This window comes from Mobula birostris, chromosome X, assembly GCF_030028105.1.
Source record: "Mobula birostris isolate sMobBir1 chromosome X, sMobBir1.hap1, whole genome shotgun sequence".
NCBI lineage: Eukaryota > Metazoa > Chordata > Chondrichthyes > Myliobatiformes > Myliobatidae > Mobula > Mobula birostris.
In genome coordinates, this window is record NC_092402.1 from 24,264,722 (window position 1) to 24,396,816 (window position 132,095).

Genomic DNA, 132,095 nt, shown 5'->3' on the forward strand with positions numbered 1-132,095 from the left:
GGTAAAGATTGGAGGACAGTTTGAGAGGGGCAGCAGCTGAGGTGATAAAAGGGGTGAGAGTTAATCAGCCCCTGGCTTCTTGGAGGGAGTGTCTCGTCATCCTAGAGGAGGCATTTGGGCTGACGGGAAGCCCGGTGGAGCTTTTAGGGGGGATTCAGAATCTGCATCAGGAGTGTGGTAAACCATGTATATATGTTGTAACTCGGTTACCTGTCTGGACACACCCCTCTGCTGACTGCCCCTGTGGCTCCTCCCACAGAGTCCTGCATAAAGATGTTCGCCTTGCCCCTCCCCCTCAGTCCGGGGGCAGACACTCACTGTGGAGGTCATATTGTACAGCGAATAAAAGCCTTTCAGTATTTTACTAAACCTCAGTCTTTTGGAGTAATTGAAGGTGCTTCAAGGAGGAAGGGGAAAAGCTTTCTGAGTATCTTCTCCGACTAGAGCGAAGGCTAAATTGCTTGAGGCGCCGGGGGGTCATTTTGGGGAATGAGGTGGATCGGATAAGGATCGACCAGGTAGCCAGGGGCGCGCAGAGACATGATGTGATCGCTACGAGCCTCCGGAAGTTCCATAGAGCGCGTTCCCCCCCCCCCCCCCACGTCTTCTGTTCAGTTGCTCAGAGAGGTGAGGGAGGAGGACAAATTGGAAGCGGAAGAATGCTCCGTTAACAAGGTACAGTCCTCGGTAGTTGCTCCTTGTGGTGAAATGACTGGGGCCAGCTCCACGCAGGAGACACATAAGGGGGTCGCGGCAGGTGGGGTCCCTCCACAGGAGGGAACTAGCGGAGAAGGCCCCTCCCTGAAGGGACGGACGGCACTGAGGCCAGGCGGAGGCCGGGGTCCCGCGAGGCGAGGCGTGTGCAAAACTGCGGGGAAGAGGGGCACTTCAGGCGGGAATGTGAACGGCAGGGAGCCCTCGGAGGGAGAGCCCCTGGGTGTCCCAGCAGGAAGGGGGGTCGGGAAACTTAGAAGAGGCTCTGTGAGGGAACGAACTGGAGTCTCTGGGAAAATACGTTCCCAACAATGTGCTGTGGGACCATCGAAGGGAAGAGATCGTATCCCAAAAGGATTGGTGGGACCCCAATCCAGTGTGTCGATACGGATAGAGGGGACAGATGCAAAAGCCATACTCGACACTGGGTCGCAGGTCACATTACTGTACCGGTCGTTCTACGATCAGAATCTGGCGCATTTACCCCTGACACCTTTCAGTGCACTGGAAATTTGGTGTATTAGTGATGGTGATTACCTGTACAATGGCTATTTGTCTGTGAAACTGGAGTTCCTGGAAGCTGAGGTGGGGGTGTCTGAGGCTCGTGAGGCCCTGGTACTGTTGTGCCCAGACTCCGGTGAGACTGGGGATGTGTCGATTCTGGTGGGGACCAACACCCCTATTGTGCAGAGACTCCTGGGAGCCTGTAAGGAGAAGGCAGGTGAAGACTTTTTGGAGACCCTGTCAGTGCACCCATTGTTCCGAGCTGCTTTTGAGGAAGCATGGTGTTGCTCTGGGCTGGACGCAACGTGTGAACGAGGCACTGTGTGGTGTGCCCAGTCGAAGCCCAGGGTGGTACGACCGGGTGAGACAGCGAGAGTGATGGGGATCCCTAGATTCTTGGGAGTGCTTGAGGGTGAAGCCCTTATAGTGGACACCCCGGAAGATTTCGAGGGGGAGTCGAGATTCACTCTGCTCAATACAAGAGGGCATGGCTTTAAGGTAAGGGGTGGGAAGTTCAAGGGGGATATTAGAGGAAGGTTTTTTACTCAGAGAGTGGTTGGTGGGTGGAATGCACTGCCTGAGTCAGTGTTGGAGGCAGATACACTAGTGAAGTTTAAGGGACTACTAGACAGGCATATGGAGGAATTTAAGTTGGGGGTTATTTGGGAGGCAGGGTTTGAGGGTCAGCACAACATTGTGGGCTGAAGGGCCTATAATGTGCTGTACTATTCTATATAATTCCCTGCTGGGGTGCTGGTGAGAGCCGAGTTGCAGAGGCCCTCTGTGGTACAGGCACACAGGAACGCTACGGCACAGCAGGTCACCTTTAAGCAAGGAATGCCTCTGGCACATTTGTTTGGAGTGACGGTGATGCATAGCACCCCTGTGAGGCCAGTTTGGGGAGAGCAGTCTGGGTATTACCAGATCCGGATGAGTGAGGCCGATAAAGAGAAGACAGCCTTCATTTGCCCTTTCGGATTTTACCAGTTCGAACAGATGCCCCAGGGCATATAGGGGGCCCCTGCCACCTTCCAGAGGGTCATGGAGAAGACAGCGAGGGATATGAACCTGCTCAAAGTGCTAGTATATTTGGATGACCTCTTAGTATTTGGATCCACATTGGACGAAGACAAAGCGAGACTAATGAAAGTGCTCAACTGGCTGAAGCAGGAAGGGTAAACTTTCCCTGGACAAGTGCCAGTTCTGCCAGGCGTCGGTTAGTTACGTTGGACACATTGTCTTGCGGTATGGAGTAGCTACAGATTGGCTAAGATCGAAGCAGTGACCACCTGGCCGGGGGCCCAGACCGTGAGTGCTCTGCGCTCGTTCCTGGGGTTCTGTGGATACTATTGGAGATTCGTGAAGGGCTACGCCAAGGTGAGTCATCCCTTGAACCAGCTTCTGCGTGGCTACCCTCCCCTGGGACAAAGGGGGAAAGGGAGGAAAGGACGGGAGGTGGGAGAATATTTGAACCTGTCAGAGCCCTTTGGACAGAGATGGGATGACAAAAGTGAAGTGGCTTTCCAGTCACTGAAGGAGATGCTGACTTGGGCGCCAGTGCTGGCTTTTGCGGACCCCCGATTGCCTTATGTGCTACACACTGATACCAGTCATGAGGGGTTTGGGGCCGTTTTACATCAGGATCAGGGCACTGGCCTGAGGCCTGCAGTATTTGTCAGCCAGAATTTGTTGCCTTCGGAGAGAAACTGTCCCACACACAAGTTGGAGTTCCTGGCGTTGAAATGGGTGGTGGTGGATAAGCTGAGTGACTAGCTCTACGGGGCCAAGTTTGAGGTGCAGACAGACAACAACCCGCTCACTTACATCCTGACCTTGGCGAAACTGGATGCCACAGGCCATCGGTGCTTGGCAGCTTTGTCTGTATATGATTTCAGCCTGAAGTACCGGCCGGGGAGCCGAAATGCGGACACGGATGCTCTGTCCCGACGGGGGCATGAGGAGCTGGGGAAGGACAAGGAGTGGGAGAGTGTTCCTGCATCCGGGGTGAAGGCAATGTGCCAGTTTGCTATCACGGTGCAGGCTGAGAAGGAGGGGCCAGATCGAGCAGTGGACTCATTCAATGACGCCCTGCCCCTAGTTTACTATAACCTGACTGCTCTGAAGACAATGCAGCTGCCGGAGTTAAGTCCTGGGGAAGTGGCCGCTGCTCAGCGAGATGACCCAGACATAGGCCTGGTCTGGCATACCGTGGCAGAGGGAGATGTGACACAGGCAGAGAAGGCTAAGCACGGTTCTGTGTTCCTGTTACTGAGAGAATGGCATCGGTTGAGGTTGAAGAACCAAGTGTTATACCGGGTAACATCACCCCTGGACCGACCTGGGTGTTGGCAGCTGGTCCTGCCGAAGAAGTATCGGAAGGTTGTGTTGAAGTCCCTCCATGATGACTCTGGACATTTGAGGGTGGATCAGTTTAACTGGCCCCGAATGAGGACGGAGGTTGAAGAGTACTGCAAGTCCTGCACTCATTGCATACGGTGGAAGACACTGCCCGGGCAGGCTGCCCCTTTGTCCCACTTGGACCTGGTGTGTATGGATTTCCTGGTCATAAAACCTGATGCCAGCAACACAGTGAATGTCTTGGTCATTACGGACCACTACACCAGGTATGCTCAAGGTTTTCCTACCAAGGATCAGAGGGTGACTACAGTGGTGAAAGTGCTATGGGAGAAGTATTTTGTGCACTATGGTCTTCCTTGGCAGATACAGACTTTGAGAGTAAGCTCACCTATGAGTTGCTGGACATGCTGGGGGTTGAGAAATTGAGGACCACACCTTATCATCCGCAGGGCGATCCCCAATCGCAAAGATTCAACGGAACGCTGCTAGACATGCTTGGAACTCTGGAGATCAGCAAAAAGAATCGATGGAGTCGACATATTGGGCATCTGGTTCACTGTTACAACTGTACATGCAATGAAGCTACTGGTTATTCGCCCTATTATCTTATATTTGGGCACGAGGCAAGGTTGCCCATTGACCTTTGTTTTGGGACTGATGCAGATGAGGTGTCGCCGAAGCCTTACTTGAAGTACGTGTCTGATACGAGGAAAGAACTGAAAAGAGCTGATGAGTTGGCCAGGGAGGCAGCCGCCCGGCAGAATCAGGGAAATAAGAGGAGGTATGACCAGGAAGTAAAGTTCTCTCAACTCCTACCAGGAGACTGAGTCCTCATCAGGAATCTGGGATTACCGGGAAAACACAAACTGGCTGATCGCTGGGCAGCCACGCCCTATGTGGTGGAGAGTCAGATGCCAAACCTACTGGTTTTCCAGGTGCAGCCCAAGGATGGAAAGGGGCCTGTCAAGATTCTCCATCAGAATCACCTGTTGCCCCTGGGGCAAGATGTGCAGGTAGAGCGGGAGCCTGTCGAGGTGGCTGCACCCAATACCAGGACTCTGCGTCCTTGCAGGGTGGAGGACATGCCTACCCCAGGAGAGACGGGCCCGGGCCCAGCCCCTGTGAGGGATACTGACTTAGAGGATGATGACTGGGATGGTTGGTACATTCTGCCGTTTGCTGATGGAGGAAGAGACTCCTGGCCTTTCCCCCACTGGGTTAGTCAGGGTAAGAGGGGCTAGTGAGGGGCAGTCTGTGGTACCACAGGGTGCTGGAGGAGAGGATGTAGGGCCTGAACCAGAGATAGAGGGTTCCGACGTGCAGAGGGGCTTGGGTGACCGTTCGGGGGAGGGTTCGCCTCATAGTTTCAAAGGGACCCCTGTAGTGTCCGAAGCGGAAGAGTTAGATGAGAGGGTACGTAGGTCTCAGAGAAGTCGGAAACCCCCAGAGAGGTTGGCCTATGTAGCACCCGGGGAGCAAGGTGTGATCGCTACTGTTTCGGGGAGTCAGATCACTGCTTTCTGCATGTGGATTGGGCTATGTGTTCTGCAGGAAGGGATGGCGAATTATCTGAACGTCATGAGGGCATGACTTAGTTCAGTGGGGGGAGAATGTAGGGTTCTCAGTAATATTAGCTGGACTGTTAACTGTTAATCGCTTATTCCCAAAATGGCTTCTCGCACTGTTAACTGCTGAGCAAGGGGTTCTCTGTAACAGCAATGTTTGGGTTATACTATGTGATAATGGAAATTGTATTCATTTGCTAGCCAATGGAAGTCATGTTATGTTATCTTGTATATGAGTGCTGAGTTGAGCGCGGGCTTTTTCCGGAGGCGTGCGGAGAGGATGGATGTGCGGGGAACGGACAGCGGTTCCAGGGCGGCAGATACCGGACTTTGGGGGTTCGGATGTTGGCCGGAGTCTCGGAAGGACATTGTCGGTGGAATTGGAGGCATGAGCTCCAACGTATTAAAATCTTATGTGCACAAGACTGCTAAGTTACTTATGTGGCGCCTTTTCTTTTAGTTGTTGCTACTGACCCATCACCAAAATTTGCTATAAAGTATAATTCTTTACTCGCACTTGGTATATTGTTTGATATTTGTGTTGTGGCTGATCATTGGGCGACTCACACCTTATCCGCACCAAAGCACTTGCACTGTTTGGTGGGGTCGACGGCTATTCACCCTGGGCAACGGGAGTCAGTTGGGGCAAAGACCGATACAGGAAAAAGTACTGATCTGACTGTCTGGCAGTCTGTCACAAAGTACATTCAGACTAATATTTATTGAGGGTAGTTAAATATATTGATTTCACTTATAAATTCTGAATAGTCATTGGGGGTGATTCAATATGCAAGTAGATTGGGAAAATCAGGTTGGTGCTGGGTTTCAACAGGGAGAATTTCTAGACTGCCTATGAGCTGGCTGTTTAGGGCAGCTCATGGTTAAATCCACTAGGCGACCAGCTTTTCTGGATTGGGTGTTGTGCAATGAACCAGAATTGATCAGAGAGCTGAAGGTAAAAGAACACCTGGGGGAAAGAGATCATAATTTGATCAAATTCACCCTGAAATTTAAGAAGGAGAAACTAAAGTTAGATGTATCAGTAATAGAAACATAGAAAACCTAACAGAACAATACAGGCCCTTCAGCCCACAAAGGTGTGCCAAACATGTACGTACTTTAGAAATTACCTAGGGTTACCCATAGCCCTCTACTTTTCTAAGCTCCACAAAGGAGATAATGATGGAAACACTCAGCGTGTCAGGCATTTGAAGGAATGGAAATATTTAGCATTTTAGTTCTGGGATTCTTTGTCAGAACAGAGGTTAGTATCAAAGGCACCTTTAGATGTAAATAGGAGTGAAATCTGAAACACCTGGAATAAAAAAGGTTTCTGAATATGTGAAATGCAAAGCTGCTGTGGCTGCTCTTTCTGCTACCCCTTCCCCTACCCCATTTTTGTATGGTTAAACTTATTTTGTTTATAACCTTTCCCAGTTCTGAAGAAAGGTCATCAATCTGAAACATTAATTTCACTCCTCTCTCCACAGATGCTGCCTAACTTGCTGAATATCATCAGAATTTTCTGTTTTTATTTCCAGCAGGCAGCATCTGCAGTTGTATTTTAGATTTCTGCAGGTTAAAGTTCTGCTGTAACACATATTTCCATAACACAATATAGTTATAATGCAATTGATGGATTAGGAAACATTATTTGCATTATGCAGTGACATTGGTTATAGTGAGGCTGTGTCCAAAAGTCCTCAAAGAGTATTGTCATATGTACAGGTGCAATGATCTACTTGTAGTAGCATCACAAAGAACATAGCATCATATAAGCAACATTCACAAGAAAAACATAAATTATACACAATTTTTACAAGAAAGAGCACAATTAGAACAAAAAAGCAAAGCCCATTTGATTGCAAAGCGGTCTAAGTGACCATAGTTAGGTAATAAATAAATAAAAATGCTGGTTGGTCCAAAAAGTTTGAGGGCAAGTACAGTGGTGCTAGAAAGTTTGTGAACTTTCTTTATTTCTGCATAAATATAGCCTAAAATATGATCTAATCTTCACATAAATCCTAAAACTAGAAAAAGAGAACCTAATTAATTTTTGGTTTAGTTTAGATTAGGTTTTTTTTTAATATTTTTTTTACTTTGGGTTTTTTTTTTGCTTGTGGTATTTTTTTAGTTTTCTTTTTATCATGGTTAACTATAACAAGAGTTTGGGAGATCTATTATACTTGTATTATCTGTAGTTTTTACTTGCATATGTAAATTACCAATAATGTAATCCCAGTCTTTTTGTATTAGTACTGTTATTATGTTTATGAACTTGAAAATTAATAAAAAGATTATAAAAGAAAAGAAAGCACAGAAATATTCAAAATCAATTTAAAACAATGAAATTAGTTTATTAATAATATTAATAATTTTAAAAAGTAAATATGCTTAATACTTTTAAACAATTAAAACATTAAATACTACTAAAATATTTTAATAGTTTATAAAATAAATGTAACTTTTCCACTCCAGCCATTACTCTCCATTCAGATAAGGCTTTACTGTTCCTGCTCTGGATCTAATCTGTCACAGGCATTTTCACCAATATATGGTGTGCAGATGTAACAAGTTCATTCCCAGCTGCTAGGGTATTAGAGCACTGTTGTGAAATCACTGGGGACGGGGGCTCATCCTGCAAGCTTAGAAGCTCCATGCTCACAAACTTGCTCACACACTTACGCTGTAAGATGCATACAGTTCTACACACAATTTCCCTAAAGTGGGGAGTGCAATTGGATGAATTGATTGTAAGGATCTCATGAAGAGGCTGTAACAAATCATCTGCTCAGTGTGTCTAACTTAAGACAGTTGCAATGGTTTCAGCCTCGTGCTGAGTCCACTATCATGAGGGATAAGAATGTTTTCAGAACCTACTGCTGTAAGTTGTTTAATTGCCATTTATTTATTTTTCATGATTAAATGTGTCAGCATAACACAGCTCTGATCTAATACATTGGTTGTGGGATTATTTAGCTCTATCCATTGCAGACTGGTTTCATTGTTTAACCCACATGTTGTATCTTTGTTGGCCTGGATACCGATCAAAAAGCTTCTACCTTACACATTTAGAAATTTTCCCACCTCCAATCTCTGTCCACGGTGACTCCCACATTCTTTATTGGGATAACTAAAGTTCTTGTTTATCTCCAATGAGAGATCACATGTGGTTCTGCAAAGAATCCAGAAGATTTGCCTAAAGAAGAAAAGGAACACTGATAATTAAAGCAGAGATTCATTTTACTGATTTACTGAATGCACAAAGCAAGGTTTCAATATTTTCCAGAAAGTTATACCTCACAATTTTATAATGCCCTTATTGTCCTTACATCAGATGCGTTACATGGCCAGTTACAAAACAATATTGCAAGGGATTTGTATAAAGTGACTTATGTTCTTTCAATTGTTTAATAATTTTAGTTATGTTAATGTTTTAGTGTTTTTTCAAATGCTAATACATTTTATGGTGTTTTAGTAATTTAATTATTTTAAATAGATTTTTAATATTTTGCAATTTCCAGAACATTCGAAAACTTTGGGTTTTGCAGCCAGCAAGAAAATAAAAACAAGAAATGGAGAACATCACATCACATGAGGCCCAGCCATTGCATAGGACCTTAGTCTTTTGGATAGGGATGCATTTGAAATTGAATCAAATATAAATATATTATATATCAGACCTATCTCAGAATCCACAGCCATAGGTTTGATTCTGCAAGAAATGCAATAAATCTTGGGTAACTGAAGATGCAAAGAAACAGAAAAAGAAGGTGAATGCAATGTTGGCATTCATTTCTAGAGGAATAGAGTATAGGAGCAGGGATGTGATGTTGAGGCTCTATAAGGCACTGGTGAGACCTCACTTGGAGTACTGTGGGCAGTTTTAGTCTCCTTATTTAAGAAAGAATGTGCTGACGTTGGAGAGGGTACAGAGAAGATTCACTAGAATGATTCTGGGAATGAGAGGGTTAACATATGAGGAACGTTTGTCCGCTCTTGGACTGTATTCCTTGGAGCTTAGAAGAATGAGGGGGGACCTCATAGAAACATTTTGAATGTTGAAAGGCATGGACAGAGTGGTTGTGGCAAAGTTGTTTCCCATGATGGGGGAGTCTAGTATGAGAGGGCATGACTTAAGGATTGAAGGGCACCCATTCAGAACAGAAATGCGAAGAAATTTTTTTAGTCAGAGGGTGGTGAATCTATGGAATTTGTTGCCATGGGCAGCAGTGGAGGCCAAGTCATTGGGTGTATTTAAGGCAGAGATTGATAGGTATCTGAGTAGCCAGGGCATCAAAGGTTATGGTGAAAAGGCGGGGGAGTGGGACCAAATGGGAGAATGGATCAGCTCATGATAAAATGGCGGAGCAGACTCGATGGGCTGAATGGCCGACTTCTGCTCCTTTGTCTTATGGTCTTATGGTGTAAAATAATGAACAAAGATATTTACAGCAGAAATAAATTGTCCTTAATTATAAAGGAATGTTTCAATCTCCTGTTGCATTGATCTGTAATATAATATGCGAAGGTCATTTGAGGATTGTTTTCTGAATAGCTTTGATTGAATTCATATAATAAAATAATACCTCCTGGACTTTTATCATTCTTATATCAGATGTGTTCTGCAATGTAACACAGTGCAGGTCACAACTCTGTCTTACTGGGTACTGATAAATAGATGTCTAATTTTGTTTGTAGTTGATATAATGTTGAAATGATCGAAACATAGATATAGTTGTCAGAATGTGGCCTTTAACTTGGCAGAGAGGCCTAGGTAATGTCTTCCCAATGTAATTACATTGATAGTTTGAGAAGAGGAAAGCTCAGAGGAGATGTTTTTTCAGAGTTGTAGGTGTCTGAAATGTACTGTCAGGGGTGGAGGTGGAGGCACGTGTGATAGAGGTAGTTCAGAAGCTCTTAGAAAGGCATATGAATAAACAGTTCTGACAAAGGGTCTTTGAGCTGAAATATTAAGCCTGCTTTTTTTGCACTGATGCTCTCTGAACTGCTGAGTGTTACTAGCATTCTCTGTTTCTGCTCATCTGAGAGATCCACGTAAGATGTGGCACCTCAGGAGAATAGTTTAATATTCAAATAGACAAACAGACATTTTTTGCCTCCTGTTGCAAGTACTCAACTCGTTCTAAGGGTCTGGTCATTGCCACACTGAACCTCTAGTAGGCTATCACTGAGAGCACCCGTGGCATAATTGTATCAGTACCAGAGTGCTATTCCATTGTAGCACACTCTGTGGACTTTGGAGCTGCCCAGTCAAGTCTCCCATTGTCAGCACAGTGCCCCTTTAGATAAAGGGGAATGTAACAGATAAATGTACTGTGCTTCTCATAAACGAGAGAAAATCTGCAGATGCTGAAATCCAAGCAGCACCATTTTGTGCAGAAATAATTGTTTAGCAATCTCTGGGTAAGAATTAATTTTTGTACAATGTGCATGTAAAAAAAACTGATGTCAATCTACAGTGCCTATAAAACATAATCACCTTCCCTTGGAAGTTTTCATATTTTATTGTTTTACAACATTGAATCATAGTGGATTTAATTTCATTTTTTTGACACTGATCAACAGAAAAAGACACTTTTGTGTCAAAGTGAAAACAGATTTCAACAAAGTGTTCTAAACTAATTACAAATATAAAACACAAAATAATTAAGTATTCACGCCCCCCCCCCCACCAAATCAGCACTGGTGCAGCCAATTGGTTTTAGAAGTCACCTGATTAGTTAAATGGACATCTGTTTTTGGAGACTTGTGTGCGGTCAAGGTGTTTCAATTGATTGCAATAAAAATATACCTGTATCTGAAAGGTCCAACTGCTGGTGAGTCAGTATCCTGGCAAAAAATACACCATGAAGACAAAAGAACACTCCAAGCAGCTCCACGAAAAGGTTATTGAAAAGCACAAGACAGGAGATGGATACAAGATAATTTTCAAGTCACTGAATATCCCTTGGAGTATGGTTAAGTCAATCATCAAGACATGGAAGGAATATGGCACAGCTGTAAACCTGCCTAGAGCAGGCCATCCTCAAAAACTGAGTGACTGTGCAAGAAGGGGACTAGTGAGGGAGGCCACCAAGAGACCTATGACAACTTTGGAGGAGCTACAAGCTTCAGTGACTGAGATGGGAGAGACTGTGCATACAACAACTGTTGCCCAGCTGCTTCACCAGTCACAGCTTTATGGGAGAGTGGCAAAGAGAAAGCCATTGTTGAAAAAAAATCACATGAAATCTTGGCTAGAGTTTGCCAGAAGGCATGTGGGACACTCTGAAGTCAGCTGGAAGAAGGTTCTATGGTATGATGAAACCAAAATCGAGCTTTTTGGCCATCAGACTAAACATGATGTTTCGTGAAAGCCAAACACCGCACATCATCAAAACACACCATCCCTACCTTGAAGCATGGTGCTGGCTGCATCATGCTGTGGGAATGCTTCATTGCAGCAGGCCAAGGAAGGTTTGTGAAGATAGAGGGTTAAATGAATGCAGCAAAATGCAGGGAAATCCTGGAGGAAAACCAGAAGCAGTCGAGAACTGCATTTTGGGAGAAGATTTGTTTTCCAGCAAGACAATGACCCCAAGCATAAAGCCAAAGCTACACAGGACTGGCTTAAAAACAACAAAACTAATGTGTTGAAGTGGCCAAGTCAGAGTCTAGACCTCAATCCAATTGAGAATTTGTGGCTGGACTTGAAAAGGACTGTTGACTCCCCATGCAATCTAACAGAAACATAGAAAACCTACAGCACAATACAGGCACTTCAGCCCACAGAGTTGTGCCGAACATGTCCCTACCTTAGAAATTACTCGGCTTACCTATAGCCCTCTATTTTACTAAGCTCCATGTACCTATCCAAAAGTCTCTTAAAAGACCCTATCGTATCCACCTCCACCACTATTGCCGGCAGCCCATTCCATGCACTCACCATTCTCTGAGTGAAAAACTTACCCCTGACATCTCCTCTGCACCTACTCCCCAGCACCTTAAACCTGTGTCCTCTTGTGGCAACAATTTCAGCCCTGGGAAAAAGCCTCTGACTATCCACACGATCAGTGCAGTTTTGTAAATAGGAATGGGGAAAAATTGCAGTGTGCAAAGGTGTTTGTCATGGTCCGGTCCGTAAAGTCCACGTTCCGGTTCACAGTCTGGTCCGTGGACTCCAGACTCCGGGTCTTCCGGCTGTCCTTTGTTTCAGTTGGGTTTAATCATAGGCACCTGATGCTCATCTTGGGTCTGGGAATATAAGTGGCCCTGGGATTGAGTGTGGTTGCTGGGGTGGCTGGTGAGACCCTGGAGGCAGGGAGGCAGGGAGGCAGGGAGGCAGGGAGGCAGGGAGGCAGGGAGGCAGGGAGGCAGGGAGGCAGGGAGGCAGGGAGGCAGGGAGGCAGGGAGGCAGGGAGGCAGGGAGGCAGGGAGGCAGGGAGGCAGGGAGGCAGGGAGGCAGGGAGGCAGGGAGGCAGGGAGGCAGGGAGGCGATTTTTGCTGGTGATTTGGAGGATGATGGTGGTTGGCTAAACAACTAGACTGATTGGATGGAGGATAGCAGAAGGAAGTGACAATTTGGGAACTGAGTTAGAGATGGAAGATGGTGGGAAAGAGGAATGGAGTGTAAAGAGTAAGAAAAGAAAACAGGTATGAGCAGTCAAATTCTGAGGGGTCAGGGGATGATTGAAAAAGGATAGCAAAAGAATGGAAAGAAGATGAAATTAAAGTAATTATAAAACTAAGTGAAGATGGGGCATCTTTTGGGGATTGGAACCGGATTCATTTGATGAAGGTAATCAACAAACTTATAGGTGAAGTCAAACGAGCCAAGGCATTATGAAATGGATTACTATTAGTAATATGTTGGGATAGTGCTCAGCAAGGCAAAGTGATAAAATTAAATAAAATAGATGGCAAAAAAGTACAATACTCAAAACTTGACAATAGAAAGTGGACTAGAGGAGTTATTTTGGGGATACCAACAAAAGTTACTATGGATGAGATTAAACAGAACATAAAAGGAGCAAAGATTATTGAGGCCAAATGTTTGAAAGTTACAAGAGATGGAAAAAAGTGTGATAGTTTATTGGTGATGATTAACTTTGATGAAGTGAGATTGCTGACTGAAGTTTATTTAGGGTATATGTGTTATGAGGTCAGAATATATATACTACTGCCTTTAAGATGTTTTAAATGTCAGAGATTTGGGCATATTGCGGTGGACTGCAGAGGGAAACAGATGTGGGAGGTGCGCTGGAGAACATGAATATGGGAAGTTTGAGGTGGGAGCTAGGCTGAAATGTTACAATTGTGGCGAGGAACACAGTGTAGCTTATCGAGGGTGCATTATTAGCAAGAAGACAGCTGAGCTACAATATATTAAAGTAACTCAAGGGATTAGTTATGCTGAGGCAGTGAAAGGTTTTGCTGAAAAGGAGAAAGCTACTAAGCAAACAAATACAGGGAATAATAAACTGGTGAACTGTGAGGGCTGTAATATGATAAATAAAGACACTAATGAATAGAAAAGATTTCATACTGTTTATGGTAGATGCAATTAACTGGTCAGCGCAAACAGACAAAAGAACAGAAAAAATTAAAATTGTAGTCAAGTCTGCAGGAAAATATCTAGGCGACCTTACAGGGCTTAGGTGGGAAGCAATTGAAAAAATGCTGAATGGAGGATCAAACAGATCACAGGTTGGGGAGGTGGGATCTTTATATATTTTGCAATGGAATGCAAGGAGTCTTATCGCAAATGGTCAAGAATTTAAGAAAAATGTAGCAGAACTTAAGGAAAAACTTTGGATTCTATGTATGCAAGAAACATAGTTGAAACCACAATTGGATTTTGTTTTACAAGGATATACAGCAATTAGGAGGGATAGAAGCAATGGCAATGGTGGAGGAGTAGCAATATTTATAGCCAGTGGTATGAGATATAATATAGTCAACATAGGGCAGAAGTATGAATCAATAATAATCATAATATGGATAGGCAGAGAAAGCTTGGTAATAATAAATAATTATAATCCATATGGAAGACTAAGCAAAGATACATTAAACAAAGTGGGTGGTAGGATGCAAGGGAAGATAATATGGTGTGGGGATTTCAATGGACACAGTACACTATGGGGATGTGAAAATGTGGATCAAAACGGATTAGTGATAGAAGAATTTGTAGTTGATGAAAAACTGGTATGTATAAATAATGGAGAAGGTAGAGATATTATATCCCAAAACACAAAAACTGCAATAGACTTAACATTTGTAAGTAGAGAATTAGCAGGAATCAGTACTTGTAACGTATTAAAACAAACTACAGTAGGAAGTGATCATTATCCCTTACTCACAAGGATTCAGGTTAAAATAGAACAAAATGTAGGATCTAGAGTGTCAAGGTGGAAACTGAACAAGGCAGAGTGGGAGATATTTCAAAAAAGAAGTAAAGTAAGATGCATAAGGATTTTAGATGAAAATATATCAGATATAGAAGAAATGAATGATAAATTGGTCACAGCAATTATAAATTCGGCAGAAGAAACAATTCCGAAAAGTAAAGGTTGAACGAGCACAGTATCTTCTCTTTTCGGCACCCAGACAATTCAACCTCACTCCTGGGCCAGCTGCATTGGAACTCCATTTGCAACGATTCTGCAACACACCATCTTGCCTTGCCAACAATTGCCCCTTCGCTGTTTGTGGCAATAATTAACACACTTTAACCTCAGAAATGGTATGAGAATAGATGAATCAAAAAATGCTATGTCTGCTTATTAGTGGGGTTTTGAAAAATTAACTTGGTGAAGTGTGTAAAAACTCTCCAAAGCAATATATGCTCTCCTGAACGCAGCAAGCAGTATTGTTAGTATATTGACAACAGGATATACTGTCTATCATAAAAGTCACCAGTTCAACATTTCAACTCTGTTCATAAGCACTTTCTTTATCATCATATCTGTAGAACCCTGATAGTCAACCCTCACTGGAACACCAATTCATGACCAGTTATTCTAATCAGCAAATGCAACAAGCCACCATGCTCTAGCCCAGCAGCTCACTTCCCAGTAAGATAGCACCTTAATCTGTTGTGCTAACATAAAACACATTTTTTAAAGAACCATGTCTGAAATGTTAAGTTATATCTTGCTGGGAGCTGGAGTGGATTGAGTTGTTTCAACATCGCAGTTGGAGCAGGGTATGCTCCAATATAAAGTCCCAGGCAGGCTGAGTGCATGTGTAAGAGTTCTGACGATGTGACTTGGTCCCAAAACAGCCTGAGCTGTTGAGTTTTTACAGCAATTTCTGATTTTATTTTGGATTTCCAGCATCTGCAGCTTTTACTTGAGTTGTACTTATTGCAAAGGTGATTTTGTTTCTTCTGGGACTTGAACTCTCACGTGTCCTTGTATTTAAATCTAACCAGCCACACTCCTCCAGTTAATGAGTTTTCAGTTCATCCTCAAACTGGGTTTTGCTTCTGACTTCAGTTGCATAATTCAAAGCCCTCCTAGGCCCATCAGTAGCCTGCTGTGATAGTAACATCAGTGTGCCCGCAAGCAAATCATCTTTCATTTAGCCCAACTTTAAAATTGCTGTCCCTCGAGAAAGAGGAGCTGTGCTTTTAAAATTAATCCTTATCCTGTAGTCAGAAGGGGCATGCAGACCAGCTCACTGCATGTCAAAGTTAGGATAGGTCATTGTAATCTAGCTGATTATTTAGTTAGTTTTAGTAACATCTGACAAATTATAGATGGAAGAATTATATTTGAATACTAATGCTGAATGGTGGGTTAATTGCCAACTGTAAATTTGCCGAATGAATGGTTGAATTTGGGAGAGTTACTAAAAAGAAGGGAGAAGGAAAACATGGGATTATTGTTTCATGGTCGGTGTAGTTGAAAGTTTCTGTGACATTCTAACTTATACTTAAATTACCTATTGTTTATTTTCTTCTTTGTTTTATATTCATGATAGTGCTACACAGGATACCCCATTGTTAAAGTGAATCTGCAGGTTTCGTCTGTTGAAATAAATGGATGAACTCCTGTGGAATTCATTGTTCACAGTCAGAGAATAAGGTGTTTAAATTATGTATGCATTGAGGCTGGAAAAAAACTTGTGCCTTTAGAATCAATTACAGTCTCTGACATCTGATTCTTCAAATGAAATGAAACTTCTAGGTTAATTAAATATATCCTGAAGGGCAAGAGAGAATAGGGAGGGCTCCCATCATGCCGGTTTCCAGTAAGCCCTATGATGTGTCATTTTTAAAGTGTTAAAGTTCAGTGGTGTTTTTTTGGAACACTACACAAAGAAATGGAAATACGAAGGGTGATTGATAAGTTCATGGCCTAAGGTAGGAGGAGTCAATTTTAGAAAACCTAGCACATTTATTTTTCAACATAGTTCCCTCCTACATTTACACACTTAGTCCAGCGGTCGTGGACCATACGGATCCATTCTTTGTAGAAGTCGGCATCTTGGACCTCCAGAAAGTGGTTCACAGCAGTGGTAATCGATAAGTTCGTGGCCTAAGGTAGAAGGAGATGAGTTATACAGCTCTCGTTACATGCACGTGCAGTTCAACGCTTTGAGTGATTATGCAGAAAGTTTGACGTTAATAACTTTTGTGGTATTTCTGTTTCCGATAATTGAAAATTGCAAGTAAGCACTGTCTGAGAAAATGGACAACATCGGCCTTCGTGCAGTCATCCGCTACCTCGGTCTCAAGGGCTTATCACCCAAGGAGGTCCACGAAGACATGGTGGCAGCACTAGGGGAGGGTGAAAAATAAATGTACTAGGTTTTCTAAAATTGACTTCTTCTACCTTAGGCCACAAACTTATCAATCACCCCTCATATGTTCTTGTGTTTCTTTATTTGTGTATCTCTGGATCTCTTTTGCATTTGTCAACTTATCTCTCTATCCTTCAAAACTGGCAGGTCATGTATTCCTGCTTGGTGTTTTCTGTGCTTAAACTAATCCTTTGATTATGCTAAAATGTTAGCCTCATTTTTAAAAATTATGGTAGAGCCTCTTGTATGGTACCTGACCATGTTATGTTTTGAAAAATCAGGATGCATCTTCAAAGAAAATTGTTTCATGAAAAGGAAGGCACAAATCTGTTAACATTATCTTGTGATTTTGTACATGCCTTCTGAACTCATCAGATTTGAGCAATTTTCTGACAACCGATGCTATACAAATTGCCCTACAGTTCCTCATTTTGAATACTGATGATACAGAATGTGGGAAATTTTGAAAGACCATGCATTCAATCTCTGCAGATGTTTCTTTATGAATGTCAGATCCAAAGGATTTGTCATCTACTAATCCTCTCAATTTCTCCAAGTCTTTAACTTTACAGTATTAATAGATAATACTCATCTCATTAGACCATTGATTTTCCACTTGCTGGAAAGGTTTCCTGCAATGTAGATGTCAAAGATATTTGCTACCTCAACTATCTCATTATTTTGCTTGTTAATTCTTCCTGCCTCTGAGAAATTGACGTTTATTTGTACTATTCCTTCTAACATAGGAGATCTTAGAAGTTTCTAAAATGTTCCTTGCCAGATTACACTTCAATTTTTTTAAATGGTGCTGTAACTGGGCCCTGAAACACTTTCAAAACTCAGGCTTATTACTCCTCTTGACAGCAATATACAACAGTTATTAATGCAACCCTTAGCCTGTGTAGTTAACTACAGATCAGTAATTTTCCTTATGGAGTTTTTATTTATTAGCAGCAGCTAACTTTATGAATTTATTTATCTTTTGAAACCTCACAATTTCTGCCTGCTTTTGTTACCTCCCCTAGAGCCACAGAATTGACTTTAGTTTAAAGTCCAAAACTTTCATTTAACTGAATGTTAACCCTTGAATACAATGATTAAGAGCAAATCAGGACTTCTGAAGTAAATACTCTTTGCCTTGAGTTATACACATCGATGTAATAATGTTAAATTCCCACTTCATAATGAAACAGAGTCATAAAAAAAACAGAGAGGGAGGCAAAAGCGGTGGGGGCTTGGCATTGCTAATTAGGAATAGTGTCGCGGAGGGATGGTCTGCTGAGCCAAGGTAGGTGAAAGTCAGAAACAGGAAAGGGGCAATAACTCTACGTTTTTTATAGACCCCCCCCCCCCCGCCCAATAGTAACAGGGATATCGAGGAGCAGATAGGGAGGCAGATTCTGGAACGCAGCAATAACAATAGGGTTGTTGTGATGGGAGATTTTAACTTTTCTAGTATTAGAAACATAGAAAACCTGCAGCACAAGACAGGCCCTTCAGCCCACAAAGCTGTGCCGAACATGTCCCTACCTTAGAACTACCTAGGCTTTTTTCTGAGCTTTTTTCATTTTTCTAAACTCCATGTAGCCATCCAGGAGTGTCTTAAAAGACCCTATCGTTTCCACCTCCACCACCGCCGCCAGCAGCTCATTCCACGCACTCACCACTCTCTGCGTAAAAAAACTTACCCCTGACATCTCCTCTGTACCTACTTCCAAGCACCTTAAAACTATGCCCTCTCGTGCTAGCCATTTCAGCCCTGGGGAATAGCCTCTGACTATCCATACAATCGATGACTCTCATTATCTTGAACAACTCTATCAGGTCACCTCTCATCCTCCATCGCTCCAAGGAGAAAAGGCCAAGTTCACTCAACCTATTCTCATACAGCATGCTCCCCAATCCAGGCAACATCCTTGCACCCTCTGCACCCTATCAATGGTTTCCACGTCCTTCCTGTAGTGAGGCAACCAGAATTGAGCACAGTGGGGTCTGACCAGAGTCCTATACAGCTGCAACATTACCTCTCGGCTCTTCAACATGATTGATGAAGGCCAATGCACCGTACGCCTTCTTAACCACAGAGTCAACTTGCGTAGTCGGACCCCACGATCCCTCTGATCCTCTGTCTTACCATTAGTACTATATTCTGCCATCATATTTGACCTACCAGAATGAACCACCTCACGCTTATCTGTGTTAAACTCCATCTGTCACTTCTCAGCCCAGTTTTGCATCCTATCAATGACCGGTTGTAACCTCTGACAGCCCTCCACACTATCCACAACACCCCCAACCTTTGTGTCAATTTACTAACCCATCCCTCCACTTCCTCATCCAGGTCAGTTATAAAAATCACCAAGAGTCGGGGTCCCAGAACAGATCCCTGAGGCACACTGCTGGTCACCGGCCTCCATGCAAAATATGACCCATCTACAACCACCGTGTATAACTGCTTCTGTGGGCAAGCCAGTTCTGGGTCCACAAAGCAATGTTCCCTTGGATCCCATTCCTCCTTACTTTCTCAATAAGTCTTGCATGGGGTACCTATCAAATGCCTTGCTAAAATCCATATACACTGCATCTACTACTCTACCTTCATCAATGTGTTTAGTCACATCCTCAAAAAAATTCAATCAGGCTCGTAAGGCACGACCTGCCTTTGACAAAGCCATGCTGACTATTCCTAATCATATTATGCCTCTCCAAATGTTCATAAATCCTGCCTCTCAGGATCTTCTCCATCAACTTACTAACCACTGAAGTAAGACTCACTGGCCTATAATTTCCTGGGCTATCCCTACTCCCTTTCTTGAATAAGGGAACATCTGCCACCCTCCAATGTTCTGGAACTTCTCCTGTCCTCATTGATGATGCAAAGATCATCGCCAGAGGCTCAGCAATCTCCTACCTCGCTTCCCACAGTAGCATGGGGTACATCCCAACTTACACACATGAAAGTTGCTGGTGAACGCAGCAGGCCAGGCAGCATTCTCTAGGAAGAGGTACAGTCGACATTTCAGGCCAAGACCCTTCGTCAGGACTAACTGAAGGAAGAGTTAGTAAGAGATTTGAAAATGGGAGGGGGAGGGGGAGATCCAAAATGATAGGAGAAGACAGGAGAGGGATGGAGCCAAGAGCTGGACAGGTGATTGGCAAAGGGGATATGAGAGGATCATGGGACAGGAGGTCTGGGGAGAAAGACAAGGGTGGGGGGAACCCAGAGGATGGGCAAGGGGTATAGTCAGAGGGACAGAGGGAGACAAAGGAGAGTGAGAGAAAGAATGTGTGTATAAAAATAAATAATGGATGGGGTACAAGGGGGAGGTGGGGCATTAGCGGAAGTTAGAGAAGTCGATGTTCATGCCATCAGGTTGGAGGCTACCCAGACGGAATATAAGGTGTTGTTCCTCCAACCTGAATGTGGCTTCATCTTTACAGTAGAGGAGGCCGTGGATAGACATGTCAGAATGGGAGTGGGATGTGGAATTAAAATGTGTGGCCACTGGGAGATCCTGCTTTCTCTGGCGGACAGAGCGTCCAACTTGATGCTTTCCAAAAGCTCCAGCACATCCTCTTCCTTAATATCCACATGCTCAAGCTTTTCAGTCCACTGCAAGTCATCCCTACAATCGCCAACATCCTTTTCCGTAGTGAATACTGAAGCAAGGTATTAAGTACCTCTGCCATTTCCTCTGGTTCCATACACACTTTTCCACTGTCACACTTGATTGGTCCTATTCTCTCACGTCTTATCCTCTTGCTCTTCACATACTGGTAGAATGCTTTGGGGTTTTCCTTAATCCTGTCCGCCAAGCCCTTCTCATGGCACTCCTAATTTCATTCTTGCTCCTTCCTGCTAGCCTTATAATCCTCTAGATCTCTATCATTACCTCGTTTTTTGAACCTTTCGTAAGCTCTTCTTTTCTTCTTGACTAGATTTACAACAGCCTTTGTCCACCACGGATATTGTACCCTACCATCCTTTCCGTCTCATTGGAACGTACCTACTCAGAACCCCACGCAAATATCCCCTGAACATTTGCCACATTTCTTCCATACGTTTCCCTGAGAACATCTGTTTCCAATTTATGGTTCCAAGTTCCTGCCTGATAGCCTCATATTTCTCCTTACTCCAATTAAACTTGTCTGTTCCTATCCCTCTCCAATGCTATGCTAAAGGAGATAGAATTGTGATCACTATCTCCAAAATGCAAAATAAAAGCTGAAATAAATCATTCTCTCTACTATTATTCTGACATTTCACATTCTTAAAATAGTGATCCTAACTGACCAAACACAGGGAATGTTTTCTAGGATTAATTGTCAGGAATTGTGAAAAACTGAGTTTAAATGTATTTGGCTAAGATGTATGTAAACTTCTGACTTCAACTGCATGTAGATAAGCCAGCTAGATGAGAGGCTGTACTTGATCTAGTATTGGGAAATGAACCTGGTCAGGTGTCAGATCTCTCAGTGGGAAAGCATTTTGGAGGTGAGTGACCACAACTCTATCTCCTTCACCACAGCACTGGAGAAGGGTAGGAGCAGACAATTTGGGAAAAAATTTAATTGGGGTAGGGGGAAATATGATACTATTAGACAGGAACTTGGGAGCAGATGTTCTCAGGGAAATGCATGGTAGAAATGAGGCAAGTGTTCAGGGAACATTTGTATAGAATTGTGCATAGGCATGTTCCATTAAGGCAGGGAAAGGATGGTACAGTTAAAGAACCATGGCGTAACAAAGGATATTGAAAATCTAGTTGAGAAGAAAAGAAAAGCTTACAAAAGGTTCTAGAAACTAGGTACTGTTAGAGCTCTAAAAAATTAAAGGTTGCTAGGAAGGAGCTTAAGAATGGAATTAGGAAAGCCAGGAGGGGGTATGAGAAGGCCTTGGTGAGCAGGATTAAGGAAAACTCCCAAAGCATTCTACAAGTATGTGAAAAGCAAGAGGATGAGCAGTATGAGAATAGGACCAATCAGGTGCGATAGTGGAAACGTGTGCATGGAGTCAGAGGAGATAGCGGAGGTACTTAATGCATACTTTGCTTCAGCATTCACCAGGGAAAAAGACCTTGGCAATTGTGGGAATGATTTACAGTGAATTGAAATACTTGAGCATATGGACATTAAGAAAGAGGATGTGCTGAAGCTTTTGCAAAGCATTAAGTTAGATAAGTCACCGGGACTAGATGAGATATACCCCAAGCTACTGTGGGAAGTGAGGGAGGAGATTGCTAAGCCTCTGGCGATGATCAATGGGGACAGGAGAGGTTCCGGAGGATTAGAGGGTTGCAGATGTTGTTCCCTTGTTCAAGAAAGGGAGTAGAGGTAATCCAGGAAATTATAGACCAGTGAGTCTGACTTCAGTGGTGGGCAAGTTGTTGGAGAAGATCCTGAGAGGCAGGATTTATGAAAATTTGAAGGGACATAATCTGATTAGGGATAGTCAGCATGTCAAAGGCAGGTCGTGCCTTACGAGCCTGATTGAATTATTTGAGGATGTAACAACACATTGATGAAGGTAGAGCAGCGGATGTAGTGTATATGCATTTCAGTAAGGAATTTGATAAGGTTCCCCATGCAAGGCTCCTTCAGAAAGTAAGGAGGCAGGGAATCTAAGGAGACCTTGCTTTGTGGATCCAGAATTGACTTGCCCACAGAAGGCAAAGGGTGGTTGTAGATTGGATCAGTGAGCAGTGGTGTTCTGGGATCCCTTCTCTTTGGGATTTTTATAAATAACCTGGATGAGGAAGTAGCAGGGTGCTGATGACACAAAAGTTTGGGGTGTTGTAGATAATGTGGAGGGTTGTCAGAGGTTACAGCGGGACATCGATAAGATGCAGAACTGGGCTGAGAAGTGGCAGATGGAACTTACCCAGGTAAGTGTGAAGTGATTCATTTTGGTAGGTCAAATTTGAAGACAGAATATAATATTAATGATAAGACTCTTGGCAGAGTGGAGGACCTGAGAGATCTTGGGGTCTGAGTCCATAGAACATTCAAAGCTGCTGCGCAATTTGACAGTGTTGTTAAGAAGGTGTATGGTGTGTTGGCATTCATCAACCGTGGGATTGAGTTCAAGATCCAAGAGATAATGTTACAGCTATACAAGACCTTGGTCAGACCCCACTTGGAGTCCTGTGTTCAGTTCTGGTCACCTCACTACAGGAAAGACGTGGATACTATAGAGAGAGTGCAGGGATGTTGCCTGAGTTGGAGGGCGTACCTTATGAGAACAGGTTGAGCATACTTGGCCTTTACTCCTTGGAGCGATGGAGGTTGAGAGGTGACCTGATAGAGGTGTATAAGGTGATGAGGGTCATTGATTGTGTAAGTAACCAAAGGCTTTTTTCCCAGGGCTGAAATGGCTAAGACGTGGGGGCATAGTTTTAAGGTGCTTGGAATACTGAGGGGATTGTCAGAGGTAAATTTTTCACTCAGAGACTGGTGGGTGCGTGGAATGCACTGCCGTCGGCGGTGGTGGAAGCCGATAACATAGGGTCTTTTAAGAGCTTAGAAAAATAGAAGGCTATGAGCCAGGGAAATTCTAGGCAGTTTCTAGAATAGGTTATATGGTCGGCACCACATTGTGTGCTGAAGGGCCTGTAATGTGCTGTAGATTTCTATGTTTCTATGTTCTATGAAACCAGCAGATTGTCATTTTCATAATTGTGCAATATATTTTTCAAGACAAACAACAGGAATTCTGCAGATGCTGGAAATTCAAGCAACGCACATCAAAGTTGCTGGTGAACGCAGCAGGCCAGGCAGCAACTGTAGGAAGAGGTGCAGTCGACGTTTCAGGCCGAGACCCTTCGTCAGGACTAACTGAACTATATTTTTCAAGAATGATCTTTGGATTGGCAGACCTTTGCACTCAGGATTTTTGTTCTTTAATAAATCAAATAAACATTAATTGTTTCCTATGTCTGTAGATGTTGTCCAACTTGCTGTACATTTCCAGCATTTTCAGTTTGTTCTGTAAGATTAGTCTATTTGTCACATCAGCTTCATCATTTGGAATAAAACTTCATCACAAGTGAAATGAAAATTTAGCCGTTTTATTTTAGAAGCATTCTACGTACAATACAAAATACAACATTCAAGTCAGCTCACTCTAGGTTATTCAATCCATATTTCTATGGTATTCCTTGCCATCAGTCTTATTTTGCCTAACACTAACATACAAAAATCCTGCCACAAGATGCAAAGAGTTGGCTCTAGCTCCTATATTGTTGCTTCAGTTACAATGGATAATTAAGAACTACATCTTGTTTTGCAAGTTCCAGCAACATAGGATCGTCGAAAAACTTGCTGATACTAACATCTTCACTGAGGCCCTGTAAATAAAAGCAATGGCATGTCAGATTTATTCCCATGTGTTCAATTTTAAAATTGTTAAAATTCAATACATAGTGGAAGGTAACCTAGTGTATAATTATTGAGCTATTTCAGAGCTTTTACATTATTAAACTTCCAAGGCCGCAGTTTAAGTATTAAGTTAAAAGCTCCCTCCTTAAAATAAGCTGAAACCAAAAGATGCCAAGTGCAATTTGTGAAGTGGTATACTATATACTCTTTGGTTATACTATATTGAAAGATTTCTTGTTTTATCATTGTTAAGGTCTGCTTGTATAATGAACTGTTAACTTACAAAGGCACATTTGTGCTTAAGAAAGCTAATTAAGCTGTTTCCTGGGTGGGTTGTGCAAATAATTGGAGCAAAAAACTTAAATTGAAGAGCATACTCAAGTGTAAAAGGGCGTAAAGTGCAACATCATTAGATTAAAAGGTGGAATGATTAATACACAAGCTCAGGCTGCTGGAAGTAAGCTGCTTGAAGAGGATGTTAATTTGATGGAAGTGCAGCCACAGGGCAGTGGATCAGTATCAAAATGCAGTCTGAAATATTGGCATTATATTATTCTTATTTTCAGAAAGCTTTCTCTAAATTTGAGATACAGAGCAAGTCAGCTTACTTAAGTGTTTTTCATTCATGAACCAGTCTTAAAACAGCCTTCCTACAATATTCAGGAAAACAAAACTACACTAGGTAATAGATATAGAATATACTTCTTAAAATTGATGAGTGCGAAAGAAACAAGTTTCCAACTTTCCCAGCCTGGCTGGCTATTTCTTTGTCTCACATTTTGATCTTGGCCTTGGAGAAATATTTGATTACTTCTGCAATATTCCATGAATGGCTCCTTTGTCTGCAATAATGTGAAAAATCTGACATTCAAGTCAGCCATAGCCATGTTGAAAGCGATTTAAAAACTCAAAATGCAAATGTATCCATGAATGCTTGTGATCTAATGAAAGCATCCAACATAAAATAAATCAGTAACTCAGATTATTTAGCCCTGGCTAGTAGCTAATGCTGTAATATTTTTAAAAGGCCAGAATTTAAAAAATGGAACAATACAAATAGTGGCTCATCCTACAATATCAAGAAAATGATGTCCTTGTGTAGCTGAATGATACAACCATCACTTAGCATTACCAAGCATTGAATATATGTTTGTTTAACATTGTGCCACAGTATAATTACCTTTCTCCTCCTGGTTTTGATCATGAACTCTCTGGCCAGGTGAGGTGCAGGTTGTGGCTCCAAGGGTCTGATAATGATGCTCTTGTCCAAGGGATCACCTGGCACAATCTATTCAAATGATCAAAACTTTTATTACTTTAAATTTTTACAGTAATGCTTACCTTTTACTTTCACAAAATATTCTTGTGCATTTCATAAACATCTTTGGAATTTAGTGGAACTATATTTTAGTATTCAAATCATTCCCACAGTTATTGGCACCTTTCATTTATTACTTACATGGGAATGATGGAGTGGAGATGCATCTCTACTAAAGGAGGTGTAAAGCACTCCTTCCCTCTGTTAGCCTGCAGGTCACTGTTGGGCAAGATGTAGCACCTGCTTAGACCCCTAGCCACGGTCAAGTGAAGCCATGGAAGCAGCTGGTGCATATCACAAGTCCTAGTTATGTGGCCACTGACACAAGGCAAACAATCTCTGAAGAGTATTTATAATGGCTGGGGTCACCCATTTTGTAAAGACGCTGCCCAGAAAAAAGGCAATGGCAAGCTATGTTGGGAGAAAATATTGCCAAGAACAATCACAGGCATAGACTCTGATCACCTACGTCATACGACATGGCACACAGTGTTGATGATGATTGATTACTTACATGCTGAAATTATTACAACCTAATGTTTTTTTAAAATGCATGAGAGCAAATCAACGTACAGATCAGATTAGCAGGGAAAGTAGGCTTCCTTTCTTAAAGGAGGTTAGGAAACTCACTGGGGTGTGACTGAGTGTCACAGGCTGAGAGTTATATTTCTAAATTTCTGAATATGCCTCAATTATTGGATATAAAATACTAAAATGTTCAATTAATTCAGGTTTCATTAAATGGGAAATTACACCTTCACTCATGAGATTGGTAGCTTTTATAGACAAAAAGCACATACACATTCTCATGAGATGTTGTGTTCCTGTTCCAACCTGTTATCTATAAAATATACACAGTCACGGCCTTTTACAACATTCAGTTCCAATCAGTGCAATAATGTATCAGTCTCCAAATTTAACAGAGGTTCAGAGGTAAATCTGCACACTGGGTTAAATAATGGGTGCATTATTCCAGTCGTATCTCAGAAAGCACGTCAAACACATTCTAGCAACCTGGGCTAATTTGTGCTAAAATTCCTTCCACAAGCTTCTCTCATACAAACATGTCAACTTTGATGTCTCCTGATTAAGGACTTACACTACTCAAATAATGAGAGATTTTCCAACTAATATGTACGAACTGTTTATTTCTCAATAAATCTTACCTGCCAATGATGAAAGACTGAAAGGGAGAAAGCCTGCCCTTGAGTGTGTGTCCGCAAGTCAGTCTCAAAACCAAACGAATCAATAGCTGGTACAAACGCTTTAATTGTATAAAGTGGAGAACCTGGGATTGGTGCATCCTGTGTCACGTGGCCTCTATGGATAAAACATGAAACCATAAGATATAGGAGCAGAATGAGGCCATTTGACCCATCAACTATGCTCTGCCATTTCATCATGGATAACTTATTATCCCCCTCAGCCCCATTCTCCTACTTTCTTCCCAATAAGAAACCACTGTACAAGGATCATACTCACTCATGTTTACATTGTCTACCTTCCATGGGATAACACACTGCATCATCTAAAATAGCTTTGAATGCAAATTCTCATCATAAAGCTCCTGTAACCTATGATAAGTGTGCATTAAATTGGTACCTTTTTCAAAGCAACAAGTAAAATGCCCTTACTTCATTGGAGATTTGCAGAAAAGAATAGCAGGTATTGTCATTCAACCATATACATGTATACTGCCAAACAAATCAACATTCCTCCAGGTCAAGGTGCACAACACAGTAACCGACACACAACACAAAGTAATATTACTACAAATAAATTAACAAATAATGTGTATTTATGACAAGTCAAAAAGTAAGCAGGGTATGCTATTCGCACTTCACATGTGTTGAGACCCGGGTGGTGGCAGGGAATCCAGTAATCTCACATCCTGGGGAAGAAGCTGCTTCCCATCCTTATCTTAATGCTATGGTACCTCCTGCCCGTTAGAATGGGAAACGGCTTGGGAGGGATCAATGATATTGTTAAGGGCCCTGCTTATGCAGCGCTCCTGATAAATATCTCGGATGGATGGAAGAAAGAAAGACTACATTGACCCTCTCAGCAGTTCTCTCAATCCTTCGTGGGGTCTTGCGGTCAGATGCCTTGCAATTCCTGTACCAGATGGTGATACAGTTGCTCAGGACACTCACTGGTGCTCCTGTAAAAAGTGGTTAAAATGAAGGGGGGCCTCACTCATCTCAATCTCCTCAAGAAATGGAGGCACTGCTGTGCTTCCTTGGCTAAGAGGTGGTGTTGAGGGACCAGGTGAGATCATCTGTTATATGCACTCGCAGAAAATTGGTGCTGACCCTCCACGGAGGAGTCGTCAGCCTGCAATCATCTCTTTACTCTTGTCCGCACTGAGACTCTTGTTGTGCTCTCACTATTCTACCAGCCACTTTACCACCTCTTTGTACACAGTCTTGTTGTTGAGGCCAACCACTATCATGTAGTCATGTGTCAGCCATGTGAACAGCAGCGGGCTGAGCACACAACCTTAGTGGGGTGGGGGCACCTGTGCTCAGCATAGTGGAGCTAGAGATGTTGCTGCCAACACAGACTGACTATGATCTTTCTGTCAAGAAGTCCGAGATCCAGTTAGAGAGATGTTGAGACACAACGAGGCCATTTATCCACCAGCTTCTAAGGGATGATCATATTATCGCAGCCCTCTGGTGAAAATAATATCGTATCTGTTAAACAGGGGCTGAGGACAATTCTGATTTGATGGAGAATGGACGTGAAAGCAGAGAGGAACAGCTGGAGAATTTTCTGAAACGCTCATTTGCCACTGTCATTACTGCGTGGTCGGGAATCTTTCGGAGGGTAGTCCTCAAAATCCCCAGCTTTGCCTGCTGTTGGCGACCGAGGTTGAGGTTGAATCATTCGGATAGAGATGGCGCTCAGTACTCGGTGTCGCAGAGCTGATCAGAGCTCGAAGTTTTCGGACGACTCAGAGTTGGAGTGTGGTCGGCATGGCAGGGAGAGTTTTCTTCCTTCTCCCGTCTGCATGAGATGTGGGACTTCCGAGGGACTTTGAACTTTTTTACTGTGCTCATGGACTTCTTCATCAAGTTATGGTATTGTTGCACTGTTGTAACTATATGTTATAATTATGTGGTTTTGTCAGTTTTTTCAGTCTTGGTCTGACCTGTGTTTTGTGATATCACACCAGAGGAAATATTGTATCATTTCTTAATGCATGCATTACTAAATGACAGTAAAAGAGGACTACGTGTCTTCATAATCTAAACACTGAGCTGAATTTGATAAACAGTATCCTGGCAAATAAGGTACCATTTTCCAGGTGGAACAGGACAGAGTGGAGTGCAGAAGCTATGGATGGCATTATTAGGCAGCTGAGAACTGCAAGTGCACATAGAACTAATCTAATGTAAATTTGTTTTTTTAAGGGGAGGAGAAAAGGAAAGGCAACTAACAGAGAAATAACTGGAATCAAATCTTTCTGATTACACACTTACTGGATGAAATCGATAATGCATGTAGTAACAAGCTAATTTGTTGTACATTAAGTATTGTAATTGTTCAATTTTTGAATAGTCTAATAAGGTTCAAGTCCACTTTCTTCGAGTAGTACATATAATAGTTTAAATAAACAACACCAAAATAATTAGTAGTTAAACAAATGTAAGCATTTGGTAGATTAAACATGTAGTTAGTTATTTAAGAGCAACATGAGATGCTGGAGAAATATCAGCGGGTCAGGTAGCACCTCTGGAGGAAAATGAGCAATTGATGTTTTGTGTTAAGACTCTTCATGTCTGCAATGAAATATTCAGATCATTTGGTTATTTTGCCTCCATTTGCATCCAGTCTATGCTGCAACATTTCCAGTGATTACAGCAAGAGAGATGGTGTATTTTTTAAAATCTAAGACAAGGCTAAAAACATGACAGGAACTCAAGTAATGTGCATACCTCCTCCTGGCTAAGACAGTATACACGGCTGAAACACAGTCTGCCGGTGCTTGCACTTCCACAAAGTAATATGGTTCCATCAGACGAGGAGTGGCCTATATAATAATAAAACAAAAGATTATTTATGGGCAGTCCTACCATCAGATGACAAGAGACATACAGTATTTTGATAGACATGTTACTATACAATACACTAACATTTTAATCTGAATAAATTTCAATGCAGAAGCATCTCACATCTGCTTGCTGTCTTCTAACAGCTGCTACAAATTATACTTGAGTCAATTTTAGATCAGCCTTTGCTGCAATGAAACAGTGAAACTCCCTCCCTTAACCAACAGTTGCTTGGATGAGATAATGGAGAAATCAGAAACAAAAATATAATTTTGCTCAGAGTAAATCTACAGGCAATTTCACTCCTAAAAAAGCAATTATAAAAGAAAATATTTTATTTATGAAACTATAACAAATTGCAACATTCAAGTTTTGTGCTTTTGTGTAATCCTACCAACCAAATGACATGGTGAACTTAAATGCTTACCATCAAGAAAGCTGAATAGACTACTCGTCTGGCTGTGGGAATAATTTGTCCGCCACCCCTGTGCAATGGCTCCTGTGCTATCACTGCATCGAGAATCTTGAACTTCACATTACGAATTGCTGTGCAGAAGCAACACAAATTGAACTGAATTGAATTGAATTGACTTCATTTCTTACATCCTTCACATATATGAGTAAAAATCTTTCTCTAAATGACAAATGTGCAATCATAGTAATTTATAATAAATAGAACAGTCAATGTAACACAGAAATACACTCAAATCAGCGCGAGTTAATCAGTCTGATGGCCTGGTGGAAGAAGCTGTCCCAGAGCCTGCTGGTCCTGGCTTTTACGTTTCCCAGGTTGTAGCAGCTGGAACAGTTTGTGGTTGGGGTGACTCGGATCCCCAATGATCCTTCAGTCCCTTTTCTCACACCTGTCTTTGCAAGTGTCCCAAATCATGGGAAGCTCACAACTACAGGGTCCTGCGATTAAGGGAGGTACAGTTCCCATACCAGGCAGTGATGCAGCCAGTCAAGATGCTCTCAATTGTGCCCCTGTAGAAACTTCTTTGGATTTGGTGGCCCATATCAAATTTCCTCAACTGTCTGAAGTGAAAGAGGCACTATTGTGCCTTTTTCACCACACAGCTAGTGCGGACAGACCACGTGAGGTCCTCAGTGATGTGGACCAGTGATGTGCTGAGGAACTTAAAGTTGTTTACCCTCTCAACCCCAGAATCATTGATGTCAATATGGTTTAGCCCGTCTCCATTCCTCTTGTAATCCACAACCAGGTCCTTTGTTTTTGTGACATTGAGGGAGAAGTTTTTTTGACACCACAGTGTCAGAGAGATGACTTCTTCCCTGCAGGCCACCTCAACAGAACAGAACAGAAGTCAATATAGTTTAGAAATAGAATTGTGTCAGCGTGAATTAATTAGTCTGATGGCCTGGTGGAAGAAACTGTCTCAGAGCCTGTTAGTCCTGGCTTTAATGCTGCAGGACCTTTCCCGGATGGTAGCAGCAAGTTTGTGGTTGGGGTGATTCGGGTGTCCAATGATCCTTCGGGCCCTTTTTATGCATCTGTCTCTGTAAATGTTCTAAATAGTGGGAAGTTCACACCCACAGATGAGCTGGGTTGTCCGCACCACATTCTGGAAAATGCCCGGATAGTGGAGAGCACCCCTGTGGCTGCCCCCCTCAGCAACAAATATCTTGTTCTGGATGCTATTGAGGGAGATGACCTGACAGGGGACACCCATGGTGACAAGGTCTCTGGCACTGAGCCTGGCGCTGTTGTGCAGGAGGGAAGGAGGGAGAAGAGGAATGCGGTAGTCGTGGGGGATTTCCATAGTCAGGGGAACAGACAGGAGATTCTGTGAGCCTGATAGAGATACCCACATGGTGTGTTGCCTCCCAGGTGCCAGGGTACGGGATGTCTCGGATTGGGTCCAGAATATTCTGAAGGGAGAGGGTGAGCAGCCAGCTGTCTTGGTACACGTTGGTACCAATGACATAGATAGGAAAAGGGAGGTGGTCCTGAAGAGAGATTTCCGGGAGTTAGGAAGGAAACTGAGAAGCAGGACCTCCAGGGTAGTAATCTTGGGATTGCTACCTGTGCCACGTGCTAGCGAGGGCAAGAATAGTAGGATCAGGCAGATGAATGCGTGGCTGACAGTCTGGTGCAGGGGGGAGGGCTTCAGATTCGTGGATAATTGGGATCTCTTCTGGGGGAAGTATGACCTGTTCAAAAAGGACAGGTTACACCTGAACCCGAAGGGGACCAATATCCTGGCAGGAAGGTTTAATAGAGCTGTTAGGGAGGGTTTAAACTAATTTGGCAGGGGGATGGGAACCAGAGTGATAGAGCAGAGGAGGGGGAAAACAGAAATAAATCTAAGATAGTGACAGGTATAATGGCGTTAAATGCCGAAGTGAAGACTATAATCAGCAGCCTGGCAATATGAGACCCCATTTTCCTGGTGGAACAGGACAGAAGATATTGCATCATCAGTGGGTTGATTCGAGCAATAAGCAAACTGGAAACGGTCCAACGTAGTTGGGAGTTAGACTTTAATGTGCCCTACAACTAGCTGCTCAAAGCATTTCATAATGGTTGATGTTAATGCCACTGGACAATAAATAATAATCCGGAGACAATTAATAATGGAGACTGGAACATAATAAATATAATCTGACTTGGTGTGTGCAATGAAGGATCAGTGTTATATTATCTGAGCTGCAATGCATCAACAAATCAAGTTTTGTACATTGCAACAGTGACTGCACTCAAGAGTTACTTCATTACTCTAGGATGGTCAGAGACAGTGAAACAAGTCAGACTGCAGCGTCTTGGGCAATAATTAATTTAGAAAATGGGTACACAATTTTTAAAATTGACTCGGTGCAAGTTTTCTTGATCTTGTGACGGAATTAGATTCCCTACTGATTCACTATGAGGAAGCAAATGATCTTGTGCAGCCTCATTCCTTGGATGTCAGCTGTAGCCAGCAGCTTGTAATTTGTTCTCAGACCCTCTGTCACTGGCACAATAAGATTCATTATAAGGAGATGCAATATGCCCAAAGGGCTGCCTTTCCAAGATTTCCTTCTCTCAGTGAAGCAAATATTCCCACACATTCACTTGGAGTAATATAGAGACATACAAGTCTTCACAGATTAGAGTTCTAATATTATTAAATAGGAAGTAAACAGCTCTAAAGTTATTGGTATAAATTTTTCTCCAAGTTTACATGCATTTTATCTGGGATGTATTGGGGAGAAAAAGGCCGTACAAAATCATTTTAATTATAATCTACAATTTAAAATGATTGGGCTCTACAATTTTGCATGCTAACATCTATTAACAGAGTAGGTATTTGAGAAATCAAAGAATAAACCGACTGTACAGTAGGCAAATAAGACAATAACAAGACATTTCTTATTTTACATGTTTTGGTTTTTAAAATGATTCAACCAAGTGCTTAAATACAAAATAAAGATATTTACTTTGAATACTTCCTAATTAATACATACGTTCATCACAAAGTGGTCCTTCTCGCGTTCCCCACTGGAATCCCTGGACAATACTGTCCTTCACATAACCCAAAAGTGCTTTATCCACCTATTATTGGATCAGTGATAAATAATTAATTAGTGCTAACTCTGGTATCACTCCACACAAGTACTCTTGTTATCAAGTTAAAAATTTATCAAGAAAAAATGCTTAACATAATTTTCCAGGTCCAAAAAATAATTTATTGTTTTACAGCTAACATTAGTGGTTATGCTAGCCATCAATATGATTCACGACATCCAATGCAGTTTTCATGATCTTACTGATAGATTTTTAACTGGTTGGCAGAAAAAAGCACTGTTGTATAGTCAGCTTCCACTAAAATGGCACAAGCTATCACAGGGAAGGTGACAAGTTTGTGCAAGGGAACTCTTGACATTGAGTGATCATAATCCCATTAGTTTCAAAGTAAATATGGAAAAAGATAGGTCTGGTCCAGACAGAGATTCTAAATAGGAGAAAGGCCAACTTTGATGATAACAGAAATGATCTGGCAAGTGGGCACTGGGACAAACCATTGGTGTATTGGTTTATTGATAAACGGGAGGCCTTCAACAGTGAAATTTTAACAGCACAATGTCAGAATAAAAGGTAAAAATAACAGAAACTTTGGTTTTCAAGAGATATTGAGGCCCTGGTTAAGAAGAAAAGGAGATGCAGAGCAGGTATAGGCAGGAAGGAACAAATGAGGTATTTATGGAGTTAAGAAATGCAAGAGAACACTTAAAGAAATCAGGAGGGCTAAAAGAAAGCATGAGATTGCTTTTGTATACAAGGTGAAGGAGAATCCCAAGGGAAATACATATACATTAAGAGCAAAAGGATTGCAAGGGACAATATTTGTCCTCTAGAAGATCAGAATGGTGATCTATGTGTGGAGCCAAAAGAAATTGAGAGATCTTAAATGGAGTTTTTTTGCATCTGTATTTATTTGGGAGACAGACACAGAGTCTATCGAAGTGAAGCAAAGCAGCATGAGGTCATGGACCCTGTACAGATTACAGAGGAGTTGTTTGCTGTCTTGAGTCAAATCAGGGTGAACAAATCCCAAGGGCCCGACAAGATGTTGGACGCAAGTGCAGAAATTGCACGGGCCCAGAGACCCTTAAATCATCCTTAGCGACAAGTAAGGTACCGGAGGACTGGAGAATAGCTCATGTTCCACTGTTTAAGAAAGTCTCTAAAAGTAAACCAGGAAATTAGAGACAAGAGAAAATTTACAGATGCTGGAAATCCGAGCAACACACACAAAATGCTGGAGGAACTCAGTAGGTCAGGTAGCATTTTGTGTGTGTTGTCAGCAAATTACAGGCCAGTAAGCCTGACATCAGTAGTGGGAAAGTTATTGGAAGGTGTCCTAAAGGACCGCGTATATGAGTATTTGGATAGACAAGGACTAAGTAAATGATAAAGCTAAAATAGGAGTGTACGCAAGTATGCACTTTGGCAAACTCCAGCATGGTCCAGAAGGTTATGGCATAAGGGATCTGAGGTGTACTGTTGAACTGGATCCAAAATTGGCTGAATGACAGGAAGCAATGGGCCATGGTGCAGTTGTTTTACTGATTGAAAATCTGCAACTACAGGTGTAACCTGTTGAATAGTAAAGCAGCCCGAGGCACCAGACAGCTTATTCTTATTATTCTTTTCATTCAGATTTGCAATAATAATCAAAATATAATAAATAGATCAATTAGTGAAAATACCCTTTCATTCTTGGATGGACTTACCTCAGATGGAAGAGTATCATCAACCAAAATGTTGGGTCCTGTAGTATCAGGTCCAAAAGCCCAAATGGAACGGGCAGCCAACAAATCCCAATCATATTTGGTCTGGAAAAATTCACCCAGCTTTTTCCTAGTTTAGCATAGAAAGAGATGCATCATGACAAACCTTTAAAAGCTATTTAATGCATCATGAGAAGTAAAATTGTAATGATTTCTTTTGTGAGCAAATTAAGCTAACATTTTTCTAACGGTTCCAAAACACAAAGGAAACTAGAACTCACCATAATTATTTATGAACATATTGAGGACAATAACCATAGGTAATGCTCACACAGAAAAAAAAACAAAACCATAAATTCTGTATCCACTATATATGCACTCAGAATTCTTAAGCAATTTCTTAATTAACCAATTTATTCCAAAAAGTTTTATACAAATTAAATGTGAATACATATGTTTAGTTTATTTATGTTTACACATAAGGGTAGTGAAGTTCTAAATTTGGCACTTTGTCAGTCTGAATACTTTTTTTCATGCTATAACCTGTTTAGCTTTAAAATACAGAACTGCAGTGTAAAACACTTCTTTGAAAGGGCAAGGGCATAGAGTTTAGCAGTTTAGAGATTTATTCATAGAATTTACAGTGCCGTGAAAAAGTATTCCACCCCCACAACTATTTTCACATTTTACTATCTCATTTTCTAAATTTAAAATGCATTATTTAATTTTTTGAAGAGGTTACTAGGAAAGTTGACGAGGATAAAGCGGTGGATGTTGTCTATATGGACTTCAGTAAGGCCTTTGACAAAGTTCCACATGGAAGGTTAGTTAGGAAGGTTCAATCATTAGGTGTTAATATTGAAGTAGTAAAATGGATTCAACAGTGGCTGGATGGGAGACGCCAGAGAGTAGTGGTGGATAACTGTGCCTCAGGGATCTGTACTGGGTCCAATGTTGTTTGTCATATATATTAATGATCTGAATGATGGGGTGGTAAATTGGATTAGTAAGTCTGCAGATAATACTAAGATAGGTGGAGTTGTGGATAATTAAGTAGGTTTTCAAAGCTTGCAGAGAGATTTAGGCCAGTTAGAAGAGTGGGCTGAAAGATGGCAGATGGAGTTTAATGCTGATAAATGTGAGGTGCTACATTTTGGTAGGACTAATCAAAATAGGACATACATGGTAAATGGTAGGGCATTGAAGAATGCAGTAGAACAGAGGGATCTAGGAATAATGGTGCATAGTTCCCTGAAGGTGGAATCTCATGTGGATAGGGTGGTGAAGAAAGCTTTTGGTATGGTGGCCTTTATTAATCAGAGCATTGAGTATAGGAGTTGGGATGTAATGCTAAAATTGTACAAGGCATTGGTAAGGCGAAATTTGGAGTATTGTGTACAGTTCTGATCACCGAATTATAGGAAAGATGTCAACAAAGTAGAGAGAATACAGAGAAGATTTACTAGAATGTTTCCTGGGTTTCAGCACCTAAGTTACAGAGAAAGGTTGAACAAGTTGGGTCTTTATTCTTTGGAGCATAGAAGGTTGGGGGGGGGGGCGGGGGACTTAATAGAGGTATTTAAAATTATGAGGGGGATAGATAAAGTTGACGTGGATAGCCTTTTTCCATTGAGAGTAGAGGAGATTCAAACAAGAGGACATGAGCTGAGAGTCAGGGGGCAAAAATTTAGGGGTAACATGAGGGGGAACTTCTTTACTCAGAGAATGGTAGCTGTGTGGAACGAGCTTCCAGCAGAAGTGGTAGAGGCAGGTTCGATATTGTCATTTAAATTAAAATTGGATAGCTATATGGACAGGAAAGGAATGGAGGGTTATGGGCTGAGTGCAGGTCAATGGGACTAGGTGAGAGTAAGTGTTCAGCATGGACTAGAAGGGCCGAGATGGCCTGTTTCTGTGCTGTAATTGTTATATGGTTATATAAAAACCTGCTAGCCTCTGCCAGAAAGCTTAAACTGGGGAGGACAATGACCCAAAATGCACTGCAAGGTAAACCACGGAGTGGCTTCAAATGAAGAAAATTGAAGTCTTTGATTGCCCCAGTCAGAGTCCTGACCTTAACTCGATCAAACACCTCTGGGAAGACCTCAAGATACTGTCCTCTGCCACTCCGCAACTAACCTGGCACAGCTTGAGCAATTTTGCAAGCAGGAATGGGCAAATCGTTTTCCATCACATTGTGCAAAGTTAATAGAAACTGATTCAAAAAGACTACTGACTGTAATAGCTGTGAGGTGGTTCAACTAGGTACTGAGCAAAGGGGGATGAATACTTCTGAACTGCTGACATTCCAATTTTTGAATTTCTAGTTTAATGCTTTACAATTTTCCATTTTATGGGGCTCTACTGTGGGGGAAAAAAGGAGCATGTGATTCACAAATAAAAATTCTCAGTTAAACTGCTCAAAACCCCTGGTTGTAATACTCAATTATGTGAGCAAAGCATTGGGGGCTGAATACTTTTACAAGGCAATGCACATGTGTGATGTGCGGAAATGGTTTTTTTAAGCAATTCTCATTCAGCCTACACCCCTCCCCCACTATTCCCCACAGATGCCAGAGTGTACATTGTATTTTTACAAACCAATGGATGATGTACAATTAACTATGCTGCAAGTAAAAGGATTTCAACATAGCTTTAGCATACTTAAACAAAAGCAAACCATCTGGTGAGGTCTAATATATTACTGTTATTCTCCCAACGGGAAACTGCCCATATCAGTTCCAAAGTCATGTGTTGCTTTAATTTTTTTTTCAATTTATTCCTTCAAAAGATGCTAGCCTTGCTGACATAGCATAAACTTCATTGCTATCATGAAGTCGATGAGCCATTATCTTGAATTAATTCATTCTCCTTATGCAACCAAAAAATGCTAAGTGGGCATCAGATTGGCAAGTTTTAGGATTTTGAGTTAGTAGAAATGAAGGAACAGCATTATACTTGCAATACAGGACAGTGAGATTTGGATCGAAGCCTACAGGTAATGAGATTCCACATAGCTACACACCTCCGGTCTTTGTTTCTCTGGGTGGTAAGTGCAACTCAAAGATGACGGCAAGATTTTATGGCATCAGCAAGACAGACAATAATGCAGAATACTCAGCATTTGGCCTCGTCTTGCAGTCACAGTTTGTGTGACCACTCCAGTTATGCTTTTGGTGAAAGGTGGCTTCCAGGATCAAGATAAGAATATGTTAAATGTAAGCAATTGAAAATCAAAGGAAGGTGGTCTGATTAGCATGATTGGTCACCTATCATCCCAAACTTAAGTGCTGCCCAGCTCTTGCTGCACACATTGCTCCATTATCTGAAGAGTAGCAAACTGAACTGAACACATTTAAAATAAGTATATTCCGACTTCTAACTTACATCGGTGGAGAAAGTACAGGTGTCCCCCACTTTTCGAACGTTCGCTTTACGAAATCTCACTGTTACAAAAGACCTACATTAGTATCCTGTTTTTGTTTTCAGAAGGTGTTTTCACTGTTACGAAAAAAAAGCAGCGCGCGCCCCGGGCAGCCACTCTCCCCCAGATTCTCGCCGGCATTGCTTAAACACGTGCCTGTGAGCAGCCGTTTGCAAGATGAGGTCTAAGGTGTCAGAAAAGTCTGAAAGAGCTCGTAAGGGTGTTACACTTAGCGTAAAACTAGACATAATTAAGCGTTTTGATCGTGGTGAATGAAGTAAGGACAACGTGAGTTTAGCTTGTGGAAGCTGATGAAGATGATGTTGAAGAGGTTTTGGCATCCCATCACCAAGAACTGACAGATGAAGAGCTGATGCAATTGGAAGAAAAAAGGATAACAATCGAAACCGAATGAGTAATGATAAAGTACAACTTTAATTTTGAAAGGGTACGTCGGTTTAGGGGATATTTGCAGGATGGTTTGAGTCCTTACAAAGAACTGTATAATAGAAAAATGCGCGAGGCTCAGCAGTCAAGCAAGCCTTCCACATCAGCCACAGCAGACGACGAACCTCGACCTTCGACATCAAGGCGGGCAGAGATAGAAGAAGATGACCTGCCTGCTCTAATGGAAACAGACGATAACGAGATGACACCCCAGTGTCCCACTACCTCAACCCCCAGGCCGCAGACAGATACCGATTCACAGAGAATGCAACAGTAGCCGGGAGGCACACAGCACATCTTTAAGAAAAAAGCCGAAATAAACATGCTAATTAATTAGGTGTCGCCGACACATAATTGTTGGCCCAGATCAGAGACGGCGCAATCGGAAATTGGCACTGATCTGGGCTGACAATTACGTGTCGAGCGGCACCTAATTAATTAGCTTGTTTATTTCGGCTTTTTTTCTTAAAGATGTGCTGTGTGCCTCCCGGCTACCGCTGCATTCCTGCATGCTTTGCAGCAATGTATCAGTCGGTGGCCTGGAGGGTGGGGGCCACTGCACCAGCCAACCTGCAACGACTCAGTCTAACACACCATCATCAGAGGGCTCGGCAAGCTGTCTTCCCAATTCCCGTAAGTGATACTACATTGTACATACATCATTACTACTTTATATCGGCTGTGTATTTTTACGTGTTGTTTGATATGATTTGGCAGCTTCATAGCTTAAAGGTTACTGGAGAGCGCTTGCACCGTGTTTTTGCCAACAGCGCTTGCGTGAGATTTTCTGCCGATGGCGCTTGCGTCACTACGGAGAACAGTTCAGTAATGATTGTGGAAAAGTATTTCTACTTTATATAGGCTGTGTATTTATCATATCATTCCCGCTTTTACGAGATGTTACTGTTATTTTAGGTTTTATGTGTTATTTGGCATGATTTGGTAGGTTGTTTTTGGGTCTGCGAACGCTCACAAAATCTTCCCATATAAATAAACGGTAATTGCTTCTTTGCTTTACAACATTTCGGCTTACGAACCGTTTCATAGGAACGCTCTACCTTCGGATGGCGGGGGAAACCTGTAATTGACGAAGCTGCCAAAGATGGCCGTCCTTAAAGACCCACTTGAAAGCTTCATACTGTGATGTTCAGGAAAGCTGGGGGGGTGGGGGGGGCCTAGATGATTAACATAAGATCATAAGAAATAGGAGCAGGACTGGGCCATCTGGCCTGTCGATGGTTGATCTAGCCTTGGACTCATCTCCACCTCCCAGCCTTTTCCCCATAACCCTGAATTCCCCTACCATGCAAAAATCTATCCAATCTTGTCTTAAATATATTTACTGAGGTAGCCTCCACTGTTTCATTGAGCACAGATTCACCACTCTCTGGGAAAAGCAGTTCCTCCTCATCTCTACTCTCCCAAATCTTAAGGCTGGACCATATTAATATATGAATTTAATGAGGACTATATTAATATATGAATTTTTCTTCTGCTATTTAGCATGGACACAACCCTAAAGAATAGCTTCAACTTAGGTGAATGCATTGCTATTCCTAGCATGCTCTTTTTATATTAATTACATTAAAGCAGACTTATTTCATAATTTACTGGCATAATTTACATATTACTATTTAACTATTTATGATTTTACTACTATTATTTATGGTGCAACTGTAATGAAAACCAATTTCCCCCAGGATCAATAAAGTATGACTATGACTAGTTTCCTTGACATGATGTTAGTGGTAGATTGAGTGCATACAGAGTCACGAAGTTACTGATTTCATTGACATGTAAATTGAAAGCAAACTACGAAGTACTTATGATTCTATTTTGAATCTCTCATTTAGCGGAGTGGAGTTGTCACTCACCACTCCAATACAATGCAGGATCCCATTCAATGCATGAAGAGAGGACTTAATTGCACAAGGACAAGTGGTGGCCAACCCAACCAATTCTATCATGTACAGACACTTCTAACAAATAAACAAGTGACCAAGATTAGGCTATTCCCTAGATTAGGCTATTCCCTAGATTAGGTTACTCATTAACTGCTGCAGACCTAGCAGCCAGCACTTCAGGCATTTATACAACATGGTTTTTGGCATTTCATAATGGATACTGAAGTTCCTCAATCAGCAATTTCTGGTTTCTTAAGAATCTTTTTAATTAGTCAACCAAAGAGCTCACATTGGATGAGGAACCACAAAAGATGCTATCAACAGAATGTCTGTTTGTGAATGTTTGACCTAATGCTGTGAAAAATCTCAAGATTTGGCAAAATACCCCAAATGTTACTGATGGATCAATGAGCCAAAAATACCTTTGGAGTATCCAGTGTCGATGATGGTAGGACCAGCCAATTTTATCCACTATCTTTTTCAGCAGTAAAAGATAGCACATTAGAAAACCAAAGCTAACTGGAACAATACTATCCAAAAGTATAAGGGGATAAAATAGTGAGGATAAATGAAAACCAAGAGCTCCAAACTGGCAAGTAAAGCCAGTTAAGAAAGGGGCCTTAATCTCTGGATTACTGTACCTGTGAAGGTAACAATGGGATGATTTGGCAGATGAATGTATGGCTGATGAACTGCTGCAGGGGGCAGGGCTTCAGATTTCTGGATCTCTTCTGGGAAGCTATGTCCTTGTACAAAAGGTACAGGGTACACCTGAACATGGGGGGCGGGGGGGGGGGGGTGCAATATCCTTGCTGGCAAGTTTGCTAGAGCTGTTGGGAGGGTTTAAACTAGTTTAGCAGGGGAATGGGAAACAGAGTGATAGGGCTGAGGATGGGGTAGTTGGTATACAAATAGATGCAGTGTGTAGTGAGGCTGTCAAAGACAGCAGACGATACAGCAAAATTGCAATCAGTGGGTTAAGTTGCACTGTAACATGGGAACAAAACTGAGAAGGGTGACAAATACAGGACTAAAGGCGGTATATTTGAATGCACACAGGATACAGAATAAGGTAGATGATCTTGTAGCACAGTTAGATTGGCAGGTATGACCTTTTGGGCATCTCTGAGTCGTAGCTGAAAGAACATCATAGTTGGGAGTTTACAAATTGTATTGGAAGAACTGGCTGGTGGTGTGGCTCTGTTGGTAGAAAATGAAATAAAATCATTAGAAAGAGGTGACATAAAATCAGAAGATGTAGACTGGGAAAAATCTGGTTGGTACTGGATCCCAAGAGAGACGTTGTAGAATACCTATGAGATGTGTTTAAGAGCAGCCCATGGTTGAGCCCACTAGGGGAAAGGCTATTCTGGATTGGTTATTGTGTAATGAACCAGATTTGATTAGGGAGCTTAAGAAATAGGAACCCTCAGTGATCATAATATGATAGACTTCACCCTGCAATTTGTATCAGTTGCAGATGAATCAGTTGATTGGAAGGGGACACTTGCAGGGATATTGACAGAACAGCCATGGCTGGAATTTCTGGAGGCAATTCAGAAGGCACAGGATAGATACATCCCAAAGAAGAAGTAATATTCTAAAGGCAGGATGAGGTAGCCATGGCTGACAAGAGAAGTCAAAGATAACATAAAAACAAAAGAAGGGGCATACAAGGAAGCAAAAATTAGTGGGAAGTTAGAGGATTGGGAAGCTTTTAAAAATCAACAGAAGACAAATGAAAAAATCCATAAGGAAGGAAAAGATTAAATAGGAAGGAAAGCTAGTCAATAATATAAAAGAGGATACCAAAAGTTTTGTTTTCAGATGTATAGAGTAAAAAAGAGGTGAGAGTAGATGTTGGACCACTGGAAAATGACGCTGGAGAGGTAGTAACAAGGGACAAGGAAGACAGTAGCAGGATGCCGGAAGGGGCAGAAGTGAATGCAAATGTTTTTATTAAGCAGCAGGTGCTTGGGAAACTGAAAGATCTGAAGGTGGATAAGTCACCTGGACCAGATGGACTACACCCCAGGGCTGTGAAACAGGTGGCTGGCGAGATTGTGGTAACGATCTTTCAAGAATCACTAGATTCTGGCATGGTTCCAGAGGACTGGAAAATTGCAAATGTTACTCCACTCTTCAAGAAGGGAGGGAGGCAGAAGAAAGGAAATTATAGACCAGTTAGCCTAACTTCAGTGGTTAGGAAGATACTGGAGTCTATTGTTGAGGATGAGGTCGCAGGGTACTTGGAGGCACATGATAAAATAGGCCAAAGTCAGCATGATTTCCTTAAGGGAAAGTCTTGCCTAACAAATCTGTTAGAATTCTTTTAAGAAATAACAAGCAGGATAGACAAAGGAGAATTGGTGGATGTTGTGTACTTGGGATTTTCAGAAGGCCCTTGACAAGGTGCTGCACGTGAGGCTGCTTAACAAGCTACGAGCCCACAGTATTACAGGGAAAGATACCAGCATTGATGGATGATTGGCTGATTGACAAGAGGCAAAGATTGGGAATAAACGGAGCCTTTCCTGGTTGGCTGCCAGTAAGTAGTGGTGTTCTCCAGGGGGTCAGTGTTGGTACCGCTTCTTTTTACGTTATTATGGCAATGATTTTAATGATGGAATTGTTGGCTTTGAGGCAAAGTTTCCAGACGATACAAAGATAGGTGGAGGGGCTGGTAGGGTTGAGGAAGCAGGGAGACTGCAGAAGACTGAGACAGATTGGGAAAATGGGCAAAATAGTGGCAGATGGATAGTGTCAGGAAATGTATGATCATGCACCAAAGTAAAAGGAACAAAAGCGTCGACTATTTTCTAAACAGGCAGAAAATACAAAAATCTGAGATGTAAGTGGACTTGGGAGCCCTTGCGCAGGTTAAGTTGCAGGTTGAGTCAGTGGTGAGGAAGGCAAATGCAATGTTAGCATTCATTTCAAGAGGACTAGAATACAAAAGCAAGGATGTAATATTGAGACTTTATAAGGCACTGTTGAGGCATCACTTAAGAGTACTGTGGGCAGTTTTGGGCCCCTTATCTGAGAAAGGATATGTTGACATTGGACAAGAGTTCAGAGGAAATTCACGAAAATGATTCCAGGAATGCAAAGGTCATTGTATGAAGAGCATTTGACGGCTGTGGGACTGTACTCACTGGAATTTAGAAGAATGAGAGGGGATCTCATTGAAACCTATCGAATATTGAAAGACCAGAGTGAATGTAGAGAGGATGTTTCCTATAGTGGGGGAGTCAGATAGGACCAGATGACACAGCCTCAGAATAGAGGGATGTCCATTTAGAAAGGAGATGAGGAGTAAATGCTTTAGCCAGAGGGTGGTGATCTGTGAAATTCATTGCCACAGGCGGCTGAGGCGGCCAAGTCGTTGGGTGCATTTAAGGCGGAGGTTGATAGGTTTTTGATCAGTTAGGGTGTGAAAGGTTACAGGGAGAGGGCAAGAGAATGGAATCGAGAGAGAAAATGATGGAGCAGACTTGATGCGCTGAATTCTGCTCCTATCTCTTAATGTCTATGGTCTTAATTGAACAAGAAGTGAACTAGAAATAGAACAAGATCATAAAAATCTTGTGATATAGATATTGTTCAGGAAAGCACCATAAGTACAAATTTTAAAAATTATTTTCCTTGGATATACCCAATGCATTTTAAAAAACCTTTTAAGTACAAAAATAAAGGCGAAATCAATGAGTAGTTAGATATTTTAAAAAGTAAAATTTGCTGAATGATGTTTCTTGGCCTAGATTTAATTCACTGTCAAAGGTCTTGATGCACAATTATGATTGATATGCAAAAATTTGATATCAATAATGACATTACACTTCCCATTCTTAAACACAACAGCATACATTTCATACCTGTTCCAGGTAATTTGGACCACTTCATTCTCTATGTCTTCTGCCAAGCCTTTCTCCAAAGGTTCTGCAATCATTGTAATCTTATTCCTTCCAAAGAAAGAATATTGATAGGAACACCAGTGTTTATTAACACTGCACACATTTTTAAAAACTACATTTTTAAAAATTACAATTATTATTCTCTGCATTCTTTTCCAGCTTTTCGTGAATATATTGCCATCTTCAGCCAGATCACTAATACTTTCCAGGTTGTTAGCTTAAATGTACAAAGCAAATGTACTGAACCAAAGTCTCTTTACCATTTACAGTAGCAGTGCCAAAGTGCTGAGAATATTTCAGAAGGACATAACATATTTAAAAGACTGAAAAAACTCAAAAGGTTTTCTTAAGGTAGGATATTCTAATACTTGAGTATTGTTAAAATTATGAGATCTCCTTCAGTTTCTACTTCTAACACCACCCATTAATTGGAAATTATCAGCATTTATTTGGAAAGTTGCTTGTTTTCTGGAAATTCAAAAGATAAAGTAGATTTATGCTAAACAATGCCAGATAATTACCTACTAAATAGAAAGTCAAAAACTGAGGGCATTACTGCTAAATCATTGTTGTGATCTGAAATATAGCCTGTGTTGTTATCTGTAATTAGGTATCTCAGTAGTCCTTCCATTGCCTATTTATAGGCAACAGAGAAAAAAAGCAGGTAGGATTACAATTGTTTCCATTACACAATTTGGGAGCACAGTCTAAACTTTCAAGCTATTGTTAGGTAGTTGAATGAAACACATACGGTTACAAATTATAAAGGATCATGCTCCTGTCCCATTAATAATACCTTCTGATGGTTGGTTTATGCTCAGCTGATAGGAATTGCACACTAACTTATATGTAACCTAATTCAGTTGGGTATTTTTGCAATTATAAAGAGACTTAATTAATGTAAATGGTAAAACCTCTTCTACAGAAATCTAGGCTCAAAGATGAATATAGGCAATGTCAGTACATCAAGCAATTCACAAACTGAGCTATAGACTTAGAGTATCTGAAATCCACGAAATGAAGCTTTATTGTCTATACTTGACAAGTTAAATAGAGACTTAGCAAACAAGGATATCAGAATTTCTGAGGAACAATCAGGTGGAAGTGTTGCCAATTCACTACTTGAGGAAAAAGTGAAAATTGATTGTAAGAGTTTATTAATCCCTTTCATTTGATCTAACAACGTAGTAATGACCAAAACAGAAACAGCTTGTAGGTAAAATAAAATGATTCACTTTCTGCCTTAAAAGTAATGAAAATTACTCAGTATTGTAATTGGACAAAGTGATTCCAACAAATACAAGAAACTCACTTTTTATTGGGTGTCTCTGCAAAGCATTTCAGAGATGAGGTTTCCACAACAGTTTCACAGAATGTTACAACAGGATCAGCCACCTGGGAGGCAAAAGAAGTTTGTAGATAGGAACAATAATTTTACTTGAAGTGCACTGTACAACTAAAGCCATTAAATAGAATTTCAGAAAGGCAAAGTTTGTACAGACGTGGTGAAGACTTCAGAAGGTAAGCTGGAAGGAGCTGCTTAACGTTGAGTCAGTTGAGGAACAATGAGTTTGATTTAAAGAGATAATACATGCAGTGCAGGAAATGTTCATACCCAAGTTTGGAAGAAGCAATAAAAACAATAGCTCAACGACATGGATGAATAAAGATATATATATATAAATTATTGAAGAAAAGACAGCTATATAAGGAATAGAGAAAATATAGTAATGATGTTAACTGTAGGTCATATGAAAATATGTGAGCTAGTTAAGAGGGAAATTCTGATTGAGAAAAGACAGGCTGAAAAGGATATTGCTGATAATGCCAAGATTGACCTCAAGAGATTTTTTCAATACTTTAGTAGTAAGAGAAAAGTCAAGGAGGAAGTTCAGTGCATTAGGAATAATAGTGGGGTGTTAAACTATGCAGGGAAGGGCACAGCAGATACCCTTAACTCATCACAAACAAGAGAAAATCTGCAGATGCAGATACAGTCGACTTTTTTTCCCCATAGATGCTGTCTGGCCTACTGAGTTCCTCCAGTATTTTGTGTGTGTTACCCTTAACTTATATTTTGCTAAAGTATTCACTTGCGAAGCTGTTAGCAATATGCAAGTGTAGAGAAAAATAAGGTTGTTTTAAATGACTTAGAGATCTTAGAAAGTGATGTCCCGCTTCAGCTGAAAAGGCTGAAAGTTAATAAATCTCCAGGGCCAGACAACATATATCGAAGGGTACTTAAAAAGGTCTGTGATTATATCTATAAAATCCCTAAAATGTATTTTTCAAAAGTTACTGAAGACTGATGAAATCTCTAAAGACTGGAAATGGGCTAACTTTATCCCAGTATATAAGAAAGATGACCACACTGACTCTGGTAACTATAGACCAGCAAGCTTAACATGCATCGTAGGTAAGATAATGGAAACAATAATAAAAAATGAGATGGAAAAGCAGCTGATAAGAACAGGTATGTTAGCAGAAAGCCAGCATGGATTCAGAAAGGAGAAATCATGTTTTACTAATATGCTGGAGCTCCATGAAGAGGCAACTAAAATTTATGAAAACAATAGAGCAGTTGATATCATTTACTTGAACTTTCATAAGGCTTTTGACAAGGTACCCCACAAGAGGTAAATAATCAAATTACAGGAGGTAGGATTCAGTGTAAGGTGTGCGAATGGGTGCAGAATTGACGCAAAACAGTAAACAACGAGTTATGGTGGAAGGATCATTTTCACACCTAGAAGATAGTATAAGTGGGGTTCTGTGGGGATCAGTTTTGGGGCCGCTACTATTTTTAAATTTATATTAATGATTTGGATGAGCACATAAATAAACTCATAAAATTTGCCAATAACACAAAATTAGGGATGGGGTGATAACATTCCAGCAGCAGAATCAATATAGCTAGGTCTAAACAAAATCCAGACTGGGCAGATAAAAATTAGAGTAAAGTATTAGATATAAATATAGAATGGGGGGGGTCTTGAGTTAGAAAGTGCACTGTATAAGAAGGATCTGGGTGTCCTGGTAGACTCATCACTATCAACATCTAGACAGTGCACAGAAGCAATTGGGAAGGTTAACAGATTGTTGGGCTATATAATGCGCTCAGTGGAGTTCAAGAGAAGAGACATTCTCCTTAAGCTGTATAATGCGCCTGTGAGGCCACACTTGAATACTGTGTACCGTTTTGGTCTCCACATTGTGTGAGGGATGTGAAGGGACTGGAAAGTTCACAGAAGGGCGACTAGACTCATTCCAGGTCTACAAGGTATCAGCTATGAAGAAAGATTGAAAGAATTAAATCTTTCAGTCTAAGTAGATGTAGAATGAGAGGAGACATGATAGAAGAGTTCAAAATCATTAAAGGTATAAGTAAAGTGGACACTAGCTGCTACTTCAAAATCACTCCATCAACAAGGACACAGGACCATTGGTAGAGACTGGTTATGGGGAGATTTCAGACAAACATCAAGAAGCATTTCTTTACGCAGTGAGTTGTGGACACATGGAACAAGCTACCTAGTTGTGTAGTTGAGAATAGTACCTTATAGACTTTCAAATCTAAACTCATTAGTTATTTCAACACACTTTGTGAATTGGAATTTGGCAAGCTTCGTTGTGCCAAATGGCCTGTTTTGTCAAAAACTTTCCAATATTCTAACTGCCACTGAATACTCAAATATACATTAGCTATGAAGTCACAATCAGTGAATTTGCATTACCTTTATATCAATTTCAGAATACATCTTCCTGAGGTCATGCATTACGCAGTCAAGGTAGAGTTCTCCAGTTCCCAATATTACATGCTCCCCAGACTCCTCTACCTTAAATCAGAGAATAACTTGGGTAAGTGACCAATTACTATTAGTAAAATATTTAAATGCTCACTTCACGTTTTCATGAAAATGGTAACTTTACATTACCATGAGTTTTATTAAAATACAGGGGTATTTTTGTGTGTCATGCACAGTATAATTGTACTCCATTAGAAAAACCATAGAGATAATTCAATTCCACTGTGGTTTCCAGGACAAATATTAGAGAAATCTGGATAGTATCTAAAACATATAAATACAAGTACATAACAAAAAGAAAATGGGAACATTTTTCCATATCCCTCTATTCCTTGTTTATGTATTTTATTCATCCCCATATTTAATACTTTTATTGATCCAGCTTCCACCACATGCTGGGCAGAGAATTCCAGAGATTCACCACCATGTGAGAAGAAATTTCTACATACCTCAATTTGGAATGACTAGCCCCTTAGCTTGTAGTTATGTCCCTTTGTCAGAGATTTCCCCATTAGTGAAAACACTCCAAACATATACTCAGTCAAGCATTCTTATAAGTTTGAATAACACCACTGCTGAATAAGCTTCAAGGAATACAATCCCAAACTGTCTCTTTAGAAGGACAATCTTCACATCCCATGAATTAGTCTAGTGAATATTTGTACTGCCTGTAAATGTTAAATTTTAAGGTAAACAGATTGAAATTACACAGAAAATTACACGTCTCATCAATGCCCTGTACAATTTCAACAAAATCTCCTTATTTTTCAGCTCCAACCCTTTTGCAACAAATGCCAACACGCCATTTTGCCTTCTTAACTACTTGTTGGAAAAGCTGCCAGCTTTTGTAGCAAAGACAGAAACACTCAGATTTTTACTGATGAGAGCTCAAACCAATTTACTTTTGTTTCCTATTGATGTTGCCATGCCATGGTAAAGTCAGAAGTTCAAAAGTAAATTTATTATTAAATATGTCACCATACGCTACCTTGGGATTAGTTTTCGTAATACAGCAATGAGTATTATTCAGAAGTTTATAATTTCTCAAAATGCTTTAGTAAACAGAACAACAAAACTCAACATACTTTCACAAATGTTAAAGGATGGAATCAGATTTAATATCACCAGCATACATCATGAAATTTGTTGATAGTAAATTTAAGTAAAAGTACCGCAATAAACATTTTTATGTAAATAATTAGAAACCAATAAACTTTGCTTTCACTCACTGACTTGTAGTATTAAGTGGTCTTTGAATGTAGTTTGCTATGACAATGTAAATACTGAATGCTGCCATAAACGATACTCCTATTGTTAACTACCACATTCCAAAATATAGTTCAGATTTCAACTTCACACTGCAAAATGAATTGAAATCCACATTCTTTAAGCCACCTGTAACAAGAAATGCTTGCAACAGTCTGCACTTTCCCTATAACAGATAGTCTATAATTCTATTATATTTAACTTCAGTGTTTGTCATTTGTAAGACGGACAAATTTATTTTGAAATTCTCTTGAAAAGCAAAATTCTCTGTTCTTTTGAAAAACAAAATTATTGCTCTTTATGACTACAAATGTGCAATAAAATGAGTAGGTTTAAAATCTGCTTACATTTTTCTATTATGTTTGAGCTAGACCCATCCATCACTTCTCTTCTATACAATATGTGCAGTTAACCTTGCACTACAAGTATTGTAAATATTACCTAAATCAATACAGTACTTTCAGTATATCTAAAATATAGATTAAACTATTAGTACTTCCAGTAAGATGGCTGCAGCTTCGGACGCAGTGGCCACTCCACATCAAAGGCATACTTGTTCACCTAGTATGTCTCTTTTAAGATCGCAAGTCACTGCTGGATACCAAGAACATCAAGTACTGCAGAACTATCTCATCAGCAAGTTGCTTGATATTGTTGTGTTATTACCTTGTCTTGTTGCATATGGTTGTTCTGAGATGGTGAGATGTCCAAAAAGGTGCGAGTGATTGTCTTGGATGTTTTTATTGTGCTGACAAGTACCTGTTCGACATTAGTAATGTAGAATACTACAAGACTGGCTCACTGATTCTTTGGCGAGACCAATGGCAGCAGCCACGTTGCCTCAGTTGTTGCGCAGACAAGACCTGCTGCAGGCGCCAAAGGTGGTGTGTGCTGCTGGATTTCATACTGGGTTGGGGGATGACCCCTCCCGTCCTCTGGTGCTTGCCCGATTGGAAGTACTATCTGGACCAGGACAACTCAGGGACTTGGAGTATATTATTTTTCTCATTGAGACTCTATATTTTTATGAAATCATAACTATATGTGCTATCTGTGCTATGTGAAGTGTGCTGTGGGTGATGTGTTTTGCACCTTGGCCCCAGGAGAACACTGCTTTGTTGGCTATGTTCATGTATGGTTGAGTGCAGGGGTGTCAAACTCATTTTAGGTCACGAGCCAGATTGGGCAAAATGCAACTTCATGCAGGCCAGACAGCTGTGCACGCATGCGTGCTCCCACAGCTTTCGTTGCCTTTGTTTTTTCAACCTGCTCTCATGTGTCTCAGTCTCTGCTATAACTACAAAGTGTTTCACTTTACGAATTTCGTTTCTTATGAAGAAGATTGCCTAGCAAGCATTATTTTTATGATTGGTATTAACTTACAGTCATAGGTTACAAGAAAGTTGTGATGAGAGAGAGAAAAAATGATGCTATTTTGGCTAAGATTGTTTTGGGATCCACACCCTTTCCATTAACAAACTATTTGAAATGGAACATTAGCAGACACAAATGTAGACCTAATGAAACAAATTGTAAATGCAGGCTACACAACTGCACCTAATTTTTATTAGCCTGCTTCCAGCAATCAAACTCAGACAATGAACACAGTTAGCCTCTAATTTTTATTGAAATGATCACATTTACAATAATAGTCAGAAAATGAATGAATCACAATATTATGACACTCAATATTTCATAATGTATTTTGCTTACATGTCGCAGTGCATCGAAGAGTGTCACTCATTTTTCACTTGCTGCTTCCAGACATCTGACATCTTTTGGCTTTAATCAGCCTGTCAACATCAGGGACCAGTTTCTGGGCAGTTGTGATTTTCATAATGTCATTTAGATGCCTGTGTGTCAGCTGCGAGCACAGTTTGGATTTGTTAATGTTCATTATGGAGAACACCTGCTCACAGAGATATGATGTCCCGAACATGCGAAGGATCTTTGAGGCAAAGTCTGTCATCTTGGGGTACATCGGTCCCAGGTATTGATAGAATGAGTCCAGACCCACAGTCTCAAATTTATATTTCAAAGCTGAGTTACACTGAATTGAATTAGTTCCATTTGGAGTTCCTCTGGCACATCTGATGCTGCGTTGACAGCAAATGGCGAGCAAAATAGTGAGAATTCTTTCTCGAGCTGAGTGAAGACTTGGAAACAATTCTGAAACTCACTTTTCAGCCGTGATATTTTGTCCTTGTACCTGTCCATGCTGTCATTATTCCCATGAGCGATATGCACAGACTGCAAAGGAGGGAAATGAGCTGGGTTGCTCCGGGGTAGTTGCATCTCCCACAGGTCTAATTTAATTTGAAAGGCACGAATGCTGTCGTAGTGTTCCGTAACAAGTTTATTGCGGCCTTGCATGTTAACATTAAGCACATTTAAGTGCTCTGCTATATCCACCAAAAATGCAAGATCATGGAGCCAGTCTGGGTCATCCAACTCTGCCACTGGCTTCCCTTCCTCGTTCATGATTAGCCCAATTTCCACACAATTGAAAAAAACGTTTGAGCACAACCCCTCTGCTCAACCAGCGGACTTCAGTGTGGTAGGGTAGGCCGTGTCCAATATTACTTTCAGACAAGAGTGTCAAATTGCTGATGGTCAAGTCCCTTGGCTCTAATAAAATTAACCGTTTTGATTACTACATCTATGACATTGTCCATTTTCAGGGTCCTGCTACATAACGCCTCTCGGTATAACATATAACCATTTAACAGTTACAGCACGGAAACAGGCCATCTCGGCCCTTCTAGTCCATGCCAAATTCTTACTCTCACCTAGTCCCACCGACCTGCACTCAGCTCATAACCCTCCATTCCTTTCCTGTCCATATAGCTGTCCAATTTAATTTTAAATGACAACATCAAACCTGCCTCAACCACTTCTGCTGGAAGCTCATCCCACACAGCTACCATTCTCTGAGTAAAGAAGTTCCCCCTCATGTTACCCCTAAACTTTTGCTCTTTAACTCTCAACTTATGTCCTCTTGTTTGAACCTTCCCCCATTCTCAATAGAAAAAGCCTATCCACGTCAACTCTATCCATCTCCCTCATAATTTTAAATACCTCTATCAAGTCCCCCCTCAACCTTCTACATTCCAAAGAATAAAGACCCAACTTGTTCAACCTTTCTCTGTAACTTAGGTGATGAAACCCAGGTAACATTCTAGTAAATCTTCTCTGTACTCTCTCTATTTTGTTGACATCTTTCCTATAATTTGGTGACCAAAACTGTACACAATACTCCAAATTTGGCCTCACCAATGCCTTGTACAATTTCAACATTACATCCCAACTCCTATACTCAATGCTCTGATTTATAAAGGCCAGCATACCAAAAGCTTTCTTCACCACCCCATCCACATGAGATTCCACCTTCAGGGAACTATGCACCATTATTCCTAGATCCCTCTGTTCTGCAGCATTCTTCAATGCCCTACCAATTACCATGTATGCCCTATTTTGATTAGTCCTACCAAAATGTAGCACCTCACATTTATCAGCATTAAACTCCATCTGCTATCTTTCAGCCCACTCTTCTAACTGGCCTAAATCTCTCTGCAAGCTTTGAAAACCTACTTAATTATCCACAACTCCACCTATCTTAGTACTATACAATGAAAATTCCAGAATTCCTGCTCCGGATTCTCTGTCTGAACTTTCTCTCTGAGTTTCGCAACAGCACCTGCCTTTTTCCTGACCATGGACCTTGTGCCATCTGTTGCCACGCTGATAGCATGACTCCAGTCAACCTCCAGTCTGTCCAAGGCTTGGCAAGGCTGGAGAAAACATTGTTTGCTGTTGTGGTGTTTGTCATGGGCACCATCTCCACAAACACCTCGGTGACGGTCAAAGATGCATCAACACCACGAATAAATATTCCCAATTGAGCTACATCAGTCATGTTGGTGCTCTCATCAATTGCAATAGAGAAGGCAATAAATGACTTCACTTTTGTCTTTTCGTTGACTATTCAAATCTCCTGCAAGGTCCCCGATTCTCTCTGCCACAGTATTTCTTGACAAGCTGATATTACCAAAAGCCTGTCTCTTCTCAAGGAACACCAGCTCAGCTGCCGTCAGCATGCATGCTTTGATGAATTCCCCCTCTGAGTATGGCTTCGACGCAACTATTTTGTTCGCAATAATATAGCTGGCCTTGACAGCTCCATCATAAGTCTCTCGATTTTTGGTGAACAGACTGCTGCTTTTACAGAGCTGCTTCAAGCCCGTTTACCTTTTGCGTTCTGAGTCGTCCTGCGTACTTGTCATATTTTTCTCCGTGTGACGTCTCATAGTGTCGTTTGATATTGTACTCTTCTACCACAGCTACTTGTTGCGACCATATCAGACACACAGGTTTGCCGTTGACCTCACAGAAGAAAAAACGATCTTTCCAATTATCGTTGAATATCCGACCTTCAATGTCAACTTTTCTTTTCTTGGAAAGCATTTTGAACCACAGCAGCAAACGGTCTCAGCCTTGCTACAGGCGTTACTTACCTGAGTAGTTTGTGTGTTTATACTGTGTCTGACGACATAAGTGGGGCCCTAGTGGTCTTCAGTGCAGGTTGGTAGGTGCTTAGGCACAGCGGGTGGTTAACTGCCACCTATTGTTTTCTAAGTACACACAAGCTGCCAGCGCAGCAGGCGGCACACACAGCAGCAAGGGAGCGAGAGAGGTAAGGGAAGAGAGTGGCTGCCATCCAGATATGTATTAAATGGTCATGAATATACTTGTTCTCCCCCCCGCCCCCCCAAATCATCCCGTGGGCCGGATGCGGTCCGCAGGCCGGTAGCTTGACACTCCTGGTTAAATGACAATTAAACTTGAAACATGGTCCTGAAGTTAGGTATCAAATTAATGATGCATGCATTTTTTGGAGAATATACAAATGTTTTCTGGACAGCGGTACTGGATTCATACCTTAGTAGTTAGTGATGGGTAGCTTTTGTTGACTTTCCTTAAGCCATCCAACATTTTTGGAAGCTCAGATGGATTGACAGGTTCCACAGCTATTTTAATGACAGATGCTGTATTAAACTTGAGAGGCCTGAAAATCTGAGCCTGAAATTATGAAAAGTCCAGCAATTAGTTAAACAGAATTTACCACATTAACATTTCAAACAAAGGAACTTGGCATACATGACACATTTTGATTCCAGCTTAGAAAATAATTATTGTTTCCAAAGCTCTTTTACCAGATGGTTAAGTGAAACCAAAGAAATTTAGCCCAATTGTGTCATCTGTCAGAGTACATATCAATATCAACAATTACAATTCCAAATGGATCAGTCACAATGACGCATATTGTAACAGGTAGATCTTATTGTTTTAATAAAAAAAATTAAGAAAATTTATTAAACTACATTTTTTCTAACCGGGATTTATATGAAACTAAAATGTGTTACCTCATCGTTTCCTCTTGGTTCCGTTATAGTAGCTGTCTTTACAATAGGTTGGTCGACTCCTTCTATGAGCACCCAGTTACCAGCTGGAACTCTGTTAACCTCTATGTGATACCTTAAAAGATAAGTTATAACATTTTTAAAACATTCATAAACAAGTGACTTAATTGCTTCACCAATGCACAATCTGAAGAGAATTTCGTTCTATTAATTAAAAACACGTACTTAACAAATGTACAATAATTTAAAAGCGTAATACACAGTTTGATTGTCATATAGCATGCAAATTGTAACCATGGTCACCTTAGCACACTGGAAAACTGAAATCCTATGCTAGATATTAATGACATTTATACATCACCTTCCATGTCTCTGCTGGAGCTTTGAATGTATTGTGCAATGGTCTATTGTGCAATCACTGTTACAATGCAGGAAACCCAGACCCAATCCAAGTTCTATCCAAACCATAAACTGACGTCTTAGCATTTCCAAACAGTGAATTTATACCATCTAGGCAATTCCTGCAGTCAGGATGAATTAGATTAACTCACATTCAGAAAATGTTGTGTTAGATTAGGAATAAACAATCAGTTGGGAGTGCGGGGAGTGACTTGCAAAATGTTTAAGGGGTAAAGAAGTAAAATTGGAAAGTTAGTCTGTAACAGTGAGCCATTCCCAGATCCAAGCCTTAGGAAGAAAGGTCCCTACTCAGATACCCATTTAGCTTTGAATAGTAGTAATATGCAAAATTCTCTTCCAAGTTCCAATTATATACAGTCAGCATTGTTAAGCAAGCATTTGTGTGGCATACATCAGACTCTGGAAACCGATTACTCCGAGCTCTGTCAAGAGGGAAGAAATTACTAAGTGGAAAGATGGAATGATTCAAGCATGTTTTCAACCTCCTTGAAAAGATGCAAGGTCCCAAATGACTCCAGGGAAATGACTCCTGGTCCTTGAAAGTTCTTTGTCAGTGGGAGTATCTGGCATGGCACAGAGAACCTCAGATCCATGTGTCAGAAGCACACAGAAGTCTAGCACAAAAGATGGACATGTCATAATTAACCCACCCACCCATAACATCAGTCATCTCCTGATCCACTGTGGAAGAACTTCCTTGTCACTTTATTACCTGAACAGTCACTTCAGAATTGGATTGGAAGCAAAGGACTGCTTAAGAGGAAGATATTTAGGAAGAGAAATTGATATTGAACAGAAACTGATTCTTGTATATTAGGAGAATCAAAAATGGGGGTTACTGGAGAAAAGTAGCATCGAGTTAAAAGATCAGTTATAATTATACTGAAGAACAGACCTGTCAAGAGGGGTTGGATGGCCTATTCTTGTTTATTTCTTGTTTTAAGTATAGCAGAACCTTTCCAATGCAATTACTAGTTTTATTACCTTCACAAATATGATCCAGATAATGTCTTGCAGCATCTTCTCCCTTATGCAGGGTATTTATCAGCACTCAAGACATGCCCGCTATCTCAAAATATATCATTTTTGTTCCTAATAGATCCCACTTCATCTCTTACTACATGGGCTGCAGGTTAAGGTAGTGGCCAGCATAACACTTCACAGCGCCAGTGACCCAGGGTTCAATTCTGTTGCTGTCTGTAAGGGGTTTGTATGTTCTCCCCGTGAAAGCATGGCATTCCAGTTTCCTCCCACATTCCAAATACATACAATAAGCTGTGGGCCTGCTATGTTGGCACTAAAAGCATGGTTACACTTGCGGACTGTCCCAAGCACATCCTCAAATTGTGTTGAGTCGCTGACGCAAATTATGTCAATGTGTTTCAACGCACATGTGACAAATAAAGCTCATCTTTACCTTTGCTAAGGATAGATGAAAAGATTATTGGGATCCCCAAATTAATTGCTATTTTAGTTTCATACTATTTGCAAACATTATTTTTCTCTTTACTTGCTTTTTTATTAATTGTATTCAGCCTAATTTCCATTTGAAATATTGTAGTAGGTATTATGAGCCCCCTTATTAAAGGAAAAACTAAATAATTCAGCTTATCTTCAAGGAACAATGATGTTAGAATTTTCCACTTAGTTCAGATACCTATCCAAAGGATTGGTTGAAGCATTGCTAATAAAGACCTTGCAACTGAAATCCAGAGCCGTCCCACGGTGCAGATTTGTGAATCTTCTTCATCTTCCAATGTGTAGTTCTCTCCAAGTACTTTCACTGGCTGCCCTGCATGAATAGTTCCACTTAACACCCTGCCAAATGCATGGAACTGGACACCATCCTCCGTACTATACATTTTAGTTGTGTGGCACATCAAAGGCCCCTATGTAAAGAAAAAAGTGCCGGCATTATACATAACAGTTCTATCGTTGTAGATTTAGATTAATATAAACAGAAGAAACATTTGTTAATTAAATGAACACAAGAATGCTTAAATCTTCCCAAATTACAAAACAATGTCTTTTATTAGTCAACAATAAAATGCTAAATAGTTTAGTTCACTGTTGCTGCTATTTGACAAGTGAGTCATTGATGATGGTTATGGAATCAGCCCACCCTCATGAGCCTGCAAGCAAAATACTTCAAACAATTTTACTTACATCAGGATCACATTCTATCATTGTTTCACCAAGATCCAAATCCAGGTTGCCTGTGTAAGTATGCTCGATCTTATTCCTTGCACCCGACTGAGGTGATGGAATATGCTGTACACACATATCCACCAAACCTATAGAAAAGTTGTATTTGGTATCATGGGTCTTTAGCAAGTCTCTTCTAAAGATGTAATAATATTTGCAATAAATTGTGAAAACAAAAGGCTGCATTGTCCCTTTCATTGCAACAATTTGTTCAAATTGACTTTACATGCAGGTTCTAATAGATTAAGTAGGTTATAGCTATTCTTTAAATTTCTTACAAAATACAAATAACACAGAGATAAAGCTCTCTATCTGATTTTTACTGCCACCATAACGTATAAAGTTAATATAGCAATATTAACTGTGACATGTCCAGAATTTTTATAGCTACTAATACAAAATATACAGGATACTTGAACTTATAACTCATAACTTCTAAGTCAAATCTTCGAATTATTCAAACCCTCCCAGCTTTTATCTCAAAGTGCCACACATGGGCAGTTTAAGGCTTTCTATTTAACCAACTATCCATCGATTTCCTGTAACAGCTCTGTTTAAGACAGCATCTAATGCTCTTCCATAATTTTTATTTTAAAACTTGGGGGTTTCTACAATAACTCTGTCGTAACTCAATTAATGTAAACTAAAAGATACAAGAACTAGGTTATATTGTTCAAACTAAAAATACTATTTTCAGCTACTTTATGAAGATTACCCTTTCAAGACATTTGAATCATTCTGAATATTATAGCTTCTTCAATTTTAATTATGTCAAGCACATTTATGTACATAGAAAGCAGAAAGTTACAACAATTTCCATTCAATCCATTCCATCCTTGCCAAATGAAAAAGAGCAACTTAGACTAACTCTACTATCACCACCCTTGTACATTACACCCATTAAATATTTACAGTCGGCCCTCCTTATCCGCGAGTTCCACATGCACGAATTCAACCAACAGCGAATCGAGAAAACCTGGAAGTGCTCTTCCAGCACTTGTTGTTCGAGCATGTATAGACTTCTTTTTCTTGTCATTATTCCCTAAACAATGCAGTATTACAACTATTTTACATTGCATTTACATTGTATTAGGTATTATAAGTAATCTAGAGATGATTTAAAGTATACAGGAGGATGTGCATAGGTTATCGTGGATCGGGATCGAAAAAAACGGAAGTTCTCTTACTAAGTAAGTCAGAACAGGTACATCCGATATTATTTAGCGTCAGTTAGTCAAACGTTTGTCTTAGTATATAGTATATATTTTACCTTTTATGCATATAAAACACTTAAGAAACGTATGTTTCAGCGCCGGGTCGGGAATGGAAGTTCCCGAGTTCGATCCAGTGACAGACCACTCCCGAGCGCACTCTCCATCCGTGCCGGGTTGATTTGGAGGATCAAAAACCCAAAACCCAATAATTAAACCACTGTGCTGTTTAGTAATAATTGTAGCTTTCATTGGGACAGGCCCTTTCTCACTTTATCCTTTAAAATTGTTCCAATTGTTGACTGACTGTAGTCTAACACTTTTCCAATGACCGATGGCATTTCACCTCCTTCTGATTGCTTTATTATTTCCACTTTATTTTCAATCGTGATCGTGATTATTTTCAAGAACAGAAACACTGCGGATTCAGAGCTCCTCCGCCGGGTCCTAATGTCCACCGCACTGAAACAGGTTAAATAAGGTCCGGGGTTCCACTGGGTCCTAAGGTCCACCGCATTAAGACAGGTTGAATAAGTGACTTGAGCATCCGTGCTTTTTTGGTATCCGCGAGGGGTCCCGGAACCAATCCCTCACGGATAAGGAGGGCCGGCTGTATTCTTTTAAATATTGAGGGTGTCTTCTGCCAATACTTAATGAGTTGAGGGTTCTTGGCTCCATTACTCGAGTCAAAAAATATTCTCCACTCTCCTCTAACCTTCTATCAATTTTGTTGAAGGTCCTTTCCATTCATATTTTAATCAATGCAAAAAGAAATACACTAAAAAAAATGCCTACTGCATCTTAAGCATATCACCAGTGAATTACCTGTAAAGTCACCAAAGAACTTCTTGCAGACCAGTCGAAGCAAGGGCCTGATATTAAGTTTTAACTCCTCCTTTGTTAAGTGAATACCGAGCTCATCTAATGTACGTGGCAAAGTAGTATCCACATCACCAACAACCTGTAGAGTTCATACAAACAGCTTCAGCACAATATCTATAATCCTGCAGCTTCTAATAACATTTAAGATGATTTCTTGATATTGTCTCTCCTCCCCATTGAGGCCATTTCTTTGCCCGTTTCTCCCCCTTCTCCTACCTTGCTCCAATTATTGCTGCATCTGCTAGCCCCACTTCACCTTCTCAACACTGACTACACATTGCTATTACTTGCTTAAAGTACAGAAATAACATAATACGAACAGCATAACAACATTTATGAGATAGGACAAAGTTCATTTCCTCATGAAAAGTTGGATTCTACATTTTGTAGACATCTGAAGGTCAGAGAAAAGGTTTTTGCTTGCTATTTTGAGTGAAGTGTCATCAATAAACAAAAGCACCAGGAAGTGCACCATTAAAATCTCTAACCATGAATAGTAAATTAAACAATATGACTTTATGTTTAGTTTGGGAGGTTCGCAAAAAAAAAGCCTCCAAAAGTATGTATAGTGACAACATTCTTGGATACATCATTCCAGTTCATCAGCATCACTGACAACATTCTGGCCAAATAGGAGGATTCACAAACTGGAAGTATTCACAATAACTATATCAAAGTTAAAAACTGAAAGTTTAGTCTTATTTCTATCACATTTGGCATAAATATTGCTTTTTTGTACATTTCCATGTATCATTTCCTAACTTCCTTTAGCAGAAAGGGACCTTACGTCCCATCTGTACCAGCTCTCAGATTAATCCCATTTCCCCACTTTTCCCTGCATTCTATCTTACACGTGTCTATTAACATAGCCTGATTTTTCTACCAGCCAACCACATTAGGGGTAACTTGCAGGATACAATTCACCTCATGGTTGCAGGACCATCAAGTGATTATCAGAGATGAGAGAGGAAACCGGGGCAGGCAGAAGACACATGGTCACAGGGAGAATGTGCAATCTCTACATGGCAGCACCAGAGATCAAAAATAAACCCAGTTCACTGGAGGTACCCCACCTGCAGTGTTACTGTGCTGCTCAATTTGTCTATTTAAATAAAACAGCTACAGATTTCACTGATGTTCAGTCTTTACTTGCATAGTTTTAAATTTCATCCAAGTAAGACCATAAGATACAGTGGCATGCAAAAGTTTGGGCACTCCTGGTCAAAATTTCCGTTACTGTGAATAGCTAAGCGAGTAAAAGATTAACTGATTTCCAAAAGGCATAAAGTTAAAGATGATACATTTCTTTAATATTTAAAGCAAGAAAAATTTTTATTTCCAACTCTTACAGCTTCAAAATAACAAAAAAGGAAAAGGGCACGAAGCAAAAGTTTAGGCACCCTGCCTGGTCAGTACTTAGGGGTACTGACAAGTTACCCCCTTTGGCAAGTATCACAGCTTGTAAACGCTTTTTGTCACCAGTTGTTGACTGAAAGAGTCTTTCAGTTCTTGTTTGGGGGATTTTCGCCCATTCTTCCTTGCAAAAGGCTTCTAGTTCTGTGAGATTCTTGGGCCGTCTTGCATGCACTGCTCTTTTGAGGTCTATCTACAGATTCTCGATGATGTTTAGGTCAGGGGACTGTGAGGACCATGGCAAAACCTTCAGTTCTCTTTTAACTTCATCAGTCCACAGGACTTGTTTCAAAAATGCATCAGGCTTGTTTAGATGTTCCTTTGAACCTTCTGAATAGAACTTTTTGGATGCAATGAGCAAAGGTATGTTTGGAGAAAAAAGGAATCAGAGTTTCACGAAAAGAACCCCTCTCAAACTGTTAAGCATGGGGGTGGGTTAATCATGCTTTGGGCTTGTGTTGCAGCCAGTGGCACGGGGAACATTCACGGGTAGAGGGAAGAATGAATTCAATTAAATACCAGCAAACTCTGGAAGCAAACATCACATCGCCTGTAAAAAAAAACTGAAGATGAAAAGAGGATGTGGCGGTTGTGTTTTACTATTTATTGTTATGTTTATTATTTAGTGTTGCATTTGTTATGTTATAATTGCACTGCCCCTGAGAAACACTGTCTCATTCTGCCCTGCAGAGCTGATGTATGGTTAGAATGACAATAAAGTTTTTTGAATCTTTGAATCTTGAAAGGATGGCTTCTACAACAGGATAATGATCCTACACACACCTCAAAATCCACAATGGACTACCTCAAGAGGTGCAAGCTGAAGGTTTTGCCATGGCCCTCACAGTCCCCTGACCTAAACATCATTGAGAATTTGTGAATGGACCTCAAAAGAGCAGTGCCTGCAAGACAGCCCAAGAATCTCACAGAACTAGAAGCCTTTTGCAAGGAAGAATGGGTGAAAATCCCCCAAACAAGAATTGAAACACTCTTAAGCTGGCTACAGAAAGCATTTACAAGCTGTGATACTTGCCAAAGGGGGTGTTACTAAGTACTGCCTTGCAGGGTGCCCAAACCTTTGCTTCGTGCCCTTTTCCTTTTTTGTTATTTTGAAACTGTAAAAGATAGAAATAAAAAAGTTTAAACACGAGGAAATCTGCAGATGCTGGAATTTCAAGCAACACACATAAAAGTTGCTGGTGAACACAGCAGGCCAGGCAGCATCTCTAGGAAGAGGTACAGTCGACGTTTCGGGCCGAGACCCTTCTTCAGGACTAACTGAAAGAAGAGATAGTAAGAGATTTGAAAGTGGGAGGGGGAGAGGGAGATCCAAAATGATAGGAGAAGCCAGGAGGAGGAGGGATGGAGCCAAGAGCTGGACAGTTGATTGGCAAAAGGGATATGAGAGGATCATGCGACAAGAGGCCCAGGGAGAAAGAAAAGTGGGCGGGGGAGGAGGAACGAGAGGATGGGCAAGGGGTATAGTGAGAGGGACAGAGGGAGAAAAAGGAGAGAGAAAAAGAATGTGTGTAAATAAATACAAACCCCATTTCCAGAAAAGTTGGGATATTTTCCAAAATGCAATAAAAGCAAAAATCTGAGATATGTTAATTCACGTGAACCTTTATTTAATTGACAAAAGTACAAAGAAAAGATTTTCAATAGTTTTACTGACCAACTTAATTGTATTTTGTAAACATACACAAATTTAGAATTTCATGGCTGCAACACACTCAACAAAAGTTGGGACAGAGGCATGTTTACCATTGTGTTACATCACCTTTCCTTTTAATAACACTTTTTAATCATTTTGGAACTGAGGGTACTAATTATAGTAGATTTGCAATTGGAAATTTTGTCCATTCTTGCTTGATATAAGACTTCAGCTGCTCAACAGTCCGTGGTCTCCGTTGTCTGATTCTCCTCTTCATGATGCGCAATAGGAGATGGATCTGGACTGGCAGCAGGCCAGTCAAGCACATGCACTCTGTGTCTACAAAGCCACGCTGTTGTAGCCCGTGCAGAATGTGGTCTGGCATTGTCCTGCTGAAATAAGCATGGACATCCCGGGAAGAGACATCGCCTTGATGGTAACATGTGTCTCTCTAAAATCCTAATATATGCCTCAGAGTCAATGGTACCTTTACATACATGCAACTCACCCATGCCGTGGGCACTGATGCACCCCCGTACCATCACAGATGCTGGCTTTTGCACCTTTCGCTGATAACAATCTGGATGGTTGTTTTCATCTTTGGCACGGAGAACTCGATGCCCGTTCTTTCCGAAAACTAGCTGAAATGTGGACTCATCTGACCACGGCACACGGTTCCACAGTCTTTCGGTCCATCTGAGATGAGCTCAGGCCCAGGGAACTCACTGGCGTTTCTGCATAGAGTTGATGTATGGCTTCCTCCTTGCATAATACAGTTTCAAGTTGCATTTCTGGATGCAGCGACAGACTGTGTTGAGTGACAATCGTTTTCCGAAGTACTCCCGAGCCCAGGTGGCTATAATTGTCACAGTAGCATGATGGTTTCTTAGGCAGTGCCGCCTGAGGGCTTGAAGATCACACACATTCAACAGTGGTTTCCGACCTTGCCCTTTACGCACCGAGATGTCTCCGAATTCTCTGAATCTTTTCACAATATTATGTACTGTAGATGTTGAAAGACCTAAATTCTCTGCAATCTTGCGTTGAGAAATGTTCCTTTTGAACTGACTAACAATCCTCTCACGAATTTTGGCACAAAGGGGTGAGCCACGACCCATCCTTGCTTGCAAAGACTGAGCCTTTGATGGACGCTACTTTTATACCAGTCATGATATCTCACCTGCTACCAATTAGCCTGCTTAATGTGGAGTCTTCCAAACCGGTGTTACTTGAATATTCTGTGCACTTTTCAATCTTATTTGAACTCTGTCCCAACTTTTGTTGAGTGTGTTGCAGCCATCAAATTCTAAATTTGTGTATGTTTACAAAATACAATTAAGTTGGTCAGTAAAACTATTGAAAATCTTTTCTTTGTACTTTTGTCAGTTAAATAAAGGTTCACGTGAATTAACATATCACAGATTTTTATTTTTATTGCATTTTGGAAAATATCCCAACTTTTCTGGAAATGGGGTTTGTAAAAAATAGCAGATGGGGTACGAGGGGAGGTGGGGCACTAGCAGAAGTTAGAGAAGTCAATGTTCATGCCATCAGGTTGGAGACTACCCAGACGGAATATAAGGTGTTGTTCCTCCAACCTGAGTGTGGCTTCATCTTTACAGTAGAGGAGGCTGTGGATAGACATATCAGAATGGGAATGGGACGTGGAATTAAAATGTGTGGCCACTGGGAGATCCTGCTTTCTCTGGCGGACAGAGCGTAGGTATTCAGCGAAACGGTCTCCCAGTCTGTGTCAGTTCAGCGAAACGATCTCCTTGTCTTTCAGCAAAACGGCCTCCCTGTCTAATCCCACCACTAAGTACATCTTTCCCTCCACCCACCCCCCCACTCTGCTTTCTGTAGAGATCACTCTCTACACCAGCAGTCCCCAACCACCGGGCCGCGAGGAAACGATATGATTTGGCGATATGAGTCAGCTGCATCTTTCCTCATTCCCTGTCACACCCACTGTTGAGCCGGTACACATGCGAGGTCATTACCCGCGCGTCATCCGTGTCAGCGCAGGAAGAAGGTCAACTCCTTAAGCTTGCAAATGACGGCGGGCTGAAAAGTATGTTTGACATAACATCTCCGGATCTAAGTCAAGGCTAAATATCCTGAGATAGACACGAAGGCACTGAAAACATTGCTTCCAATTCTAACATTTTTCTGCAAAGCGGAGTTTTCTGCAATGAATACAACAAAAACTAAATTGCGGAATGGATTGGACATCAGGAACCCCCTTCGAGTAACGCTGTCTCCCATCACCCCTCGATAGGACCGTCTTGTTGCAGGGAAACAAGCCCAGGGCTCCCACTGATTCAGCGATATTGGTGTGTTGCAATGATTTTACATATTCATACGGGGAAAATATGTGCTGTGTGTTTAATATCCAAACGTTACTTAAAATGTTATGATGCTATTGACTTATAAGTGACTTATATAACCATATAATAATTACAGCACGGAAACAGGCCATCTCTGCCCTTCTAGTCCGTGCCAAACGCTACTCTCACCTGGTCCCACCGACCTGCACTCAGCCCATGACCCTCCATTCCTTTCCTGTCCATATACCTATCCAATTTTTCTTTAAATGATAATATCAAACCTGCTTCTGCCACTTCTACTGGAAGTTCATTCAACACTTACTTCAAGCTCCCCTGTCCTCCCCTGATAATTGACCTATCACTATATTCATGCGAGGAAATTATGCGCTGTGTGTTTAATATTAAATTCGTTAGATAACCACTTTTAGAAACGAAATTGAGTGTATTAGCCACTTATCACCTATATTCCAGTCGTGATCAACAGCCCCCCACCCCCCCGAACAGAATCGCCAAAAATGATATGCAGGAAAAAAAAAATTGGCAGGTATATGCATGCGCACTGGTGCCCGCGCAAGGCTTCGTGGTCATTGTAGTCTTTCTCTGGGTAAACACAACGTATTTGACTGCTACTCTTGTCCGTTGGCAACCCCTGCCCTACGCGACTCCCTTGTCCATTCATCCCACCCCCATCCCTCCCCACCGATCTCCCTCCTGGCACTTATCCTTGTAAGTGGAACAAGTGCTACACATGCCCTTACACTTCCCCCCTCACTACCATTCAGGGCTCCAGACAGTCTTTCCAGGTGGGGCGACACTTTACCTGTGAGTCAGCTGGGGTGATATACTGTGTCCGGTGCTCCCGATGTGGCCTTCTATACATTGGCGAGACCCGACGCAGACTGAGAGACCGTTTTGCTGAACACTTATGCTCTGTCAGCCAGAGAAAGCAGGATCTCCCAGTGGCCACACATTTTAATTCCACGTCCCATTCCCAGTCTGATATGTCCATCCGCGGCCTCCTCTACTGTCAAGATGAAGCCACACTCAGGTTGGAGGAAGAACACCTGATTCCGTCTGGGTATCCTCCAACCTGATGGCATGAACATTGACTTTTCAAGCTTCCGCTAATGCTCCACCTCCCCCTCGTACCCCATCCGTTATTTATTTATATACACACATTCTTTTTCTCTCTCTCCTTTTTCTCCCTCTGTCCCTCTCAATATACCCCTTGCCCATCCTCTGGTTTTCCCCCCTCCCCCTTTTCTTTCTCCCTAGGCCTCCTGTCGCATGATCCTCTCATATCCCTTTTGCTAATCAACTGTCCAGCTCTTGACTCCATCCACCCCCTCCTGTCTTCTATCATCTCGGATCTCCCCTCCCACTTTCAAATCTCTTACTAGCTCTTCTTTCAGTTAGTCCTGACGAAGGGTCTCAGCCCGAAAGGGCGACTGTACCTCTTCCTAGAGATGCTGCCTGGCCTGCTGTGTTCACCAATAAAAAAAGTTTTCTTGCTTAAAATATTAAAGAAATGTGTCACCTTTAACTTTATGCCTTTTGGAAATCAGTTCATCTTTTACTTGCTTAGCTATTTACAGTAACAGAAATTTTGACCAGGGGTGCCCAAACCTTTGCATGCCACTGTATAGGAGCAGAATTAGGCTATTTGGCCCATCTGGTCTGCTCCACCATTTCATCATGGATGATCCATTACCCTCTTAGCCCCAATCTCCTGCCTTCCACCCATATCCCTTCATGCCCTGACCAATCAAGAATCCGTCAACCTCTGCCTTAATCAAGACATGGCCTCCACAGCTGCCTGTGACAAAGAATTCCAAATTCGCCACTCTCTAGCTAAAGAAATTACTCATCTCTGTTCTAAAAGGAGGACCCTCTATTCTGAGGCTATGTCCTCTGTTCTTAGACATTCCCACCATTGGAAACATCTTCTCCACATCCACTCTATCAAGGCCTTTCACCATTCAATAGGTTTCAATGACGTCACCCTTCATTCTTCTGAAGTCTGGTGAATACAGGCACAGAGCCATCAAACACTCTTCATATCACAAGCTATTCAATCCTGAAATCATTTTCCTGAACTCCTTTGAACCCTCTTCAGTTTCAGCACATCCTTTCTAAGTTAAGGGACCCAAAACTATTCTCAATACACCAAGTGCATTATAAAGTCTCAACATTACATCTTTGCTTTTAAGTTCAAGTCCTCTTGAAATGAATGCTAACATTGCATTTGCCTTCCTCACCACAGACTCAACCTGCAAATTAACCTTCAGGGAATCCTGCACAAGGACTCCTAAATCGCTTTGCACCTTGGATTTTTGAATTTTATGCTTTTATTCCTTCTACCAACCTGCATGACAATATACTTCCTAACATGTATTCCATCTGCCACCTTCTCCTAATTTGTCTAAGTCATCCTGTGGTCTCTTCCTCAAAACTACCTACCCCCCACTTATCTTCATTATCATCTGCAATCTTTGCAAAAAGCCACCAATTCCACCATCCAAATCATTGACATAAAATGTGAAAAGAATCGGTCCTAACACAGACTCCTGTAGAACACCACTAGTCACCAGCAGCCAACCAGGTAAGGTTCCCTTCATTCCCACCCTTGTCTCCTGCCAGTCGGTCACTGCTTTATCCATGTTAGAATCGTCCCTATGATACCATGGGCTCATAGCTTGCTAAGCAGTTTTGTGTGGCAACTTGTCAAAGGCCTTCTGAAAATCGAAGCGGACAACATCAACCTGCTTTTCTATCCTGCTTGTTATTTCTTCAAAGAATTCCAACAGATTTATCAAGCAAGATTTTCCCTTGAGGTAACCATGCTGACTACAGCTTATTTTATCATGGCCAAGTACCCTGAGACCTACAAACATTTGTAATTCTTAATAATCAACACCAACGTCTTCCCAACCACTGAGGTCAGACTAACTGGCCTATAGTTTCTTTTCTTCAGCCTCTCCCTTCTTGAAAAGTGGAGTGACATTTGCAATTTTCCAGTCTTCAGAACCATCCCAAAATCTAGTGATTCTTGAAAGATCATTACTAATGCCTCCACAATCTCTTCAGCATCCTCTTTCAGAAACCTAGGGTGTATACCATTTATTCCAGGTGACTTACAGTTGAAGTCAGAAGTTTACATACACCTTAGCCAAATAGATTTAAACTCAGTTTTTCACAATTCCTGACATTTAATCCCAGAAAACATTCCCTGTCTTAGGTCAGTTAGGATCACTACTTTATTTTAAAAATGTGAAATGTCACAATAATAGTAGAGAGAATGATTTATTTCAGCTTTTATTTCTTTCATCACTTTCCCAGTGGGTCAGAAGTTAATATACACTTCGTTAGTATTTGGTAGCATTGCCTTTAAATTGCTTAACTTGGGTCAAACGTTTTGGGTAGCCTTCCACAAGCTTCTCACAGTAAGTTGCTGAAATTTTGTTCCATTCCTCCAGACAGAACTGGTGTAACTGAGTCAGGTTTGTAGGCCTCCTTGCTCGCACATGCTTTTTCAGTTCTGCCCACAAATTTTCTATTGGATTGACCTCAGGGCTTTGTGATGGCAACTCCAATACCTTGACTTTGTTGTCCTTAAGCAATTTTGCCACAACTTTGGAGGTATGCTTGGGGTCACTGTCCATTTGGAAGACCCATTTACAACCGAGTTTTAACTTCCTGGCTGATGTTTTGAGATGTTGCTTCAATATATCCACATAATTTTCCTTTCTCATGATGTCATCTATTTTGTGAAGTGCAACAGTCCCTTCTGCAAAGCACCCCCACAACATGATGCTGCCACCTCCAGGCTTCACAGTTGGGATGGTGTTCTTCAGCTTGCAAGCCTCACCCTTTTTCCTCCAAACATAACGATGGTCATTATGGCCAAACAGTTCAATTTTTGTTTCATCAGACAAGAGGACATTTCTCCAAAAAGTAAGATCTTTGTCCCTATGTGCACTTGCAAACTGTAGTCTGGCTTTTTTTTTTAAATGACAGTTTTGGAGCAGTGGCTTCTTCCTTGCTGAGCAGCCTTTCAGGTTAAGTCAATATAGGACTCGCTTTACTGTGGATATAGATACTTGTCTATGTGTTTCCTCCAGCATCTTCACAAGGTCCTTTGCTGTGGTTCTGAGATTGATTTGCACTTTTTGCACCAAAATATGTTCATCTCTAGGGGACAGAATGCGTCTTCTTCCTGAGCGGTATGACGGCTGCATGGTCCCATGTTGTTTATACTTGCGTACTATTGTTTGTACAGATGAACGTGGTACCTTCAGGCATTTGGAAATTGCTCCCAAGGATGAACCAGACTTGACATCATTTTCTGACCTCAACCCGATAGAAAATTAGTGGGCAGAACTTAAAGTGTGTGCGAGCAAGGAGGCCTACAAACCTACCATCCTTTCCATGTCTCATTGGAACGTACCTACTCAGAACCCCACGCAAATATCGCCTGAACAGTTGCCACATTTCTCCCGTATGTTTCCCTAAGAAAATCTATTTCCAATTTGTACTTCCAAGTTCCTGCCTGATAGCCTCATATTTCCCCTTACTCCAATTAAACTTGTTTGTTCCTATCCCTCTCCAATGCTATGTTAAAGGAGATAGAATTGTGATCACTATCTCCAAAATGCAAAATAAAAGCTGAAATAAATCACTCTCTCTACTATTATTCTGACATTTCACATTCTTAAAATAAAGTAGTGATCCTAACTAACCTAAGACAGGGAATGTTTTCTAGGATTAAATGTCAGGAATTGTGAAAAACTGAGTTTAAATGCATTTGGTTAAGGTATATGTAAACTTCTGACTTAACTGTATGTACCTTCAGACCTTTCAGTTTCCCAAGAACTTTCTCTCCAGTTATGGTAACTTCACACACTTCATGGCCCGACAACTAGAACTTCCACTATACTGCTAGCGTCTTCTACAGTGAAGTGCAAAATACTTATTCAGTTTGCCCGCCATTTCTTTGTCCCATTACTACCTCTCCAGCACTGTTTTCTAGCGGTTTGATATCTACTCTCGCCTCTTTTACACTTTATGTATCTGAAGAAACTTTTGGTATCCTCTTTATTATTGGCTAGCTTACACCTTTACCTTAATGACTGTTTAGTTGCCTTCTGTTGGTTTTTAAAAGCTTCCCAATGCTCTAACTTCCTACTAGTTTTTGCTCTATTATATGCCCTCTCTTTGGCTTTTATGTTGCTTTGACTTCTCTTCTTAGCCATGTTTGTGTCATCTTGCCTTTAGAATACTTCTTCCAGAAGTTCCAGCCACTGCTGCTCTGCCATCATCCCTGCCAGTGTTCTTTTCCAATTAATTCTGGCAAACTCCTCTCTCATGACTCTGTAATTCCCTTTACTCCACTGTAATACTGATACTTCTGACTTTAGCCTCTCCTCAGATTTCAGGGGAATTTAATCATATTATGATCACTATTACGATCACCGCCCGCCCCCCCACCCCGAAGGATTCTTTTACCTTAAGCTCTCTAATCAATTCTGGTTCATTGCACAACACTCAATCCAGAATAGCTGGTTCCCGAGTGGTCTCAACCACGAGCTGCTCTAAAAAGCCATCTCGTAAGCACTCTAGAAATTCCCCCTCCTGGAATTTTCCCAGTCTACCTACATATTGAAATCCCCCAAACTATAGTAATATTGCCCTTTGGCATGCATTTTCTATCACCTGTTGTAATTTGTCAACTACATCCTTACATCCAAGGTCTTTTTACCCTTGTAATTACCCTTCCTGGTTAATCTACACGGACCTAATGTAGATGATCCTTCTTGTTTTAAAAATGTATTTGGTTTATTACCAGACTTAAATGAATATATGCTGCTGATGGGAGGTGACTTCAACTGTTGTTTAAACCCTTTGATTGACAAAAGTTCAACCAATCAGCAGCTTCCGAGTCATTCGGCAACACTTATTAATTCCTTTTTAACTGATTATGGTTTGATAGATATCTGGAGAAAGTTACATCCTAATGACAGAGATTATTCTTTTTATTCACATGTTCATAATAAATATTCGAGAATTGATTATTTTATAGCTGATTTCCGATTTTTGTCCGAAATCCAGAAATGTGAATATGATGCTATTGCAGTCTCAGACCATGCACCTTTAAGCTTAACTTTTGAGTTAAATGATGTTAGTAATGTAAACTTGCCTTGGCGCTTTCCAGAAAATTTATTACAAAGTTCAGACTTTGTTAAATTTATAGAGATTCAGATAAAAGATTTCTTTCTTTTTAATAATACAGGAGATATTTCGAAATTGATTATATGGGATACACTCAAAGCATATTTGCGAGGTCAGATAATACCTTATTTGGCTAAACTTAAGAAACAGACAAGAGTTAGAATTTCCAAACTAATTAAAGATCTGGATAACACTTATGCAGTTTCTCCTAATGTTGATTTATTTAAACAAAGGGTTGAACTTCAATCACAATATAATTTACATTAACTTATCCTATTGAAAGAAATTTGCTTAAATTAAAAAGTCAATTTTATATGTTTGGAGATAAAAGTAACAAGCTATTAGCATCTCAACTTAAAGCAGTTAGAGCTAAAAGACAAATTTTAAAAATTCGTAAGAGAGATGGTAGTTTAGCGAGTAATTATGAAGATGTTAATAAAATTTTTCAAGACTATTACAGTGAACTCTATCTCAGTTTCCAGCTGACCCTTCTAATATGTATGCCTTTTTACAAAAGATTGATTTTCCCAGAATATCTACTGAAGATCAGCAAATTCTTGATGCTCCTGTTACTGAAAGAGAAATTCAGAAAGCTATTCTTTCAATGCAATCTGGTAAAGCTCCTGGATTGGATGGTTTTACTGTAGGATTTTATAAAAAATTTGAACATTTGCTTACTCCTTATATGTTGGAAATGCTTAAAGATTCTTTTCTGTTACCTTCCACATTTTATGAAGCTTCTATTTCTTTAATTTTTAAGAAAGATAAAGATCCTACTGATTGTGCTTCATATGGACCTATTTCATTATTAAATGTGGATGCCAAAATTCTTTCAAAAATAATGGCTAATCTGATGGAGAACATACTAGCTAAAATTATTTCTCAGGATCAGGAAGGTTTTATAAAAGGTCGTTATTTTTTTTCTAATACTCGGAGATTGTTAAATATTATATACTCATCCCTCTCTAAGACTCCCCAATGTGTTGTTTCTCTAGATGCTGAAAAGGCATTTGATAGAGTTGAATGGAAATATCTATTTAAAGTTTTAGAGAAATTTAGCTTTGGTACTAATTTTAATAAATGGATTAGATTGATATATAAAAGCCCTATTGCCACTGTTATCACTAATAACTGTAGATCCCCTTTTTCCAACTTTCCCGGGGTACACGACAAAGACGTCCATGAAGTCCTCTGTTATTTAACTTGATGTTGGAACCCTTGGCTATTGCACTTCGTGAAGCTAAAAATATTCAAGGAATTTCTATAAATGGGACTATTCATAAGATCTCCCTTTATGCGGATGATCTTTTGGTTTAGTTTCGAATCCCGAAGAATCTATTCCAAGCTTATTGAAATTATTAAATGAATTTGGATTGCTTTCAGGATATAAATTAAACCTGCATAAAAGTGAATTATTTCCTTTAAATGATTCCACATCTATATATGATAACACTCCTCTAAAAGTTACGGATTCCTTTAAATATTTAGGTATTATCATCACTAAAAATTACGGAGACCTTTATAGAGCTAATTTAGTTCCCTTAGTGGATTTTATGAAGCAATTTTTTTCTAGATGGAATCCACTTACACTTTCGTTAGTAGGTCAAATACATGCAGTTAAAATGATGATTTTACCAAAATTTTTTATATGTATTTCAAAACATTCCTATTTTTCTAAGAAGTTTTTGATCAGGTTGACTCTATTATTTCATCTTTTGTTTGGAATATTAAAGACCAAGAATTGGAAAATGTCATTTACAAAAATTAAAAAAAGGATGGAGGTCTTACTTTGCCTAATTTCAGAATGTACTATTGGGCGGTTAATATACGTTATGCGTGCTCTTGGTTATATTGGACTGATAAAAAGGAACAACCATCTTGGGTTGATTTGGAATTGAAAATTGTGAAACAATTTCATTTAACTTCGTTATTAGGAGCTCCTTTACCTGTACAATTAGCCAAAATTTCTATTCTAAATATAAATCCTATGATTAATCAATCATTACAAATTTGGTACCAGTTTCGTAAGTTTTTAATCTTAAAAAATTTAACCTTTTTAGTTTAATTTATCGAAACTATTTATTTAAACCTTCACTTCGTGATCCTACCTTTTCTCTTTGGAGGAATAAAGGAATTTTTTCCTTTATGGACTTGTTTCAAGAAGGTCGATTGATGTCCTTTGAGAGATTAGTAACTAAATACTCTCTCATACTCACATTTTTTGCAATATCTTCAGGTCAGACGTTTCTTACAAGAACATTTAAGTAATTTTCCATATATGCAAGACTCTGACCTGTTAGACATTATTTTAAAAATGAACCCTTTAGTGAAAGGTTTTATTGGGAAAACTTATAATTTACTATTACAACAGGATAATTATCCTTCACTTAAGATTAAGCAGGATTGGGAAAGAGAGCTTAATATGACCTTGATAACAGAGGATTGGTTGCGAATTTTGAAGCTGGTTAACTCTTCTTTGATTTGTGCCAGTCATTCTCTAATTCAATTTAAAATTGTACATCATTATTATTTGACGAAGGAGAGATCGTCTAAGCTATTTCCTAATGTAAATAGTCAGTGTGACAGATGCAAAACTGAAATAGCTACATTGACACATATGTTTTGGTCATGTTCTGTATTGAAACAATTTTGGAAATCTATTTTTTCTACAATCTGTAAAGCTTTAAAAATCAATTTACAACCTAATAAATTGACAGTTTTGTTTGGTATAATTCCTCAACATATTCATGGTATTTCTATATCAGACCAATACGTAATTGCATTTGTCACATTATTGGGCAGAAGGGCTATTTTATTAAAATTGAAAGATGTCTCTGCTCCCACTTTGATACAATGGTTCTCTCAGGTGATGTTATGTCTTAGTTTGGAAAAAATTAGAAGTCGAACTTCTGATCCTAAATTTGACTTCGAGAAAAGGTGGGGTTCTTTTGCCCATTATTACCATTTGACTTGAGTCAATACAGATGGTCCTTTTCTGATGCTTGGTTATATGAGTTTGGTTGGCGGTTTGATGTCTTTTTTTTATGGAAGCTTGTATGGTGTATAGCTCCGGGTTTGTGCTCCAAATGGGGTTTTTTTTCCTTTTTTTTTAGTTATTAGGGGTTTTCTCTGTTTTAGTTAGTAAGGGTCCTTTTTTTTTCTTTCTTTCCTTTTTTCCAGAAAAAAAAAGCTTTAGTACTTTGTTTTTTGATTATTATTGATATACTGTTCAGCCTGGTTAATAGTTTAACTTTTACTCTACATATGTATATGTTATCTTGATTATTTGGATGTATTTTTTTCTGTTGTTGATTTTCAATAATAATTAATAAAAAGATTTAAAAAGAAAAGTTCCTTAGCTTTATCCACAATGATTCAACACCTTCCAACATTATACCTCGACTAAAATTTGTGCAGAATGCTAGTGTCTATTCTTTCCACAAATACATGAACACCTTTTAAGTTTTATTCTTGTTCAAGACTTCTAACATATACAGTATTTTGCCAAAGAAAACATTCCTTCTAATATGGTTAGCAACCTATTGACTCTCACATCAAATTATACAAATTTGCAATACATACCTGAGAAAGAATTTTATAAACAGGTTCCAAAATAAATTCTACAAAGCTTCTCTGAGAGTTACTTGTTGGGGCCTTCTTTGTAAACTTGCGTCTGAAAGGGAAAAATAGTTTTTGTATATATTAGCTGGAAATCAATGACAAAATGTTACATTTTAACGGTAAAGTAGATTCTGAATGTTTAACAAACCAATTCACAAATCTCATTAAAATATACTATAAAAATCTAATTTACACATTAAAAGTCTATTTACACATTCTTGCCTATCCTTTTAAGCGAGTTGGATCAAGTTAGTAGAGCAATGCCACACTATCAGCAGGTGGCAAAAGTACTAGTCATAGAATCATGAGAAACACTGCACAGAAGCAGGCACTTTGGCCCATCTAGTCCATGCCAAAACCATTCAAACTGCCAACTCCCATTGACCTGCAGCAGGACCATAGCCCTCCATATCCCAACTATCCTTGTACCTATCAAACTTCTCTTAAACGTTGAAATAGAGCTCACATGCACCACTTGTGCTGGCAGCTCATTCCACACTCTCGTGACCCTCTGAGTGAAGAATAATTTTATAAGCAGGTTCCAAAATAAATTTTACAAAACCTCTCGAGTTATTGGTTGGGGCCTTCTTTGTCTGAAAGGGAAAATTAGTTTTTGTGTACATTAGCTGGAAATCATTACAAAATGTTACATTTTAACAGTAGATACAGAATGTTTAACAAGCCAATTCACACATCTCATTAAAATACGCAATAGAAAAAATCTAATTTACACATTAAAAATCTAGTTGGACATTCTTGTCTTTCCTTTTCTTCAGGTGAGTCCTCATGTTCTCCTTAAACTTATAACCTTTCACACTTAACCCATGATCTCTAGTTGTAGTCCCTTCCAACCTCAGTGGAAAAGCCTACTTACATTTACCCTCATAATTTCCTATACGCTCAGACTGTGCATTGCAGTTATTCAATTCTTTATTGACATTTTTTTAAACGACAAAAATTCATTCTAAACACTTAAAACTTCTCAAGAGCAGCCACCATTACAGTAAACATTCAATCAGCCAATGAGAGCGGTTTACATGCGTTCTGAGCCATTCACAGTCAATCATGTATTAGTTCACACACTGCCTGCCCCACATGTGTAAACATTCTTGATCCCTCGCCAATTAATTTCATTTTTGTTAAGCCATAATGTCTGGAAAACAGCCTGCAACTTCCAGTGAAGATAGTACATCTAAGATGTCCAGGAAAAGCACTAACATGGATGTGAAACTGCAAGGGATACAGCATTTGGAAGCTGGTGAGCCTCAGGTTGATGTTGGTGCCTCTGTGAAATTGGCTACATCAACGATCAGAACAATCATAAAAGATGCAGACAAGATAAAAGCTTCTGCAATGACTACCTCAAAGTTATCATCAACAAAGGTGTCTCATTCAAGCAGCCACTTGCTTGAAATAATGGAAAATAGACTAAATATATGGGTGGTTGACCAAACACAATTAAACATGCCCCAAAGCCAGTTGATAATAATGGAAAAGGCAAGAAACATCTTTAAATCACGTTCAAGAAGATGATACACAGTAACATTCACAGCCAGGAGAGGTTGGTTTGATAGATTTAAACAGTGCAGTAACCTCCACAGCATACACATCTCTGGTGAAGCAGCTAGTGCAGACAGCAAGGCAGCCCAGGATTTTCCTGCAACACTGAAGCCATAATCGAAAAGGACAAATATCCTCCTGAGCTTGTCTTCAATATGGATGAGACGGGCTATTTTGGAAAAGAATGCCTTCTTGTGCTTTCATCTCCCAAGACGAGAAGCACGCTGCAAAGGACCGGTTAACTTTACTTTAGTCAGAGGGTGGATCGGGACTACAGAGCGGTGTGGGAGCTGAATTCTGAAGGAAGGCAGTTTGTTTCAAAACTTCTTTGAGTGCAAGAAGGACGAGACTGCACAGGCGCGTGATGTAACAGGACAGCGCGGAGAGTAGCGAAGTGAGCAGTAGCAGAGTGTAGGGCTTTGGCTTCAACGGGCTTCGGCGAAAAACAGGAAGAGGCGAGAGCGAAGCACCAACTCTTTTTCTCCCCTCCCCCCCCCCCACTTTCACGAATTGGCCCGGACAGACAGGAACAGCAGGGCTCACACAGCTAACGGTTTAAAAAGTTCGTCTGTTTGGCAAGTTAAGTGGGTGAGTAGACTTATATTTCCTGTTTCATTCCTGTACAATTAGATAGCATGCCTGCAGGATTAGTGCTTTATTCAGGGTGTCAGATGTGGGAATCCTGGGAGATCTCCAGCCTCCCTGATGGCCTCATCTGCGCCAGGTGCACCGAGATGCAGCTCCTCAGAGACCGTGTTAGGGATCTGGAGCTGCAGCTTGATGACCTACTGCTTATTAGGGAAAGTGATGAGGTGATAGACAGGAGCTACAGGGAGGTAGTCATCCCTTGGCTACAGGGGTCAGAAAACAGGGTCACTGTCAAGAGAGGGAAGGGAAATGCCCGGATAGTGGAGAGCACCCCTATGGCTGTCCCCCTCAGCAACAAATATCTTGTTCTGGATGCTGCTGAGGGGGATGACCTGACGGGGGACGCCCACGGTGACCGGGTCTCTGGCACGGAGCCTGGCGCTGTTGTGCAGGAGGGAAGGAGGGAGAAGAGGAATGCGGTAGTCATAGGGGATTCCATAGTCAGGGGAACAGACAGGAGATTCTGTGAGCCTGATAGAGATACCTGCATGATGTGTTGCCTCCCAGGTGCCAGGGTACGGGATGTCTCAGATCGGGTCCAGAATATTCTGAAGGGGGAGGGTGAGCAGCCAGTTCTCATGTTGGTACCAACGACATAGATAGGACAAAGGAGGAGGTCCTGAAGAGAGATTTCTGGGAGTTAGGAAGGAAGCTGAGAAGCAGGACATCCAGGGTAGTAATCTCAGGATTGCTACCTGTGCCACGTGCTAGCGAGGGCAAGAATAACAGGATCAGGCAGATGAATGCATGGCTGACAGTCTGGTGCAGGGGGGAGGGCTTCAGATTCTTGGATAATTGGGATCTCTTCTGGGGGAAGTATGACCTGTTCAAAAAGGACAGGTTACACCTGAACCTGAAGGAGACTAATATCCTGGCGGGAAAGTTTAATAGAGCTGTTAGGGAGGGTTTAAACTAATCTGGCAGGGGGATGGGAACCGGAATGACAGAGCGGAGGAAGGGGAAAACAGAAATAAATCTAAGATAGTGAGCAGTAAAGATGTCAGGAAAGACAGGCAGGTAATGGGGCAAATTTGTAGCCATTGGGATGAGTTGCAGTGCAATCAAAGTGAAAAGTACCAAATAGTGGTCTTAAGATGTTATACTTAAATGCACACAGCATAAGGAATAAGGCGGATGATCTTGTCGTACAGCTACAGATTGGCAGGTATGATATTGTGGCCATCACTGACACCTGGCTAAAGGATGCATGTCTCTGGGAGCTGAACGTCCAAGGATACATGGTGTATCGGAAGGATAGAAAGGTAGGCAGAGGGGGAGGCGTGGCTTTATTGGTAAGAAATGATATTAAATCATTAGAAAGAGGTGATATAGGATTGGAAGGTGCAGAATCTTTATGGGTTGAGCTAAGGAATAGCAGGGGTAAAAGGACCCTGATGGCAGTTATTTATAGGCCTCCAAACAGCTGCAGTGATGTGGACTACAAATTACAACTGGAAATAGAAAAGACTTGTCAGAAGGGCAGTGTTTTGACAATTGTGGGGGATTTTAACATGTGAGTGGATTGGGAAAATCAGGTCAGCACTGGATCTCAAGAGAGAGAATTTGTAGAATGTCTGCGAGATAGCTTTTTAGAACAGCTTGTTGTTGAGCCCACTAGGGGATCGGCTGTACTGGATTGGGTATTGTGTAATGAACCGGAGGTGATTAGAGAGATTGAGGTGAAGGAACCCTTAGGAGGCAGTGATCATAACATGATTGAGTTCACTGTGAAATTTGAAAAAGAGAAGCTGAAATCTGATGTGTCGGTATTTCAGTGGAGTAAAGGAAATTACAGTGGCATGAGAAGAACTGGCCAAAGTTGACTGGAAAGAGACACTGGCGGGAAAGACAGTAGAGCAGCAGTGGCTGGAGTTTATGCCAGAAGTGAGGAATTTTAATTCCACATCCCATTCTGACATGTCCCAATGACATGTCTATCCATGGCCTCCTCTACTGTAAAGATGAAGCCACACTCAGGTTGGAGGAACAACACCTTATATTCCGTCTGGGTAGCCTCCAACCTGATGGCATGAACATCGACTTCTCTAACTTCCGCTAATGCCCCACCTCCCCCTCGTACCCCATCTGTTACTTATTTTTATACACACATTCTTTCTTTCACTCTCCTTTTTCTCCTTCTGTAGTTCTGAATATACCCCTTGCCCATCCTCTGGGTCTCCCCCCCTCCCCCGTCTTTCTTTCTTCCCCGACCTCCTGTCCCATGATCCTCTCGTACCCCTTTTGCCTATCACCTGTCCAGCTCTTGGCTCCATCCCTCCCCCTCCTGTCTTCTCCTATCATTTTGGATCTCCCCCTCCCCCTCTCAAATCCCTTACTCACTCTTCCTTCAGTTAGTCCTGACGAAGGGTCTCGGCCTGAAACGTCGACTGTACCTCTTCCTACAGATGCTGCCTGGTCTGCTGCGTTCACCAGCAACTTTGATGTGTTGCTTTAAGTGAGGAAGGTGCAAGGCAGGTATATTCCAAAAAAGAAGAAATTTTCGAGTGGAAAAAGGATGCAACCGTGGTTGACAAGAGAAGTCAAAGCCAAAGTTAAAGCAAAGGAGAGGACATACAAGGAAGCAATAATTAGTGGGAAGACAGAGGATTGGGAAGTTTTTAAAACCTTACAAAAGGAAACTAAGAAGGTCATTAAGAGGGAAAAGATTAACTATGAAAGGAAGCTAGCAAATAATATCAAAGAGGATACTAAAAGCTTTTTCAAGTACATAAAGAGTAAAAGACAGGTGAGAGTAGATATAGGACCGATAGAAAATGATGCTGGAGAAATTGTAATGGGAGATAAGGAGATGGCAGAGGAACTGAACGAGTATTTTGCATCAGTCTTCACTGAGGAAGACATCAGCAGTATACCGGACACTCAAGGGTGGCAGGGAAGAGAAGTGTGCACAGTCACAATTACGACAGAGAAAGTACTCAGGAAGCTGAATAGTCTAAAGGTAGATAAATCTCCCGGACCAGATGGAATGCACCCTCGTGTTCTGAAGGAAGTAGCTGTGGAGATTGCGGAGGCATTAGCGATGATCTTTCAAAAGTCGATAGATTCTGGCATGGTTCCAGAAGACTTGGAAGATTGCAAACGTCACTCCGCTATTTAAGAAGGGGGCAAGGAAGCAAAAAGGAAATTATAGACCTGTTAGCTTGACATCGGTGGTTGGGAAGTTGTTGGAGTCTATTGTCAAGGATGAGGAAAGTTACCTACGTGCATAGAGCATTGGCTGGTTGGCAGGAAACAGACAGTGGGAATAAAGGGATCCTATTCTGGTTGGCTGCCGGTTACCAGTGGTGTTCCACAGGGGTCCATGTTGGGGCTGCTTCTTTTTACATTGTACGTCAACGATTTGGATTATGGAATAGATGGCTTTGTGGCTAAGTTTGCTGACGATACGAAGATAAGTGGAGGGGCCAGTAGTGCTGAGGAAACGGAGGGTCTGCAGAGAGACTTGGATAGATTGGAAGAATGGGCAAAGAAGTGGCAAATGAAATACACTGTTAGAAAGTGTATGGTTATGCACTTTGGCAGAAGAAATAAACGGGCAGACTATTATTTAAAGTGTTGAAAGAATTCAAAGTGCTGAGATGCAACGGGACTTGGGAGTCCCCGTACAGGATACCCTTAAGGTTAACCTCCAGGTTGAGTCAGTAGTGAAGAAGGCAAATGCAATCTTTGGCATTCATTTCTAGAGGAATAGAGTATAGGAGCAGGGATGTGATGTTGAGGCTCTATAAGGCGCTGGTGAGACCTCACTTGGAGTACCGTGGGCAGTTTTAGTCTCCTTATTTAAGAAAGGATGTGCTGACGTTGGAGAGGGTACAGAGAAGATTCACCAGAATGATTCCGGGAATGACAGGGTAAACATATGAGCAACGTTTGTCCGCTCATGGACTGTATTCCTTGGAGTTTAGAAGAATGAGGGGAGACCTCATAGAAACATTTCGAATGTTGAAAGGCATGGACAGAGTGGATGTGGCAAAGTTGTTTCCCATGATGGGGGAGTCTCATACGAGAGGGCATGACTTAAGGATTGAAGGGTGCCCATTTAGAACAGAAATGCAAAGAAATTTTTTTAGTCAGAGGGTGGTGAATCTATGGAATTTGTTGCCACGGGCAGCAGTGGAGGCCAAGTCATTGGGTGTATTTAAGGCAGAAATTGATAGATATCTGAGTAGCCAGGGCATCAAAGCTTATGGTGAGAAGGCGGGGGAGTGGAACTAAATGGGAGAATGGATCAGTTCATGATAAAATGGCGGAGCAGACTCGATGCGCCAAATGGCCAACTTCTGTTCCTTTGTCTTATGGTCTTAAATCTGTAGAATTTATTGCCATGAGCAGCTGTGGAAGGCAAATCATTGGGTGCATTTAGATTCTTCATTAGCCAAAGCATCAAAGGGTATGGGGAGAAGGTAGGGGAGTAGGGATGACTGGAAGAATTGGATCAGCCCATGATTGAATGGTGGAGCAGACTTGATGAGCCGAATGGCCTACTTCAGCTCCTGTATCTTATGGTCTTAACTCTCTTGCTAGGAGGTGATGCTAAAGGTGACTTTAAGTTAAAGCCTATGATTGTGTATCACTCTGAAACACATAAGCAATGAAAGGCATTTTAAACTCAAGTCTAACAGTGATTTGGAAATCAAACAAGAAAGCCCGGATGATGATTTTTGTCCAGCAGTGAAACAGTACTGTGACAGCATGACCTTAAATCCCCAGGCCACCCCATGCTTTGGACCTACATTTCTGTAGAAGTGATTTACCTTCCACCCAATGCCACTCCTTACTCCAACCAATGGATCAAGGTGTAATATCGAATTTTAAAGCCTGCTACCTTCATCGCACGTTCAAGCAACTTGTAGAAGAAACAAAAGGTCAAGACAAACAATCAATCAGGCAATTTTGGAAAAACTACAACCTCATGAAAGCTGTAGACAATACCAGAACAGCTTGAGATAAAGCAACTTCAAACTGCACGAACGGAGCATGGAGGAAGCTATGGCCAGAAGTACGTAACAACATCTTAAGAATTCAGGCAGAACCAGTCATCCAAAACATCACTGAACTGGCCAATGAAGTGGGATTAGAGGATGCTAAGGGTGACGTTGAAGAGTTACAGCATTCTCATGGTGAGAGCCTTAATAATTGGCAGAGCAATGCATCCTGGGTGAATCTGAGGACACAGATAGAGAAGAGGAAACACCAGCAAAAAGCCTCACCACAAAATTCCCCAGCACTAGCATCACCATGATCACACAATCCATGGACTAGTTTGTCGATAATAACCCTGTCTGGGAGCGAAGCAACAAGGCAAAGAGAGGCATTCTCTACATTATTTCCGACCACCGAAAACTGCTTCATGAGAAAAAACAGTCAAATCTCGACACCTACTTGAAGAAGCAGCCAAAGTTAAAGGAGGACCCTCAGATTGGATCCCCTCAAAGATGTAACCACCACCCCCTTCCCTCCGCTGCTGCTGTGATGTGATGCTGCTCCACTGTTTGCTCCACAAATTACTGTGTATACATAAAATAATATCATATCTTGGATTTGATTTTTTAAATATATCAGGCACACATGTCCATTTACGTAATGTTATAAAGACCCCGCATAGCTCTGATTTACATAGTGGTCCATCTCCGAGGAAGCATTAAGCGGGGTCTGAGTGTACCTCTATCAAATCTCTTCTTAATCTTCTACAATCTAAAGAATACAGACCTAACATAATCATTTTTTCCTTATAACCCACACCCTCCAGACCCAGAAACATTCTTGTAAATCTTCTCTGTACTCTTTCAACCTTTCCTGCAGGTAGGTGACGAAAATTGAACATAATACTCCAAATTAGGGCTTATCAACATCTTATACAACTTCAACATAACATCCCATCTTCTGTACTCAATACATTATTTATGAAGGCCAATGTGCCAAAAGCTCTCTTTATGACCCCATCTACCTGTGACACCACAAATCCCTTTGCTCTACCTCACTCTTCAGTGTCTCACTGTTCACTGTGTAAGGCCTACTCTGGTTGGTCCTACCGAAGTGCAACACCTTGCACTTGTCTGCATTAAATTCCACCTGCCATTTTTCAGCCCATTTTTCAAGCTGATACAGAAACCTCTGCAAGCCACGATTGCCTTCCTCACTGTCCAGTACCCCCACAATCTTTGCTGATCCAGTTAACCACCTTATCATCCAGATCATTGATATAAATGACAAACAACAAAGGACCCAGCAGCAATCCCTGCAGCACAGCACTAGTCACAGAAACAAGCATCTAGCTCCATTCTCTGGCTTCTCCACAAAGCCAATGTCTAACTCAATTTACTACCTCATCCTGAATGCCAAGCAACTGAACCTTCTTGACTAGCCTCCCATGCGGGACCTTATCAAATGCTTTACCGAGGTCAATGTGGACAACATCTACTGTCATGCCTTCATCCACTTTCCTGGTAACTTCCTCAAAAAAAAACTCTTAAGATTGGTTAGACATAACCTACAAAGCAATGCTATCATTAATCAGTCCACGTCTATACAAATACTTATACATCCAGTCCCTTAGAATACCTTCCAATAACTTTCCCACAACTGAGGTCAGACTCACCAGCCTATAATTTTCTGGTTTCTGTTTAGAGCCTTTTTAAACAATGAAACAACATTGGTTATCCTGGTACCACCCCTGTCGCTAAGGATGTTTTAAATATCTCCGCTAGGGCCCTGGCAGTTTTTGCATTTACCTCCTGTAGGGTCCAAAGGGACACCTTGTCAGGCCCTGGGGATTTATCCACCCTGATTTGCCTCAGGGTAGCAAACACATCCTCCTCTGTAATCCGTACAGGGTCCATGAAGTTGATGCTGCTTTGCCTCACTTCTATAGACTCTGTGCCCGTCTCCTGAGTAAATGCAGATGCGAAGAATGCAGCTAGGGGATCTCTGCCATCTGTTTTGGCTCCACACATGAATTACCATTCTGGTTTTTCAGAGGACCATCTTTTTCTCTTGCAATCCTTTTGCTCATAACATATCTGTAGAATCTCTTAGGATTCTCCATTACCTTGTCTGCTAGAGCAACTTCATGCCTTCTTTTAGCCTTCCTGGTTTCTTTCTTAAGTGTTCTCTTGCATTTCTTGTACTCAAGGACCTCATTTGTTCCTGCCTGCCTATACCTGCTATACACCTACTTTTTCTTAGCCAGGGCCTCAATATCTCTCAAAGCAAGTTTCCATAAACCTGTTGTCCTCGTCTTTTATTCTGACCAGAACATACAAACTCTGTATGCTCAAAATTTCACTTTTGAAGGCCTCCCACTTACCAAGTGCACCCTTGCCAGAAAACAGCTTATCCCAATCCACATTTGCTAGATCATTTCTGATACCATCAAAACTGGCCTTTCCCCAATTTAGAATCTCAACTGTGAACCAGACCTATTTTTTTTTTTGCATATTTACTCTGAAACTAATGGTACTGTGATCATTAGATGCAAAGTGTTCTTCTACACAAACTTCTGTCACCTGTCTGGACTCATTCCCTAATAGCAGATCGTGTCGCATGTTCTCTCGTTGGGACTTCTACGTACTGAACATATTTGCAAATTCTATCCCATCTAGTCCTTTTACAGTATGGGAATCCCAGTCAATATGTGGAAAGTTAAAATCACCTATCACAACCTTATGTTTCTTGCAACTGCCTGTGATCTCTACAAATTTATTCCTCTAAATCCCTAGGACTGTTGGGTGGCTTGTAATATAGCCCCATTAACGTGGTTATACCTTTCTTATTTCTCAGTTTCACCCATCACACATCTCTAGTCAAATTCTCCAGTCTGTCCTGACGGATTAGTACCGTGACATTTTCTCTGACTAGTAACATTACCCCTTCTTCCTTTCATCCCTCCCACTCTGTTACACCTAAAACAACAGAATCCTGGAATATTGAGCTGCCAGTCCTGCCTCTCCTACAACCAAGTCTCACTAATGGCAACAACATCATAATTCCAGGTGCTGATTCATACCCTGAGCTCATCCGCCTTTCCTACGATACTTCTTGCATTGAAATATACACAGCTCAGGACTCTAGTCAAACCATTCTCAACCTTTTGATTCCTGACTTTGAACGAGATCTTACCAACATCTGCCTGCACAACATCGCCACTAGCTATTCTGGCACTCTGGTTCCCATCCTCTTGCAGCTTTAGTTTAAACCCCACCGTGCAGCATTAACAAACCCTCCTGCCAGTCTATTTTAGACCCCTCCAGTTCAGGTGCAAACTAGCCCTTCTGTACAGGTCTCGCATTCCATGGAAAGGAGACCAATGATCCACAAAAACTCTTATGCCCTTTCTCCTACATCAGCTCCTTCCTTAGCCACATGTTAAACTATATACTCTTCCTAGTTCTGGCCTCACTAGTATGTGGCATGGGTAACAATCCTAAGATCACAACCCTGGGGGTTCTGCTCTTTAACGTAGCATCTAATTCCTTGAAGTCCCTATGCAGAACCTTATCACTCATCCTACCATGTCATTGGTACCTACATGGACCAGGAACTCTTGCAGTTCACCCTTCCACTTAAGAATGATGAGGGCTTGATCCGAGATGTCCTGGACCCTGGCACCTGGGTGGCAACATACCATCCTGGAGTCTTTCTGCCTTGCCACATCCCGCAAGAGGAGCAGTCAACTATTATGTCTGGCATATCTACTGTCCTAACTGAGCAGATATAAAGAGGAAAGGGGGAAAAAATACTTTACCTAGACCTTTTCTTTCTTTCTTTCTTTCTTTTTTTTTTGCTTTCTTTAACTGATGCCTCTCTTCTCTGAAGCCTTGAAGAACTAAAGCCTCAAGATCACCACTCTAAATATGTCCACTCAGATGATGGCCACCGTGCTCGCCCCGCCTTTCGTTAATTTGCTCTTGCTAATCAAACACTGATTTGTCGCTGGTCAGAGCTCAATTACTAGTGAACTCAGTATATCTACAGTGCAACTGTTAATGAACAGTCACTTGTATTAAACTCAGTTTCTAGTGTCAGAACTAAAAGTTATCAGTGTGATTCTACTTTTTAAAGGGTGACTCTTTACATCTTACTGTAAAAGACGACAATATAAAACTATTACAATAACAATGGTGTGATATTAATGCATTCTTTGATTGAGAGCCAATGGGGTAAATGCTGGTAGTCCATTTCTGATAAATCTAGATATTACAGATGCATTAGCGCAGATGTTGGAAAATGTTGTCAACTTCCCATATAAATGGCATTTTTCCACATAACTGACAGAAACATCAGTATTTCTGTATTAATTCAAGTCATGTAGTTGCATTTTTTTGTTTTATTTTGCTGTTATTTTATCAACTGTGCTCCTAAACTGAATTCTTCACCTCAAAACCTGGTGCCAGGTTGAACCAGATGCAGCGATTACTTTCCACTGATTTCAATGAAGGAAGTAGCTGTGAAAGACCAGGGGACGTACTAATTAATTTAGAACCATAGAAACTACAGCAAAGAAACAGGCCCTTTGGCCCTTCTTGGCTGTGCCGAACCATTTTCTGCCTAGTCCCACTGACCTGCACACGGACCATATCCCTCCATACACCTCCCATCCATGTATCTGTCCAATTTATTCTTAAATGTTAAAAAAGAACCCGCATTTACCACCTCATCTGGCAGCTCATTCCATACTCTCACCACTCTCTGTGTGAAGAAGCCCCCCCTAATGTTCCCCTTAAACTTTTCCCCCCTCACCTTTAACCCATGTCCTCTGGTTTTTTTCTCCCCTTGCCTCAGTGGAAAAAGCCTGCTTGCATTCACTCTATCTATACCCATCATAATTTTATATACCTCTATCAAATCTCCCCTCATTCTTCTACGCTCCAGGAAATAAAGTCCTAACCTATTCAACCTTTCTCTGTAACTGAGTTTCTCAAGTCCCGGCAACATCCTTGTAAACCTTCTCTGCACTCTTTCAACCTTATTTATATCCTTCCTGTAATTTGGTGACCAAAACTGAACACAATACTCCAGATTCAGCCTCACCAATGCCTTATACAACTTCATCATAACATTCCAGCTCTTATACTCAATACTTCGATTAATAAAGGCCAATGTACCAAGAGCTCTCTTTACGACCCTATCTACTTGTGATGACACTTTCAGGGAATTTTGGATCTGTATTCCCAGATTCCTCTGTTCCACTGCACTCCTCAGTGCCTTACCATTAACCCTGTATGTTCTACGTTGGTTTGTCCTTCCAACGTGCAATACCTCACACTTGTCAGTATTAAACTCCATCTGCCATTTTTTAGCCCATTTTTCCAGCTGGTCCAAGTCCCTCTGCAGGCTCTGAAAACCTTCCTCACTGTCTACTACACCTCCAATCTTTGTATCATCAGCAAACTTGCTGATCCAATTTACCACATTATCATCCAGATCATTGATATAGATGACAAATAACAATGGACCCAGCACTGATCCCTGTGGCACACCACTAGTCACAGGCCTCCACTCAGAGAAGCAATTCTCTACCACCACTCTCTGGCTTCTTCCATCGAGCCAATGTCTAATCCAATTTACCACCTCTCCATGTGTACCTAGCGACTGAATTTTCCTAACTAACCTCCCATGTGGGACCTTGTCAAAGGCCTTACTGAAGTCCATGTAGACAATATCCACTGCCTTCCCTTCATCCACTTTCCTGGTAACCTCCTCGAAAAACTCCAACAGATTGGTCAAACATGACCTACCATGCACAAAGCCATGTTGACTCTCCCTAATAAGCCCCTGTCTATCCAAATGCTTGTAGATTCTGTCTCTTAGTACTCCCTCCAATAACTTTCCTACAACTGACGTTAAACTCACCGGCCTATAATTTCCTGGATTACTTTTCGATCCTTTTTTAAACAACGGAACAACATGAGCCACTCTCCAATCCTCCGGCACTTCACCCGTAGACAGAGATATTTTAAATATTTCTGCCAGGGCCCCCGCAATTTCAACACTAGTCTCCTTCAAGGTCCGAGGGAACACTCTGTCAGGTCCCGGGGATTTAACCACTTTAATTTTCCTCAAGACAGCAAGCACTTCCTCCTTTTCAATCTGTACAGTTTCCATGGTCTCACTACTTGATTCCCTCAATTCCATAGATTTCATGCCAGCTTCCTTAGTAAATACAGACGCAAAAGACCTATTTAAGATCTCCCCCATTTCCTTTGGTTCCGCACAAAGCCGACCACTCTGATCTTCAAGAGGACCAATTTTATCCCTTACAATCCTTTTGCTCTTAACATACTTGTAAAAGCTCTTTGGACTATCCTCCACTTTGACTGCCAAGGCAACCTCATGTCTTCTTTTTGCCCTCCTGATTTCTTTCTTAAGTATTTTCTTGCACTTCTTATACTCAAGCACCTGATTTACCCTGTTTCCTATACATTTCATACAACTCCCTCTTCTTCTTTATCAGAGTTGCAATATCCCTTGAGAACCAAGGTTCCTTATTCCTATTCAATTTGCCTTTAATCCTAACAGGAACATATCCTGCACTCTCAAAATTTCCCCTTTGAAGGCTTCCCACCTACCAATCACATCTTTGCCAGAGAACAACCTGTCCCAATCCACGCTTTTTAGATCCTTTCTCATTTCTTCAAATTTGGCCTTCTTCCAGTTCAGAACCTCAACCCTAGGACCAGATCTATCCTTGTCTATGATCAAATTGAAACTAATGGTGTTATGATCACTGGAACCAAAGTGCTCCCCTACACAGACTTCTGTCACTTGCCCTAATTCATTTCCTAACAGAAGATCCAATAAGACATCCCCTCTAGTTGGTCCCTCTATATATATATATATATATATATATTCTATAAATTTATAAATAAAGCAGATAAAATTACTTATATTTTCAAAACAATTAAAAACATTAAAGCAAACTTTAAAAATGTCATTTATTTGATAGAAAAAGAGTAAAATTCTCTCTTTGGTTCAACGTTCCAGGTAATGCCCGTCATCTCAAAAAAGATGAATTTTCTTTTTTGAGGCACAATGTTGGATCTGAGATGGAGAAGTTTGCTCCTTTTCTAAGCCATTACTGGTCTGGGTTCCTGAAAGGAACATCACTCAGTATTAATACCCCTTGTCCTCAATTGCTTTTTTAAACAAGAGAAAACATGTTAAGACAAGATTCATCTGTGAAGAAATGACTTGAGTGAGCTTCCACTTACGTTTTTGGATTGAAGTAAATGTCACCCCAAAGACGCTTTGCAAACTCCGTGTAATTAATGTCCCCTTTAAAGAGAAAAAAAAGGTTTCTATATTTCAATAAACATTTAAGTAACTGAAACTAGGAACAACACCTTTGAGTAAAACAAAGTATTTCTTTTTACATAGAAAATTCTCACAATTATTTAGAAAACTTATTTTACAAAGTTCCCAAATTTGCACTTTCAATTTCTTACATGCACTGCTTATACTGGGCATTAAACAGGTTTAAAGGGGATAGATCAGGATGTTCATGAAGTCATATACACTGTCTGTAATTGAACTAATCAAAAATAATTCAGTGTGATGCACAAAAAGTTAATGCAGAATGTTTTACTGTTATCTTTAAACATTGTTCATCCAAGTGGACGAACAAGGTACAAGGTGCAGAAAAATAGTTAATCAAGCAATAGAAAAGTGGGATAGGAGTTTAGGGATAGATAGATGTTCCTGAATAAAATTGCTATTTTATATGTAGCAGCATAAATTAAGGTAAAATAATACTGAAGTGTCTCTTGCAAATATTATTTTCCTCTCACAGAATGTGCTTAAACTGGTTAGCAATGTAACCATAGGACTGCTTCAGTGATTAGCCACTGGTTCCAGTTGTTATGGTTCTGTTAATCTGTCTAGTTTCCTGTGCTACAACGTGATTAATTGGAAGGACCAGATACTCTGTCTGTGATTCAACTAATCAAAAATAATTCACAGTGAGATGCACAAGAAAATTAATGTGGAATGCTTTACTGTCATCTTTAAACATCGTTCATCCAAGTGGATCAGTGAGTGATTGATTAACATTCAGGCATTTAGCAGAGAGCTATCTGAACTAGCAATGAAAACAAGCAATATTATCTGGCAAATATACTAAACAGGATATCCAGATCAGTGAAGCAGACATAATTTGCAGTTTTGCACTGAATAATAGCCAGGAACGGAAGCAATTAAAACATTTTAATTTTAAGGGATTAGATTTGTATCCCTTATTTCCAGATATCCAAAGTAGTTGATTCAGAAGCAACTATCAGTAAATGTAGACTAGAACAATAAATGTCAAATCTGTGAAACTGATAACATTAAGTGATTAATACTCCTTGATTGTTTTTTGATCATGGAAACAGTTCAGTTACAAAAAAAACAGCAAATAAATACAATAGTGCACAAAATTATACAGAAAATACAACACAGAAACATGCCACAGAGACAAACTTATCTAAGGCAGTGAACCCCTTGCAAATTTTAATCTACTATCATAGCTTTTTAAGTCTTCATCTTTCTAAGCTTTTCTTAGCATGGCCTCAAAGCCGTTGACTTCTGAAATAAGAAATGCCATATTCCAATTACTCAGGGTTAATGTTTTCAACCAGACTTTCCTTTCAAAATTTTCAGTGACAACTTGAAATTTTGGCTCTTATACATGGTTCACCTGCCTATCCCACCATCCACCCACTTGAACCACCTTCGATTTATCTGATCATTACACCCTTTCATAACCACTGGAAACATAGTAACAGGTGATCTGTCAGTTTTATCATTAGCATTTCAGCTTGTTCAATTTTTCCTGATAGATATAACAGCTTAGCTTGGGGATTGTCAATGTAATAGTTTTATACCCCTTAATTCCTTTATGTTATGGAGAACATAGATCTTAAAGGTATTTTGTCCATTATATCTAAATGGAGTAGACATTGCTCTGAATAACTAAGAGGAAGGAATTCTTATCTCTATGCAATGACTACCTAAAATTACTCTAATTTTATCCACGCCATCCACATTTCAGATCTAATGCCATATCCACTCGTACATTACATTCTTACCTATTGACTTTTAAACACTTTAGCTGCCTGTGAATTCCACAATGTGTATGAAAAGTTTCTTTTCTAAATGTGACTCTAATTTAGTTCTCAGTCTGTAGACAATTATTGCCTTTTGAATGAATAAATCACCATCATTTTGTTGTTAACTGCCTCAGCCAAACAACACAACTTCATCTGTGAAGAATATATTACCAAATCTCTTATCGAGGGCAAGGTTCTTTGATTCCATCCTACCTTGTTGAATTATTCCTGGGTAGCTTCCAAGATCAGCATACTGATCCATAAAATTGTATTTCCAAAATGGATCCTGAACTTCCCAAATGATTCTGATTAGTGCCGTGTATAACTGCACTTCACATTTTGGATTATTTCCAAGGCCGCCCTTCATACAATTGACTACACTCGGAGTTAATTTTAGAAAACTCAAATTTCACAGAAGTGCACTTAATGATTTACAATTTTTAATAGTGTATAGATGAAAATATGACAAGTTAAAAGTGCTAACAATTTGTCATCTCTAATTAAAATGAATACTCACCATATGTATCAGAATAGATCTTGGCAAAGGACCCCAAAGTAAAGCAAATACTGTACTGAGAACTCGCAAAGCAAACATTACCCAGAAGAGGTGAAACAATGAGGTTTTCATCTGTTGAATAGACACTGCAGAAAGACAAAGAAAAATAACAAGTTATATGATTTCAGTTAGTATTTTTAAAATATTTCATAAATATGACCTTTTTTGGAATACACAATCAGATTTATTATCACTGACACAACTTGTAATTTGTTGTTTCGCTGGAGCAGTACAAAGACATAAAAATACAAATAATACATGTAAAATATAATGCATATAAAAAATACACACAATATGTATAAATTTTAAAAATAAGGGTTAAATAAAACGAATAAGGGGTAAATAAACGCTTTTTAGGTATAATCTAGAATCTCAATACAACACCAAAACCTTTCTGCAACATATATCATTCCCTTCTTAAGAGGTTCAGCACCTGATCAGAAGTTTTCCAATGTCACTATCATTTTTCTTCAATAAAAATAAGAAGTCTTTAGCTCTTGGCAAAAATACAACTTGAAATGTCACTTTGAAGAAAGCAAAGTTTTCAGTGGCCATGCTGTTATCACAAAATCTATTCTTTATTAACAAAGGAGGTACTGAAGATATCCATGAATACTCCCATACTGCTTTATCAACCCCACAGATGAGATCATGTGTTCTAAAGGCCGCAGCACTGTAAAAGACTACAAAACCAAAATAATTCACACAAATTTGCTATGACAAAAATGACTTTCAATTGGACTTGCTTCTAAACAAAATACATAGCCTATAATTGCAACCTCATGATGCACTTTTCTAAGTATTGAGACAGCTTTAAAATATTTGACATCTTTACATTACTTCACATTACTTCATTCATCTAGATACATTCTTAGCGGAGTCTGAATAAAGGAAATGCTTTAAAACTTCTTAAAATACATCATAAATGCACAAAAACAAAAATATTCTCCATAACATAAAAAGTGACACATTTTCCACAGAGAAATGACAGCCTACCTAAGCAAACCATTGACTTCATCCACAATGTGTCGTAATTTATAATATGCATCAGTTGGAGGCAGCTTTAGCTCCAGGATAAGTCTGTCTATTTTATTGATGCAAACAGTAACAGCCAGTTTCTCCTGTACGGCATGTTTGATTAGTCTCTCAGTGTTCAACATTACCTGCACATTACACAAAGATCACATCATCCATATTGTATATACTTTAAAAACAGAAGAGATGTCAATAAAACTGATCAACAATAAAACTGACCAAAAATAGAACTAATCATTTAATTACTAAGCTGTTGTTATTTTTTAAAGTTTATTCTCTGTATATATACTTGACTTACAAAATAAAGAGACATGGTGATGATAAGGAATGGAAATTTCCTTTCTCTGCAACCATAAATATTCAATTCACTAATATTTTCACAGCTTTCCCTTACATTGGATCTTTAATTAAAATTCAGAAAAGAACCCCATTGTAAACAGGCAGTGAATTTCCATTTCAGATAACTATCCTCTAAAGAGAATTGTGTTTATTTAGCAGTCGTTTTTTCAACTTCAGGGAGAATGCCAAACTATTAATGAATATTAAAATACCTTCTGTAAATAGTGATGACTAAAACATGGGACAAAGAAGCAAATAAGATGAAATACTTGTATTTTATATACAGTACTGTGCCAAAGTGTTAAGCACCCTAACTAAACATATGTGCCTGAGACCTTTGCACAGTACTGTACTCTTCAAAATACTATGTTTTACTGTCAACAATACTTTTCAATGCAGTTACTGATGTGTCATGTGTGACGCCAAGCAGAGCTACCGGACGGATGATGCTAATGAGAGAGATAACAGAAGACAACGAAGAAACATTCAAAATGCTAATAAGAGAGGAGAGAGAGATTAACGAGAAAGAAACACAATTCAGATATTGACAAACCGTTTGCTTTGAACCTGAACTGTTTGAAGTTTGATGGACAGGTGATACCCCAGCAGGGGGATAAAAAGAGCAGGTTTGCTAAGGCACAACACGCCACGAGACCCTGGAAAGAGCAATGTGCCCCCACAAGTTGGTGGAAGTTTGGAGGACCGGTTCGCGGGAATTGGTCAGAGGCTCACAGGGTGTAAAGGTACGATCGGTGAGAACCTGGGATGTGTGTCCGCCCTTGCCTGGGTGCCGGGTTCACCGTGGAAGAACGATCGTATCCGGAACGGAGGGTTCACAGTCGGTGACCACAGCGGGATCAGAAGACATCAAAGGGTCTGCCCGAAACCAAAAGCATCTCTCACTCTCTCTCCCCAACGGTACAACAGCGATTACTTCGAACTGCACTAAACTGAACTGAACTCTGCTTCACTTAAGACTGCGATAGAGCTTGGTTGATTCCTATTACCCTATTTCTGTGTATATGTGTGTATTATCATTGCTAACCTGTTACATTTATATCATTACGATTAGTGTACTGTATTACTTATTTCTTTAATAAAACCTTATTAGTTCCTAGTAATCCAGACTCCAACGAGCATTCCATTTCTGCTGGTTTGGCAACCCAGTTACGGGGTACGTAACAGATGCAATAAAGGAAATGCAGTGATCAATTTGGGACAGTTAAGTGGTAAGATTGAAATTAGCTGCTTTTATGATGTTGGTTGAGGGATAAACTTCAGCCAGGACGTCTTTGAAACAGTACAGCCATGTCTTTCGTTTGTGCAGTCATGTTATATTTAAAATAGATGGCTGAACTTTGGAAAACAGGGCAGCTGAAAGCACTTGAGTTTGCATGCAAGAGCCTTCCAGCTCAGCAAAAGCAATAATATTCCCTCTGGATTCACCAATAAACACTGCAGGCAATGTTATCAGCCTACTTCATAACACAACCAATGGATAACCCAGCCTTCACGTGTCCAAAGCAACCCACAATCTCTCACTGCACTACCTGACTCACCATCTAATTTTATAAACCCTCCACACTGTCAGACAGTAAAGGGATCCCTACAATCAAATTCTGTGTAACCTACAGAAAATCTCAGAATCAGAGTTGAACGACACACACAGAAACAGGCCTTTCAGTCCACTGCATTAAGACTAACCATCATGCTAATTTCTACTAATCCCATCTGCATTAATTCCATATCCCTCTATACACTGCTCATTCAAGTATCTGTCAAGATGCCTAAATGCTGTTATCGTTCCTGCCTCCACCAACCTCTCAGGCACCACTCACAACATGCTGGAGGAACTCAGCAGGTCGGGCAACATCCGTGGAAACTATCAGTCAACGTTTCGGGCCGGAACCCTTCATCAGGACTGTAGGGGGAAGGGGCAGAGGCCCTATAAAGAAGGTGGGGGGAGGGTGGGAAGGAGAAGGCTGGTAGATTCCAGGTGAAAAACCAGTAAGGGAAAAGATAAAGGGGTGGGGGAGGAGATAGGCAGGAAAGGTGAAGAAGGAATAGGGAAAACACAATGGGTAGTAGGAGGCGGAACCATGAGGTGTCCCCCGCTTTTCGAACGTTCGCTTTACAAAACCTCACTGTTACGAAAGACCTACATTAGTTACCTGCTTTCGCTAACAGAAGGTGTTTTCACTGTTACGAAGAAAGGCAGCGCGCGAAAAAAGCAGCGCCCAATAAAAAGGCAGCGCACCGCACCCCCTGAGCAGCCGCTCTCCCCCAGATTCAGAACTGCATTCTCGCCGGCATTGCTTAAACACGTGCCTATGAGCATCCTTTAGCAAAATGAGTTCTAAGGTATCGGAAAAGCCTAAAAGAGCTCGTAAGGGTATTACACTTAGCGTAAAACTAGACATAATTAAGCGTTTCGATCATGGTGAACGAACTAAGGACAAAGTGAATTTGGTTTGTGGAAGCTGATGAAGATGATGTTGAAGAGGTTTGGCATCCCATGACCAAGAACTGATAGATGAAGAGCTGATGCAATTGGAAGAGGAAAGGATAACAATCAAAACCCAATACAGTAGCGAAAGTGAAGTCATCCAGGAACTGAACGTGAAGCAACTGCGTGAGATTTTCGCGGCAATGATAAAGTACGACTTTAATTTTGAAAGAGTACTTCAGTTTAGGGCATATTTGCAAAATGGTTTGAATGCTTACAAAGAACTGTATGATAGAAAAATGCGCGAGGCTCAGCAGTCAAGCAAGCCTTCCACATCAGCCACAGCAGATGACCAACCTTGACTTTCGACATCTAGGCGGGCAGTCATAGGAGAAGATGAGCTGCCTGCCCTAATGGAAACAGACGACGATGAGATGACACCTCAGTGTCCCACCACCCCAACCCCCAGGCCGTGGACAGATACCGATTCGCAGAGAATGCAGCGGTAGCCGGGAAGCACACAGCACATCTTTAAGAAAAAAGCCAAAATAATCATGTTAATTAATTAAGTGCCGCCATCATGTTAATTGCTGACTGCATCGCTTCTAATCTGGGCCGACATTTATGTGCCGGGCGGCACCTAATTAATTAGTATGTTTATTTCGGCTTTTTTCTTAAAGATGTGCTGTGTGCCTCCTGGCCACCACTGTACCCCTGCGTTCTCCACGGATCAGTATTGGTCGGCGGCCACTGCACCACCCAAACTCCGACGACTCAGTCCAACACACCATCATCAGCATGCTCGGCAAGCTGTCTTCCTGATTCCGGTAAGTGATACTACACTGTACATACATTATTTCTACTTTATATAGGCTGTGTATTTTTACGTGTTATTTGGTATGATTTGGTAGCTTCATAGCTTAAAGGTTACTGGAGAGTGTTTTTGCCAACAGCGCTTGCGTGAGATTTTCTGCCAAGAGCGCTTGCGTGAGATTTTCGCTACGGAGAACAGTGCTGGCAATGATTGTGGAAAAGTATTTCTACTTTATATAGGCTGTGTATTTATCATATCATTCCTACTTTTACTATATGTTACTGTTATTTTAGGTTTTATGTGTTATTTGGCATGATTTGGTAGGTTGTTTTTGGGTCTGCGAACACTCACAAAATTTTCCCATATAAATAAACAGTAATTGCTTCTTTGCTTTACGACATTCCCGCTTACGAACCGTTTCATAGGAATGCTCTACCTTCGGATGGCGGGGGAAACCTGTAGTAGGCAGCTGGGGGAGGGGGCAGAGTGAAACTGAGATAGGGGAAGGTAGGGGGAGGAAATTACCAGAAGTTGGAGAATTCAATGTTCATACCAAGGGGCTGGAGACTACCTAAACAGTATATGAGGTGTTGCTCATCCAACCTGAGTTTAGCCTCATCATGGCAGTGGAGGAGGTCATGTATGGACATATCTGAATGGGAATGTGAAGCAGAGTTGAAGTGGGTGGCAACCGGGAGATCCTGTCTGTTGTGGAGGTGCTCGACAAAGCGGTCCCCCAATCTGCATTGGGTTTCATCGATGTAGAGGAAGCCGCACCGGGAGCACCAGATGCAACAGATCATCCCAACAGACTCACAAGTGAAGTGTTGCCACACCTGGAAGGACTGTTTGGGGCCCTGAATGGTGGCAAGAGAGGAGGTGTAGGGACTTACGCTTACAGGGATAAGTGCCGGGTGGGAGATCCGTGGGGAAGGACGTGTGGACCAGGGAGTCACGGAGGGAACGATCCCTGCGGAAAGCAGAGAGGGGTGGAGAGGGAAAGATGTGCTTAGTGGCAGGGTCCTGTTGAAGGCGGAGGAAGTTGCGGAGGATAATGTGCTGGATCCGGAGGCTGGTGGGGTGGTAGGTGAGGACAAGGAGAACTCTGTCCCTGTTGTGGTGGCGGGAGGATGGGGTGAGGGCTGAAGTGGGGGAAATGGAGGAGATGCGGGTGAGGGCATCATTGATGACGGCAGAAGGGAAACCACGATCCTTAAAGAAAGAGGACATTTGAGATGTCCTGGAACGGAAAACCTCATCCTGGGAGCAGATGCGGCAGAGACGGAGGAACTGGGAATAGGGAATGGCATTTTTGCATGTAGCAGGGTGGGAAGAGGTATAATCGAGGTAGTTATGAGAGTCAGTGGGCTTGTAGAAGATGTCAGTGGACAGTCTGTCTCCAGAGATGGAGACCGAGAGATCGAGAAAGGGGAGAAGTGTCTGAGATAGACTATCCTAGTTTCACTCTGCCCCCTCCCCCAGCTGGCTACTACCTCCCTCATGGTTCTGTCTCCTTCTACTACCCATTGTGTTTTCCCCTATTCCTTCTTCACCTTTCCTGCTTATCCCCTCCCTGTTTCCCCTTCTCCCACCCCTTTATTTTTCCCCTTACTGGTTTTTCCACCTGGAACCTACCAGCCTTCTTCTTCCCACCCTCCCACCTTCTTTACAGGGCCTCTGCCCCTTCCCTCTTCACTCCTGATGAAAGGTTCCGGCCCAAAACGTTGACTGATCATTTCCACGGATGCCTGCCCGACCTGCTGAGTTCCTCCAGGATGTTATGAGTGTTGCTTGGACCCCAGCATCTGCAGAGTATTTTGTGTTAACTTCTCAGACAGCTCATTCCAAATACTAATTAGGATATGTGTAAAAAAATTAACCCTCAGGTCCCCTGAAATCTCTTCCATCTCAATATAAACTTCTAGTTCTTTACAGCCCTATGATAGGAATTAGACACTGGATATCTACTATATACCTTTCATAATTTTATATACCTCTGTCATGTTACCTCTCAGCTTCATTTGCTCCAGAGAAAACAGAACTGGCTTAACCAATCCCCTTCGATAACCGAAGCCCTTCAATCGAAGCAACATCCTCGTGAATCTTTTCTGAACCCACTCTAGCTTAAGCATGAGCTTCCTACATTCTGATGACCAGAACCGCACATAATATTCCAAGTTTGTACAAGTTCTAACCATCGCTTTGTAGAACTACTATAACATGATGCCCCAACTCTTAAATTCACTGGCTACAGCTGCTGAAGACAAGCTGTGCGTCTTCCTCATCATCCTGACTACCTGTGTTTCCATTTTCAAGGATTTATCTACTTGTACTCCAAGTTCTCTGTTCAATAATATTGCCTAAGGCCCTGCCATTCACTGTGTATGTCCTGCTCTGGTTTACTTTCTTAAAATGCATCACTTTTCACTTCTCCAAGTTAAATTCCATCTGCCATTCCCTTGCCAACTCTCACAGCTGATGAATATCCTGCTCTTTTTTTTAAAACAGTCAGTAACACTTCACTTTTAGAGAACTCAAAGCCAAAATCCAGGTCACCCATTTTTTTTTAAAACAACATTGATATCTTCAGCTACATAAATCTGTATGGTCTTCTAATTTCATGCACACCTTGAAAGTTAGTAACTTTCTACAATGCAAACACAAGGAATTCTGCAGATGCTGGAAATTCATGCAACACACATCAAAGTTGCTGGTGAACGCCGCAGGCCAGGCAGCATCTCGAGGAAGAGGGACAGTTGACGTTTTGGGCCGAGACCTTTCATCAGGACTAACTGAAGGAAGAGCTAGTAAGAGATTTGAAAGTGGGAAGGGAGATCCAAAATGATAGGAGAAGACAGGAGGGGGAGGGATGGAGCCAAGAGCTGGCAAAAGGGACATTAGAGGATCATGGGACAGGAGGCCCAGGGAGAAGGAAGGGGGGGGGGGAATCCAGAAGGTGGTCAAGGGGTATAGTCAGAGGGACAGAGGGAGAAAAAGGAGAGAGAGAAAAAGAATGTTTGTATATAAATAAATAACGGATGGGGTACGAGGGGGAGATGGGGCATTAGTGGAAGTTAGAGAAGTCAATGTTCATGCCATCAGGTTGGAGGCTACCCAGACGGAATATAAGGTGTTGTTCCTCCAACCTGAGTGTGGCTTCATCTTTACAGTAGAGGAGGCCGTGGATACACATATCAGAATGGGAATGGGATGTGGAATTAAAATGTGTGGCCACTGGGAGATCCTGCTTTCTCTGGCAGACAGAGCATAGGTGTTCAGCAAAACGATCTCCCAGTCTGCGTCGGGTCTCGCCAATATATAGAAGGCCACATCAGGAGCACCGGACGCAGTATATCACCCCAGCCGACTCACAGGTGAAGTGTCGCCTCACCTGGAACGGCTGTCTGGGGCCCTGAATGGTGGTAAGGGAGGAAGTGTAAGGGCATGTGTAGCACTTGTTCCGCTTACAAGAATAAGTGCCAGGAGCGAGATCAGTGAGGAGGGATGGGGGGGACGAATGGACAAGGGAGTCACGTAGGGAGCGATCCCAGTGGAAAGCAGAGAGCAGTGGAAAGCGGCCAATAAGTGAGTGGGCCAGTGAAGGAGAGGAGCTTTGAGGCTTTGACTCGAGAGATTCTGGCAGTTTTGGCAGTTGGTCTGTGCAATCAAGTCAATCAAGTTTTGAATAGATCAGCAGAAAGCCGTTGATTAGACTATCAAGGTTTGAATAGCTCAGACTCAGCAGAAAGCAGCTGATTGGGCAGTCAAGGTCAGGTGACCAAGCATTTTGAAAAGCTCAAACAGATAAAGAGGGATAGCTCAGGCAAAGTGGCCTGTGGAAAGTGGCCAGTAAAGGAGTGGAGCTTTGAGGAGAAGGGGCAGAGGACAAGCTTGCTCGCAGTTAGTCTTTACAATGCCTCCTGAGACGGTGATGTGCCTCTCATGTGAGATGTGGCAGTCTTGGGGGAACTCCCCTCTCCCGCAGAGTCACATCTGCCAGAAGTGCATACGGCTGGGCGATCTGGAAGACCATGTAAGGAATCTGGAGCAGCAGCTGGATGACCTTCGATTCATAAGGGAGAATGAGGCAGTCACAGATGAGAGCTACAGGGAGGTAGTCACACCTAGGCTGTCAGAAGCAGGTCGTTGGGTGACAGTCAGGGGGGGGGAAGCGAAGGTGAGCAGACAGGTAGTGCAGAGCACCCCTGTAGCCATTCCCCTGAATAAAAAGTTTACCGTCCTGGATACTGTTGGCGGGGACAACCGACCAGGTGTGAGCCACGGTGGCAGGGCCTCCAGCACTGAGTCTGACCCTGTGGTGCAGAAGGGTGGGACGGAGAAGAGGAGAGCTGTTGTCATTGGAGACTCTATAGTCAGGGGAGCAGACAGGAGATTTTATGGACGTGAGAAGGACACCCGCATGGTTTGTTGCCTCCCGGGTGCCAGAGTCCGGGATGTCTCTGACCGGGTGCACGACATCCTGGTACGAGAGAGAAAGCAACCAGAAGTCGTGATACATGTTGGGACCAATGACATAGGCAGGAAGAGGGATGAGGGTCCTAAAGTGTGAGTTTTGGGAACTAGGCAGAAGGCTGAAGAACAGGACCTCAAGGGTGGCGTTCTCAGGATTGCTGCCAGTGCTACGTGACAGTGATGGTAAGAATTGGAGGGGATGGCAGTTGAATGCGTGGCTGAGGAATTGGTGCAGGGAGCAGGGTTTTAGATTTTTAGATCATTGGGATCTCTTCTGGGGAAGGTGGGACCTACACAGATTGGATGGGTTGCACCTGAACTCGAGGGGGAGCAATATCCTTGCAGGTAGGTTTGCCAGCATGGTTTGGGAGGGTTTAAACTAATTTGCGAGGGGGATGGGACCCGGAGCGATAGAGCAGTGAAAGAAGTGCATGGAGTAAAGCCAGATCTAACGTACAGAGAGGCTTTGAGGAAAGAGAAGCAGAATAAATGGTATAAAGACAGTAAGGTAGAAGGGCTGAAATGTGTGTAGCTCAATGCAAGAAGCATCAGGAACAAAGGTGATGAACTGACAGCTTGGATACATACATGGAATTATGACGTAGTGGCCATTACAGAGACTTGGCTGGCACCAGGGCAGGAATGGATTCTCAATATTCCTGGATTTCAGTGCTTTAAAAGGGATAGAGAGGGTGGAAAAAGGGGAGGAGGGTGGCATTACTGGTCAGGGACACTATTACAGCTACAGAAAGGGTGGGTAATGTAGCAGGATCCTCTTTTGAGTCAATATGGGTGGAAGTCAGGAACAGGAAGGGAGCAGTTACTCTACTGGGGGTACTCTATCGGCTGCCTAGTAGCAGCAGAGATACAGGGGAGCAGATTGGGAGGCAGATTTTGGAAAGGTGCAAAAATAACAGGGTTGTTATCATGGGTGACTTTAACTTCTCTAATATTGATTGGCACCTGATTAGTTCCAAGAGTTTAGATGGGGCAGAGTTTAAGTGTGTCCAGGATGGATTCCTATCACAGTATGTGGACAGGTCGACTAGGGGGAATGCCATACTAGATCTAGTACTAGGTAATGAACCGGGTCAGGTCGCAGATCTCTCAGTGGGTGAGCATCTGGGGGACAGTGACCACCGCTCATTGGCCTTTAGCATTATCATGGAAAAGGATAGAATCAGAGAGCACAGGAAAATTTTTAATTGGGGAAGGGCAAATTATGAGGCTATAAGGCTAGAACTTGCAGGTGTGAATTGGGATGATGTTTTTGCAGGGAAATATACTATGGACATGTGGTCAATGTTTAGAGATCTCTTGCAGGATGTTGGGGATAAATTTGTCCCGGTGAGGAAGATAAAGAATGGTAGAGTGAAGGAACCATGGGTGACAAGTGAGGTGGAAAATCTAGTCAGGTGGAAGAAGACAGCATACATGAGTTTTAGGAAGCAAGGATCAGATGGGTCTATTGAGGAATATAGGAAAGCAAGAAAGGAGCTTAAAAAGGGGCTGAGAAGAGCAAGAAGGGGGCATAAGAAGGCCCTGGCGAGTAGGGTAAAGGAAAACCCCAAGGCATTCTTCAATTATGTGAAGGAAAATAGATGACAGGAGTGAAGGTAGGACTGATTAGAGATAAAGGTGGGAAGATGTGCCTGGAGGCTGTGGAAGTGAGCGAGGTCCTCAATGAATACTTCTCTTCGGTATTCACCAGTGAGAGGGAACTTGATGATGGTGAGGACAATATGAGTGAGGTTGATGTTCTGGAGCATGTTGATATTAAGGGAGAGGAGGTGTTGGAGTTGTTAACATACATTAGGACGGATAAGTCCCCGGGGCCTGAAGGAATATTCCCCAGGCTGCTCCACAAGGCGAGGGAAGAGATTGCTGAGCCTCTGGCTAGGATCTTTATGTCTTCGTTGTCCATGGGAATGGTACCAGAGGATTGGAGGGAGGCGAATGTTGTCCCCTTGTTCAAAAAAGGTGGTAGGGATAGTCTGGGTAATTATAGACCAGTGAGCCTTACCTCTGTGGTGGGAAAGCTGTTGGAAAAGACTCTTAGAGATAGGATCTCTGGGCATTTAGAGAATCATGGTCTGATCAGGGACAGTCAGCATGGCTTTGTGAAGGGCAGATCGTGTCTAACAAGCCTGATAGAGTTCTTTGAGGAGGTGACCAGGCATATAGATGAGGGTAGTGCAGTGGATGTGATCTATATGGATTTTAGTAAGGCATTTGTCAAGGTTCCACACGGTAGGCTTATTCAGAAAGTCAGAAGGCATGGGATCCAAGGAAGTTTGGCCAGGTGGATTCAGAATTGGCTAGCCTGCAGAAGGCAGAGGGTCATGGTGGAGGGAGTACATTCAGATTGGAGGATTGTGACTAGTGGTGTCCCACAAGGATCTGTTCTGGGACCTCGACTTTTCGTGATTTTTATTAACGACCTGGAAGGTGGGTTGGCAAGTTTGCAGACGACACAAAGGTTGGTGGTGTTGTAGGTAGTGTAGAGGATTGTCAAAGATTGCAGAGACATTAATAGGATGCAGAAGTGGGCTGAGAAGTGGCAGATGGAGTTCAACCCGGAGGAGTGTGAGGTGGTACACTTTGGAAGGACAAACTCCAAGGCAGAGTAGAAAGTAAATGGCAGATCCCTGAAAGTTGTCTCACAGATGGTTAGGGTAGTTAAGACAGCTTATGGGATGTTAGCTTTCATAAGTCAAGGGATAGAGTTTAAGAGTCGCGATGTGATGATGCAGCTCTATAAAACTCTGGTTAGGCCACACTTGGGAGTACTGTGTCCAGTTCTGGTTGCCTCACTATAGGAAGGATGTGGAAGCATTGGGAAGGTACAGAGGAGATTTACCAGGATGCTGCCTGGTTTAGAGAGTATGCATTATGATCAGAGATTAAGGGAGCTAGGGCTTTACTCTCTGGAGAGGAGGAGGATGAGAGGAGATATGTTAGGGTGTACAAGATAATAAGAGGAATAGATAGAGTGGATTGCCAGTGCCTCTTCCCCAGGGCACCACTGCTCAATACAAGAGGACATGGCTTTAAGGTAAGGGGTGGGAAGTTCAAGGGAGATATTAGAGGAAGGTTTTTTACTCAGAGTGGTTGGTGCATGGAATGCAGTGCCTGAGTCAGTGGTGGAGGCAGATACACTAGTGAAGTTTAAGAGACTACTAGACAGGTATATGGAGGAATTTAAGATGGGGGCTTATATGGGATGCAGGGTTTGAGGGTCAGCACAACATTGTGGGCTGAAGGGCCTGTACCGTGGTGTACTATTCCATGCTCTATCCCTTTTGCCTATCACCTGTCCAGCTCTTGGCTCCATCCCTCCCTCTCCTGTCTTCTCCTATCATTTTGGATCTTCCCCTCCCCCTCCCACTTTCAAATCCCCTACTAGCTCTTCCTTCAGTTAGTCCTGACGAAGGGCCTCAGCCCGAAACATTGACTGTACCTCTTCCTAGAGATGCTGCCTGGCCGGCTGCGTTCACCAGCAACTTTGATGTGTGTAACTTTCTACAATATACATTCTTTTCATGTTTGCAGGCAAAATTGGGTTATCATGCACCTTCATTCCCAGAACCAGGAAATTGTCTTATTTCATAGATTTTATAAAAATTCTTTACTTTTGGTCTATGTGCCCACTCACCCCCTCCGCTGCATCAATGAAGAGTACCATGCCATCTGAGATTCTGAAACCAGCTGTAACCTCATCAGAGAAGTTTACATGCCCTGAAAAGTAAATTATAGATTTAAAATATAGATTGAAAAGGTAGGAGAGCTGACTGACAGCTTGGCAGTCATAAGATTAAACTTCAAAAGTTGCCTGTCACTTTAACAGTTTCATTTGAGTTTTAAGTGCAGGTACTGTAAAGAAAACAAAGAAATAGTGAGGAGCTTTTATGTGAAACTATTTAAAAACATCTAATATTAATCACTATTTTAAAATATAAATGAATTTTTCTCTTTTAGAAATATTGATACATACAACTGAAAATCCCATGGAACAATCTGAGAACTTAAATTTTAAGTAAACATCATCTTTATACTATTACCTAACCAAATAATAGAACTAAATAAAATAATTCAACTATTTTTTTTATTTAGTTCACTGGATAAATTTAAAACATTTGAAACCAGTTCACAGAACTCACCTGGCGTATCTATGATGTTGAAAAGATAGGATTTGCCTTTGGAATCTGGAAGTACCATTGTGACAGGTGTACTTTTTATGCCCACTCCTCTCTAAGAAAAAAATATTGAAGAAATTATCCAAGGGAATTTCAAAAAGCTCCCATAAATTAACAACACAAACACGAGGAGATCTGCAGATGCTGGAAATTCAAGCCACACACACAAAATGCTGGTGAAACGCGGCAGGCCGGGCAGCATCTATAGGAAGAAAGTACTGACCAAGGGTCTCGGCCCGAAACATCGACTGCCCGTCTTCCTATAGATGCTGCCTGGTGCTGCGTTCCACCAGCATTTTGTGTGTGTTGCATAAATTAACAAGATTGAATAAGAATGCTTACCTCCTGTTCTGTAAAGAGAATATCAGTGTATCGAAGCTGAAGAAAAAAACACAAAACATAATTTAATAATTTATTAATCTGGAGATCAATTTGGCTGTACTGATGCAGCCTACCATTCTACTCTAATCTTCCAGTATCCTTCTGGACACTTAAACTGTTATTAGCATCTGTACAGCGTTTTAATTAACTCTTCCCAAATAACTGAGATGGCTGCAACTAAGACTGTTCCGTGGCTTTGAACTGCTGCTCTCCCACCCTTCTTTCTCCAGTACCCAATCATCCCATAGCAGTTGATTCAATATGACCGTTGTGAGAGTCAGCATTACAATAACCCTGCAGGAATAGTCTTATGTGAAATTAGCATCCATCATAACTTCTAACCTAAAGACTACTTTACCTTGGCAAGTAATCTAAATCTGGAACAAACCAAAGACATCTGTATTGTGATGTTTAAAAAAAAATATCAGAGTTAGAGATAGCAACACACATCAAAGTTGCTGGTGAACGCAGCAGGCCAGGCAGCATCTCTAGGAAGAGGTGCAGTCGACGTTTCAGGCCGAGACCCTTCGTCAGGACTAACTGAAGGAAGAGTGAGTAAGGGATTTGAAAGTGTTGTTTTTTTTTAGAGTTAGAGATATATGGTCTTCAGTAAAAAAAATTAACTTAAAAAAAATTATTCTCCTTTGTAAGTTATTTAAACTTTCAGCAAAAACCGAAACAACTTGATTTCAAAAGGATTCAGGAGATTAAAGCAGCTAAGCAGACTTGAGGATGTGACTAAACAAACTGATGAAGGTAGAGCAGTAGATGTAGTGTGTATGGATTTCAGGAAGGCATTTGATAAGCTACCCTGTGCAAGGCTTATTGAGAAAGTAAGGAGGCATGGGATCCAAGGGGACATTGCTTTGTGGATCCAGAACTGGCTTGCACACAGAAGGCAGAGTGGTTGTAAACGGGTCATATTCCGCATGGAGGTCGGTGACTCAGGGATTTGTTCTGGGACCCCTACTCTGTGATTTTTATAAATGACCTGGATGAGGAAGTGCAGGGATGGGTTAGTAAACTGGCTGATGACACAAAGGTTGGGAGTGTTGTGGATAGTGTGGAGGGCTATCAGAGGTTACAGTGGGGCATTGACAGGGTGCAAAACTGGGCTGAGAAGTGGCAGATGGAGTTCAACCCAGGTAAAAGTGAGGTGAACAACAAGAATCCTGCAGATGCTGGAAATTCAAGCAACACACATCAAAGTTGCTGGTGAATGCAGCAGGCCAGGCAGCATCTCTAGGAAGAGGTACAGTCGACGTTTCAGGCCGAGACCCTTCCTAAAAGTGAGGTGGGTCATTTTGGTAGGTCAAGTATGATGGCAAAATATAGTATTAATGGTAAGACTCTTGGCAGTGTGAAGGATCGGAGGGATCTCGGGGTCCGAGTCCACAGGACACTCAAAGCAGCTGCGCAGGTTGACTCTGTGGTTAAGAAGGCATACGGTGTATTGGCCTTCATCAATCGTGGGGTTGAGTTTAAGAGCCGAGAGGTAATGTTGCATCTATATAGGACCCTGGTCAGACCCCAATTGGAGTACTTTGCTCAGTTCTAGTCACCTCATTACAGGAAGGATGTGGAAATCATAGAAAGGGTGCATAGGAAATTTACAAGGACGTTGCCTGGATTAGGGATCATGCCTTATGAGAATAGGTTGAGTGAACTCAGCCTTTTCTCCTTGGAGCGACAGAGTATGAGAGGTGACCTGATAGAGGTGTACAAGATGATGAGAGGCACTGATCGCGTGGATAGTCAGAGACTTTTTCTCAGAGCTGAAATGGTTAGCACGAGAGATTTAAGGTGCTTGGAAGTAGGTACAGAGGAGATGTCAGGGGCAAGTTGTTTTTTTTTAAAAACAGAGAGTGGTGAGTGCGTGGAATGGGCTGCTGGTGACGGTGGTGGAGGCAGATACAATCAAGTCTTTTAAGAGACTCCTGGATAGGCACATGGAGCTTAGAAAAATAGAGGGCTATTACCCTATATTACCCTTGGTAATTTCAAAAGTAAATACATGTTCAGCACAGCTTTGTGGGCTGAAGGGCCCGATTGTGCTGTAGGTATTCTATGTTTCTAACAATGGACCTGTGAGAAAATACATTTTAACGACTTTAAATTTGTTTCTATTTTATTAACGTTAAGTCAATTATTAGCTTAAGGCTTTAGGAATTAAAAAGAAAATAATATTGCTGTGCTGCATGGGGAAAATATTAATATCAGCCAAAAATAATAGTGTTTTTTTTTAAAAAGGTTTTGCAGTTAAATATATATTAAGAAAGTTGCCAAGAACACTTACATCACGATCATCCTTTTTACGAATCTCTGGATGAGTCTGTTCAATCAAGCAATCAACAAAGTTTGTCTGAAAGAAATTATTAAAAAATGTGTTTATATTTTTTATATCCTCTAGTCAATCTATATTTTAAACTATCTTCTCTACAATTAAAATAGCACCTTCACACGTAAATACATACCTTTCCATGATGCAAGTGCCCACAAAGAGTAATATTCCGAATGAGCTCAGAATTATCCATCAGATCTGCAAGGAACCTGAGATGAATTTAAAAAAAGATTTAATGATTTATGCAACACACATAAAAAATACTGGTGAACGCAGCAGGCCAGGCAGCATCTATATAGGAAGAGGTACAGTTGACGTTTTGAGCCGAGACCCTTCGTCAGGACTAACGGAAGGAAGAGATAGTAAGAGATTTGAAAGTGGGAGGGGCAGGGGAGATCCAAAATGATAGGAGAAGACAGGAGGGGGAGGGAAGAAGCTAAGAGCTGGAAAATTGATTGGCAAAAGGGATACGAGGCTGGAGGAGGGAGAGGATCATGTCGGGACTAACTGAAAGGATTTATAGATGTTTAGAATTTCTCTTTAAGTGCATTCAACAAAACAGCCAAAAGATAAGAAACATTCAATGTACAGCTGAAAATATATTTTAGAAAGCTGGATGACTGGTGATCTGCTGTGAATCTAAACATTTAATCATGAAGAAATGATGGAGCAGGCAAATTTGCCAAAAGGCCTAATTCTGGTCCTATACCTTATGGCATTAAGCATAATATGAATGGTACCTGAAAAGTGAATGACACGCAAAGGAACTATTTGCTGCTGTAAATCAATAAACCTTTGTAGGAGGCTCAATAACAAGTATACAGATACTTGGGGGGGGGGGGTGGAGGGCTGCAGCGACCTCGTCTCTGGTGTTGAGGCTCAGAAGGGAAGGGGGCATTGGAGGAATGCAGTGGTGGTAGGAGATTCAATAGTTAGAGGAGTAAATAGGAGAGACTGTGGACAAGATAGAGCCAACCAGGTGGTACATTACCTCCCAGGTGCCAAGGTCAGGGATGTCTCAAATCATATCCACAACATTCTAAAGGGTGAAAAATCTGGGTACACACTGGTACCAATGACATTGGAAGGAAAAGAGCAGGGGTCTAAAGAGAGCTAGGTAGAAAGCCAAAAAGCAGGATCTCCATAATAACAATCTCTGGCTTGCTACTTGTGCCATGCACCAGTGAGGGTAAGAACACCATGATTTAGCAGATAAAGGCATGGCTGAGGAACTGGTACAGGAGACAGGGTTTCAGATTTATGGATCATTGGCATCTCTTCTGGGGAAGGTATGACCTGTACCAAAAGGATAGGCTACACCTGAACCTGAGGGGGTCAATATCCTTGCCCAACAAATCTGTTAAAGTTCTTTGAGGAAGTAACAAGGAGGGTGGACACAGGAGAGGCAGTGGATGTCACTTATTTGGATTTTCAGAGGCATTTGATAAGGTGCCACACATGAGGCTGTTTAACAAGATAAAATCCTATGGTGTTACAGGAAAGATACTGGCATGGATAGAGGAATGGCTGACAGGCAGGAGACAGCAAGTGGGAATACAGGGGGCTTTTTCTGGTTGGCTGCCAATGACTAGTGGTGTTCCTCAGGGGTCAGTATTGGGATCACTACTTTTCACATTATTTGTCAATGATTTAGATAATGGAATTGATGGTTTTGTGCCAAAGTTTGCGGATGATACGAAGATGGATGAAGGGGTAGGTAGTGCTGAGGAAGCAATGTGATTGCAGCAGGACTTACACAAATTGGAAGAATGGGTAAAAAAGTGGCAGATGGAATAGTGTTGGGAAACATACGATAATGCATTTTGGTAAAAGAAACAATAATGTGGACTGAGAAGGTTCAAACATCGGAGGTGCAGAGGGACTTAGGAGATCTCATGCAAGACTCTCAAAAGGTTAATTTACAGGTTGAGTCTGTGGTAAAGAAGGTAAATGCAATGTTGGCATTTATATTAAGAAGAACAGAATACAAAAGCAAGGAGATAATGCTGAAGCTTTATAAGACACTAGTCAGGCCGTACTTGGAGTATCGTCAACAGTTTTGTGCCCCATATTTCAGAACGGATGTGTTATCATTGGAGAGAGTCCAGAGGAGGTTCACAAGGATGATTCTGAGAATGAAGAGTTAACATATAAGGTGCATTTGGCAGCTTTGGGCCTGTACTCACTGGAATTTAGAAGAATGCAGGGTGGTGGAGGGGGGATCTCATTGAAACCTACTGAATGTTGGAAGGACTAGATAAGGTGGATGTGGAGAGAATGTTTCCTATGGTAAGGGTACCCAGAACTAGGGGCACAGCCTCAAAATTGAGGGCAACCTTTTAGAACATAGGAAAGAAGGAATTTTTTTTTAGCCAGAGTAGTGAATCTGTGGAATACTCTGCCACAGACTGCAGTGGAGGCCGAGAGCATGGGTATATTCAAGGCAGAGGTTGATCGTTTCCTGATTGGTCAGACCATCAAAGGATTATGGCGAGAAAGCATGTGTATGGGGTTGAGTGGGTTCCAGAATTAGCCACGATGGAACTGCTGAGCAGACTCAATGGGTTGAATGGCCTAATTCTGCTCCTATGTCTTACGGTCTAAATAACAAGCAAGATAGACAAAGGAGAATTGGTTGATGTTGCGCATTTGGATTTTCAGAAGGCCTTCGACAAGGTGTAACCCATAAGGCTGCTTAACAAGAGCCTATAGTTTTACAGTAAAGATTCTAGCATGAATAGAGCATTGGCAGATTGGTAGGAGGCAAAGAGTAGGAATAAAGGGAGGCTTTTCTGGTTGGCTGCCAGTGACTAGTGGTGTTCAACAGCAATCTGCGTTGGGACCAATTCTTTTTATTTTATTTTATTTATTTTACCCTTCGTCAGGAAGGGTCTCGGCCTGAAACGTCAACTGTACCTCTTCCTAGAGATGCTGCCTGGCCTGCTGCGTTCACCAGCAACTTTGATGTGTGTTGCTTGAATTTCCAGCATCTGCAGGATTTCTGTTGTTCACCTCACTTTTACCTGGGTTGAACTCCATCTGCCACTTCTCAGCCCAGTTTTGCATCCTGTCATTGCCCCGCTGTAACCTCTGACAGCCTCCACACTATCCACAACACTCCCAACCTTTGTGTCATCAGCCAGTTTACTAACCCATCCCTCCACTTCCTCATCCAGGTCATTTATAAAAATCACAGGTACAAGCTATGTGAATCTATGGAATTTATTGTCACAGGCAGTTCTGGAGACCAAGTCATTGGGTACATTTAAGGCAGACATCGATTAAGCCAGATTCTTGATTAGGGCATGAAGGCATACAGAGAGAAGACAGGAGTTTAGGGCTAAGAATGAAACTGGATGATGAAATGGCAGAGCAGAATTGATGGGCCAAATGCTCCGATATCTTATGGTCTTACATAGTAGAATTCATCCTACAATTCGAGAAGGAGAAGCTAAAGTCAGATGTATCAGTGTTACAGTGGAGTAAAGTGAATTACAGAGGCATAAGACAGGAGTTGGCCAAAGTTCATTGGAAAGGGGCACTAGTAGGGATGTCAGCAGATGCATACCAAAGAAGACTTACTCTGAAGGCAGGATGACGCAACTATGGCTGACAATGGAAGTCAAAGCCAACATAAAAGCAAAAGGGAGGGCATATAATAAAGCAAAAATTAGTGGGAAGCTGGAGGACTGGGAAATTTTTAAAAACCAACAGAAGGCAAATAAAAAAAGTGAAATATGAAGGTAAGTGAGCCAATAATATAAAAATGATACCAAAAGCTTTTTCATATTTATAAAGAATAAAAGAGAGGAGAGTGGATTGCTGGAAAATTATGCTGGAGCGATATTAATGGCAGACAAAATGAATAAATGAGTAAGTATTTTGCACCAGTCTTCACTGTGTATACCAGATGTTCAAAAGTGTCAAGAGACTGAAGTGAGTGCAGTTGCTATTACTAGGGAGATGGTGCTTGGGAAACTGAAAGGGCTGAAGGTAGATAAGTCACCTGCACCTGATGGACTACACCCTAGTGTTCTAAAAGAGGTAACTGAAGAGATTGTGGAGGCATCAGTAATGATTTTTCAAGAATCAATAGATTTTGACTTGGTTCTGGAAGACTGGAAATTTGTAAACATCACTCCACTCTTCCAGAAGTGAGGGAGGCAGAAGAAACGAAATTATAGGCCAGTTAGCCAAACTGCAGTGGTTGGGAAAATGTGAAAGTCAATTGTTAAGGAGATAGTTTCGGGGTACATGGAGACACACGACAATAGGCCAACATCGACACGGTTTCCTTAAGGGAAAATCTTGCCTGACAAATCTGTTGGAATTCCTTGATGAAATAACAAGCCGGACAGATAAAGAAAAGAATCAGTGGATGTTGTGTACTTGGATTTTCAGAAGGCCTTTGACAAGGTGCTGCACATGAGGCTGTTAAACGCAAGGCCATGGCATTACAGGAAAGATATTAATGTGGGTTGATTGGAGGAGGCAAAGTGTGGGAATAAAGGGATCCTTCTCAGATTGGCTGCCGCTATTCTACAGCAGTCTGTGTTGGGACTGCTTCATTTTATATTTTATGTCAACGATTTGGATGATGGAATTGATGGCTTTGTGGCCAGGTTTGTGGACAATACAAAGATAGGTGGAGGGCCATGTAGCGTTGAGGTAGCAGAGGGGCTGCAGAAGGGCTTAGACAGATTTGGAGAATGGGCAAAGAGGTGACAGATGGAAGCATATGGTCATGCATGTTGATAGAAGGAATAAAAGCAAAGACTATTTTCTAACCGGGGATATAATTCAAAAATCCAAGGTGCAAAGCAATTTGGGAATCCTTGTACAGCATTCCCAAAAGGTTAATTTTCAGGTTAAACAGGTGGTGAGGAAGGTGAATGCAATATTGGCATTCATTTCAAGAGGATTAAAATATAAAAGCAAGGATGCAATGCTGAGGCTTTATAAGGCACTGGTGAGGCCTCACTTGGGAGTACTGTGAGCAGTTTTGAGCCCCTTATTTAAGAAAGGATGTACTGACAGTGGAGAGGGTTCATGAGAATGATTCCGGGAATGAAAGGGATGTCATATTGGCAGCAATTGAAGGCTTTGGGCCTGTACTCACTGGAATTTAGAAGATTGCAGGGGAAATCTCAATGAAACCTACCGAATGTTGAAAGGCCTATCTAAAGTGGATATGAAGAGGATGTTTCCTTTCGTGAGCCTACGGACCACAGGGCACATAGCCTCAAGACAGAGGGTCGTCTATTTAGAACAGAGATGAGGAGGAAGTTCTTTAGCCAAAATGGTGGCAAATCTGTGGAATTAATCGTCACAGGCAGCTGTGGAGACCAGGTCACTGAATGCATTTAAGGTGGAGATTGATAGATTCTTGATCAGTCAGGGCGCGAAAGGTTATGGGGAGAAGGCAGGAGAATGGGGTTAACAGGAAAATGGATAAGCCATGATGAAATGGTGGAGTAGACTCAATGGGCCGAATGGCCTAATTATGCTCCCATGTCTTATGGATACCCTTCATCCTAGAATGAATCCAGCTTTAATGCCTCAGTTATAAAATTTCTACACTGAACAGGTCTTGGACATTTTTAGTGATGTTCAACGGGACTGTGCTCAAAAAGCTTAACTATCCACAAATCCAAAAAGAAAATGGATACTTTGGGTGCAGAAAATATAAAAAAGCAAAACAAAAAAAAAATCATACTTCAACAAAGAATGTCTGAACTATTGTATCAGTCTAAATAGATCAATTAACAGCAGTGCATAAAAATATGGACGCATCAGAAAGATCTTGATTTTAGAGTAAAAGTCTTGTGCATGCACACTTGTGCTGGCAGCTCATTCCACACTCTCACCACCCTGAGTGAAGAAGTTTCCCTTTGTGTTCCTCTTAAAATTTTCACCTTTCACCCTTAACCCATGACCTCTAGTTGCAGTCCCACCCAAGCTCAGAGGAAACAGCCTGCTTGCATTACCCCATCTATCAAATCTCCTCTCAATCTTCTATGTTTCAAGGAATAAGGTCCTAACCTTAAAATCTTTCCTTAAAACTCAGGTCCTCCAGAGGCAGCAATATCCATGTAAATTTTCTCTGTACTCTTTAAGCAAAAACTCCTTAACAATAATTCTTATTTCCAATTAACCTTGACTTAATTTCCAAATAAGCTTAAAATGTACTGCAAAAACATTCACTTACTCCATATCATACACTGTTTCTGGTAACTCCTGCTCCATCAGTGTAAACTTCTTTTTCTTGACAGGTTTAATAATGGGTTCTGAAAGACAGAAAACTCAATTTCAAAAACAGCAACAGATTATTCCACTAACTGAAATTAAAAAAAAACATACTTCAACAGAAAATGTCTCAACTATTATATCAGCTGAAATAGATCTATTAATAGCAAGGCCTAAAAAGGTGGATGCAGTAGAATGATTTTAATTTTATTTAAACAAAAAACTCCTCTTCATTTTCACAGTGATTACCTTACCAGCAAGTCCCAAGAAGCCACGTGATGAACAGAAAACAAGGCCCAACATTGTTAATCAAATAAGCTTGCCTTTATTTTAAAATAAAATCTATTAGAAATTAGAAACTGCAGATCTGTGGGGGGGGGCAGGAATAGGAGCAGGACACCAAAGGGAGTAGAAAATGAGAGAGGAGAAGCAGTTTTCAAATAAATAAAATTAACTACAGTGAACAATACCCTTACATCCATTAGATTATTAATTTATTTAAAATGTATCACCTTACTTACCAGTAAGTGGCTGAGTATCTTCCTCTTGAACAATTGTCTCTACCTCAGGTCCATATACCTCCTCTGCAGTGGGGTAATACTTTTTATCCTCATGCAGCACCACTTCCATTCCAACGTGATCTTCATCCTGATCTCCAGCTTCTTCATCTTCCTCATCCTCCTTATTTATTCCAACACAAACATATATATATATATATATATATATATAAATGTTACTAAGTGACGAGTTGAAAGATAAATATGACATATCCTACAGCTGCCTTCCATTCATTTAAACTTGTGTTTCCTTTGTAGTTTGAAAAAAAAGACCCTTGCGAACTTATGCAATGATCAAAAACAAATTCAGAAAATACTTCTCCAGTCTGATACAACATAAAGAATGGCACCTGGCTGAGGAGCATGCATCCATCCATTACAGAAAACAAATTTTTATTTGGTCTTGCTAAGACATATGTTGTAGGCTCTCATTTTGAATTTTTAACTAACGTCAAAATATGGTCAACATAAAAAAAACTGCTTCAGTTTTAAGTATCAACTTCAGGACAGAAAATGTGACTTTGCCAAGTATATTTGTTTTTCCATGGTTTAGCCTTGAAAACAATTTTGGTAGTAGTCATCTTTAAAACTTTTTCACAGCCTTCCTTACCAAATGCCTGCTTGTACCTTGCACTTAGGCAAGGACTGTAACATTATAGGAGTCAGACTAGAGTGAGCAGCAAAATAGATAGCCTACCCTTATAATTTATCCTCGGCCACAAATTGCAAAGTTATGGTCAATGGCTAAATAGGCAAACTTTGTACTTTATTGTCGCCAAACAATTGATACTAGAATGTACAATCATCATAGCGATATTTGATTCTGCACTTCCCGCTCCCTGAATTACAAATCGATAGTAATTCTAGTATGCCTCCCACCTTATTCCTCAGCTTGTACATGCCCTGCAGCTGAACAGCCCCCAATATCCTGTAGACCAATTTGTAAGTAGCAACTAAGCTGCAGGCAGCAGAATACAGAGTGGGAAGGGGCAGGGAGAGGGGAACCACAGTTGGGGAAAAAGGGAAGGGAGTAGAAGAGGAGCAGAAAACACCAGAGACATCCTGTAATGATCAATAAACCAATTGTTTGTAAACAAATTATGTCGCCTGGTGTCTCAGGGATGGGTTTGTCTGCACCCGCGCCACAACCCCCCACCCCGCCCCCCCAAGCACTCATTCTCAACCATATCTCATCTGCCGTGCTCCTTCCAACGTCCTTTACTCCCACCAGATTTACAAACTCGCTCTCCGCTCCACATTGACAAAAAACGTGTGCAAAAGTATTACGCACCCTTGCCACCGTTGCAAGAAAAAGTTTGTGAACCCTTTGCAATTACCTGGTTTTCTGCATTAATTACTCATAAAATGTGGACTGATCTTCATCTAAGTCACAATAATAGACAAACGCAATCTGCCTAAACTAATAACACAGAATTTCAAAGGTTTCAAAGGTACATTTAATATCAGAGAAATGTACACAATATACATCCTGAAATGCTTTTTCTTCACAACCATCCACGAAAACAGAGGAGTGCCCCCAAAGAATGAATGACAGTTAAATATTAAAACCCCAAAGTACCCCCCCCCAGCTCCCCTCCTTCCCGCTCATAAGTGGCAGCAAGCAACGATCTGCCCTCCCCCCACTGGGGGGAAAAAAAGCATCAGCACCTGCCACCGAGCACTCAAGTGTGAGCAAAGCAACAACAAAGACACAGACTTGCAGTACTCCAAATTCTACTTGCTCACCCAGTATTCCACATACCACAGGCTCTCTCTCCCCCTAATAAGGGAGAAAGAGATGTCTCCATTTCACAGCGAGAGGAGACATAACAAACAACTTGCTGGTTTACGATGTTAAAAGTCCGTTGCTTCGCTTTTTCAAAGCTCTGTGCCCAAAGATCTCGGGTCTCTGGGCACACAGTCTTAGAACTTCCATCTCCCATGACACACCAATCTGCCCGGACACCGACCTTCGATCCGTCCATCTCCAGAGCCACGAGATCTCAACCCTCCAAAGGCGAGCTGAGCTCTTAGGCCAAGCTCTTGGCGTGCCGAATAACGGCCAGTCGTGAAACCCCGAGAACAAGTCCCATTCCCGCAAAAAACCATAGTCAGCATGTAATTGTACTTCTCGTCTATACTGAGTACACCATTTAAACAATCACAGTCTAGGGTCAAAAAAGCTCGTGAACCTCTGGGGTAACACCTTCTACAAAAGCTATTTGGAGTCAGGTGTTCCAAACAATGAGATAAGATTGGAGATGTGGGTTGTAGAGGGGCCCTGCCCTATAAAAGACACACAAAGTCAGGTTACTGACAGAGCCTACTCTTCTCAAGAAAGATCTGTTTATGCGCACCATGCCTCAATCAAAACAACTTTCAGAGGACCTGAAGAAGAATTATAGAGTTTGCAAAAGACCACCTGGATGTTCTACAACACTTATAGGACAATGTTCTGTGGCAATGTTTAATTTTCTGGCAGAAATGCTATGTCTGGAGAAAAAGAAAGGGCACTGCATACAACACCAAAACCTTATTGCAACTGTGAAGCACGGTGGAAGAAGCATGGTTTGGGGCTGCTTTGCTGCCTCAGGGCCTGGACAGCTTGCAATCATTGAGGGAACAATGAGTTCAAAATTGTATCACGACAATTTACAGGAGAATGTCAGGGTAGCAGTCTGTCACCTGAAGCTTAATAGAAGTTGGATGATGCAACAAGACAATGATCCCAAATACAAGAGTAAACCAACAACAGAATGGTTTAAAAGGAAGAAAATTCATGTTTTGGAATGGCTAAGTTAGAGTCCACACCTTAACCCAACTGAGGTGCTGTGGCATGACCTGAAGAGGGCTGTTGATGCAAGGTATCCCAGAAATACTGATGAACTGGAAGTTTTTGTATGGAGGCATGTTCTAAAATTCCTCATTGTCATTGTGCAAGTCTGATCAGCAGCTACAGTAAACATTTTGCTGGAGGTTATTGCTGCCAAAAGGAGGTCCTAGCAGTTATTAAATACTATTTTCCAGCTGCGACTGTGAATGATTAAACAATGTGTTCAATAAAGACATGTAAAGTACAATTGTTTGGTGTTATTAGTTTAGACAGATTGTGTTTGTCTATAGATGACTTAGATGAAGAGTAGGCCACATACTATGAGTAATTAATGCAGAAAATCAGGTAATCACAAAAGGTTCACAAACTTTTTCTTGCAACTGTATATACGGGCCTATGATTTTTTGGAAACTACAGTGTAACTGGATCTTAGTGTCACGTGTACCTATAGTGCTTCTATACAATATCACATTTTATGACTGTTCCAAAAGATCAGAATACAGACTATTTATGTGAGAATTTCTAGAGGAATTCACATGAAAAGTAACATTTAGCTAATCAGTTTATTATTGTCATGTGTACCGAGATACAGTGAAAAACTTTGTACGACATCCAGGCAGGTCATTCCATACACAAGTTACAGATAAAGTGCAGAGCAAATAAACAATTAAAGGGCCATGGCAAGTTACAGCTATCAAGAATTTATCTTTAGAGTAATAGTTTCATAATGAAAGAAATTATTGTGCTAGGCAATAAAGGATGGCCGGTAGTGTAGTTGCAGCTGAACTGAACTGCGAGGCGAGTGGTCCCAGGTTCTAACCTGGCCAGCGCCTTGCATGCTTTTCATCTGTGCTGGTTTGAGCATCAAGCTAGCAACTCAGCCTTGTAAAAAAAATAGACAAAATGCTAAAGAAACAGCAAAGGTTGCCGCTGATGCGCCACAAGCCGCAGAAAGGAACAACAATGCAATAAAGGCTAAACAATGGACCTGTAATGGTACTCTAATGAAAAAGCAATTGTTTCCATAAATGGGAAAGATATAAATTTAAGGTATTATTTAATACACAAGATTTTTTTTAACATCGTGGTTATAATACAAATTACAATCCATAACGGTATATTTTGGTATCATCAAAACAACCTATAAGAATTTTTTTTTGAGCCATTTCATGTTTAAAGAACATTTTTTCCCCTCACCTCATCCAGATCTTCGTCTCTGCTTATGCCATCTTCTTCATCAGAATCCAACTCTGGACCAATATAGTTACCAAATTCATCATACAAATCTGTATCCATGATGGGAAATCTAAAATGAGTACTCAAGTTAAACAATATACTTACTTTGATTTGGGTATCAAATACTTATAACTTATAGCTGAATGAATAAACAGAACCATAAAATGTACAGCAATAAATTAACCCATTTTCCCAATCCTGGAGGTGTTGGAAAATGCAATGCAAAACTTTCAGAATTACATCAACATTATAATGTTTCTGTATTAATTTTATTTTATCAAATCTTAATACTCATTCTAAAATATAAGCACAGTATTATACTTCACAACTGTTTTTAGTCATTCAGATGCTGATGTGCTTTCCTATCTTTCCCTGGGACCCTTCACAGAGCAAACTCAACTGTTAAGGCAAATCAGAATTGACTTGGGCAACTTCAAGCAATGGATATTGTTACCAAACAAAATTGACTGCTATGTTGTGTGACAGTTATCATTATTTTTTGAAATCTGCATGTTGATTGTTTCACATAAGAGTCATTAAAATCCTTCTGAACACCAACATTTAACAGGTCCATATGATTTAAATAAACGTTTCAAATAATTTCTTCTCATTTTCCTCCTTCTACTCTTTTGACAACTCATTTCATCAACATTGCAATGCACTTAGCATTCCTCCTCATAGCTCAATTGAGCTCCGAACTATGATATATACATTTGTCCCATTTATCAACAGGTAGAACATCAATACTGTTGCCTCTGATAACCCTCAGAAAAAGTACACCAACATGAAAATCACCCCTTTGGTGTTATAGGCCAAGTATTTAATGCAGGAGGTTGGCATTAAGGTAGTAAAACAGCCATGATTTATGATCTTAAAAGTCATGGGCTTCATGGCCTACTCCTGATTCTATCTCTATGATATACAGTCAATAAAATCTGTTCTCACATTTCATTTGTATACAACCTATGCAAAGAGACAGAGGCGAAACATGGACCAAGTAGAGCTCTTTCATTTTGATAAATTTCAAAAAAAAATGTTTAATTTTAACTTAAGTGTATGTGATTTATTAAACAAATAATTCAGCAAGGAAGGAACAGGTTCACAATCGCAAAATAAAATCCAATACCCCAAATATTATGGCAATGTCAAAAAAAAGTCAATTTTCACAGAGCAAAGCTCCAAAAGTGGCCATAATAAATAGTCACAAACAAGGGAAAATCTGCAGATGCTGGAAATCTGAGCAACGCACACAAGATGCTGGAGGATCTCAGCAGGCCAGGTAGCATCAGTGGAAAAAAGTTACAGTCGATGTTTCAGGCATAAGTAGTCACATCATTCAGTTCTTGGTGATGATCCAAAAAAATTTTACAAGGATACTACCCTTTGAAGAACCTCTCAAAAACAAATGCTGGAAAGACTCAGCTATTAAGACAGTATGGAGAGAAAAAATACTTAATGCTTCACATGCATAATCATTAAAACTTTCTCTTGATACAGTAATCTGAAACATTTAACAATTTCTTTTTTCACAGATACAGCCTGACCTGCTGAGTATTTCCAGCATTTTCTGCTTTTATTTCCGATTCCAGAAACTAAACTATGGATTATTTGGTTTTCAGGTGCCTTTTACATTTACCTGAGAGACTGGAAACCCTCTCTGGTAAAACACAGTGATCAGGCAACATCTCTAGATGAAAACAGACAGTCAGCATTTCAGGAAAAAACCAAAGGACCTCAACCTGAAACACAGATGAAAGATCATGACTAAAAATGTCAACTGTCCAATTCCCTCCACAGATGCTGCCTGACCACCGAGTTCCTCCTAGCACTTTATCTGGTGGTCTAGGTTACAGCATCTTGTCTGTCAAAGGCAGAAAATATATCAGGTTTTCATCATATTCAAGCAATACTGCAAGAAATATACAGAAGTGCTCTGCACTGGCTCTTGAATCTGCAACCTTCCACCTCAGAAACAAGGCCACATGTTCATCAGCCAGGGTTAAGAAAAGCAAAAAGGGAAAAACATTTAAAGAAAACTGAGAATAGCCAGGAACCTCTGTATTCTTTAGTCAGCCATTCAATATTTTCCTTCTCCTGGCTTTGAGTTAACAAATTAGAGCGAGAATTTACAACAGAAACAACACTGGTATATTGTGTGTGGAAGGAGAAACGAGCCCCAGTAAGAGTGGGAAGTTGTACCAGTTAGATTAAAACGGCAGTGGGAGAAAAAGGAGAGAGCAATAAGCAGTGGGGAAAGGGGAGGGGGTAATGGTAGTGTGGAAAAACTAGCAGCAGTGGGGTGAAGGCAGTGAAAGGGGGTCCTAAATAGCGGGGTGCACTAGAAGGCGGAAGGACCAGCAATGAGGCGGGGGAAGTGGACAATAGCTAAGAACCGGAGGGAACAGCTGCAGGAAGGAATACATTTACGACTGTTTCCTCGGAGTGGGATCCAAACCAGTGCCCTGAAAAAACAGCCTCCGAGCACGAAGAAGGCAAACGCCACCACTCACTCACTCACAATCCAAAGGCCGATCGGCGACGGGCAACCAGATGCAGCACGACCTCAGCGCATGGCAACTGCGCGCTTACGGAGCAAGGACCTGTCACTGCGTCCGATACATTTGCCTGTCGAGAATGAAAATAAACATTTTTAAAAAACATTCCGATAGAACCCTGCTTGTTAAATATGCAATTGAGGAGATGAGAGATGCGTATCTTAGTTATTTTTCCAAATTCAAAATGAAATATCGACGAAAGTATTGAGCTGGGTGTTTGCAAATAAGCCAGAGGGTGATAGACAGCTATTCACGTTGGGCTCGGACGCCATTCAGTCTATCAAGACTGATAAAAATTGAGTATCTATCCCAGTTCCATTTTCTAGGATTTTTTTTCCTATTTCTCTATTCCTAAATATCCAGCAGTCAATGGATCTCTTTCAAAAGTCAACAAGTAAAACCCCCGTATCACCGCCAGAAAATTGGAGGGGTATAATAAACCTGTATACTGTAATTGATTGATTTATTTATTCTTCTATATTATGTATTGCATTGGACTGCTACTGCTAAGTTAACAAATTTCATGACAGATGCTGGTGATAATAAACCTGATCCTGATTCTGAATCTGATATTTGACACAAATGAGTTCCAGAACAAAATGCATGCCACTTTTAAGATATTGGCCATCTCCATCCCTACCTTGGGTATCTCATCCATGGCTTTTCTTAACATTGAATATGACTGGATGATTTTATTTCCTCATTTTGCAAACTTGAGGACGTCCAAAACCCTGCTGTCCTTTCCTAGCTTACATCAACCATTACCCTTGCTTTGCTAACCTTTATTGAAGAAGATGATAAAAGCAAAGCTTCCAACTTGGTTCCCTGCAGCACCTGTTGTTCCAAATCCATTTAAAGTGACTTTCTTTCTATGGCCATTCAGTCATTTCTGAACACTACATAGCAGATTAATAGTTCTGAATCTTGCAAAGCAATCTTCTTTGACATATTTGCTTAAGGAAATTCAGTCAATTTATTTTCTGGAAACTGCAATTTTGTTTCTCATATAGTCTTTTCTACCTAGGTGATTCTCCAGAGCATCTGTAATGAAACCTTAGACTAATTCTGCTCTGCTTCATTAAGCTTCAGTGTTCAGTGTTTCCCAACTCTATCATGTTTTAAGGCTTTATCATGTTCTTTCCCTGACAAACAATGGTACTATGAAAGGGCAGTAATATATTTCTTTATTCAGGCTAAATTCAGCCTACATACTCATGACTATCATTATTTTCAGTTGAAATTGTATAAAGCAGTGCTCCTTTTGATTACTTTATTTTTCAGAAAAATTGGATTCAAGCCTCCCCAAACAATCTCCACCAACACCTTGTTTGTTCTTTCAACACTATTGTTCTAGAGTTGCTCCACAGCAAGCTAACCCAGCTACCCTACCGTATCTGTCAGTGGATTATGAACTTCCTGACAGGAAGGAAGCAGTATGTAAGTCTGGGCTCCAACCTGTCCAGTCCAACGTCTATAAACATAGGCTCTCCCCAGGGCTGTGTTTCACCTCTCCTGTTCTCACTTTATACAAATAACTGTACCTCCACAAATCCATTAGAATCCTAACATTTGCAGATGACACAACCTTATTTGGTCTCAGCTCTAATAATGATGTGACCTGCTATCAAAGAATAATTTGCTTATAACAATGTGGAGCTTAATGCTATCAAGGCAGTGAAAATGAGATTGACTTTCGCTGACAACTCCTTACCTGCCCCCACCCCTCACAAATTAATGACCAGGATGTGTGTGGTCAAGTCATACAAATTCCTGGGGACTAACCATTACATTGAAGTGGGACAAGCACGTTATGCTCATCACTAGGAAAGCCCGGCAGAGATTGTTCTTCCCACGCCAGCTTAGGAAACTTAACATCCTGATTAATTTTTACTCAGGCATCATGGAGTGTGTTGTGACCACCTCTACTGCCGTTTGGTTTCTCACCACCTCCTCCCTCTCCAAGTCCAGGTTTCAGTGAGTGGCCAACTCAGTGGAGAAGATTATTGACTGTAAGATACTGACAATAAAAGACCTGTTCATCGCCAGAGCGAAAACAAAAGCTGAAAGAATTACTGCTGACTCCACCCACCTAAGCAGTCATCTATTCACTAAATTGTCATCGGGGATATGTTACCAGGGCCACTAAGGCTGCATGTTGGTGGTCACTCAGGTGTAATACCCTAACTGTCCCTGCACAACATCCATTAATGGTCTTTCCTGCTCTCCTTGTTCTGTTGGTAATTATTGTGTCTGTTCACATGTTCACATTTATTTACAGTGGTGCTAGAAAGTTTCTGAACCCTGTAGAATTTTCTCTATTTCTGCATAAATGTGACCTAAAATGTGATCAGATCTTCACGCAAGTCCTAGAAATAGATAAAGAGAACTCAAGTAAATAAATAACACAAAAATATACTTGTTTCTTTATTGAGAAAAATGATCTAATACTAGATGTATTTGTTGGAAAAAATGTCAACCTCTGGGGTAATGCCTTCTACAAAATCTATTTGGGGTCAGGTATTCCAACCAATGAGATGAGATCGGAGGTGTACAGGTGCCCTGCCCTGCCCTCTAAAGAAGACACACAAAGTCAGGTTATTGACAGAGCCTGCTCTTCTCAAGAAAGATCTGTTCATGTGCATCAAAACAACTTTCAGGTGACTTTAGTAGAAGAATTGTAGAGATGCATGAAGCTGGAAAAGGCATTTCTAAAGACCTGAGTGTTCATCAATCCACAGTAAGAGAAATTGTCTATAAATGGAGGAAACTCAGTACTGTTGCTACTCTCCCTAGGAGTGGACGTCCTGCAAGGATCACACCAAGAGCACAATGTGCAATGCCGAAGGAGGTGGAAAAGAACCCAAGAGTAACAACAAAAGATCTGCAGAAATCTCCAGAACTTGCTAAAGCCTCTGTTCATTTGTCCACTATTAAAAAAAAACACTGAACAAGAATGGTGTTCATGGAAGGACATGACGGAAGGACCCACTGCTCTCTAAAAAAAAATTGCTGCACATCTCAAGTTTGCAAAAGCCCACCTGGATGTTCTACAATGCTTTTGGGACAATGTTCTATGGACAAATGAGACAAAAGTTGAACTTTCTGGCGGAAATCCACACTGCTATGTTTGGAGGAAAAAGGGCACTGCACACCAACACGAAAACCTCATTCCAACTGTGAAGCATGGTGGAAGGAGCATCATGGTTTGGGGCTGCTTTGCTGCCTCAAGGCCTGGACAGCTTGCAATCATTGAGGAAAGAATGAATTCAAAATTGTATCAAGACATGTTACAGGAGAATGTCAGGGTAGCAGTCCATCACCTGAAGCTTAATAGAATTTGGATAACATGACAAGAGAATGATCTGAAAGACGAGAGTAAATCAACAACAAAACAGTTTAAAAAGAAGAAAATTGATGTTTTGGAATGGCCAAGTTAATGTTCTGACTTTAATCCTATAGAAATGTAGAAGGACCTGAAGCAAGCAGTTCATGCAAGGAAGCCCATCAACATCTCAGAGTTGAAGCAGTTTTGTAAGGAGGAATGGACTAAAATTCCTCCAAGCTGATATGCAGGATCAACAGTTACCAGAAATATTTGGTTGTAAGTTATTGCTGTAGAAGGGGGTCAGACCAGTAATTAAAAACAAAGGTTCACATACATTTTCTATATCCATGCAATATTAGGTACTTTTTTGCAATAAATAGATCAACAAACATAATGTTTTTGTGTTATTTATTTAATTGGGCTCTCTAGCTAGTTTTGGGACTTACATGAAGATCTGATCACATTTTAGGTCATATTTATGCAAAAATAGAGAAAATTCTGCAGGATTCACAAACTTTATAGCAGTATAAACTTTATAAGTTTATTATTGACGTTTGCATGTGTGACCGTTCTGCAAATTGTTGATTGCTCATGGCTGTTTGCACTGTTGTCTTGTAAATTGTTGGTTGCTATTGTGTTGTCTGCATTGAACCACAATCAATTCTGATATGTTTCACATATCGGAAATAAAGTCGTTCTTTTCTTTTCCAATATTTTTATTAAATTTCATATACACAAACACAGAATTCATAAGGATATTTATCATAAATCAAAATAAGGTAGCACAAAATGCACTATATACAAATCACACTGATACAATCATGGTATCCCATATTCATAATCAATCAAATAAAATAAATTGAATTATGAAGTACAATAATATGGTTAATTAGATTATCTAAAAAAAATCTACACTCACTACCAAGACAAAGCTGGTTGGTAAAAAAAACAAAAGAAAAATAAAGTCATTCTGATTCTAATTCTGAAGTTTGGAGCAGCCATGTTCCTATTGAATGGTAGAGCAGTCTCGAAGTGGGGGCAATTGGACTCTCCTCCTGCTCCCGGTTCTTATGTTCTAAAATGGATCTCTAGTCCCTGAAATATCCAACAATAAAAATATACATTCACCATTCCTGTTTAACACACCCCATTTTTCTTCACTTTAAGGAGTCTCAAAGCAGCTAGATGAGAAATGACAATTCAATTGGTCCTCGACTGGGTGATCAACCAACTCTTCCAGATAGCCACTAGTATAATTAAGAAAAATACTTCTATTGTTTCTAGCAAGTGGATTTCTCTACTAACCAGAAACTGTTTTGCCTATTAGCAAGAGGATTCGAGTACAGGAGCAGGGAGGTACTACTGCAGTTGTACAAGGCCTTGGTGAGACCACACCTGGAGTATTGTGTGCAGTTTTGGTCCCCTAATCTGAGGAAAGACATCCTTGCCATAGAGGGAGTACAAAGAAGGTTCACCAGATTGATTCCTGGGATGGCAGGACTTTCATATGAAGAAAGACTGGATGAACTAGGCTTGTACTTGTTGGAATTTAGAAGATTGAGGGGGGATCTGATTGAAACGTATAAAATCCTAAAGGCTAGATGCAGGAAGATTGTTCCCGATGTTGGGGAAGTCCAGAACGAAGGGTCACGGTTTGAGGATAAAGGCGAAGCCTTTTAGGACTGAGATTAGGAAAAACTTCTTCACACAGAGAGTGGTGAATCTGTGGAATTCTCTGCCACAGGAAACAGTTGAGGCCAGTTCATTGGCTATATATAAGAGGGAGTTAGATATGGCCCTTGTGGCTAGGGGGATCAGAGGGTATGGAGGGAAGGCTGGTGCAGGGTTCTGAGTTGGATGATCAGCCATGATCATAATAAATGGCGGTGCAGGCTCGAAGGGCCGAATGGCCTACTCCTGCACCTATTTTCTATGTTTTCTATTTCATTTTGTCAGGAAGACCAAACCTGAGGTCCTAAATTTAAAGGAATTCTGGACAGTTTTATTTTAATTAAGGGGCAGTAAGAGTATGGAATTTGCCACTATAAAGGGTAGCTGAAATTAATTGCATGCATAAATTTTAGTAACTCCAAGGATAAGGTGGAAAAAGAAAAAGACTGATATGATAAGAGGGACAAATTGCATGTAGAGCATAATGCCAGCATAGACTAGATATAGTTTTTCAGTTATTGATTCTTTATAATTCTAAGGATGGATTGTTTTTTAAATATTCCAGAAGTTTTGCCTCCACTATTCTTCCAGTACAAATAATATTTTAAAAATTCTAGTCATTAATGGTATTGATATGGGGGTTGAAATCACTGAGGATGACAAATTGCTCAGCAAAGGGACAAGAGGAAGAAAGGCTGTGAAGCTGTGTCAGTAACAGTTCTTTTTATTGAACATCAAAGCATTTTAAATGGACAGGAGAGATGGATTAAGATGAGATATTCATTGGAAGAGAAAGTGATAAGGCGACAATTCAAGGAATAACTAGGTGATACTATTGGCATCTCCTGTGACAATCTAGGTGAGGCAGATAGTGGCTGCTGTAACCAGACAAGGAAGATTTCAATGAGAGGCAAGTGAACAACCAGATTTCCATCAGGCTATGATGCTAATGCAATTAACCACAGTAAGCCCAGAGATGACAAAGCTTTCTTTCTTAAATAAACATACGTTTATGGAGAAATATGGAAAGGAGGAGTGGTAGCTGGCCAACAGATGGGGTGAGTTGGACAAGAAGAAGATTGCTAAGATTAGCTTCTGGGGGATTTGGAGCTCCAGGATTCTGACTTAACGAAAAAGGGGGAAAATAAAGCAATGCATGCCAAATTCAGAATTGTGTTTCACTTCCAGGAGAACTTGCATGTTACAGTGATATCACCTACATGGTAACCTTATCCTGCTCAGTCTTTGAGGTCACCAATTTCAAAGGTTCTATGGAACCTTTGTCTATCAGGCAGTAGTAAATCAAGGCAACTGGACTTGCCATGTTGCCTAGAAGACATTTCACCACTCATCCAAGCAGCTTCTTCAGTTCTGATCAATTATATCATTATCCTTATTACATGCCCTTTCCAGCTCCCTTTGCAATCTCAACACCACATCTTGGCTACTATTTGGGGACCTATATATGATTCTCATAATGTTTTTTTTACCCTTGCAGTGTCTTAACTCCACCCGGAAAGATTCAACATACTCTGACCCTATGTCACCTCTTTCTAAAGATGTAATTCCATCCCTTACATACAGAGCCATGACCACTGCCTATGCCTTCCTCCCTGTCCTTTCAATACAAAGTATATCCTTTGATGTTAAACTCCCAGCTATGGCCTTCTTTCAGCCACGACTCAATGATGCCTACAACATCATATCAATCAAGCTCAGTTGCGCCACGAGTTTGTCCACCTTATTCTGAATGCTACGCACATTTTTTAATACCAAATGAACTGAATTGATTTGGCTGATATTTCATTTCTCTTGTGGTATTGATTTTAAGAGGATGTAGATCAATTTATATACTGTATGCTTGTGGCTAAAGGCAGCTGGAGATAGATGAAAACATTTCAGTTTCATCTGTTGTACACACGTTGACACACGCTGCCATTGATAGAATTAGATATATGATGGGTTTGTCAGTACCTCCAGTTGAACTTTGTCTTTTTGTCTGTTTTCCCCCGAGCCGTCAGTCTGTGGTTTTGTACTGCCATGTGCTCTTGTTTGTTTTCATGCCCCATGTGCTCTTGCTCTACTCCGGCCCCTGTATTACTGAGTACTCCGCCTCTCACCTGTTTCTCATTATCACCTGTTTTGCTGCCACTTCTGTCTCATTGTGCTCCACCTATCATCTGCCTCTCTGTTTATTCTTTATGTATTTTAGTCCTGTGTTTTCACCTGTTTGTTGCTAGATTGTGCTAGTGAATTTTCCTTTCCAGCATTTGTATCTGTACTTTGTCTGAATATTGACTCTGCCTATTTCCTGATTTCTGGGTTTTGGATTTCTCTGGAATTTTTGATCTCTGCCTGAACTTTGATGCTGACTTTATTGCCCCTCTGGATTTGCTACTGTGTGTACAGTACTGGGTCTGTGATTGGATCACTGCTCCAGCATCCTGACAGTACAATCTGGCCAGAATGGATCCAGCAGACCCCGGTCACCTGAGAGCTGTCCTGGAACAACAGGGAGTGATGCTGTGTTCAGGGCAGTGGAGTTGCTTTCTGCCAATGTAGCCAATCTTGTGGCCCAGACTCAGTCACTCGAGCTGTCCCAGAGTGCCCATTAGCATTCTGTGACTGTATGTTCTGCCCTGCCCTCTGTGTTCTTACTCACTCCTCCTGTCCAAGAGCCCTGTCTGCCTCCTCCAGAAAAGTACTCCGGTGAGCCCAGTACTTGCCATTCTTTTCTTTCCCAGTGCACCCTCATTTTTGAATTACAACCAACAAACTTTCCAACTGTTTGAGCCAAGGTGGCCTATGTCATCACTCAACTGTCCGGTTGGGTGAGAGAATGGGGAATAGCCATCTAGGAGGCAGGCTTACCTTTCTGCATCAATTTTCAGTTATTTTCTGAGATGACAAAAGTGTTTGATTACTCCAAACATGGAAGAGAGGCTGCCTGTAAAATGCTGCACATACATCAGGGCACAGATCTGTGTCAGATTATACCATAGAGTTCCAGACCCTAGCCATCTCCAGCGGCTGGGACTCGGAGGCACAGTATGATACCTTCCTGAATGGCCTCTCTGAAGACATCAAAGATGAACTGGTCACCCAGGACCTTCCTGCCACCTTTGAAGCCCTGGTGGATTTGGCCATCTGTATTGATGTTCGCCTTCAGCAGTGTCACAGAGAGAGGGGTTCTAGAGGGTCCTGGGGGGGGGGGCACTGGGTGAATTCCAAGCTCCTTGTTAGTCCACATTGCCCTGCTGTTTGCCCCCATCTACAATTCCCGTTCCAGAGCCCGAAGCTATGAAGGTTGCCTGTACCTGACTGAAAGACAAAGGAGAATCTGCACCTGTTCCCATCTGAACTGTGGCCACCCAGACCACTTCATCTCCACCTGCCCAATAAAAGCCAAGTGCTCACCAATAGGATGAGGAGTACTGGTGAGCGTGACCCCTGTCTGGCTCTCCTCGACACCATTCACTTTCATACCTGCTTCTCTGGAGTGGGGGGGTCCAATGGTGAGCAGTCTCCGTCTTGGTTGATTCTGGTGTGGAAGGGTGTTATATCGATTCTGGCTTGGCTACCCAGTGGGGATTACCCATGTCTGCTCTCCAATCACCATTGGTGGCCAACGCCTTGAACGGTCAGAGACTGGCTAACATCACCCATGTTATGGCCCTGGTGATTCTCAGTTTATCCAGCAACCATCATGAACAGTTAACCCTTTATGTTATTGACTCTCCTCAAGCTCCCAGGTTGCCCTGGACCATCCCTGGTTAGTTAAACACAACCCCCACATTGACTGGCTCAGTCAAAAGATTGTAGGCTGGAGCCCATTCTGTAACTCCCACTGCCTCCGCCATGTTCAGATCCCCTTGTCTCCAAGCCCAGATCCCCCTGAGGAATTCCCGGACCTTAGTGCCATCCCTCCTGAATACATGGACCTCAAGGCTGTGTTCAGCATGTCCCGGGCCACTTCCCTGCCACGTCATCGTCCATATGATTGCACCATTGACCTCTTGCCTGGCACATCTTCCACCCCACCCCCCCTGAAGGGGCCACCTGTATTCCCTGTCTGTACCTGAAACAGAAGCCATGAATGAGTACACTCAAGCGTCTCTGACTGCAGGTATCATCCGGCCGTCTTCCTCCCCTGCTGGTGCTGGTTTTTTCTTTGTTGAAAAGAAGGACAGCTCTTTGCATCCGTGCATTGATTACCGGGGACTGAATGAAGTCACTGTTAAGAACTGTTACCCTCTTCCGCTCATGACCTCGACATTTGAACTACTGCAAGGAGCCTCAGTTTTCACCAAGCTTGATCTCTGTAACGCCTACCATCTTGTCTGCATCCACGAACGTCCCGGCCTTCATCACCACCTCAGGCCATTACGAGTATTTGGTTATGCCATTCGGTCTCACAAATGCCCCCACTGTCTTCCAAGCCCTGGTAAATGACGTTCTCGGGGACATGCTGAACCAATTTGTTTTTGTGTATCTCGATGACATTTAGATTTTTTTTCTAAGACCCTTGCTGAACACACAGGTCATGGCTGCAGAGTTCCCCAGCGCCTTCTGGAGAACCAGATCTTTGTGAAGGCTGAGAAATATGAGTTTCATCACAATACTGTCTCCTTCCTGGGGTATGTAATTTCAGGCGGCTCCATTCAGATGGACCAACAGAAGGCCAAGGCAGTGGTCAAATGGCCTCGTCGGGAGTTGCAACGCTTCTCGGGCTTTGTTAACTTTTATCACTGTTTCATCAGAAATTACAGTACACTGGCTGCACCACTCACTGCTCTTACCTCATCCGCTGTCAGGTTCTCCTGGTCCCCTGCTGCTGAAAAAGCATTCTCTGACCTGAAGGAACGTTTCACCTCTGCCCCCATCCTGATTCAACCCAACACTGACCGGCAGTTCATTGTGGAGGTGGCTGCATCTGACATTAGTGTAGGAGCTGTTCTTTCTCAGCGCTCGGCCAAGGATGAGAAGGTACACCTCTGTGCCGCCTTCTCTCACCGCCTCACTCCCACAGAGCAGAATTACAATGTTGGAAACCGGGAGCTGCTGTCTGTGAAGCCAGCTCTGGAGTAGTGGAGGCATTGGCTGGAGGGAGCCAAGGTTCCATTCTTAGTCTGGACTAATCACAAGAATCTGGAATATATCCGTACTGCCAAGCATCTCAACTCCCGTCAAGCTCGTTGGTCCCTGTTTTTCTCAAGATTCAATTTTACTCTGTCCTTCCGTCCCAGTTCTAAGCATGGAAATCCTGATGCCCTCTCCGGAAGATTTCCTTCCTCTGAGACCCCTGAGGTCCCCAATATTATCCTCACTGTCTCGTGGGTGCAGTGCAATGGGACATTGAATCCATTGTGCAAGTTGCTCAACAGAACAAGGCGGCCCCGAGTCACTGCCCCACTAACCATGTTTATATTCCCAGCTCTGTCCGCTCACAGGTATTGCAGTGGGGTCATTCTTCCTGGTTATCCTGTCACCCTGGAACCAAGCATACTCAGGCCTTCAGTCGGCGGTGGGAGATGACATCTGCAACTTTGTCTCAGCCTGCTCGGTCTGTGCTCAAGGCAAGAACTCTAACTGGTCATCCGCTGGTCTGTTACAACCCCTGTTGATCCCAAAGAGACCCTGGTCCCACATTGCCCTGGAGTTTGTCACCGGTCTTCCCCCATCAGATGGTAACACCACCATTCTCA

At 41.3% G+C, this 132,095-nt stretch overlaps 1 protein-coding gene across 3 annotated transcripts; it reads right to left on the bottom strand.

Moving 5' to 3' along the window:
- Positions 1–24,000: 24,000 nt before the first annotated feature.
- On the bottom strand, positions 24,001–121,435 carry eftud2 (elongation factor Tu GTP binding domain containing 2). Of its 3 annotated transcripts, none has more exons than XM_072249681.1 (28): positions 121,358–121,435; positions 118,801–118,909; positions 114,735–114,894; positions 114,176–114,254; positions 108,101–108,176; positions 107,923–107,988; positions 105,588–105,623; positions 105,210–105,300; positions 104,705–104,787; positions 92,939–93,105; positions 91,904–92,028; positions 89,512–89,575; positions 75,035–75,125; positions 59,774–59,909; positions 57,699–57,826; positions 57,228–57,421; positions 55,116–55,227; positions 54,631–54,771; positions 48,355–48,456; positions 45,933–46,015; positions 44,582–44,668; positions 34,935–35,061; positions 33,165–33,252; positions 30,127–30,245; positions 29,586–29,680; positions 26,811–26,964; positions 25,507–25,614; positions 24,001–24,295 (listed from the first exon to the last, which is right to left on the bottom strand). In XM_072249681.1, exons 2-28 carry the CDS (start codon positions 118,897–118,899, stop codon positions 24,200–24,202), a joined length of 2,907 nt encoding a protein of 968 aa, XP_072105782.1. In that variant the 5' UTR covers positions 118,900–118,909; positions 121,358–121,435; the 3' UTR covers positions 24,001–24,199. The 3 variants fall into 3 exon arrangements, with proteins under 3 accessions (XP_072105782.1, XP_072105784.1, XP_072105783.1); XM_072249683.1 differs by having other exon boundaries at positions 121,354–121,417; XM_072249682.1 differs by having other exon boundaries at positions 121,350–121,416.
- Positions 121,436–132,095: the final 10,660 nt, after the last annotated feature.

Bases quoted from the DNA above. Each gene is read 5' to 3' on its own strand.
- eftud2 (XM_072249681.1), bottom strand. From the start codon at position 118,899: ATGGATACAGATTTGTATGATGAATTTGGTAACTATATTGGTCCAGAG. The intron at 114,895-118,800 runs GTGAGGGGAAAA...GGAATAAATAAG, and splicing joins GAGACGAAGATCTGGATGAG to GAGGATGAGGAAGATGAAGA. The intron at 25,615-26,810 runs GTAAGATTTATT...TCATTTGAATAG, and splicing joins CAGTCTTTCATCATTGGCAG to ATTGTGCCAGGTGATCCCTT.